This window comes from Lagenorhynchus albirostris, chromosome 13 (assembly GCF_949774975.1).
Source record: "Lagenorhynchus albirostris chromosome 13, mLagAlb1.1, whole genome shotgun sequence".
NCBI classification, from domain to species: domain Eukaryota; kingdom Metazoa; phylum Chordata; class Mammalia; order Artiodactyla; family Delphinidae; genus Lagenorhynchus; species Lagenorhynchus albirostris.
The window spans coordinates 14,809,130-14,936,890 of record NC_083107.1 but is presented as its reverse complement, the minus strand read 5'-3'; the positions used below and the strand labels follow the sequence as shown (position 1 = coordinate 14,936,890).

Genomic DNA, 127,761 nt, shown 5'->3' with positions numbered 1-127,761 from the left:
ACGGCAGGTCAGCAGTCTGGAAACTTGAACAGTTCTTCCATGCTACAATCTTAAGGCAGAACTTCTTCTCTAGGAAACCTCCATTCTTGCTCTTCAAGCCTTCAACTGATTGAACAAGGCCCACCCTTATTATGGCAGGTAATCTCCTTTACTTCCAGTTAACTGATTGTAAATGTTAACCGCATCTACAAAATACCTCCACAGCAACATCTAGACTGTGGGTTTTTTTTGTTTTTTTTGCAGTACGCGGGCCTCTCACTGTTGTGGCCTCTCCCGTTGCGGAGCACAGGCTCCGGACGCGCAGGCTCAGCAGCCATGGCTCACGGGCCCAGCCACTCCACGGCATGTGGGATCTTCCCGGACCGGGGCACGAACCTGTGTCCCCTGCATCGGCAGGCAGACTCTCAACCACTGCGCCACCAGGGAAGCCCTAGACTGTGTTTGACCAAATAACTGGGCATCACAGTCGAGTCAAGTAGATACGAGAAATTAGCCATCATCACAGTGACTGAGGTTGATTGTTCATTTCATCCTCACAAGCACCCGGATTCCAGCAGCCATTGTCTCCTGGGATCTGGGCACCGGACCATGCCGTGCCAAGCTTGGCTGGCAGCAAGGAACGCCCAGTGCAGAAGTCTGGCTCCCACTCCCACCCTGGGCCAGGAAATGAACTATATGTTGGATGATGGAGCAGAAAGCTGGAAGGAGCCTCAGTTCTGAGCCTGGGATCTCCATGCCACCATGCCAGACCTGGGTTGCCTACTTCCAGACTTCTTTTGAGGGAGAGGAAAAAGCTTCTATGATGTTTAAGTCATTGGGTTTGGTGGGTTTCTCTGTTATACGCAGCTGTTACATGAGCCCAATTCTATGTAATACAAAAACCAAAGAAAATGAAACTCACTTAAGAGATAAACAAAGGACTAAACAAGAAAGCATTTTTTTTTAATAAAGCATAATTCAAGATGACGGAAATAAGACTACAGAGATTTTTTTTTTTACCATAAATATAAATTAGTTTTAAAAATCCTTCTAAAAGACTCTCAGACTGGGTCAAAACCATTTCAATCATATTTTTTCAGGGAAGGTACATCAGCAACAATTTCCAGAAAGGTTAGGGTGTTAATAACAAACAAAGTAAAATTCAAGCCAGAAAACAGTCAACAATTAAAATGTTGTTTAATATTGCCACTGTCTTAAAAACATTCACAGGGCTTCCCTGGTGGCACAGTGTTTGAGAGTCCGCCTGCCGATGCAGGGGACACGGGTTCGTGCCCCGGTCCGGGAAGATCCCACATGCCGCGAAGCGGCTGGGCCAGTGAGCCATGGCCGCTGAGCCTGCGCGTCCGGAGCCTGTGCTCCGCAACGGGAGAGGCCACAACAGTGAGAGGCCCGCGTACAGCAAAAAAAAAAAACATTCACAAACTTTTATGCACTGAATAACATACACACACACACACACACAGGCACATACATGCCCATTGTTACCACTTAGAAGAGTGCCAGGCCCAGATGGTTTCACAGATGATTTCTTTCAAAGCTGCAAGAAAGTAGTAACTTCACTACCTCAAAATTTGTTTCAGTAGCTAGAAAAAGACATATGCTACCAAAACATTTTACACAGCCAAACTGATCCTGAAAACAAAACCTACTATGAATATTGTTGCAAAACTAAATAAAATACTAGCAAAATTAATCAGGAAATAAACTAAAATAATACTACAACAATGCTGCTAATTAAAGTTTACTACAAGAATGCAAGGATTGGGACTTCCCTGGTGGCGCAGTGGTTAAGAGTCCGCCTGCCAATGCAGGGGATACGGGTTCGAGCCCTGGTCCGGGAAGATCCTACATGCCACAGAGCAGCTAAGCCCGTGCGCCACAGCTACTGAGCCTGCGCTCTATAGCCGGTGCTCTACAGCAAGAGAAGCCACTGCAATGAGGGGCCCGCACACCGCAAAAAAGAGTAGCCCCCACTCTGGCAACTAGAGAAAGCCCGCGTGCAGCAACGAAGACCCAACGCAGCCAAAAATAAATAAATAAATTTATTTTTTTAAAAAAAGAATGCAAGGATATTTCAATATCAGAAAATTTACTGGTCATATTTCAGCACATTCATTGGGAAAAGGAATATATATATATATGTTTATCTTGATATGAGCCACAAAGTTTGCTGTTTTTTTTTATTTCAGCTATATCTGATTTTTTAAAGTTCAGCTATATCTGATTTTTTAAAGTTTTTTAAAGTTTTAAAGTTTTTAAAGTTTAAAGTTTCAGCTATATCTGATTTTTTTAATCATAGATGAGTTCTTTCTTAACAGGACTAAAAATATCTGGTTCATACTAATTAGCCAACATTATTTAATGGTGAAATATTAGAGTAATTTCCTTTAAAATCAGGAAGGATATCAGGTTGTGAATTAGCGTCACTGTGTTTTAACATCGTTCTGGAAGTCTTAACTATCACCGTAAGAAATAAGAGGCATTATTATGGAAAGGAAAAGAGAAAAATGTCATTATTACAAATAATTATCCAAATTAAGATTCAGCAAATAAATGTTAGAATTATTCAGAGAGTTTGGTTAGATTATTTAAATCACAAAATAACCATAAATCAACTGCAGCTATAATCAGTTAGAACATATAAAGAAAAAAATGCCATTCATAAAGTTAAAAAAAAGACCTAGCAGATTATATTTTCAATAAACTCAGGCAGACTGTATTTTTTATTTATTTATTTAATTTATTTATTTATTTATTTTGTGGTATGCAGGCCTCTCACTGTTATGGCCTCTCCCGCTGCGGAGCACAGGCTCCAGACGCGCAGGCTCAGCGGCCATGGCCCACGGGCCCAGCCGCTCCGCAGCATGTGGGATCTTCCCGGACTGGGGCACGAACCCGTGTCTCCTGCATCGGCAGGCGGATTCTCAACCACTGCGCCACCAGGGAAGCCCCCAGACTGTATTTTTTAAATTCTCAGCAACAGTAAATCCCATCCCACATGCTCTTCCTCAGTGTGTCCTGGCCACTCCCCTATAAGAGACAGAGTCCAGGTCCCTGGCCCTTGAATCCAGGCTGGCCTTGTGACTTGCTTGGAACCAAGAGAATTCAGCTGACTTCTGAGGCTAGGCCAGAAAAGGTCAGGCCTGGTTCCCCCTGGATGCCTGCCCCCATCCCTATGCCAGGTAAGAAGTCCTATCCTCTGAGGCCACCAGGTTGGAGGGGTCACTCTTAGCACTCCAGCCCACAGGCTCCCACAGTCCCAGTTGAGCCCAGCCTTCCAGTGTCCCCATCAAGGGGCCAGATGTGTGATGACTCCACTTTGGAACTTCTAGACTACCCCATTTGCTAGCTGAGTACCATGAAGTACCATGAAGTACCATGAAGTGACCTCAACCTCAATGCCACAAGGAGCAGAATTGCCCAGTTGAACCTGCTCAGACTCCTGCCCCACAGAATGCAAAATGGTGCAGCCACCGTGGAAAACAGTTCGGGGATTTCTCCAAAAGTTAAACATAGAACTATCATCAGACCCGGCAATTCCACTCCTAGGTACATATCCAAAAGAACTGAAAGCAGAACTTGAACAGATGTTTGCACACTCAAGATCGTAGCAGCATTATTCACAATAGACAAAAGGTGGAAACAACGCTAGGGTTTTTCATCAACAGTTGAACGCTAGGGTCCATCAACAGATGAACGGATAAATAAAATACAGTATATATGAACTTTGGAATATTATTCAGCCATAAAAAGGAATTAAATTTTGATACATGTTTCAACATGGATGGCCCTTGAAAACATTATGCTTAGTGAAATGAACCGGACACAGAAGGACAAGTATTGTATGATTCCACTTATATGTGGGACCTAGAATAGGCAAATTCATAGAAACAGAAAGTAGAATAGACGTTACCAGGGGCTGGGGGAAGGGAGGAGTGGGGAGTTATTCTTGATGGGTACAGAGTTTTTGTTGGAGATGATGAAAACGTTTTAGGTATAGATAGCGGTGATGGTTACAAAATACTTTGAACGTATTTAATGCCACTCACTTGTACACTTTAAAATGGTTAAAATAGGAAATTCTGTGTTGGGTATACTTTATCACAATAAAAAAAAAATGTCCCTGATCCACAGAATACGTGAGATACAGCAAAATAGTTGTTTTAAGCCACTAATTTTGGAGTCATTTGTTAAGCGGAAGGAAACCAGAACACAACACGTTTAGGAATAAATTTAGCAAGAGATGTACAGAACACTACCAAAAGTCTACTGGTGGAAACTGAGCACGATTTGCATAAGATGGGAGATAAATTAGTCAGAGTTCTCTAGTCAGGGTTTCTAGACAAACAGAAGGTCCTGCCACTTCCTCCCTAGTCTCTTCCTTTGGGGTCAATCTACATCATCCCTCTCTCCCTCACTGGGGCAGCCTAAAGTATGTTAAACCCAACAGAGTTTGCTTCCCACCAGCACTGCTCACCAATGTACCTGTCACGCAGGACATGATTTGTACCAAGAGACGTTTGCCCCACTCTCATCTTTATCAAACTCGTAAATAAAATAAACACTCATAATAACACCCTCATGTAAATGTAATAAAGACATCTCTAGACAATGTTGCTCTTTTTATTAAGCTGCAAAAGGGTGTCCTTACAAAGCAAGTCTGTAGGTACCTCCCTCATTCCCACGCCACAGGTCACCCTCTTCCAAGCACATTGCTGCCTAGCCCCTTCTTTTCAGAAATTCTAGAGGCCTTACAAACTACTGACACAAGGCAGATGAATGGCCCTTTAGCCAAGGCTGTGCCAGCGCTTCTGCCCAGCTTACCCGGAGGTACCTACCAGCTGTTGGAGGCCCTCACGTGGCTATGTCCCCCTCTTCTGCCCACGGGCTCAGGGTGCTGAGGCGGTCTTTCCAGAACCTCTCGGTCACACTCGGGGCGGGGCGGGGGGCACAGGGTCTGTCTGCCTGGCCCACCCAGATGCCAGGCTTAGTCCTCGGCCTCGTCAAGCCTGGATGCCACGGGCGGATTCAGGGCAGGTCTAGGCAAGTGGGATGCGCGGGGCTGTTATTTTCAACTCAAGCGTTATGAGAGAGTCCGATGACTCGGGCGGCAATTTCTTGAGTCAACACCGTCCATCATGTGGGAAGGAATTGAGCCTGAGGGTGTTCAGAATCAGCCATGGGGCAGGATGGAGTGGAAGGCACCCCCCAAGGCCGGCCTCTACTGGGCTCAGGGCTCCGTGGCCACGTAGAGCAAGAAGCGGCTTGAGATCCAAAAGCGCCAAACAAACGCGTGCGTAAACCTGCACCCTCCCCCCCACCCCACCCCACCCCACCCCACCCCACCCCACCCCACCCCACCTCACCCCACCCCTGACCCCCGGTCCTCGTCCACAGGTGAACGCGGAGCCCCCGCGGGGCGAACAAGCGCCATCTGGCGGCCCGCCGTGGAGGCTTCCACAGAAAGAGTGACCCCAGTCACTTATGTCACACTGAGTACCTGCTCCGTGCCCGGCAGCGGCGTTGCACAACTCATGGGACACCCGGGGGCGCCATTCTCACAGAATACAAAGTAAAGTTGCCCCTTGGAATGAAGCGCCGCTGTGGTCCTGTCTCAGCCTGTGAGGGACCCACAAGCCAGTGGAGGAGAGAGCACGCTTGAGCTGGACCGCGAATGAGGTGAGGAAAGGGAGAAAGGGCCTTCCGGACAAAGGGCGTGTGCCCAGCGCAAAGGCTGTGAAGGGTCTCGGCATGCTGGGTCTGGCTAGAGCCTAAGTGCATGGAATTTGGATGGAAAAAGAGGGTAGGAATAGCTGCGAAGCTTCCCCAGGGCCATTCTGGGGAGTTAAGGCTTTATCCTGGGCCACACTTTTTTTTTTTTTTATAAATTTATTTATTTATTTTTGGCTGCGTTGGGTCTTCGTTGCTGCACACGGGCTCTCTCTAGCTGCGGCAAGCGGGAGCTACTCTTCGTTGCGGTGCGCAGGCTTCTCATTGCGGTGGCTTCTCGTTGCGGAGCACGGTCTCTAGGCGCGCGGGCTTCAGTAGTTGCGGCACGCGGGCTCAGTAGTTGTGGCTCGTGGGCTCTAGAGCGCAGGCTCAGTAGTTGTGGCGCACGGGCGTAGTTGCTCCGCAGCATGTGAGATCTTCCCGGACCAGGGCTCGAACCCGTGCCGCCTGCATTGGCAGGCAGATTCTCCACCACTGCGCCACCAGGGAAGCCCATCCCCCAGACATTTTAAATGTAAGAAGCTTGCAGATATGCATTGCTAGACCAGCACAGTGTTTTAAGAAATTTTAAGTTGGCATGGCTTCAAGAGGAGCTCGTGCTCTCAACCAGACCCCACCAAGCCCTGTAGTCTGCAAACATGCCCAGCCTCACCCCTATGCATCACTTCCCCAGCCCTGAAGCACATGAGTTTATGACTGTGCAAGGTCGTGGGGTGTTGGCTCTGGACAGCACACCTAGGAACTGGCAGAGGAAAGAGGGGGTACCATCAGACTCCATTCCCTCTCACTGGATGATTGGGGGTGAAGTGCCCCCCCCAATCATCATCACGATATGAGGTGCCCAGGCTTCCAAGGAAAGGCTGTGCCCTGGTCCCTACGAGGCCCTGGACACAGAGCACTTACTTCAGGATCAGCTTTCCTGTCCTTGCTTAGATCAACACTGTCTGGGCTGCCCCTATTTCGAGGATTGCCCCTTCCTCCCTGGCCCAGGACTCCCCATTCTCTGTGACTCTGTCCTCTCCCAGGGGAGCACTGGATGTGTTAGAGGGAGAGCAGACTTCTCTCATGCAGGGTTGGAGGGACAGGAAGGGACTCAAGCCACCAGCCTGCAGGCAGCCACAAGCAGGTTCCAGGTACACCAGGGCACAGGTGGTGGCTATTGAGCCAGACCTTAGAAGGGAGAACGAGCGCCATCTTGTGTCCATTTCTGGAGTGGCAGCAGAGAACTGGGACACGTTTCTATATTTTGTTCCAACTCTGTTCCAGGTCTCGAGCAAAGCAGAAAAAATACAGAGAGTAGTGTAGTATCGAAAGCCCACAGCAGACCAGAAACAACAAATGTAAAACATTCCCTCTTCTCTGACCACAGCTGACCTCCTCCATGTTCCCCAGACAGTTCACACTGGGAGGGTTGAGGATGGAGGATCCTTTATGAGTTTTTGACCTCAGAAAGCTTCCTCCTGCTTTGATCCAACTTCGGAGTTCAGTTTGGGCTCTCAGGAGGTTGGGGGCTTCCCTACAGATCCCTGCACTCTACCAACTCTTGTTCAGCACTCTACAGCTTGTTTACCTTTAAGCTTGAGAAGCATTTAGAAGTAGAAGGAGATGCAACTTTCCTAGAGGAGGTCTTCAGAGGACCCTTGAAAGAGGGTGTTAGTGCAGCCACCAGGGCCTCAGCCGGGTCTCTGGTGGGTTTTTTCCTCCTTTCCAAAGCTGCTTTTCTACCCATACTCACACACTTGTGTTGGGCACCTCTCAACACAAGCCCTATATGAGTGGGTAGAGTCCCAAACCGAGACACATGGGCCCTTATTATCACCTTTACTGCTGAGCACCACTCGGAGACAGACAGGAGAGCAGGTCTGAAGGCATTTTGAAGAAAGCAGGTCTGGGACCAATGACCCCTCCCCAAACTGTCTGTAAGAGGAGAAGATGCCCCAGAGCTTAGATATTTTCTTAATTAAGGATTATAAGTTTGCATGGAATATTTCTGTTTGATGATCCTTGCAATTCTCTCCCTGGACAATGTTTTTTCTTCTTCTCCTTTTCTTATTTTGTTGCACTGTTAATTTTTTTTTTTTTTTTTTGTTACGCGGGCCTCTCACTGTTGTGGCCTCTCCCGTTGCGGAGCACAGGCTCCGGACGCGCAGGCTCAGCGGCCATGGCTCACGGGCCTAGCCACTCCGCGGCATGTGGGATCTTCCCGGACAGGGGCACGAACCCGCGTCCCCTGCATCGGCAGGCGGACTCTCAACCACTGCTCCACCAGGGAAGTCCTGTACTGTTAATACTCTTAAGGTCACCTTAAATCTATTCTGGCATAAGGGGGGCGGTACACATATGTAGGTATGTGTACTCAGAGGCTGGCAAATAAGAGGTCTTTTGAATTCATGAGTGAGTGATTCATGAGGCAATGTAATACCAAGGTTGGAACAGGAGGGGGCGTAGGTGAGCACGAGAGTTGTGTTCAGGTCACAGAAGGGGACAAACAGAAGCAGGAGACAGTCAGAAAATGAAGCAGGTGTTGGTGTCCAAAGGCTGCTTCAGCCAGCAACTCATGGCAAAATGGACAAGCATCACTAACGCACCAGTGGAAGCAGGGAACTGAGTCAGTCAAGAATACAGATTTCTGGGCTTCCCTGGTGGCGCAGTGGTTGAGAGTCTGCCTACCGATGTAGGGGACACGGGTTCATGCCCCGGTCCGGGAAGATTCCACATACCGCGGAGCGGCTGGGCCCGTGAGCCATGGCCGCTGAGCCTGCGCGTCCGGAGCCTGTGCTCCGCAACGGGAGAGGCCACAACAGTGAGAGGCCCACATACCGCAAAAAAAAAAAAGAATACAGATTTCCCCCCTCCCACCCCAAGGTGGCACAAATGCTATAAAAAATAAAAACATGCTAGACTGGTCCAAAGTCCAAGGGCAAGCAAATCTTCAACTCACACATATTTTTTATAAACCCCTAAATTCACAAGCAATTGCCAGGTATAATAATAGTGATTCCTGAGTAAACATTTTCAGAAATATTTTTTTGTATAGAAAACATTTCTTTAATTAAATTAATTTCTTTAATTGTTTTAAAGAAAATGCTTCAGCCATCAAATTTGTCAGCAAAATGAAACAAGGACACTATATACTAAAATGCCAAAGTTACATGAGCAAAACCAACCAACAACAAGCCAAAAACACCTGATTTTTTTTTTTTTTTAGGGCTGCATTCTGATGTATGTAGGGATGGAGTGATGTCCGGCATTTGCTTTAAACTTCTTCAATAGAGACTGAAAGAAGAAAAATGAAAAGGAGAGGATAGGTAGACAAAACAAATGTGGGGAAATGTTCATATGTGTTGAATCTGAGCAATGGGTACATGGGGATTCTTTTTCTATTCTCTGTACTTTTGAATATGTTTGAATGTGTTCATGAAAAAATATGAAGACTTCCAGTTTCAGCTAGAACATGTAAACAGCTTGGAAATTGTCATCCCCTTCCTCACAACAAGAAGAAAGTGAAAACTAACAACTTTTCTTAGATCCATCAAAAAATTGAAGAGGTAGGGCAAATCTCCATGATGAAAAATGGAGAGAAAGGGGAGTAGAGATCCTCAAAGCCAAGCAGACATTGCTGGAGCCAGAAACTGGTAGGGAACTTAACAGCTATTTTGACGAATGCCTGGAGGCTAAGTGTGGACTAGATTGAGAGTGAGAAACCCCTGGGGGTCCAGTCTTAGGGGCTCCACATTTTCATGAGTTTTGGACACCAGGAACCCCATCTGGTTCTCACTGTAAAGATCCAAGAAAAATCTCCTGATGTTTCAGGTAAGGAGAGGGGAAATGTAACCATTGTGAAATATGCCCAAGTCATTCTCCATTACAAATGTCTGCCCATGAAGGGCAACTACTCTACCAGAGCCTTATCCGACTTGGGGGTGGGGATGGGGGCAGCATTAGGCAACTCCAGCCCCCTCTAGCCTTCCTGTCTCAAGTCAGGTGAAGGAAAAAAAGTCAAGGAAGTGCTTCTGAAAGTCACAGCTCAGGGACTCAGGCCCTCCCCTCCCCCACCCCCCAAAAGAACAGAGATGTAATCAAAAGATTATAGAATCCAATACCTTACTACCACTTCAGCAGGACTCCTGCTTAATAACAGTGGATTACCACTGAGATAGTTGCAATATACAGACTGTATTTAAGAAGGAGTTCTTGGAGATGGAAGCAACTTAAATGTCCATCAACAGATGAATGAATAAAGAAAATGAGGTATATACGTATGATGGAATATACCTATCCATTCTTTATGAAGAAGGAATTCCCGTCATATGCTACAACATGGATAAATCTTGACGATATCATGCTAAGTGAAATAAGCCCATCACAGAAAGACAAATAGTGCCTGATTCAACTTATACGAGGTATCTAAAGCAGTCTGGCTTACAGACACAGAAAGAAAATGGTGGTTGCCAGGGGCTGAGGGGAGTGAGAGGCAGGGAGTAGGTGTTCAGTGGATGTTGGGTTTCATTCCGGATGGGGAGGTGCTGGGGATCAGCTGCATGGCAATCTGCATGGGGTTGACGGTATTGTACCATATACTTGGAAATTGTTGAGAGGGTGAATTTTATGTTATGTGGTTTTTTGCCACAATTTTTTAAAAGGCGTTCTCAGAAAACTAAAGACAACAATGAAGGAAAAAAAATATGGTAACTACAGGAAACTGAAGCCTGTGGCACCTACAGCTATAGTATACACTAAACACGGCCCAGCTATGTCTAACCAGATTAACATAAACCTTTCACATGAAAGCTTAATTATCTCAGTTTCTATCACCAATACATCATGTCTAGTTTTCAACAAAAACTATAAGGCATGCTAAAAGTTTTTTTTTAATACAATTGAAGAAACAAAGAAAACATCAGATTCAGATATGACACAGATTTTGAAATTATCAGATAGGGAATTTAAAATAACTATGTGTAATATGGTAAGGGTGCGAATGGAAAAAGTAGACAACAGGCAATAACAGATGGTTAATGAAGCATAGAGGTGGAAACTCTAGAAAGAATCAAAAGGAAAAGCTAGAAACAAAAAACACTGTAACAGGGAATTTCCCTGGCAGTCCACTGGTTAAGACTGGTGCTTTCGGGCTTCCCTGGTGGCACAGTGGTTGAGAGTCCGCCTGCCGATGCAGGGGACACGGGTTTGTGCCCCGGTCCGGGAAGATCCCACATGCCGCGGAGCGGCTGGGCCCGTGAGCCATGGCCGCTGAGCCTGCGCGTCCGGAGCCTGTGCTCCACAACGGGAGAGGCCACAACAGTGAGAGGCCCACGTACCGCAAAAAAAAAAAAAAAAAAAAAAAGACTGGTGCTTTCACTCTCAAGGGCACAGGTTCAATCCCTGGTCAGGGAACCAAGATCTCATAAGCCGCGTGGCGCAGCTGAAAAACAGAACAAAATAAAACAAGTAACAGAAATGAAGAATGCCTTTGATGGGGGACTTCCCTGGTGGTGGACTGGTTAAGAATCCACCTGCCAATGCAGGGGACATGTGTTTGATCCCTAGTCCGCGAAGATCCCATGTGCCGCGGAGCAGCTAAGCCCGTGCACCACAACTACTGAAGCCCGTGCACAGCAACAAAGATGCAATGCAGTGAAAATTAAATTTTTTTAAATGTTTAGGATGATAAATTTAAAAAAAGAATGCCTCTGATGGCCATATGAATAGATTGGACATGGCCAAATCAGTGAGCTTGAAGATATGTCAACAGAAACTTCACAAACTGAAATGTAAAGAAAGAAAGAAAAACAAGAACAGAATAGCCAAGTACTGTGGGGCAATTTCAAAAGATATAACATATATGTAATGGGAACACCAGAAGAAGAGAGAACAGATTAGAGAAATAACTAAAGTAATAATAACTGAGAATTTTTCAAAATTAATGACCGCTTAAAACCACAGATCCAGGAAGCTTTGAGAATACCAAACATAATAAATAAAAGGTCTACACCTGGTTATATATTCAAACTGCAAAACCAAAGGCAACAAGAAAATATTAAAAGAAGCCAAAGGAGAAAAACAGCTTACCTATAGAAGAATAAGGATAAGAATTACATCCAATTTCCCATCAGAAACCATGTAAACAAGAAGAGAATAGAGTGAAATATTAGTGTTGAATGAAAAAAACACCTACCTAGATGTCTGTATCCAAAAAAAATTATTCCTCACAAGTGAAAGAGAAATAAAGACTTCCCAGACAAAACTTGAATTTGTCATTCATAGACCTGCCCTTCATTTTAACAAAAAATGTTAAGTTTTTCAGAGAGAAGAAAAATGATAAAAATCAGAAAATCAGATCTACATAAAGAAGTGTTAGAAAGTAATGCAACATTGTAAATCAACTATACTCCAATAAAATTTTTTAATAAAATAAAATAAAAAAGAAGTGTTAGAGAAGGAATAAATAAAGGTTTAAAAATCTTTTTTCTAACTCTTAATTGATCTAATTGATAATTGTTCAAAGTTATGATAGCAACAATGTATTTGGCAATTATAGCATCTGGGTAAATGAAATTAATGACAGCAATCTTACAAGGGACAAGTGGAAGGAATTGGGAATGCTCTATTACAAGGTACCTGCACTACTTGTGATACTCATGAAGTGGTATAATCTTATTTTAAAATACATCTAGTTCATTGCAAATGTATACAACAAACTCTAGGATAACTACTAAAAAAGAAATATACTTGATATGCTAAGAGGAGAAAAATAAAATTTAGAAAATACTCAACCAAAACCAGAAAAGGCAGGAAAAGCAGGGAAGATAAAAAAGAAATAAAGAAAAGCAGGAACTTGAACAGATACATATATAAGGATGTTCATAGCAGCATTATTCACAATAGCCAAAAAAGGAAACAACTTTTATCAAAACAATAAATGTCCATCCATCAACAGAAGAATGGATAAACAAAATACGGTATATCAATACAATGGATTATTATTCAGTCTTAAAAAGAAATGAAATTCTGGGCTTCCCTGGTGGCGCAGTGGTTGAGAGTCCGCCTGCCGATGCAGGGGACACGGGTTCGTGCCCCGGTCTGGGAAGATCCCACGTGCCGCGGAGTGGCTAGGCCCGTGAGCCATGGCCTCTGAGCCTGCGCGTCTGGAGCCTTTGCTCCGCAACAGGAGAGGCCACGGCAGTGAGAGGCCCGCGTACCGAAAAAAAAAAAAAAAAAAGTATGCTTTCAAACCATGGTGGAATCAAACTAGAAATCAGTAACAGAAAAATTGCTGGAAAATCCCCAAATATTTGGAGATTAAACAGCACACTTCTAAATAACACAAGTCAAAGAAGAAGTCATAGAGAAATTTTTAAATATTTTGAACTAAATGAAAATGAAAATACAACTTATCAAAATATGTGGGATGCAATGAAAGCAGTGCTTAAAGGGAAATTTATAGCATTGATTGCATATAATAGAAAAGAAGAAAGATCTAAGAATAAACAATCTAAGCTTCATATTATTATGAATCTAGAGAAAGAAGAGCAATATAAGCCTAAAGCAAAGAGAAGAAAAGAAATAATAAAAATTAGAGCAGAAATCAATGAAACTGAAAACAGGAAATCAATAGAGAAAAATCAATGAGCCAAAAGCTGTTTCTTTGCAAAGACCAATAAATGGATAAACCTCTAGTCAGGCTAAGCAAGAAAAAAAAGAAAAGACACAGATCACTAATAATAGAAATAAAAGAGGGGTCATCACTACTGATCCCAAAGACACTGTAAGGATAATAAAGGAATATAATGAACAACTCTATACCCACAAATTTGATAACCTAGATGAAAACGGACCAGTTCCTTGAAAGACACAAACTACCAAAATCCACACAAGGAGAAATAGATAATCCAAATAGGTTTACACCTATTAAAGAAACTGAATCAATAATTAATAACGTCCCCAAAGGGCTTCCCCGGTGGCGCAGTGGCTGAGAATCTGCCTGCCAATGCAGGGGACACGGGTTCGAGCCCTGGTCTGGGAAGATCCCACATGCCGCGGAGCAGCTGGGCCCGTGAGCCACGATTACTGAGCCTGCGCGTCTGGAGCCTGTGCTCCGCAACAAGAGAGGCCGCGATAGTGAGAGGCCCGTGCACCGCGATGAAGCGTGGCCCCCACTTGCCACAACTAGACAAAGCCCTTGCACAGAAACGAAGACCCAACACAGTCATAAATAAATAAATAAAGCAAACTGTCAACAAGTAAAAATAAACACTATAAAAATAAATAAATAAATAACGTCCCCAAAAAGAAAGTACCAAACTGAGATAGTTTCATTGGTGAAGGCTTCCAAACAGTTTTTGAAATAATATCTATTCTCTACAGTCTCTTCCAGAAAATAGAAGCAGAGAGGACACTTCTGATCTATGTTTTCTTAGACTTGGTATTTATCTATTTGTCATCTATTAGTCATAGGCAAAGTTATTTACATCTCCCCTTCAATCCAGAGCCCTTACCCTTTATCTAACTCTCACAAATAAAGACAATATTTCTCCTGGCCTAAATCAATCCAGGGTCAAGTACCAGACACCTAGGAACAGCCCTGATGTCCCAAAGCCCACCAGAAGTATTCAAACTAGCCAGTCCTAAGCTGTTTCCCTTACCTGCCTTGCCTTTTCCATGGAAAACACAATAAAGGCTCTGCCCCAGACTTTCTTGCTCCCTCTGCCTCCTGACCAACCTTGGTGCTTCCTCACATGCCCCTGCCTGCAGTGGCATGCCCTCCTTCTCTTATGAAATGTAAGTAATAAGTTATTCTTTCAAAAGTGGTTGTCTTTTTGTCTGTCACCTTACCATACCTGGTTAAAACAAATCCTGAGAACACATTTTAGAACAACTTCCTAACTCATTGAATGACGCCAGGCTTACCCTATCATCAAAATCAGATAAAGATATTATAGGAAAGGACAACTACAGATCAATATGTCTCATGAACATAGATGCAATAATCCTCATCAAAACATTAGCAAATCTTGGGCTTCCCTGGTGGCGCAGTGGTTGAGAGTCCGCCTGCCGATGCAGGGGACACGGGTTCGTGTCCCAGTCCGGGAAGATCCCACATGCTGCGGAGCAGCTGGGCCTGTGAGCCATGGCCGCTGAGCCTGTGCGTCCGGAGCCTGTGCTCCGCAACGGAAGAGGCCACAACAGTGAGAGGCCCGCGTACCAAAAAAAAAAAAAAAAAATTAGCAAATCCAATCAAACAATGCTTAAAAAGAATTATACACCGTGACTAAGTGGGATTTATTCCACGTATGCAAGGCTGATTCAACATTCAAAATCAATTAATGTAATCTAACATGTCAACAAGATAAAGAAGAAAAATCTTATGATCATATTGATGGATGCAGAAAGTGCATTTGACAAAATCCAACAACGATTCATAATAAATGAACACCCAATCAGCAAACTAGGATTAGAGGGGAACTTCCTCAAGCTGATAAAGAATATCTACAAAAACCTCACAGCTAACATCATACATAATGGTGAAAAACTAGATGCTTTCCCCCTAAAATCAAAAACAAGGAAAAGATATCTGCTCTCATCAATCTTATTGAACATAATACTGGAGGTCCTAGCTTGTGCAATAAAATAAGAAAAAGAGGGGGAAGGGTATATGAATTGGGAAGGAAAAGATAAAACTATCTTTGCTTACAAATGACGTGAATGTTTAGGTGCCTAAAGAATCAATAACAACGAAAAATTCCTGGAACTAATAAGCATTATAGTAAGGTTTCAGGATAAAAGGTAAATATACAAAAGTCTATTACTTTCCTACATACTACCACGAACCACTGGAATTTGAAATTAAAAACACAATACAATTTACATTAGCAGCCCCAAAAGATAAATATTAATACTTACGAATATGTCTAACAAAATATGCACAGGATCCATTTGAGGAAAACTATAAAACTCTAATTAAAGAAATCAAAGAAGATCTGAATAAATGGAGAGAGACGTTCATGGATAACATTTAATATTGTTAAAGTGTCAATTCTTCCCAAATTGATCTGTAGGTTCAAGGCAATCCTAATCCAAATCCTAGCAAGTTGTTTTGTGGATATCTACAAACTGATTCAGAAGTTTATATGGAAAGACAAAAGGCTCAGCATAGTCAACACAATACTAAGGAGGAAGAAGAAAGTCAGAGGACTGACACTATCCGACTTCGAGACTTACTGTAAAGCTTCAATTATCGAGGCAGTGTGTGGTATTGGCAAAAGAACAGGCAAACAGATCAATGGAACAGAACTGAGAACCCAGAAATAGACCCTCACAAATATAGTCATCTGACAAAGGAGCAAAGTAGTTCAGTGGAGAAAAGACAGTCTTTTCAACAAATGGTACTAGAATTAATAGACATGCATATATAAAAATAATAATGATCTAGACACAGACCTTACACCTTTCACAAAAATTAACTCAAAATGTATAATAGATCCAAAGGTAAAATGCAAAATGATAAAACTTCTAGAAAATAACGTAGGAGAAAACCTAGATGATCTTGGAAACAGTGATGACGTTCTAGATACGACACCAAAAGCACAACACATGAAAGGAAAAAAATGATAAGTTGGACTTCATTAATGTTAAAATATTCTGCTCTATGAAAGGCACTGTCAAGAGAATGAAAGATAAGCCACAGACTAGAAGAATATATTTGTAAAATACATATCTCATAAAGGACTTGTATTCAAATATACCAAAAATCTTTGAAAATCAACAGTAAGAAAAGAAACAACCCATTAGAAATTGGGCAAAAATCTAAACATACTGCATCAAAGAAGGTATACAGATGGCAAATAAATATATGAAAAGATGTTGAACATCATATGTCATTAGGGAACTTCAAATTTAAACAACACTGAGAAAGCATCACACATGTATGAGAATGGCTAAAAAAAATTTTTAATAAGAAAGAAACCTGACAATATCAAATGCTGGTGAGGATATGGAGCAACAGGAACTCTCACTGATTGCTGGTGGGAATGCAAAATGGTGCAGCCACATTGGAAAGCAGTTTGGCAGTTTCTTATAAAACTAGACATAGTCTTACCAGGGAATCCAGCAATCACAGTCCTAGGTATTCACTCAGTTGAGCTGAGAACTTCTCTGTAGGCAAAAAGCTGCACATAAATGTTTGTGGCAGTTTTATTTATAATTGCCAAAAACTTGGAAGCAATCAATGGAACATTATTAAGTGATAAAAAGAAATGAGCTATCAAGTCATGGAGGAATCTGAAATGCATACGACTAAATGAAAGAAGCCAATCTGAAAAGGCTGTATGATTCCAACTATCTGACATTCTGGAAAAGGCAAAACTCTTAGAGGTGGTAAAAAGATCAGTGGTTGCTGGGGGCTGGGAGGTAGGGGATGAAAAGGTTAAGCATAGGAGTTTTTAGGGTGGTGAAACTATTCTATATGATGCTTTAAGGGTAGATACAAGACATTATGTATTTATCAAAACCCATAGAACTATAGACACAAAGAGCAAACCTGAATGTAAACTAGAGACTTTAGCTAATAATAATGTATCAAAAATATTGGCTCTTTCATTGTAGCAAATGCATCACACTAATGCAAGATGTTAGTAATAGGAGAAACTGTGTAGTTGGTCTTGTGGGAACTCTCTTTACTATCTGCTCACTTTTTTCTGTAAATATAAAACTGTTCTAAAAATGATCTATTAATTTTATTTTTTTTAAATATTCATTTATTTATTTGGCTGCGCTGGGTCTTAGTTGCGGCACGCGAGATCTTCGTTGCCGCTGTTGCGGCATGCAGGATCTTTAGTTGCGGCATGTGGGCTCTTAGTTGTGGCATGCAGGATCTAGTTCCCTGACCAGGAATCTAACCTGGGCCCCCTGCATTGGGAGTGTGGAGTCTTAACCGCTGGACCACCAGGGAAGACCCTAATTTAAAAAAATATACGAAGCTTTTATTGATAGCTAGCATTGCAATATAAGTGAGCACAAATGTTTTTGCCTGTGATTTCCTGCTACCCCATGATTCTCCCTATCTGGGCAGCTAGAACAAGAGTCTCCCCCTTCCACTGGTTAATGGCAGGGCTATTATAGAGGAATGAAGAAGAAAAGAGTCTGAGTCTTGGCTTTAAGTTTTCAAAACTCCAAAGATGATTTAGAAGACTATTCTATCCATTAGGTAAGGTTTTCCCATGAAGGAGGAGGGAAGAAATGTGCTGGAGTGAGAGAGAAGAGCTGAAGGGGAAGCAGGAGGGTGAAAAAGACCTGAGAAGCTCCACATCTCCATCCAGATAGCTTTAACAAAACATCATAGACTGAGTGGCTTGAACAACAAACACTATTTCTCATGCTTCTAGAAGCTGGGAAGTCCAAAATCAAGGTGCTGGCAGATTCCATGTCTGAGAGGGCCCTCTTCCTGGATTGCAGTTGGTCATCTTCTCCTTATGTCCTCACATGGCCTCTTGGTGTGTGCACAAGGAGAGGGAAAGATCTCGTGTCTCCTCTTTTATAAGGACACTAATCCCATCATGAGGGCCACACCCTCATGACCTCATCAAACTCTAATTACCTCCCAACGACCCACATCCAAATACCATCACATGGGAGTTAGGGATTCAACATATGAATTTGAGGGGTACACAAGAGTTCAGTCTATAGTAGTCCCCCAAGCTACAGGAGAGGCCAAGAAGAGGGAATAGTGAGAGAAACCCAGAAAGGCATGGGTGATGGTCCAGGGGCAAAGAGGCCTACCCTTCCCTTCCTGGGGAGGGAGGGACTCTGGGGCTTCCTCGTGGGAAGGGGGAAGAGGCCCAAGACAGCCTCGGGACCCTGACTTCCCAGGCTGGAGCCTGAGGAAGCATGGCCAAATTTCTCCCTCGCAGGAGCTGTGAAAAAACCAGAACTGTGGGGACCCTCAGTCAGGAGAAGCAATGACACAGCAGTGACCTTGATGGACCAGAAGGACAGTGTCCACCACAGTGGACACCAGCCTGACAGACAACAGCAAGGATGGACTCCCTGCTCATCCCAAATCCCCACCTGATGCTGTGATCCCCTCCACGTTCCTCAAAAAATCAGACTAACAATTAATCGAGGAAACTCTGACTGAAAAATAGAAGTTAGGTTGAGTTCTTTAAGTACAGAAAATTACATGTCTTATGTACCTGAGTTTGTGGGTTAGGATTCACTCACACAAAGACTAGATAAACCTTCCTTGCTTCAGCCTCCAGGGTAAAGACGCTCTCTCTCATTTACTGCTCTTTTAGCACTCTTTTCTCATCAAAAGCATCCATCATAACTTTCAAAGAATGCCTTAAAGAAGAAAAAAATTATTTTTTCAAACACAGCATGCTTTCTCCCTTAAAACAGGGTATGTAGCAACACATTCAGAGGTGCATGTTAAACCAGCATCTGAAATGCCTTCCTGGATAACACAGTCTACCCAGGAGCAGCAGTTCTTCCAAATGACATTTCTGATACACAAATAGAGTGGAGACGAAAAATTAGTTAAATATTTTTGCTGCCTTTGGTAACAAGGATGATCTGAACAGATTGCTACCATACACAGAAGCTTCTGTGTGGACAGCTCTACCTACCCTCCATCCCACCAGATCCCATGCCCATTCCAAACCTCCCTTTCACACCTGGTACTTGAAATGTGACTTAATTATCTTTTCTTACCCTGTATACAGCTCTGATTGGATGATTATATAATAATTGTATATACTTACATATCATTATAGGTATAGATAATGATTATATATTATCTATATATATGTGTAATAATTATGTTTACTGTCTTTTTAGAGGATGGAAAGACATAGAAACATGAGATACAGGGCTAAACCCTTTAATGTAATGGAGAATGGTTAACTTTTATTGGGTGATTACTATGTACTAGGTTTTCCATTCATTAACCCTTTTAGTCCTCACAGTCCTATGAGAGAGGTGCCATTATTGTCCCAATTTTTTAAGTTAAGGACCATGAGGCACAGAGAGGTTAAGCAATGTGTTAAGCAAGGCCACACACACAGGAATCCAACACCAGAGGCCATGCTGGTAAGGACTGTGGCTTACTGCCTCCCATCATGTGAGTCTCATGTAATGACATTTACATACATTATTTACTCTTACTGTAGTACTACAAGTTAGACGTCATCCCCAATTTTCTAATGAGAAAACTGTGACCCAGAAAGGTTAAGTGATTTTCCCTGCAAGACACCCAAATATTAAGTGGTAGAGGTGGAATTCCATTCTCAGAGAATTTTCCATCACACCAGTAGAATGCAAGGTCAGTGAGGGCAGAGATTTTTCACTTTTGCTCATTGCTGTTTCCCCAGCACTGAGAACATTGACTAGCACACAGCAGGTACTCAATATATGTGTGTTAAATAAATGAAGGCTTCCCCTGCTACAAATGTCGAGATAAGCAACAATTATTGTCAGGAGGTTAGAATCACGTATCCATGCAGATAGCCTTGATTTCATTGTGCAAGATTCGGGGATCTCCCAGCTGTTTGCAACTCAGATTCTTCAATTTACGTATGAGGGGAAAGTTATATGACATACATCTACTCATCTAACCTTCATCTTTTTCCAGAAAGAGTTTAAGGAAGTTTACAAGCTTATAACCAAAGAGAGATGAAAACTGAGGCAAAAATATGATGGAGACAAAGTAAAGCCAAGAATGGGGCTCAATAATTCGGAGCTTAAGGAACTCAATGCTTGCTAGGTGGGCCTTATATTATGCTCCAGGCTTCCTAACAACCTGTGCGAAAGGAATATCTGATTAGTTACACAATCCACAATGTCTGTGAGATGAAGGCAAACTCCTGGATCCGAAGAAGTATAACTGTTCTTAGTGCTAAAATCAGAAAAACCTCTATATTGGAATTTCTCATGAAGGTGACTTGTGTGCGTTTTATTAGAAACTCAAAAAGTGAAACCAGAGGAGGAAGGTCCCAGGGTAAGAATTTAACTGACACTTTACATAGTGTAACAGAGCTTATAGCTCAGTGCACTGGATTGCATGCTAAGAAACAAGTCCCTACACATTGTCAGAGTGATATGTCATTGTGTGATAGACCTTACAGTTTTCTAGTTTACTTAGCTGAGGACACAGCAGTAAGCCTGCATAGAACGGATGTTCCTAGTGGAACTCCACTGGCCCCTCTCAGATCCATGGGGATGCACTGGTGACTATTCCCTTAGCTGCACTAAGACATGACCAACATTAATTCTCTTCAGTTGTTCAGTTACTCCAATCCTTCAGTTAAGTCTCTTCTAGACATATGGAATTACAAAGTGATCATGGTGGTGATGGTGGTGGTGGTGATGGTGGTGATGGTGGGGTTGGTGTTGGTGTTGGTAGTGATATTGGTAATAGTAATGGTGTTGGTGGGGGTAGTGATGGTGATAGTGATGGTGGTGATGCAGGTAATGGCAGGTGTGGTGGTGATGCTAGGGGTGATGGTGGAGATTATGGTGATGGTGATGGTGGTTTGGAGAATACAGGGAATGCGCAGTAAAGCTAAAGCAAGTGTAGCCTGCTGCCACATTTCTACAAAGTTGGAAGAAAACACAAACCACAAAGGAGACTAATCCTAGGATTTCTGGGCACTGACCAGCAGCCACAGGAGAAGCACAAAGGTGACCTACCTCTTTTGCAAGGCGGTACCTTCTGGAAGGGCCAGGATTCTCCTCAGAAAATAGTTTTACATTCCTGTAGGTGCACAGGCAAAAGAGACCTGAAAGTTCTATTCTAAATGACCTGGCCAGGGATTTCCCTGGTGGTCCAGTGGTTAAGACTTCGCCTTCCGGGCAGAAGACCTAAATAGACATTTCTCCAAAGAAGATATACAGACTGCCAACAAACACATGAAAGAATGCTTAACATCATTAATTATTAGAGAAATGCAAATCAAAACTACAATGAGATATCATCTCACACCAGTCAGAACGGCCATCATCAAAAAATCTACAAACAATAAATGCTGGAGAGGGTGTGGAGAAAAGGGAACACTCTTACACTGCTGGTGGGAATGTGAATTGGTACAGCCACTATGGAGAACAGTATGGAGGTTCCTTAAAAAACTACAAATAGAACTACCATATGACCCAGCAATCCCACTACTGGGCACATACCCTGAGAAAACCATAATTCAAAAAGAGTCATGTACCAAAATGTTCATTGCGGCTCTATTTACAATAGCCCGGAGATGGAAACAGCCTAAGTGACCATCATCAGATGAATGGATAAAGAAGATGTGGCACATATATACAATGGAATATTACTCAGCCATAAAAAGAAATGAAATTGAGCTATTCGTAATGAGGTGGATAGACCTAGAGTCTGTCATACAGAGTGAAGTAAGTCAGAAAGAGAAAGACAAATACCGTTTGCTAGGGCTTCCCTGGTGGCACAGTGGTTGAGAGTCCGCCTGCTGATGCAGGGGACATGGGTTCGTGCCCCGGTCCAGGAAGATCCCACATGCCACGGAGCGGCTGGGCCCGTGAGCCATGGCCGCTGAGCCTGCACGTCCGGAGCCTGTGCTCTGCAACGGGAGAGGCCACAACAGTGAGAGGCCTGCGTACCGCAAAATAAATAAATAAATAATAAAATAAAATACCATATGCTAACACATATATATGGAATTAAAGAAAAAAAATGTCATGAAGAACCTAGGGGTAAGACAGGAATAAAGACACAGACCTACTAGAGAATGGACTTGAGGATATGGGGAGGGTGAAAGGTAAGCTGTGACAAAGCGAGAGAGAGGCATGGACATATATACACTACCAAACGTACGGTAAATAGCTAGTGGGAAGCAGCCTTATAGCACAGGGAGATCAGCTCGGTGCTTTGTGACTACCTGGAGGGGTGGGATAGGGAGGGTGGGAGGGAGGGAGATGCAAGAGGGAAGAGATATGGGAACATATATATATGTATAACTGATTCACTTTGTTATAAAGCAGAAACTAACACACCATTGTAAAGCTATTATACTCCAATAAAGATATAAAAAAAAAAAAAAGACTTCGCCTTCCAATGCAGGGGGTGCAGGTTCGATCCCTCATCAGGGAGCTAAGATCCCACATGCCTCCCAGCCAAAAATCCAAAACATGAAACAGAAGCAATATTGTAACAAATTCAATAAAGACTTTAAAAATTAAAAAAATTAAATAAATGACCTGGCCAAAATGGTTTTCTTCAAAAATGTATGAAGGAAGCTGAAATCTGACACCTGACTTGGCCAAAATAAACACTCATTCAGTCACGCAGAGAACCATTGCCCAGCTTTGAGCAATGCTGCCTCCTCGTGCCCCTCTCCACCATGAGGTGTTTGCAAAACTGCAAGATGGCATGGAAGGATGACTTGATTGTTTAGGTCAGGGGTAGGCAACCTTTTCCCATCAAGGGACAGACAGCAGATAGGCTCTGCAGGCTATATGATCTTTGTCGCAACTACTCACCTCTACTGCTATAGGGCAAAAGCAGCCACAGACAATACGTAAAGAAACAAGTGTGGCTATGTTCCCATAAAACGGTATTTACAAAGCTGATATTCAAATTACGTATAGGGCTTCCCTGGTGGCGCAGTGATTGAGGGTCCGCCTGCCGATGCGGGGGACACGGGTTCATGCCCCGGTCCGGGAAGATCCCACGTGCCGCGGAGCGGCTGGGCCCGTGATCCATGGCCGCTGAGCCTGCGCGTCCGGAGCCTGTGCTCCGCGACGGAAGAGGCCACAGCAGTGAGAGGCCCGCGTACGGCAAAAAAAAAAAAAAAAAAAAAAACGTATAATTTTCGCAAGTCCTGCAATATTATTCTTCCTTTGATGTTTTTCAACCCTTTAAAAATGTAAAAACCATTCTAGCCTTGCAGGTCCTTTAAAAACAAGCGATAGACTGGATTTGGCCAGCAAGCCATAGTATGCCAATCCCTGGATTAGAATGCCAGTTTCTAAACCAGTCAAGAGCTGGGGAACTTCTACCAGAAATCACAGATTGAGTTTTAGATTCATTGAACTGTGGGACCTTCTTTCTGATGACAGTTCTGCCAGCTGGGACCCCTTCTATCTATTTCAGTGTGACAGAGCCATCTCTTCATCTGTGACAGAAAGCTGGTCTTTCTGTCCTCTGCAGCAGAGGCTGAGCTTCCATTCCAAAGCTGGCCCAGATCATTAGGAAGAATGTTATAAAGAAGGGAAAAGAGGGAGGGTAGAAAACAGTTCCCAGGCCACCCCACCCCCCGGAGGCTCTAACTGCTTTGCTTCTATTGCTGCTGGCTGTCCCGGTGGTGCTACTTTTTTTCTTTCTTTCTTTTTTTTTTTTTTCCTGTGTTCAGTCTTCGTTTCTGTGCGAGGGCTTTCTCTAGTTGTGGCAAGCAGGGGCCGCTCTTCATCCTGGTGCGTGGGCCTCTCACTATCGCGGCCTCTCTTGTTGCGGAGCACAGGCTCCAGACGCGCAGGCTCAGTAATCGTGGCTCACGGGCCCAGCTGCTCCGCGGCATGTGGGATCTTCCCAGACCAGGGCTTGAACCCGTGTGCCCTGCATTAGCAGGCAGACTCTCAACCACTGCACCACCAGGGGCTTCCCAGCTTTGAGCAATGCTGGGGCTTCCCACTACTTTGTGGGCAGAAGAAGGAACCAAGTTCTAACTTCTGAGGGGGCAGACCTGGGGAAGGCACTGGTCTACAGGATAGGCGTGGAAGCCACAAAAACGCCAGCCCCTAGCCTTGATTTTTCATTCTTTCTCTAATGCCTGTTATCATATTCTTAACAACTGTCATGTCAACGTTTAACATTAAAGGGATTTCCCTGGTGGTCCAGTGCCTAAGACTCTGCACTCCCAATGCAGGGGACATGGATTCAACCCCTGGTCAGGGAGCTAGATCCCATATGCCGCAACGAAGAATTTGCATGCCACAACTAAAAATCCCACGTGCCACCACTAAGACCTGGAGCAGCCAAATAAATAAATAAATAAATATTTTTTAAAAAAACATATAACATTAAAAATATAACAAAAAGTCACCACCATTGGTGGGGAGCACCCTAGCTAGAGCCTTAGCTTTGCTTCTGTAGTTCCTGCCGCAGAGTCAAAGGCAGTAGAAATATCAACAAAAGCTTTAAATTGGGTGGTGGTTCCAAGTTCAAGGTCTAGAGTCAGGTAGGCCTCCTAGTTACTAGCTCTGAGATCTCAGTCAAGTTACTGGAAACTGCAGTCTGTACTCCACTGCCATGGCTACTGAGAATAGTCCCTACTTGTCCACCATCCTTGGGTCAGTCCTTCCAGATTTTTCTACCTGGGGGAAGCTCTGCATTGGCTGAGCCTGTCACATGGCAGCACCCCAGTTGCTGGGGGCAAAGCATCTGGCCACCTTTCAGCTTCTACCTTGCTTCCTATCAAAGTATGTACATTGGGAGATGCTCCCCAAATAGGAAGGAATACAACTAAAAATGACACTTCACTGAATTAATTACATTGTAGAATTATTGTAGAATAATACTTAAGGACATAGAAAAAATGCCATTTATTGGTAGGTCAAATTTTAAAAGATTACAAAGTGAATGTATACAGTATGATTTTATATATATGTATATATATGTTAATGGAAAAATGAAGACCAAAAAGTTAGAAGTGGGTACCTCCAGTAGGATGATAGGATTATGGGTTGCTTTTATTTTCTCATTTGTGGTTTTCTATATATCCCACCAGGGAATACCCACTAAGCTGGCTATAATCAAAAAACAGATAATAACAAGTGTTGACAAGGATGTGTAATGGTGCAGTCACTTTAGAAAATAGTCTAGCAGTTCCTCAAAAGGTTAAATATAGAGTGACCATAATACCCAGCAACCTCACCCCCAGGTATATTCCCTAGAGAAAAAAGAAATATATGTCCACATATAAACTCGTACATAATGAATGGGTAAACAAAATGTGGCATACACATACAATGGAATATTATTCAGCCTTAAAAAGGAATGAAGTTCTGATACATGCTACAACATGAGCGAAGCTTGAAGACATTATGCTAAATAAAATGTCAGTCACCAAAGAATAAATATTGTATGATTCTATTTATATGAGGTACTAAGAATAGGCAAATTCACAGAGACAGAAAGTAAAATGATGGTCGCCAAGGGCTGGGGGGAGGGAAGAATGAGGAGTTATTCTTTAATGGGTAGAGTTTCAATTGGGGAAGATAAAAAAAGTTCTGGACGTAGGTAGTGATAGTGATTGTACAACAGTGTGAAAGTACTTCATGCTCCTAAACTGTACACTTAGAAATAACTAAAATGGCAAATTTTATGTTTATGTCTATTTTACCATAATTTTTAAAATAATTACCAAAAGTTTTAAAAAGAAGTGGAAATGAAACAAATATAGTTCTATAAATGTAAGCAAATTATTTTATACACTTAATAAAGTATTCTACAATAATTTTATAATGATTAATATGGTAACTTTTTTTTTTGGCCGGGCAGCTTATGGGATCTTAGTTCCCTGACCAGGGATTGAACCCGGGCCTTCAGCAGTGAAAGCACAGAGTCCTAACCACTGGACCACCAGGGAATTCCCTGGTAAATTTTATATTATTCATATTTTACCACAATAAAAAAATGTGTACATGAATATTCACAGTAGTCAAAAAGTAGAAACAGGGACTTCCCTGGTAGTGCAGTAGTTAAGAATCTGCCTGCTAATGCAGGGGACATGGGTTCAATCCCTGGTCTGGGAAGATCCCACATGCCACAGAGCAACTAAGCCCGTATGCCACAACTACTGAAGCCTGTGCGCTCTAGGGCCCACGTGCCACAACTACGGAGCCCACATGCTGCAACTACTGAAGCCCATGCGCCTAGAGCCTGTGCTCCGCAATAAGAGAAACCACTGCAATGAGAAGCCCGTGCACCGCAACAAAGAGTAGCCCCTGCTTGCCGCAACTAGAGAAAGCCCGTATGCAGAAACGAAGACCCCACTACAGCCAAAAATAAATAAAATTATTTTTTTAAAAAGTAGAAACAGGGCTTCCCTGGTGGCGCAGTGGTTGAGAGTCCGCCTGCCGATGGAGGGGACACGGGTTCGTGCCCCAGTCCGGGAGGATCCCGCATGCCACGGAGCGACTGGGCCCGTGAGCCATGGCCGCTGGGCCTGCGCGTCCGGAGCCTGTGCTCCGCAATGGGAGAGGCCACAACAGTGAGAGGCCCGCATACCGCAAAAAAAAAAAAAAGTAGAAACAAACCAAATGTCCATCAACTGATGAATACATAAAATGTAATATATCTGTACAATGAACTGTTATTTAGCAATAAAAAGGAACAGAGTACTGATACATGCTAAAACATTGGTGAACCTTGAAGACATTATGCTAAGTGAAAGGACGGACACAAAGGCGATATATGGCATAATTCCATTTATATGAAATGATAGAATACACAAGTCCATAGAAAATGAAAGCGGTGCCTGGGGTTGGGGAAAATTTCTCCTGGCGAGTAAATGTGTAGTTGCTACTGGCTGGGTTTCTTTTGGGGATGGTGAAAATGTTCTGATTGTAGTGGTGGTTGCACAACTCTGTGAATGTATTAAAAGCTACGAGTTGTACAATCTAAATGGGTGAATTGGAGCATATGTGAAGTCTGTCTCAACACAACTGTTACCAAAAGCAGTTAATGGGGGGAAAAGCAATCTATAAAGGCATAAGCAATTTTAAATTTTAAATGCTAGATGGTAGAGACACAGATTAAATAGTAAAAACAACCAAAACAAATGTTAAAACTATTCAAATCCAGGGCTGACCTCTCCTTGAGACGCCATATTCCTCTAACAGTGTTTGGTTCCACAGGGCCTGGGGGTCCTGTCTGGTACAAGGTTGCTATGGTCTGAATGTTTGTGTCCCCCCAAAATTCCTATGTTGAAATCCTAACCCCCAAGGTGATGGTATTAGCAGGTGGGGGCGTTTGGGAGGTCATTGGTTTATGAGGGTGGCGCCTTCATGAATGGGATTAGTGCCTTATAAAAGAAACCCCACAGAGCGCCCTAGCCCCTTCCTTCATGTCAGGACACTGAGAGAAGACAGCCATCTATGAACCAGGAAGCAGACCCTCAATAGACACTGAATCTGCTGGCTCCGGGAACTTGTACTTCGCAGCCTCCAGAATGGTGAGAGACAAGTTTCCGTGGTTTATAAGCTACCCAGTCTGTGGTAGTTTGTTCTAGCAGCCTGTGAGGACCAAGCCAAAGATGAAGTATCATGCAACCATCCTAAGGCAGTTCCAGACTGAAGGCTTCCTGCTGAGGGGTGCCTGAGAAAGCCGGCAGAAATACAGCTGCTTTCCTAGGGCAGAGCATGTGCTCAGGAGGCCTACGCTGGATTGGGATACTCGTAATGTTTCAAAGATGCATGAAATTACATATCAAAGTCTCATGTGCCTCTACGCCTCAAAAAAAAAAAAAAAAATCTCATGTACCTATATGGGCTGAACCAGGGTAGCAACTGCCTCATGTATAAGGCACGGATCTCACGGCTTCTACGGCACCCCACTCCTACCTGACTCCCGGTAGGTACTCACACTTGCTTTACCTGCCTGGTCCCAACCCCCTGCTTAAGGTTTCTAAGGGCAATGAGGGAGTCAGTTCATCAACTCACCTCTTTGGTTTGAGGGGGTAGGGGGATCACCCTGGGGCTGTTTTTTGCCTTTAAAAAATGTTCTGCAATTCTTGGCTAAATTTAAAATGTGAATCAGAAAAGAAAAGGCTTGGTGGCGAGAGAGGCAAGGGACAAAATCCCTCCCCGGGGGGAAAACAAGTCTAGATTTAGAAATTACCAGGAGCTGGGCTCCTTGAGCCACCTTGGCCTTGAACGTCCTACAAAAGAAGGACATCAGTGAGGATTTAAGAGGTACTTAAGACCCCGCCCTTGTGGTGGCCTTTACAGTTTGGTTTCAGTTTTCAACACGTGGCTTTAAAAGGGACTTTCCCTATCAGTGCAGGAAGCGTTGACAACAGGAACAGCCCCAGAGCAAGAAGCAAACTGAGCTGAATTCAGCTACAGCTGGTGAGCAATAAGCTTGAGATGCTGGATTGTCCCACAGCTGGCAGCAGCTGGAACCAGCCAGGGGCCCGTCAGATCGGAGACTTGGGACCTGACACAGACCGAACCCTGAGGCTTGTGAAAGCACAGAGCCTTTCTTAGGAGGTGGAAAAGGAAATGAAAGCCAACATTAGGTTGAGCAGCTACTGGCAACGCTGAAAGTTCAGGCCAAGTCCACGTGAAGAAAGATGCCCCAGGTGGCCTTTCTGATGCAGGATAAAGGGATCATCTCGATGAACCTCAGGCAGGGACACCGTCCCAGACACACAAATTACCATTCCCCTCCCTGTCCTCAGGTAAGGAGAGTAAGGAGAGGGGCGCCTTTAAAAAAAAAAAAAAGACAATACATTAAAATTGTAAATGGTGATCTTATTTGCAAAGCAGAAATGGAGAACAGATGAGGGGAACAAATGTAAAGATACCAAGAGGGAAGTGGGGAGTGGGATGAATTGGGAGATTGGGATTGACATATATACAATCTTGATACTATGTATAAAATAGATAACTAATGAGAACCTACTGTATAGCACAGGGAACTCTACTCAATGCACTGTGGTGACCTAAATGGGAAGGAAATCCAAAAAAGAGGGGATATATGTATACACATAGCTGATTCATTTTGCTGTATAGTAGAAACTAAAACAACATTGTAAAGCAACTATACTCCAATAAAAATTAATTTAAAAAAATTTTAATGGTGAGAAGTACACACTGAAGTTTCCCTGTCATCGTCTCTTGGACACCCAGTTCCTCTCCCCAGAAGAACTGTAAGTTTCTTTTGTTTCCTTACAGAACTAGTTTATACATAAACGATATATATATATATATATATATACACACATATATGTATAATTTTTATATTTTTTTTTTCTGAAAACGGCAGCATATTATAATGCAGTTCAGACACTTGCTTGTCCGCTTCTCAGTATATCATGGAGAATGTTCCAGATCAGCACATACAGAGCTTCCTCTTTGGTTTTACAGTTGCATAGGATTCCTTTGTGTGGTTGCACCATCTTTTTTATTAATGTTAAACATTAAGGTTATTTCCAGCCTTTGCTATTACCAACAGCGCTACAATGAAAAACCTTGTACATATGTAATTTCTTGCATGTGCAAGGAAAGGTACATTCCTGAAAGAGAAAATGCTGGAAAATTTTTGCTCGTTATTGCCAAATTTTCCTACATAAAATCCATGCCAATTTACCGCCCCCCCATTTGCAATTCAGGGCATGTGCTCCAGGTAGGAATTGAGATGATTCCGCCCCGGGGGAAAGGGCTGCTTCTTCCTTCCAGAACTCTTCCTTTCTACCTGTATTATTCGTAGTCATCAAATTCAGACTGGTCATTTGGTCAGTCTCCCCAGCTCTGGCCTGTGAACCCCACAAGAGCTAAAAATTGGGCCTTATCCACCTTTGTACCTCCAGTGTCTGGTCCAGAGCAGGTGATCAATAAATGTTTATTAGATGAGTGAACAAATTAATAAATTGGGCTCCTAGCTTCCATCTAGGAAAAAGAATTGGAAACTGTAGAATAAGGACTAAGCCTGTAATAACCGTAAGAGATTTCTTAACTCTCTGCAACTTTCCTGTGTTTGGGGGTTTTGTCTTCTCATCTGTATTTCCCTAGAGAGATTAACAGTTAAATATCAAAACTCTTCTATTTGGCTCTTGCTGAGTCATATCCTTTATAAGAAACTGGTGAATACAAGTAAATTGTTTCTCTGAGTTCTATGAGCCATTCTAACAAATTACTGAACCTGAAGGGGGGTTGTAGAAACCCCCGATGTATAGCTGGTTGGTCAGGAGTACAGGTGGGAACCTGGGCCTTGCTATTGGCATCTGAAGTAGAGGCATGCTTGTGGGACTGAGCCCTTAACTTGTGGGATCTGACACTAACTCCAGGTAGGTAGTGTCAAAACTGAATTGAATTGTTGGACACCGAGATGGTGTCTGGAGAGTTGGAGAACTGGTTGTTGTGAGGAAAACACCCACACATTGGATGTCAGAGTATCGTAAGTCAAAACAGTTCAGGCCTCCCCAGCTCCCAAACCGGAAAACCTGACATCATCTTAGATGCCACCCTCCCACTGCCCACCCTTACCACTAGCCAATACCACCCTTACCAATAACTTGACAACTTATCCTGATTCAACCTCTCAAATATCTCTCATCTCCCCTCTTCACCTTTTATTCATCAGTTTACTCATTCAGCCCGATATTTACTAATTACCTTTTCTGTGCCAAGTTTTATGCCAGGCATTGGAAACCAATGAGACCTGGCCCCTGACTTAGGAAAATCACACTCTAGTCATGAGTTAGAAAGAAAAATACAATCATAAAGCAATGGAATTCACACAGAGACAGAGAAATGCCCAGAACCCCATGAAGCCCAGAGCAGGGGTCCCTAGCCCAGCTGGGAGAGGTGGGGGATGGGATGGAGATGTCAGTAAACTTTTCTTGGTGGGATGATGCCTGCGTTTTAAAAGTTTAAAGACTGAAGGGGAACTGGCCATGCCAAGAGGAGGGAAGAGGACATAGTAAGCGGAGTAGGCAGCCTTGAGAATGGCCCAGAGGTAAGGGCAGCATGGACAAGAGATCGTTAACGGCTCTCCCCTCCCATTCTCCTCCACCAGAAAATCTCTCTAAAGCTCAAATTTGACTTTCTGTCTCCCCTGCTTGCTGCCCTCTGCTAGTTCCCCTTCCTGATCTGTGGCTTCTCAGCCTCACCTCTGTTCATAAACTTCTTAGGGTGCCCTGGACAGTATTTCCTGTCTCTGCACCTTCATCTCTGCTCTTCTCTCTGTCTGGAATTTCCTGCCCTGCCTTGGTGGATTTGGAGAACTCCTATTCCCACTTCAGTGTGACTCAGCTGTGACTCAGATGTGACTCTTGCACAAAGATCCCCTCCCACTCGCACTCACCTCTGTGGTGCACGTAGTCCAGGGCCGTGAACTTCACCTATTGACAAGTCTCCCTCCTGCTCCGGCTGTGCGGGGACAGACCTCCTCCACCCACTGGCACCAGGACTAGCCCGCAGCGGATCTTCAGCAAATGAGGAAATGAGGGCTACTGACCAGGTGAAAATGCAGCTGATGACCCGGAAAGCAGAAGCTGCTGGAACATTCCTGAGACCCTTTAGAGCTAGAAGGGGCTTGATGTTGGGGGTTGGGGGATGCTGGCTACAGAAGGCCTGAGCTGAGGCTTGATACCTCTGTCTTCAGCTCTGCCGCAGACCCTGGCTCCAGACACAGCCTCAAGCCTCCCAACCAAGGCTCTGACCTGGCTTCTCAACCAACCTGCCTCCTCTTGTCCATGGATCCGTGCAGACTCCCATTTATAACCATGAGATGCCATGGCTTAGAGGCACTGTGTAATGGTGATTGTGCGGTTATTATGATCGCGAAGTTGTTCTGTTTTATGTAGCATATAACTTTATGTACATCGTGACTAAGACTAGTAAAATTCTCTGAATTAAAAAAATCCCAATTGAATTTTATTTAATTACAAAAGCAAAGCTCTCTCATTTTGAATGTGCACAACATTCAGGAAAGTCAGGAAAAGAGCCCATCAGCCCCAACCTCCCACTTTCCCAATCCTAATCACTAGGTGTGACTACTGTTAACAGTTGGGTGTGTGTCCTTGAAGGTGTATGCAATTTTGCTCCCTCCCTCGAAAAAAACATACATGTATATATTTAAACGACTTGATGGACATCTCTGTCAAAACACCTAATTCTATTTGATTCTCTTTAATAGCCACATAGTACGAATTCGTCATATCAGAGGTGAGCAAACCATGACCTCCGCACCAAAGATGGCCCAGCACCTAAATAAAGCTTTACTGCCACACAGCCAAGCCCATTCATTTACATATTGTCTGTGGCTGGGTTTGCGCTACAGTCACCGAGATGAGCAGTTGCATCAGAGACTCTATGGCCCACAAAGCCTAAAACATTACTATCTGGTCCTTTACAGAAGAAGTGTGCCAGGAAATTCCCTGGTAGTCCAGTGGTTAGGGCTCTGCGCTTCCACCGCAGGGGACACAGGTTTGATCCCTGGTCGGGGAACTAAGATCCCACAAGCCGTGAGGCTCGGCCAAAAAAAAAAGTGTGCCAACCCCTGAAATATATGGCTGTCCCATGCTTTATTTACTCTGTCCCTTATTAATCACATTTACATTGCTTTCATTTGTTCACCATTACAAACAATTCCACCATGGGGATCAGTGAGCGAGAACATGACAGAATGTGAAATCAATGTGTTCACACAGAAAGACTTCCTTTAGGGACTTCCCTGGCGGTCCAGTGGTTAGGACTCCACGCTTCCACTGCAGGGGGCACAGGGTCAATCCCTGGTCAGGAAACTAAGATCACGCAAGCCATGAGACGCCCCCCCGCCCCCCCACCCCCGCCAATAAAAAGAGATTTCCTTTAAAGGGGGTCTTCAAGTTAATAGACCAAGTGGCTCGTGAGGGGTTTCTGGGATTCTGAGCAATTGTTAAAGTAATTGAGATCTCGTTTTCATGAAAAAGAACCAGGACACCCACCAAAAAGCATCAAAGCACCCTCCAGGATCCAGGATTAGATGAAAATTCAGGGATGTAAGATAATGAAAAATAGATTCTAACAACCAGTGGCCTCCTCTCTATGATGGCGGGACATAAAGGAGCCAAAAAATAAGGAAAGAGAAGGAAAGGAAAGGAAGAGTTACCAACTGCATGCCAGGCACGTGTGCTGGATACTCTGTATACAGGCATGGTGTTCCAAATGCTAAATAACTGTTATGGAATGGGCATCAACCAGTCAGAACAGACGCAGACCTTAAACAATTGGTATCGCTGAACCAGTGTGAGCCACTGAATATCATACTGCCCATATTAACCCTCAACTGAATCCCCACAGTATTATGCCACCTGACAGCCAAGAAAAGTAACTTTGAGGAAAAACGTCAACCTGCACAAAATGTCTCTTCCTTCAAGGAAGCCTCAGGGATTATCCCCTCTGCTCTGACCGCCAATGATAACTGAAGAAGCAATTATCAGAACTTGTGCACAGTCTCAGACTGTACTGGGGAATATGGGTATGTATGTGTACAGTTAAAGTTATACATAGGTATTTACCCAAAGAAGATATACTAATGGCCAATAAATGTTTGAAAAGATGCTCAGGATCATTAGTAGTTAGAGAAGCACAAATCAAAGCCACAGTGAGGTACAGCTTCACACCCACTAGCATAGCTCTAGTCACAAGATGTACAATGACAAGTGTTGGCAAGAATGTGTGGACACTGGAACCCTAGTACGTTGATGGTAGGAATATTAAATGGTACAGACACTGTGGAAAACAGTTTGGTAGTTCCCCAAAAAGATAAACATGGAATTACCTACCGTAAATGACCTAGAAACTCTAGTCCTAGGTAGATACTCAAGAGAAATAAAAATGTGTTCACACAAAAACTTGTACACAAATGTTCATAGCAGCAGCATTGCTCAAATAGCCAAAAGGTGGAAATAACACAAATATCTATCAACTGATGAATGGGTAAACAAAATGTGGTATATCCACGTAATCGAATATTATTCAGCCACAAAAAGAAACGAAGTCCTGATAAATGCTACAACATGGGTAAGCCTTGAAAACACTGTGTTAAGTGAAAGAACAGAAACAAAAGGCCACCTACCTGTTGTATGATTCTATTTCTATGAAATGTCCAGAGTGGGCAAATCCAGGTACTGGAAGTAAATTACTTGTAGCCAGGGGCTGGGGGGAGGGGGATTGGGGAGTAACCACTACTAGACTCAGGGTGATGAAATATTCTAGAATTAGATAGTGGAGATGGTTGCACAACTCTGTGACTATACTAAAAACTGCTAGGTTCACCCTTTAAAAGGGTGAATTTCATGATATGTGAATAGAATTCTTTTAACAGTTACACATTGTTATATCAATGAACTTCATTGCTGATTAACCTTAATGGCTCGTGCCACAGATCTCCCTGTACAAGAGAGGACATTTGCTTCATTTGCGTAATTTTGGCACATCCCACCTGAGCCCTCATTCCAGCTAATCCTGCTGGTTCCTTTTTGAAATCAAGCTCTGTGCTCAGCCCTGCTACTGAAGGGGCCTGATTCAGACTGTGTTTCTCCCCTAGGCCCTGTGGGTCCCATGCCACACTTCAGACCCAGCCTGCTGGTTTTCTTCCTGCATACCGTGCCCTGCTCGGCCAGACTGCCACCCTGGTGGGGACAAAAGGTAGAGCCACTCCAGGATGGGAAATAGCCTCATTAAAGAAAGAGACGGAGGGGGCTTCCCTGGTGGCGCAGTGGTTGAGAGTCCGCCTGCCGATGCAGGGGACACGGGTTCGTGCCCCGGTCCGGGAAGATCCCACATGCCGCGGAGCGGCTGGGCCCGTGAGCCATGGCCGCTGAGCCTGCGCGTCCGGAGCCTGTGCTCCGCAACGGGAGAGGCCACAGCAGTGAGAGGCCCGCGTACCGCAAAAAAAAAATAAAAAAAAAAAATAAAGTCCTGAAGGCAAGAGAGAGCCTGGGAAGTTGATAGAATGTAAAAAAAAAAAAAAAGTTAAAAAAAAAAAAAAAGAAAGAAAGAGACGGAGAGAGAGATTGAGGGGGAAAGGGGAAGAGGGAGGGATGGAGGAAGGTCCCAGGTCACTGGAAGCCAAATCTTGCTCTTGACTCATTTATTTATTTGATTTGCTGGATATTTTCTTTTGTATTTTCTTTCTCTTTCCTTCCCCTCTTGAACCCATTTATCCATCCTTTCTGTTGGGCTGGCCAAAAAGTTCGTTCAGGTTTTTCCACAACGTCTTACTTTGTTCTTACAGACCAGGCACAGGATCGGGTCCTGAGGAAGCTGCATGTCTTCTCTTTCAGGTTTGTTCTTCCCTTTGGTGAAGTGTCTCCTCCTTCTGGATTACTCCCAGCTGACATCCTGGCTGACTTTTGCCAGCGGCCACGTGGCCTCGATGGTGGATGTCCTCGGTTCCGGGAGTCTGTCAGCAATGCCTCAGCAGCTTCTGACAACTTGAAGTGCATTCCTTGTATCTTCCTATTTCAAGGCCCATGTTCACTGGAGTCCAGTGTCCTGCCTAAGAGACACCCCTCTTGCCCACAGTCTATTTACAAGAAGCCAGGGGGTGCTAGACACTCTCCAAGTCACCAGCTCCTTACACTTCTCTAGGTCTTTAGGGGAAGGACAATTAACAATGCTCAGTCTTCGTTGTTCGGGTGGAGGGTCACTTGTAGCGAGGAAGAGGAGAGATGACTTCATAGGGGGATAGGACTGGATGAAAGGATTGTTGGTCACAAGCTAAGAGCAAAGCCAAAGGAAGAGATGAAGAGGAAGTCCTTGTTCATGAAAGGTCACGATGAGTCCTACAAGCCAGATACATGGAGCACAGTTTGAGGCAACATGGCAGGGTTGAGGGGGTGTCCAACTACCTTTACAACAGGCTTTTTTTTTTAGCCGCGCCATGCAGCTGGCAGGATCTTAGTTCCCCCACCAGGGATTGAACCCGAGCCCTGGCAGTGAAAGCGTTGAGTCCTAACCACTGGACCTCCAGGGAACTCCCACAATAGACTTATTATTTTTAACTGCTATATATGTCTTCCTCTTTGGGGGCCAAGCCTTGCCTAGTTTAATTACATGGTAATAACAACAACCACAACAACAGTAAGTAATACTTATATAGGCTCACTCTGGGCCAGACACTACGCTTGGTGCTTTACATGAGTGAATAAACCTTACTGGGTGGGAGGAGCCACTGTTTGTGCTTCTAGACCAGTGGTCCCTGAGCTCCCCCCACGAGAGTTCTGAAGAATTGGCCTCAGTGGGAGGGTGGGCAGCCGTGGCACAGAGAGAGCACAGGACACTGGGTTCAAAAAAAATCAAATGCAGACTCAGAACCCTAGTAGAGGAGCACCCGGGACAGTATCAGGAGCCAGGCTGCAGACCAGGATTAGAAAAGAAATCAGAGTGGGAGGTGGGTTCCCAAAAGGGGACGATGCTCAGCACCCCACGGAGGGGCTCGTTCTACACCACCTAATCCCAATGAAGCATGATAAATTTAAGCCGAGTCTACGTCAAGAGTTCCTGGGGGCTTCCCTGGTGGTTTAGTGGTTAAGATTCCGCACTTCCGGGCTTCCCTGGTGGCGCAGTGGTTGAGAGTCCGCCTGCCAATGCAGGGGACACGGGTTTGTGCCCCGGTCCGGGAAGATCCCACATGCCGCGGAGCGGCTGGGCCCGTGAGCCATGGCCGCTGAGCCTGCGCGTCCGGAGCCTGTGCTCCGCAACGGGAGAGACCACAACAGTGAGAGGCCCGCGTTCCGCAAAAAAAAAAAAAAGAGATTCCGCGCTTCCACTGCAGGGGGCTCAGGTTCGATCCCTGGTCAGGGAAGTTCTGCATGCCGAGAGGTGTGGCCCAAAAAAAAGAGTTCTTCGGGCTGCACATGGAGTAAGATTGGGGGCTAGAGGTATGGGGGTGAGGCCCACATCTGGACGTGGAGCAGGGAAGAGGCCGGTATGGATTTCCAAACCTGGTTTTCCCATGAGCTGTGATAGGGCACCGTCTGGGGGAACAAGGGCAGGAGCCAATGCTCTGGGTGGTGCTCAGAGTCAAAGATCCAGTCCACAGGGAGGACACGGAAGAGATCAAGACAGAACAGTAGGACCCAAAAAAAGGCCAAACCCAGGGATGGGGATCATGGACAGGGCAAGAAGTGATTTCAGAAACATGTAGGTTCATTGGGCGTCCCTGAGCCAGAGACTCCTGGGGCCATATTATAAAGAAAAGGCATGGGACACAGCAACACCGGAGCTCAGGAACAGCCCAGGGCTAACAGAGCTGAGTCTCTTTGCAATGTGCTCCCTGGAATGAAGGTGGGCCCATGGGCTGCATAACAGGATGCTGAGAAAGACGGTCCGAAGTGCCAGTCTGAGGGGCTGGGCAGAAATAGACCAAATTTCAGGAGGCAAGACAAGGACGTTGAGAATGGAGAGAGGAGACAGTCCTGGAGAAACTCCCCCTTGCCCCTTGGAGCAGGTCAAATGTGGTTTTATGCCCCCGGGAAGAGGGTACTGATGACAGCTCACCATATGCTGGTTCAGACAGAGGCTGGGTCCTCACTCCTTTCTTGCTCAACCCCACCACACAGCCTTGGGAAGGACCGGCTCAAGAACTGGATTAGAGAAAGTAGCCATGGGCCAGCCGTGAGGCAGCGTTTATTGAGTTCTTACTGTGGCCAAAAGCAGTGCTAAGCATGACTCTTGAGTTACAGTTCATCTACCCAGACTTTCCATTCTTTCTTCCTTCAATGAAGTTCTCCTTTTGATTATTTATCAACCACAACCTCTACAAGAGCCTTTGTTTTAGGCAAAATGACAGGTATCTGTTAATGTTTAGGCAAATGTGTAGGCAAAATGACAGGTATCTAGGAGTGGGGCCCCTGTAAACACGTTATTCTTTGTTTAATTTTTTTTGTAGTTTTCAGTCACTGAGATTTGGGAGTTGTTTGTTACTGCAGCGTAATTTACCTTATCCTGATTGATCTAAGTGCATAGAGGAAGGAAATCAGGACAGGCTTCACAGAGAAGCTTGGGAAGATGAGGCCAATTGGAGCAGCAGAGAGCAGAGAAAGGGACACCCTAGAGGGTGATTGGGGTGTGGAATCACAGAGCTGCACAAGCCACTGACAGGCTCTGAGGTCTGATGTGGCTATCATGCAGGACACAGAGAGGAAAGGAAGTAGGGTGAGACGAGGCTGCAGGGAAACATAGGGGCCAGATCGTGACAAATCTTAAAAATATACTAAGGAGGGCTTCCCTGGTGGCGCAGTGGTTGAGAGTCCACCTGCCGATGCAGGGGACATGGGTTCGTGCCCCGGTCCGGGAAGATCCCACATGCCACGGAGCAGCTGGGCCCGTGAGCCATGGCCGCTGAGCCTGCGCGTCCGGAGCTCCGCAACGGGAGAGGCCACAACAGTGAGAGGCCCGCATAACGCAAAAAAAAAAAATATATATATATATATATACTAAGGAGTTACAGAAAATGAGGAACCAACAAAGGTTTTATTGAGTTAAATCCTAGTGGGATATATATTTTAGGAAAACGACTAGCTGCAGAGTAGAGAGAAAACAGAGTAGGAGGAGGACCAGAGGCTAGAAGACCAGTTAGAAGGCAGCTACAAGTTGCGAGTAAAGTGACGAGTAGGAGGAGGACCAGAGGCTAGAAGACCAGTTAGAAGGCAGCTATAAGTTGCGAGTAAAGTGACGAAGGCCTAAATCAGAGATTGACAAAGTTTTCCGGTAAAGGGCTAGACTGGAAATAGTTTAAGCTTTGACTACCATGCAGTCTCTGTGACCACTACTCAACTCCTCATGATAGCACAAAAGCAGCCAGAGATAATATGTAACAAATACACATAGCCATGTTCCAATAAAACTTTATTTACAAAAGAAGGAGGTAAGGGCCAGATTTGGCCCATGGGCTGCTGTTTGCCTAGCCTCAACCTAAAGTAATAATAGGACAGCTACCATTTTTTGAGACCTGCCATGTACCAGGCACTTTTCAGACATTGTTACTGATTCTCTCAACCTTGCAGGGAGGGATTATTGGCTCCATTTTACAGAGAAGGAAACTGAGGCTGAGAGCTGTTGGGTAACTTGCCCAGGGTCATACGGCTGGTATATGGCAAAGTCAGGATTCAAAGTCAGGTCTGACTCTAGAGCCCAGGCTCTTAACCCATGCCACCCGGAGGCAGCCAAGAAGGAAGGGACGGGGGATATACAGGACTGTCAGTTCTCAGTGCCTGAGAGAATTCATTTGCTCACTCATTCATTCATTCATCCAACCTCCCTTCAACACATATTTTGCTTTATGCTATTTGCGAAGTATTAGGGATTTGAAGATAAATGAGATGTGATTCCTGTCCTTGAGAAGCTCAGAGTCTAGCATTTAAACCTATAACTGGATGTGGGGATGAAGAAAGGGAAGTGTGATTTATTAATAAGATCAAGGAAGTAAAACAGTGAAATCGCTTTCATCCCCACCTGCTTCTTTCCTCTAAGCATCCAGAGAGCCCTCCAGTCCTTTGGGATCAGAGACACCCAATATTTTCACCTTCTAGCAGGAACATGTAGGTGATTTACCATGAAACTATTGAAGTTTAAGCTTCAGGGTCCCTTGCATCCTAAAACAGGCCCTTCTAAGGCCCTGTGTCTAATTTTGTATTTCTTTCTTAGGAATCACCCCTCAGAAGTGTATAGGCCTCAGGCGCCCAAATCTGGATCTGCCCTTGAGTGAATGTTTCACAGAGCCAGGTCTGTGAAACACTGTTTTTAGGAATTACCAGGGGCTAAGGATCCTGGTTTGGGCTCTCAGGGAAACTAAGAACCTGGGCTTGCCCTCAGAGTCACAGGTGTGGCCAATTCAAAGTCGTTCCCCTTAACATCAGCTGGTTCTGCTCCCTTCTCCTCTAAAATCAACCCTGGGCCCAGTGGTTTCTGCTGACTCAACTCCTTGGAATTTAAGACACCCAGGAATTCAAAAATCTTCCCATCAACCTCTCAACAACCTCTCAGTGGGCCACTGGGGCAGCAAAGGACACAGGCAATCCTAATGGTGCTGGGGGTGGGCCTGAGGCTGGGCAGGAACTGAGAGCCACTGAAGGTAGGCTGCTGGCCATCACAGGGCTTCCCAGGCCGAGGACGTCTCTCCGGCTCATCCGTAGGCCCAGAGGAAATCAAACTCTGCAGAGCTGGCTGTTCTACGCTCATCCGAGTCACACATGACTCAAAGCTAGAATGTTGTTTGTGTGAAAACAGGAGGCCTAACTGGCAAAATAATGGGCTCTGGCCATTGCTCAGAGTCCTGTGCCTTGCCAGGCAAACCCACAAAGCATCCCAAATTACAGGCTGGGAATTGGGTGAGTGAGTGAGCACGACGCTGAGACTCCTTCAGGGCAGGTACTATGCCTGTGTTGTCCACTGTCACATCTCCAGCATCTGGTACGGCCCCTGACCCATGGGAGGTGCTCAATAAAGACTTGGATTAAAGAAAGTGGATTAGCTGTTCTTGGGAGATAAATCTGTTTCTCCTAAGATGAATTAGCCATCCTTTGGACAGTTCCCTCTAAATGAACAGCACTGACCAATGGTTTCAGAGCATCTTTTTCCTTGGACAGTGTGAGAGACACACTATAGTTTCTAACCTTGTGGCCTCCCCTTTTTTGGATTCTGTGCAAGCCACACACAAGCCTTTTGTTATGACTCGTTACCTGCCAAGCAGTCACCTTATTAACAGTTACATTCCAGGGCTCTTTTCCAAAGCTTGTTTTAACTCCTTGGTGGGTGCTGGGGAGACAGGTGACATACTGAGAATCCCCACCGGCTGCAGGGACTGGCTCATCCATTTGGTGTGGGTTCCACTCACTTCACTTTCAAAGGGCCTCGGGTTCTGACTTGCCTTACAGCCACCAGTCCTCCTTAAGTCCATTCTTCCCAGGATCTTCCTATGTGGGTTTGTAAGGGTTTTAGTTAGCATATGATTTTTAGGCATAGTTGAAGCAGGAAATGCTTTCATGAAGAATTCAGCGGCTTGTGGAGATAAACCATGATGTCAGAGGGACATCAGGACGCCTGGACTCATTTTGGACACACCATTCATTTCACAACTTAGCACCCGAAGCCCTCTGTGGTAGCCAAGTGCAGGGCTGTAAGCAACGTTTGTAAATGAAGAGACACTCCCTCCCAAGGTCAGCAAGCTGGTAAAAGGGAATAGCTTAATTGCAATCACGGAGAATTGTAAAATGAACTGGGAGCGCTTAGTGGGGTGATCCTCCAACTTTGCATGACCGGGATCCCTGTGGGTGTTCTTTCAAATGCAGATCCTTGGGCTCCACCCCTCAGAAAGTCTGACCAGTAAGTCCGAGGGGGCTGGGAAGGTTTTAACAAACAAGAGCTCCCCCCTCAACCCCCCCAAGAAGGTGATGCTACTGGAAGTGGCCCCAGCACACTTGAAGGGGTCAGGAAATTGTTCACAAGGGCAGGGGTCTACTGCTGACTTTTTTTTTTTTTTTTGCACCGCAGCGCGCAGTTTGCAGGATCTCAGTTCCCTGAGCAGGAATTGAACCCGGGCGATGGCAGTGAAAGCAATGAAAGCGCCAATTCCAAACCACTAGACCACCAGGGAACTCCCTCTACCATTGATTTTTCTTTTTTTTTTTTTTTGGCGGTACGCGGGCCTCTCACTGCTGTGGCCTCTCCCGTTGCGGAGCACAGGCTCCGGACGCGCAGGCTCAGCGGCCATGGTTCACGGGCCCAGCCGCTCTGCGGCATGTGGGATCCTCCCGGACCGGGGCACGAACCCGTGTCCCCTGCATCGGCAGGTGGACTCTCAACCACTGCGCCACCAAGGAAGCCCTCTACTGCTGATTTTTAAAGGAGGAAGGAGTAGAAACTTACCAGGCACAGAGGCACAAAATGGCCTTACCTTCGACTTTGAGAAAAAGAAGGCCAAGAGACACAGCTCTGCCTAAAACAACTTTATTTCTTATGACTGTCAGCAGAGAATGAGTCCTATTGCCTGGTGAACGCTTACTTCACCTGGGCTCCTCTTGTCTCCTCCATCCTCCCCGCTGCCTTACTCAGGCACAGACACACACACACACACACACACACACACACACACTCACACACACATGCCTTCCCCTAAGCCTCTAAACACACTGGAGTCTCCCCCATTCCTCAAATCATCAGAACCATCCCCTTTACTCCGGACCCCTCCACTTACCACCTTCTAGTTCCCATTTATTTCAATGAGAAGCTTCTTTAAACATAAAAGAAAGAAAAAAAAAAGAAACAAAAGGGATATGAAACTAGTACTTGTTCATTAGAGAAAATTTCAAAACTAAGGGGGAAAAGGCCCTTCACATCCACATCATAGACTCTCAAGACACTCTTATCAGAATGGCAATACAATTAATTCTGTCACCAGAATGTAAATGGCTTGAGGATGAGGACGTGATTTTCTTTTTCATCCTTGTAAGCTCGGTGGACACAGAAGACTCCCAATAAACATGTATAAATTGAACAAATAACATAAATCCTTCATATTATCCATTCAGTCTTTATTTTATGTATTTGCTTTATTAGAAAACAAAAATGGCATCATGCTGTTTATACATCATTTACAAAAGGATCAGTGTATGATTAAAGTCTGATTTTCTTATGGAAAAGATACCACAAATATATTTCTAGCTGCTCTGGGTTTGGATAATTTATTTAGGTTGTCTTCAGTCTTAAGTATTAAAAAGAACATTGTGATAAACGTCCTTGTATCTAAAATCTTTACATGTATCAATCATGCTTTAAAGAGACCAAGTGAGTTGAAGTGGGATTGCTATATCAAAGACTGGGCAAAATCCTATGGTTCTTTGAAATCCTGTCTTGGAATGGTTGTAACAATTCATATGAATTGTTATTAATAAAATAAACAAGATTTTAAAAAATCAGTGATGGGGGCTTCCCTGGTGGTGCAGTGGTTGAGAGTCCGCCTGCCGATGCAGGGGACACGGGTTCGTGCCCTGGTCCGGGAAGATCCCACATGCCGCGGAGCGGCTGGGCCCATGAGCCATGGCCGCTGAGCCTGCGCATCCGGAGCCTGTGCTCCGCAACGGGAGAGGCCACAACAGTAAGAGGCCCGCGTACCGCAAAAAAAAAAAAAAAAAAAAAAAAAAAAAAATCAGTGATGGGACCTTATATTAGATAAAGTAGTCAGGAAAGGCTTCTCTGAGGAGATGACTTTAGGTTAAGGCTGCTACAGGAAGAATCAGGTATGGACACTCCAGGGATAGGAAAGGAAACCACTCTGCAGCCAGAGCAACCCATCTAACACGGATTACATAGTGGGGGCAGAAGACAAGCTGAAGTAAGTAGAGGCAGACCCTACCAGGACTTTAGACCTTGGTAGGAATTTGAGTGATAGTCTGTAAGAGATGGGGAGCATTGAAGGTGAACCATCTGAAGGGCTCTAAGCAGTGGATATATGATCCATTTGTAACTCTGAACTGTAGCTCTAGGAAGGAAACACATCAAACTATAACAATGTTTACCTCTGGGTGGTAGGTTTATAAGTGATCTTTATTTATTTTCTTTATGTTTTTCTGAATTTGCCAAAATTTCTCCAGTGAGTATGTATTACTTTATAGTTTTAGAAATTTAGTCAAAAAAGGGGAAAAATCTAACTAGAAGTGGTACAAAGGACAACAGAAGGGGTATGATTAGTGGCGAGGGGCCAAGATGTACTGAGGCTCGAGGAGGGAGGGTAGCAGCCTGGAGTGGTTTGGTTGCCATGGGAATGGAAAGGGATGAACCTGACCAATGTTTAATGGGTAAAATCCACTGGTGACTGATTGGCCACAGGAGGTAAATGGGAAGGAAGTCTAGATGACTACTGGGTTTCATCTTGGGTAACTGACTAGGTTGATGATGACTCTGCTCAACCCAGTAGAGGATACAGGAAGAGCACAGACACGGGAGGGAAGGTAAGAGTGGTATCACAGGAAATGAGAGTGGCCTACAGCATAAAAAGCCAAGCAATCAGATGAATCAGGTTATAAAGCTGAGGAAGAGGAGTGACATTTTATGAAGCTTGACTGTGAAGAGAAAGAAACAATAAGGTGGTAAGCAGAGGGAATGTAGGGCTGAGGTGTTTCTTGGCCAAGGGAAACAAACCAGCAGAGGCTGCGTGGCTGGAAGTATAGATGTTAAGGAGGTGACTGAAGGAGTATGATCCAAGATGGGGTGAAGTGGGATCATAAGCAGAGGTGGGATTGAACTGGAAAAAGGACATCTTGGCTCTTCTGGGATGGGAGTGAGGGCATGAAGCAGCAGGATACACATGTACAGATTCCTTTGGGGGTTAATAGTGGGAAGGGGAAGTTCTTACTTTGTGAACTATATTCCCTCTGTGAATTAGGAGGTGAGGTTATCTATTGGGGGGGTGGATAGGTAAGTAGTGGAAGCCAGGTGGTGAAGGTCTGTAATAATCTGAGAAAGGAAGAGGGTGCTGATCAGATAAGAACTGCTCGATGGTACTGAGGTCCAGCTGAAGTTGGATCCACTAGATTTTGTAACAGTTCCCCCCCGCCTGACGAATCCGTTTATTTGCATCATATTTTACATTGTGTTCTGCATGCCAAGAAAATATAGGTGGGGGGAAATCGTCATGCAGTTGATTCCAGATTGGGAGTTTGCAGGGGTGGTGCAGCTTGAGAATGAGGGGTCTAAAGAGTTGAAGGTCATGAATGAGAATAGTTTTAGTTGACCATAGGGAACCCACTGGGTCAGGAAGAGAATAGGGTTAAAAGAAAAAGAAAAGAAGTTAAGTGGAAAGATCAAAGGATTGAGGTCCTGAAGAAGTAAAAGAATAGATTTAATGGCAGAGTAAGAAAACTGGAAAAGTAGGCAGTCACAATAAAACAGGAAGTCGCGTAGTAGAGCTCTGGGTGTGGTCAGTAGAGGGGAATGGGTGGCTGAAGTGCAGGTGCACATAATTAGATTGTTAGAAACCAAGGCATTGCAACGCTGTGCTTGAAAATACTCAGAGTGGCAGAATTTGAAATGAAAACTGGAAAGTTGGAGGCCTCCATGACTCTTACCTAGTGACAGTGAGGTGGGTGGAGAGCACAGAGCGGTGAGGTGCCAGATAGCATGAGCCTTTCTGACCCTTTCCAGGGCTCTAGGGAGGTGGCAGAAAAGGATGGTTAGCAGCAGGGCCTCTGAAACACACGGGGGCTCAAATCCTGGCTCTACCAGCGACTCGGTATGCGGCCAAGTCAATTAACTTCTCTGTGCCTCTCTTGCCTTATGAGTAAAATGAAGCTATAATAGCACCCACAAGAAAAGTGCTTATCACAAGCTCTACCTGTAGCAGAGCACTACTTAAATGTCAACATCATTATGATTTCTTATTTGTGCAATGAAGGGGTTTTAACAGTCTCTAAGGCAGAGATTCTCAAACTTTTTGGTCTCCGGATCCCTTTATGCTCTTAAAAATTACTGAAGACTCCAAAGAACTTTTTTTTTAATGTGTATTATACCTATTGATTTTTTAAAATAAATTTATTTATTTTATTTATTTAATTTTTTGGCTGCATTGGGTCTTTGTTGCTGCGAGCGGGCTTTCTCTAGTTGTGGCGAGCGGGGGCTACTCTTCGTTGCAGTGCACGGGCTTCTCCTTGTGGTGGCTTCTCTTGTGGAGCACAGATTCCAGGCGTGCAGGCTTCAGTAGCTGTGGCATGTGGGCTCAGCAGTTGTGGCTTGCGGGCTCTGGAGCACAGGCTCAGTAGTTGTGGTGCACGGGCTTAGTTGCTCTGCAGCATGTGGGATCTTCCCAGACCAGGGATTGGACCGTGTCCCCTGCATTGGCAGGCGGATTCTTAACCACTGTGCTGCCAGGGAAGTCCCCTATTGATTTTTAATTAAAATTAAAATCTTAACATAACCCATTTCCTAGAAAATCTTTTAACATAACCCATTTCCTAGAAATACAAATATTTTTAAGAAAAGTAATTTTTCAAAATAAAAAACATTTGGAAGTGTGACATTGTTTTACATCCTTGCAAATAGTACCTCTAATGTTTGGCTTAACTGAAGACAGCTGGATTCTCTTAGCTGCTTCTGCCTTCTATCTACTGAGATGTGCTGTTTCAAGTATACAAGAAAACCCAAGCAACTCACCCTCTGAAAGGGTCTTGAGGACTCTGGACAACACTTTGAGAACAGTTACTTTAAGTTTTCTTCCAGCTTTATACCACACTACTGGATCCGAGACAGAAAGGAATCACGTGATTGTCTGTCTTGGAGGAGTTTAGCTAAGAAACAAGATGAAAACTAATTATAAATTATGCACAGCATAAGTGAGCACAGGGAACTTACTGGTGTGCCTGAGGGGCAAGGAAGGCTTAACAGAGTACAAGGAATTTTAATTTAGGCTTGAATTTCTTGTCCTCCCTTTAAGCAGAGGGAAGCACATGTGCAAAGACCCAGAGGCAGGAATCAATATAGTATGAGATAGCACAGGGTACACTGGCAGAGGCAGGAAAAGTCCTTATGCTGGAAAAGAATGTTGGGCCTTATATGAGAAGTTAAACTTCACCCTCTAATCACAGGAGGCTGGGGTGACAAGAGTTTGCTTTTCTTTTTTAAAGTTAGGTTTAGTGAGGTACAATTTACACAGAAGTAAAATGTAATCTTTTAGGTTTACAGATCTATAAGTTGTGACAAAGGTATACAGTAAACACAACACAATCAAGACAGTATTCTCATCACCTCTGTAAGTTCTCTGTAGTCAATCCCCATCCCCCCACCCTCTCAGCTGCAGGTCACTATTAATCTGATTTCTGTTCCTACAGTTTAAGTTTTTACTTTTTCTTTTTCTTCTTTTGGCTGCGCGAGCAGCTTGCGGGCTCTCAGTTCCCCAACCAGGGATTGAACCTGGGTCACAGCAGTGAAAGCCTGGAATCCTAACCACTAGGCCACCAGGGAACTCCCTAAGTTTTTACTTTATAAAATCATACACTCACAAGAAGTTGCAGAGAGAGCCCACGTACACTCCCCCCTGGCCCCCATGGTAATATCTTACAAAACTATAGAAAAATATCAAACCAGGAAACTGACATTAGTGCAATTAACTAGACTACAGACCTTATCCTGATTTCACCCATGTTTATGAGCATTAGCTTGTGTTAAGGTACATAATTGGGCCATTGTATGGATTTGGGTTGGCAAGGCAAGGACACAGAAGAACTCAAGGAAGTGCAGGCAAAGGAAAGGACTGGAAGAAGCATTCCTGGAGAACAAGAATCATTCTTTTAAACATTTATTTATTTATTTGGCTGCACTGGGTCTTAGTTGCGGCACGCGGGATCTTTTGTTGCAGCATGGGCTCCAGGGCGCGCAGGCTCAGTAGCTGCGATGCGCGGGCTTAGTTGCCCGGCGGCACGTGGGATCTTAGTTCTCTGACGAGGGATCGAACCTGAGTCCTCTGCATTGGAAGGCGGATTCTTAACCACTGGTCCACCAGGGAAGTCCCAAGACCAAAAATCATTTGATGAACAATTTGGTATGAGCGTTTACATTAATCCTTTTTTGGGAAATGCAGTCTCCTATACGAAGGACAGCAAGCAGGTTGTTTTAATTGAAGGGCCTGATCTCTAGTTGAATTGAGGAAATGTTTCATCTAGTCATGAAAACCCTGAATAACCATAATATTCCTGCTTACTCTTATTCAAATAGGAAAAAATACATTTTTTTAGTGTCTTCATTTTCTTACTTTTGCCTGATTGAAAACAACGTTAACTGTCAAAGATCCGATATTCCCTTCAGGTTTAGACAGTCATCTGTATGCTCTCCTTAATAGGATTAGCTAACATTTCCCCAAACCAAAAGAAACTAACTCTTATTCCTTCCTGGAGTATTTGTCAGCTCTCCTACCTGCTCCAGCATTTTACCTGACTATATTACTGATAATGCCCTAACCTCTATAACTTATTATTTACAGACATCATTTACTCATCACAAGACTATGGGGTGTTGCTGTCTTCACTTTTACAGCCCAAGAAATTGAGGGTCCTAAGAGTTTGGTAGCAGGGAATCACACACAATACTGTACAATGCTTAGAAAGACACTGGCACAGGGCAAGCATTCAGTAGATATTAGCCTTGTTGGAAGCCCTATTTTCTCTATCCCACCAAGCCCCCTTACGGCCTAGATGAACCTCTTTCTTCAACAACTGTGCTGGCCTGAATTTAGGCAAAAGCTCCGTACATGCACTGGAAGTATTTCTGGTGACAGTCCTCATTTAAACCCGTTTGTTTAAACCTTAGTTTGACTGGGAACTAGTTCATCATTAGTTACTACCAAATAGTGACCTAATACTTAGTTCCCTGACTTTTAAGATGAGCTTTTAAAAATACCTTTCAAATCGAGAAGCGTCTTGAAATCAGATGTAATGAAATATGGTAACAAACTGTGTTTTTACTGTGTCCCGTGCTGGATATTTTATATACACTTTAGCTCTTAATCGTCCAAATACCTGTTGTTATTATTATTGTTATTATCATGTGTAATCGCGCTCATTTTAAAGATGGGACAGTCAAGGCACAAGGAGGCTAAGTCATTTGCTCCAGGTCACACAGATAGTAATGGTGGAAAGGAAAAAGAGTAATCCCAAAGCAAGCAGTACCTTAGAATCCAATTTCAGTAGACTCAGCCTAGGGACACACTTCTAGTTTATGGAGAAAAACAAAAATTCAAATATAAAAGGGTAAATGGCCAAGGTTACATAGAGGATATCAGAACCAGAATCCACGGCATTTGTCTTGACTGCAAAGTGCGATCTCTTTCCACTAAACCACGCTACCAATCGACACGTGGTAAGGGGCTGTATAAATATTTGATGAACTAATTAAGGCCTGAAAACAAAGTTGACAAGGAAGAGGGTAAAAATGTAAAAGATTAAAAACAGAAAAGTAGTTCACGGACAGGAAGAAAAGGAAACACACACACATACAAACACACCCCAACAGTTTTCAGAGAAGAATATTCAGGGTGAGCCAAGGTGCTGGAACAAACTTTGCGCGGGTGCTGCCGGACACCCGGGCTGGAGGGAGCGGAGTCTTCGAAGTAGATGGTTCCCGAGGAGCCGGCACTGGGGCACAGCAGCCAAGACGGGCCGCCTCCCGGCTGGCCTCTCGCGTCCACGCCCTGCCGACCGCGAGTCACCCCGCCGGGCAACACCGGACGACTCCCGGAGGCCAGCCGCCTTCCCCTTTGGGGCCGCTGGCTTAAAAAGAAATACAAACACATGTCCCCAGCCGGTGCGCAGCCTCCCGTCTGGATCGGAGGCCGCAGGGCGCTGCCCGCTGTCGGCCCGGCAGCCATGCGCCCGAAAGGGGGGAGCCTTCCGGGGTCGCAGCTCGCTGCCGGGAAGCACCCGCCGTCGCGGTTGGCCCGGCCCACCGGCGGGGCGCCTACGGCCCGGGCTCGGATAGGCCCCAGGCGGGGCTGGGGGCGGCCGAGGGCCCCTCGAGCCGCGCGGGCCGGTCATACTGGCGAGCGGCTGGCGCCGGCGGCCGAGCATTTCCTCTTCCTGCCTACGCGCTGCGCGGCGGCGGCGGCGGCCAGGCCGAGGCCGGGCTCGGGCGCCCGACCGCGGCCTGCCGACGAGCGCGGGCAGCCGCCGCCGCGCCGCCCCGCCGCCCCCGCCGCGCCCTCCAGCCGTGGGGCTCCGGGCTGCTAGGCCCGGCGCGGGCTGCGAGAGGCGGGGCCGACGTGCGGGCGGCGGAAGGAGGCGGAGGAGGAGGAAGAGGAGGAGGAGGAGGCGGCGGCCGGGAGCCGGGGAAGAGGGGCGGGGGGTGGGCCGGGGGAGGGGAGGAGCGGGATTTGCGGAGCGCGGCGCCGCCGCCCGGAGCCGGCGGGCCCGAGAGTGACCGAGTCACGGCGGGCGCCGGCGGAGCCGCGGCGTCGGACCCGCCTCCTGGAGGAGCTCAGCCTCGGCCAGGCCCGTCCCCATTCCCGCCCCGTGCCGCCTCCCCGCCGCAGCCGCCGCCGCCGCCGCGGGAGCGCTCCGCTGCCCACCCCGCCCCCGCGGCCGAGCCCGGGAGTCGAGTGGGAGTCGGCCGGCCGGCGCGGGCAGCGCCGGGACCCCGCGGGGGACACTGCAGCCGGAGCCCGGGAGGGGCCGCGCCGCCACCGTCTGAACTAGGATGTCCCGACATGAAGGTGAGAGGAGCCCCCACCCCCACCGCCAGGGCCTCGGCCTACCCCGCCCGGGCCGGGCGCCGCGGAGGGCGGCCGGGAATCGGCGGAGACTTGGGCCGACCCCGAGCCGGGCCCGAGGCGCCGGGCCCGAGAGCGAGCGAGGGCGGAGAGCCGCGGCGCAGCCGCCGCCGCTGCCGCCGACACCGCCGCGGCCCTGAACTGGGCCTGGTGCCGGAGGCGGGGCGACCGGGCAGGCCGGAGGGTTTGCACTGTCATGGGGCGGGGGAGGGGGAGGGGAGGCGGCGGGGCCCGTTACCGGCGGGAGCCGGGCCCTCGGGACTGATACCGGACGCCGCGGCCCGCCCGCCCGGCCCCGGAGTCGCTGGGCCCCGGCGCGGCCTAGCGCTCCCGCCGTCCCGGAAGGGCCCGGCGCGGCCGCCGAGCGGGGCCGCAGACGGCGGCAGGAGACCGAGGAGCCGGCCCGGGACCCGGCGGGCGCGTCCGGTCGCCGGGAGACGACGGCGAGCGCCCCTGCCTGCGGGCGACTGCGGGGCGGGCGGGAAGGCTCTGCGGCCGGGGAACGGGAAGCCCCCGCCGCCTGGAGCCCGCCCCGGCCTCGCGGCTAGGCCTCGGCGCGGCCCTGAGCTCGGGTAACCAAGTTCCCGGGGCGGATCCGTCCCGGCCGGGCGAGCAAACTCCCTGCTCGGTCACCCGGTAGGAGGGGGACTGGCTCCCGGCCGGCCGTGGGCCCCTCTCCCGGCGTGCATGTCTCCCTAAACCAGGTTTTGGTAAATGACCGTGGTGAGGTCTGTTAGTGGTCAGGGAGCGTTTTGGACTTTGTTTTGCGATTTAAAAACATGATGGGGGTACAGTTGCAAATCAGCAGACAGCTCTAGCCCGGCCCCAGGGCACAAAGAGAAAAATGTTTAGAGCCGAGGTATAGGCGTTGATCTGGTAAAAAATAAGTTAACTTCAGTTTGCTGCCATATGGTTTAGAAAAGGGGGAGGGGGGTTGTGTTTTCTTTGTTTCACTACCACAGGTATTTAAATAAAAAGTATTACGAGACTTGGCGAAAAGTTTATCCTGGTAAGGTTAATGCAACATTGTAGAAGTGGCTTGAAGATATTGTGTACTCTGGATGTTAAAATACTGTGTAGGTGATGTAGGAGTGGAGAAAGTTTAGTGAGTCACATTTGTGTGTGCATCACACTGTTAGAAGGGTATTCTTAGGGAAATACAGGCCTTAGACTTTAAAGATTGAAAAACTCAGATTGTTCAAAATTATATTCAGAGCATTACTAATTATAATGTAATTTGAGATGGACTCCAAGAAAATATTGTGTCCAGGGGTTCTGTATTTTAAAGTCAGAAAACTAATAGGAAATAGGTTGTATTTTCTTCACTTACTGTGTACAAGTGTTGGACAGTTTGAAATAATAAGGTACATAGGCTCATACAAATATTTAGAAGCTATGCCTATTTTCCCATTTTCTTCTACTTAATGGCAATACATTTTCTATCTTGTAATTTAAAAGAAGTTGTAATTAAAGTTATAATAAAATTTTAATTGGGGATATTAAAGTTTATTTTAGGTTGAAGTCGTGTGTACATTGACCACCTTCAAGACAAAACGAAAGTGAGTAATGGCTGCAGGCTCTCTTACTCATAAGAACTAGGAGAGTTAAAGTTACAGAATCATAGCAATGGAAGAAGGGTGTTTGAGACCCATTCTCCTTGCTTTAAGAAAATATCCAGGTAGTTCCAGATGGAATATTCAGATTGAATGGTGTCCTGGGAAGATTCCTTTACCCTCAGTAATCTTTTAGAGTAATTAAAATCCCACAGCGTGAACATTCTTGAATGTAACACAAATTCTGTAATTTAAGCCCAGTTTTCCCTGTTTGGTCCTGTGGAAAGGCATGTGGTCATGAAACTTACATTTACCGTTTAGTTACTTGAATATTACTGAACTCCTCAGCACATGAATAGCACACCTTTTCTGGTAACTTACATAATGCCAGAGGTTTCTGAAGAAGGAGCATTCCTATAATGTATCAGTTTAAGACTTATAGTACAATATTTGACAAGTGATTACTTTTTAAGGGTCTGGTTTATGGCCTAAGGCAGGAATGGCAATCTCATTAAGAATCACATTTAATTCATTAGATATATGTTTTGTGGAATTTTAGTTTAGGCTGCCAGTTATTTTCATCAGTAGAAATTTAGCCTATCAACAAATGTAGAGTTTGACACCCTCGATATTATAGTTTGTTTCTTACCCTTTCTTCTTTGGGCCAAGTAATCCCATTTCTTTAGTGGTATGATTTTTGAGCCCTTTCAATCATCTGTCCACCTCCAAATTCTCTGTAGTTGTTGTTTTCCTTTCAGTAGTATGAGCCAGGACTGGGTGTAGTAGTCTGCGAAAAGATCTGAACTGACCTGCCTGTACTGTTGTGCTTGCATTGTGCTTCCTTTTCAGTGCCTTCTGTAGGCATGTAATTTGTTAGTTTGTCTTTGGGCCCATCCTAATGAGTTGCGCTATTTTATATGTAACATGTAACTTTGGACAACACAGCCCCAGGATGGACATCTGTCAAGCTTAGAGTCTGTACTTGGTGAAGCAGTGGACTACCTCTGAGAAATGAGATGCAACTAGAAGCATAGAAAAATGTCCTAGCCCAGGGGTCAGCATGCTTTTTTCTGTAAAGGACCAGGTAGTAAGTATCATAGTCTTGGCAAGCTATAAGGTCTCTGTCCACTCTGCCATTGTAGTATAAAAGCAGACAGCATGTAATTAATGAGCACAACCATGTTCCAGTGAAAACTTTCTTTATGGAACTGCTGTTGAATTTCATTTTAATTTTCATGTGTCATGACATATGATTCTTTGTTTTACCATTTAAAACTGTAAAAACTGTTCTTAGCGTGCAGGCTGTTCAAACACAGGAGGTGGCCGAATTTGGCCCATTTTGGCCTGCAGGCTATAATTTGCCTACTTTTACTCTAGAGTAGAGCTTTAGAGAGCTGATAGAACTGGAATTGTTGGGAGTCCAGAAAGGGCCCGCTCTGCTTGGTGTTTCCTTTGGGAATGGGGAGCAAGTCCGTGGACTGAGCCAGTTCTGTACCTGTTTCCAGCAGTACCATGTCAATTGGGATAGAAGTCATTGTTCCTGAGGCATGGGAAGCAGACTCCCCAACCACCTTCCCAGACACTGTCTGAGTGGAGATGATGGTACTCTACATTGTCTCCCGCTTGCCCAACGTGACTTTTCCAACCAGAATTCCAGGGCCTTTTAATTCACTTTGTAACGTTCTTGTCACGTTAACAAACATTTTACAACATCAGTTCCTAGTCACTTTATGTTCAACATACCAACACCATCTAGTTCCATGTTATACACAGTGAAACCAATCATTTTCTATTTCATTTGTAAGAGTATTTTTTTAATGTTTCACTACATACTTTCCTTTTAAATACATTTAAAGTATAACTGTGTTATGCAGAGCTTAAAAACTATATAATAGCTTTGCACATGTTTTTAAAAACATCAAATTACTCAGTGCTTATTAGCTAAAATGAAATTATGAGTGTTCTTGCATGAGTTGGAGCCTAATTGATTACCTGGGGTTATTACCTTAAATCATTCAACCTTTTTTTATTCGCTACTATGTATAAGGCCCTGGGTTAGTTACGGAGAATGTGGGGATGAATGAACAAGACACAGCTTCTCACCTTAAGTTTGGTGGGGAAGGTGCATGTGTGCACAGCTTCTACCGCCCAGTAGACATACCATAAGGAAGGGATAAACAAATTGATGACAAAATAATTACCAACTTTTTTCTTGCTAATTTTGCCCAATTTCAGAGAGGGAATCTACTGTGATTCCTAACTCCTTTTTCTTGAGTGCCGCCTCAGCTTTTTTGTGGGCTACTCTCGATTTTGGATAAAATTGTTCGAGATTTCAAATAGAGTTCCTATCTCTACCTGATTTATATTTCCCCTAGTTTTTTGAAGATTTTCATATGTAAAAATGATAGTGAATAAATGGACAAGTGATGATACTGTGTTATTCTCAGAAGCGTCTGATACTGTTTATTTTCAGAATGTAATGTACAATAGTAAGTAGGCCATTACTCTAGTTTTTGAAAGTTGTACCATTTTTTTGAAATTGTAGAACTCTTCTGTTAGTAGATTTCTCTTCTCTGAAAGTGCTGTCTGATGCTAAAAATGCACATGCAGACAATCCCGTAGTGAATTGCAATAATTTTGTTTTCAGGATTTGGGGACTGGAAAGCCAGGATTGGCAATTAGCATGTGATTTTAATGTGGTGACTTTTGCCTTCCTGTGGCAAAGTAGATTCACTCCCACTGAAAAGAGCTTTGCCATCATGTCAGACAACTTATTTTACTTAAATGATCTGTTGAAAGATTATGACATTCTTACTTGACTTTCAATTTCAATAAATCATGAATTACATTTACCTTGACTTTCAATAAAGGATAGAACATAAATATTTTAATTTCTGGGGTCTTCAATTTCATGATTTTGTATAAAGTTGATTTTGAAGCCCATTTTCCCCATATATTGACATTTGTGTTAAAGTTAAAATGTGACGAAATATAACTTCCCTCTCTTATTTTAAATTAGAAATTTAATTTGGAAGAAATTCCTTTTAGTCTTAGAATTTTAAGAATTTATTAGCAGCAATCTTGCTTAAAGATTGAAAACTTTTTCACAGTGGAAAATTAGGAAGCTTCTGATGTGAAACTACCAAATTCCTTCATATTACACTTGCGACATTTCAGAAAAGAAATCCATGCCCTTATGAGTCATTACTTAATTTTCAGAAATCAGCTTTATAACATCTACCGTATATATTTGCTGAGGTTTGGGTGTTTCTTTTAGACTGGGGGTTCCAAAAGTTGTTCTTAGTGAAGATTAAGGTATCGTTGTGTTATCCTAAAAATAGTATGTTTTTAATTTCATTATAAATATTGCTGTGTGGCTACATTCATGAATACGGAAACGTTTCCTACCCATCATACTCATAAAATTTAAAAGGAGTGCTATTCATAATTAAAATCTTTGTTGATAAAAGTTTAATTTCATGTTAATTTTAGTGTTGTGCTAGGAGCCATGATGTTGTTCATTTCCTTAAAATGATATGGTATGCTTTTTTAGTCACTTAAGCTATTCATTATAATTGAAGAAAGAGTCTGTAAGAGGTATACAGATCAGAGCATTTTTTAAATGTGCTAATTTTTATATATTATCTATGTCCTGATTCATGTTGGAGATATTGGATAAGGCAGACAGTTTCCTGAGGGAACAAATTACCTACGTTCCATGGGAAGGAAGTGAGCGTTTTGGGTGAAAAGAGAGGACGTTTTGGGGATGGTAAGGACAAGAGGCCAGGAGGGTGATGGCAGAGGAAAGTTAGGGTGGGCCTGAAGCTTGGAAATTATCTGTAGTCACAGGGAGTCAGAAACACAAAACTAACTCTTATGCCGATGAAATGTCTTAAGAGCTGCATGCCAGGAGGTAAAAACTCACTGTCCTGTGAAACTAGCAAGAGATGAATTGCCTGATGAGGCACCTTCCAGGGTGCCATCCCTGCTACCTTTCTCACTGCCTTCCCACATGTTTGTTAATCCGTGTTTTTAGCTGTGTCTTTCTGAATAGTGACAAGCAGAGTGTGGGTCTATCCAGTTCATGTACATGGTCTGTGTATCTTTTCAGGGCCACAGTACCAGCCATCAGTCCAGCAGACTTTGCCCGTAGCCACAAGGGGTATCAGGGAGAAAGTATGGATGGATCCTTGCAAATCCATCACTGCTGTGAGAAAAAACCAGCTGAAATCACAGGAGTGGGTCGGTCAATCGAGTCACCTTCAGCTTGGAGGGACAGACAATAAGTGGGTGAAGCCTCTTGACATCATGACTAATTAGGTTTGCACATTATGTTCTGCTGAAGTGTGTGTCTGTGTGTTCCTTCTCTTGGTAGTATTCATTGCCACTGTCATGAACTTCAAATTTTTCTACAGTCAGAGGATCTTCATTCAGAGCGCCACTTTAGAGTGCTAACTTGATGAGTTGACCATTCGAACAGTCACAGGTATACTCAACTATAATGTTTGGTTTTGACTTTTGTTTCTTTTGTTCCTTAAGACTCTGTCACCCTCCCCATCCACCCAGCAAAGTTAAGTTCCTCCGGTGGCACTCCTGCCTCATTCTCCAGGCGTTTTTTTATGCTGCAATTGTTTACTTGTCTGCCTGCCCCACAAACTACCTGAGGGGTAGGTATAGTGTTACACTTACCTTTGTACCCTACCACCTAGCATAGTGTCTGGCCTTTGGAGGCCCAGTGAACATTTGCCGGTGATTGTTAGAGATGTTAATACTTGTCTAAAAAATGGTGAGACTGGACAATGCATTCCTGTTTTTATCTGGAGGAACTGGTTAAGAGGGAGAGAGATTGTAGGAAAGAGAACTTGGAACTTCCATAAAAGTCAGAGGGGATGAATAAACTATGTACATAGAATGAAAATAACTTAGGGTAGCTGACTCCTGTGGGGATGGCCTGGGACTGGACTCCGAGGTACTGTTTTGTTCTCCTTCTGGCTCTGGTTTCAGATTAGCTGGCTATGGGTTCTGCATATTAATTGTACTGTGTATGAGTTTTTTGGTTCATTCAGTCATTCATTCAGCAAATATTTATGGACTACCTACTCAAGTACCACTCAGTCATCTCCAGAGCTTGCCGCAAGTTGTTGACCCTTGCTGCAGGATGATGATATTCAGCGGGTTAGAAACACATGTTTGGGAATTAAATGCTGTTGCATAGGTTGTGGCTCTTTTCCAGTGTGCTCGAGTTAGTCCTTGAAGTTTATATTTTATGACAGGATAGTTAAGTCATGTAAGTGTTTTAATGTTTTGGCAATATTTGCTCCCCCTCCTTTTTTTTTTTTTTTTAGCTTATTTTCATTCAAGCTTCACAATCACTTCTAATGCTGTCCAGCAGTACATTTCTTTCTTTAACAATATTATCCTTAGACTGTAAGACTCAACACACATCTGCATATATAAGTATCTTTTTGATATTGAATACTTAGAAAAGAGCTCAAGGGATTAAGCTTTTTGTATTCAGTATAGTTCTTTTGCGAAGTCCTTATGGTTATATAGCAACTGTTGGGGTGAGTAACTAGACCCTACTTCCTTCTGTTATTCTTCCTCAGCCAGCATTCTCCTTTGGTGTCCTCTGTGATTGTAGAGGTTTGGCAGTGCAAGCAAATGAGAAACTTTCTAAGTCAGGAGTTAAAAACATTGAAATAAAATGGGCGGGGATTATATAAAGGAGTTGTTACAGATGTGTCCCTTCTCTGCAAGAATGAAATACATGCTGGGAGCTAGGGGTTGGTTTGGTGTTGGGAACCAGGTAGTTTTCATAATCAGAGATCTTATGTTCATCCTTATTGACACTACTAGGGATTCTGACACAGTTAATTGCAATTTGAATTGAATGTCACCTGTTCACGTGTTTGTATAGCTATAGATATGGATATACATAGTAGTCACAGAGGTAGAACCAGTCTTCCTATCCTTGGGAAAAATGGTGATTAGAACCTCAAGTTACAGTGGATGAGCATCTGGCCCGTGGTGATCCTGTATTAGGCCAGGATCAGGGAGCTTCACTCCATGTCAGACATACTGCATATCTTCATGCTCATTCATTGTTCCATATCATTTTCTGCAAGCTTCTTAGAAATCACCCAAATGGTAGAGGAGATAGCAAATCTACTTGCAGAATTGGGGTGCATGATCACACTGTCCAACAGAAATCTAATTGCAAGTCACATGTAATTTAAAATTCTCTGATAGCTACAGTAACAAAACTAAGGAAGTGAAATTAATTTTAATAATTTAATGCTTTTAACCCAATATATACAAAACAGCATTTCAACATGCAATCAGTATACAAATTGTTTATAAGATATTTTTACATTCTTTATTCTTTACAATGCTATAAAAATCTAGGGTATAGTTCACACTTAATACTTTCAATTCAGATGCTAGATTTTCATAAAGAATACTTGGTCTTGGGCTTCCCTGGTGGCGCAGTGGTTGAGAGTCCGCCTGCCGATGCAGGGGACACGGGTTCCTGCCCCGGTCCAGGAAGATCCCACATGCCGCGGAGCGGCTGGACCCGTGAGCCATGGCCACTGAGCCTGCGCGTCCGGGGCCTGTGCTCCGCAACGGGAGAGGCCACAACAGTGAGAGGCCCGCATACCGCAAAAAAAAAAAAAAATGAATACTTGGTCTTAGTTGAGACATACTTTAGACTCATATATCGGGGGTCTGCTGATTCATCTTTTGATCATGTACTGTCTCTTTTTGTAAGTACATCTTGATGCAGTATTGCCATCTACTTAATGGTCTGTTCATTAGCATTCTAGATTTCTGTTCCTAGAATTTCTCTCCTATGAAGCTAGGTTTTACCTTACTTTTTCACCTTAAAATTATTTTTAACTTACTTTAACTGCATATAACCATCACAATAGAAACCTACTTTATAAACAGCTACAAATGTATATAAATTCTAATCCCTTTGTGAGCTGTTCAGATTGATGAGGTATAAAGTAATGGCTTCAGGGTGATTTTAATGTGAGTTTGGGGGTTATTTTAAAGTCCCCTGCGTTGACAAATGTAGAATTTGGGAAAATTGTTACTAGTCCATTTCAAGTTCTATTACGGTGAATTCATCATTTGAAAACAGTGACCCCTAGGCTTGGTAATTTATTGTCGATATATTTCATTGTATCGATTAGATCTCTAGTATCCATCTCCAAAAGTCTCTTGGCATCTAGCAATAGAAAGACAGGTGGTTATGATTGTTCTTTAAAGTAATTTTAAGGAAACTGACTATGGAGTTAATACTTAGCCCACTATCAAGGTTAGCCACCCACTGGTGACTTCTCTCTTTTACCTATTTGGCTTATTGTTTTCCAGTTACAGCTAGATTTGCAAGTGAAAATAGAGTGTTTGGAAGACAGTCTGTTAAAAATTAAAGACCTAGTGTTTTTCTGTCTTCATTTTATTGGAGCAACATTTCCACTGAGCAGTCAGTTTTACGGTTCTTTTTTTTTTTTTCCCTGCAGTCCCCCTCCAGCCAGATCACTGGAACATAAGGAATCTGTGGCTCTCTCTCTCTCTTTTTTTTTTTTTAATAGTATAAAAATGCTAGTACTGTCATTTTTGGGTACTCTCATCCAGTGGTTCTCAAAGTGTGGTTCAGGACCAGCAGTATCAGCATCACCTGGGAATTTGCTAGAAATGCAGATTCTTGGACTCTACCCTAGACCTACCAAATCAGAATTTCTGGGGGTGGGGCCCAGCAGTCTGTGTTTTAACAGGCTCCTACCTGGACCCAGTTACAACCAAAGGCATTCTTTGCCTGAGGTTGTTATTGCTGGTGACAGGCACACAATGGTTGTGGGACCACTTTTCATGGTGTGATACTAACCAAATGGAAATGGAGCTCATGACCTTGGCATCATTCTTCTTGAACGTCATGCTGTTGTCACGTGAGGAGGTGCAAGAGGAGCATAGCTCTCTGCTCCAGACTAGTTCTATTTGTTTGTTTACTCAACATATATTTATTGAATGTGTACTTGGGGCTAGGCACTATTCTGGCCACAAGGAAACCATAGTGAACAAAACAGAGAAGCTTCCTGTCCCTCTGACACTCACACTCTATTAGAAGGAGTATACTGGGGGTGTATGGCCTACAAGCCAAACTTGGCCACTGCCTGTTTTGGTCAATAAAGTTATATTGGAGCACAGCCACATCTCCTCTTTCCCATATTGTCTAAGCTGCTTTGTGCTACAGTGGCAGGGTTGAGTAGTTGTGACAGAGAAAGCTGAACATATTTATTCTCTGCCTCTTGGCAGAAAAGGTTTGTGGATCCCTGAGAAAGACCATGAAAGAATGAATAAGTAACAGAGTGTTAGGAGGTGACAAGTGTTATGAGAACCCATACAACAGGTTAAGGGAATAGAGAACGGGGGCCTACTTTAGATACGGTGGTCAGGAAGGGCCTTTCTGAAGACAGAACTTTAAAAGAAAAGATTTGAATTAAGTGAAGGATGTGTAAAGGAGGGTACAGCAAGTGCAGAGGCCTTGAGACTTGGAATGCTCTGGGAACAGCAGTGAGGCCACTGTGGATGGCGGACAGTGATCGAGGGGGAAGAGGTAGGAAATGGAGTTGGCATAGCCAGGCCAGACCCTGCATACCCTGTATGGTGGGCTGTGGTGAGGACTGTTGAATTGTTAGTGCTTTGAGAAATACACTGTAGAAGCCCTTCTTTAGAGAGATCTTTCTGGCAAAGGCTGGAAACTAAATCCCTAATGAAGCACATTCCAGCATCTGTAAGAAACATTTCTTTTTGAACTTTCCCCTATACTCTTCACTCTAGGGAGTCCACCAAGTAGGAGAATGGGAGGGAGTAGACTGCAGAGCTAAGAAAACATGAGCGAGTTGGCGAGAGGTAGATGGGACAATACTGAGGAGACCAGGGTTTCTAGAACAGGAGACTCCCATATGCCAGTAAGTCCTAACTTCCAGTTCAGTGCTAGGAATCTGGTTTCTGTAAAAGGATACTAATATACTTCTTTGGCCTCTTCCCAAGGGTTGTTGTGATGATGAAATGGCAGCACACGTAAGAATGTTTTCTAAGTTAGATAAAGTGCTGCACAAATGTAAGGTGATGGTATTTTTATTATGGGAGATAAGATTAGAAAGGAAGATTGGAGCAAGGTAGATAGGGAAGGATTTTGATTGCCACACTAAGGTCAGTCTTTTCCTTTTTCCATACAGGTTATGGGATGGAAGGGGGGTTGGGGTAGTGCATCAAAAGTTTTAAGCAGAGAAAGGGCATGATGAAGAGTGGCATGTTTTAGGAAGAGTAGTGGGGTCCATGTGCAGAGTAGGTTGGTGCCTGGGGCAGGGACCAGTTAGAGATTCTGGCGGAATGAGCTTGAAGTTAAAAGGACCTGAATTAGTCAGTGACAGTAGGAGCAAAAAGAAAAAATATGACTTGAGAGAAAGTCCTATTGCAAGAGAGGAAGGACTAAAGTATAATTTCAGGACAACCAGCCAGGGTGCTGGGAGGATAGCAGGTTCTTTTGGTAGTTAAGGAAGATAGGAAGGGACAGGTGGGGAAAAGATGGGGAAAAGAATAATTTTCAGCTTTTGACGTTCTGAATTTAAGGTGATGGTAGGCCATTAGGTAGAAATCAGGAGTTGAGAAATACTACACTGGGGCTCAGGAGAGAGAAATCTTGGTTAGAAAAAAGAATTTTATAGCCCCCTACATTGAAGTCTGGGGATTGGCTAGATTTCTAAGGAAGAAAGCATCTAGAGAAGGGAGGATCAGAAAGCAAAGGGAGAACCATGATTGTGATGTGACTTGGAAGCCACAGACCATTCCTGACCACCCATCATCTGCAGTAGCACTTGTCATGCAAGTATTGACTTACTCCTTTAGATATAGGCTGCTTTGAATAGGGGTGAGAGGTAGAGTAGATGAGGAGGTGGGAAGGGGAGAAACTAATACTAACCAAACATTTGCTATAGTAATAGTAGTATTTATTGAGTGCTTACTATCCGAGGGGCACTGTGCTCAGCATTTCACATGTACCAACTCATTTAGTTCTCACAACTGTCCTGTGAGGTGTATATTTATTATCCCAGTGTAATGGATGAGGAAGTTGAAGCACTGAGTTCAGTACCTTGCCCAAGGTCACACAGTCTGCGATGAAGCTGGAATTCAAACCCAGGTCTGGGTTCTCAACATTAAGCTGTACTCTGTACCAGGCACTTTATAGACTGGTTCCTACAGCGGGGATCACAATTAAAAGGCTTAGTAAAATTTCAAAACAACCCAGCAGATATGTTATCCTGCTTTACAAATTAGGGATTTGAGTCTAAGTAAGAGAGGTTAGCTTATTTGTCCTAGGTCCCCCAGGTAGTAAGTGGTAAAGCCAGGACTTGAACTAAGTTCTGTCAAAAACCAAAGCCCATGATCATTTCATTTCATTCAGAGGTCAGTAAACTGTGTGTACAGAGCTAGATAGCAAGTACGGCTTTGCAGGCCACGTGGTCTCGACTGCAGCTACTCCACTCTGCTGCGGTGGTATGAAAGCAGCCATAAGACTAAACATAAACAGATGAGCGTGGCTATAATCCAATAAATCTTTATTTGTGGATACTGAATTTGAATTTCATATAATTTTCAGGCATCACTGAATATTATTCTTTTTAAAATTTTCTAAACATTTTTAAATGTAAAAACTGTTCTTAGCTTGTAGGTTGGACAAAACAGGTGGTGAGCCAGATTTGGCCCATGGGCAATGGTTTGCTGACTCCTACTTTAATCCATTCATTTAATAAATATACATTGAATACTTTCTCTATGCGGAGACATTGTGTTGGGCACTGGGGATGAAAAGCAGAGGGAGTTCCAGTTCCAGCCTTCTAAGATGAGACAGGTAATTATAATACAATGTAGTATGAACTATAATAAATTTATACCTGCAAGGTATAGTGAAGGAATAGATATGGGAGGCTTCTCAGTTTTATGGATGAATTCATGAATGCATCCCAAAAGGAGTTATGTATTTGAGCTGTATCTGATGTTGGGGAAGAGTATCCCATGGAAGGAGACATGGGCAGAAAGAATTTTGCTCTGAGGGGAGACCATAAGAAATTTAACATTATTGGAGCAGAAAGGGAGGGGCTGATGCCAGGAGATGAACCTTGTCAATAGGATAGGTTAATGGGAACGAGTTTTTAGGAAATTTTAAACCAGTATGACTTTTGTGTTCTAGAAAGAGATGCTCTGAAGGATGGATTTGCGGGGGGTGGGGCGGGGGGACGAACAGGTAAGTTACCACAAGATAAGATAATTGCTATAGTGGGTGCAAATGAGAGACCTATCTGGTGAATGGTTAGGCGTGGGGATTTTGGAATAATGAAGAGTCTAGGAAAACTCGGGGTTTGGGCTTCATTAGTTGGGCAGTGCTATTCATCAAGATGCATATCTAGGACAAAGAAGCATGCTTTAAGGGTGAAGGTAGGAAGTAGGGAAAAGAGAAGTGACTTCCATATTTAGCATGTTGGGTTTGAGGTACCTGTGGGACATCTGGGTAGAGATGACCAGGGACAGTTGAACATGTGGGTCTGGAATTCAGGAGGAATAGGTCTGGGCTAAGATAAATCCATAGTGGTAGAGTTGATTGCTCAGTGATGGTGAGAACATACAGATTAAGAAGATTGGTAGACCAATCATTCAGCCCTTGGGAAAAGTTCACGTTCAAGGAGCAGGAGGACTGGCTGAAGGGGATAGCCTGGAGAGCGGGAGAGCCAGGGGAGAGCATTGTCACTGAAACTTAGGAAGGTGACGTTCTGGAAGGAGGATATGGTTAGTATTGCCGCAGAAAGGTCAAGAAGATAAGGAGTGAAGTGTTCTTTGGCTGGGACTGTTGGAGTGAGGAAGGTTGTGGAACTTAATGAGCACCTTCAAAGGCATAGGCTGGAGCCCAGATTGCAGTGTATTCAATCCTGAAGGAACATGAGAAACTGGAAACACTTCTTAAAGATTAAGCTGTGAAGGAAAGGAGAGATGTCTGTAGCTAAAAGGTAGATACTACAGACTGATACTAAAGACTGGGAAAAGTCATTCACTCAACAAATACTGTGCCAGGTACTGGTGTTGAAACTGGGGATAGAGTAATGAAAGATAAGAGGAAGTTCTCAGCGTAGAGCTTATGTTTTAATGGGGAGGTTGGATACAGAAAAGGAACACATAATTTAATTTTGGTTACTGATAAATATTCTGAAGAAGATAAAGCAGACTGGGGGATTAAGGATTGAATATGATGGGAGGTGAATGAGTGGTCTGTGTGTTTTTTAAAAAAAGATTGGTCAAGAAAGCCTTTCAGAGGAGAGTGACCCATCTCAAGCAGAGACTTCAGGTATACAAGCCCTGGAGTTAGAATGAAGTAGGTTATGCGAGGAACAGGATGGCTGGAGCTGACTAGGTGAGGAGGTGGGGATAGCCTGGGCCAGATTACATGGGGCTTTACAGGTGATGGTGGGGCATTGGGGTTTAATCCTTTGAATGTGGATCTAACAAGGACACAGGCAGGCCAGGTGGGTGAGAGGAGGGCCATTTACTGAGATGTGGAGGGGAGGAGCATTTGTGGAGGCTGGAGTCAGGAGTTCCGTTTCAGACATATTAGGTGAGAGATGTCTGTTAAATGTTCAAGTGGAGATGTGTGCTGAATCAACTGGATTTGGTTGAATGAGTGTGAACAGGTACAGGCTCAGCAATATCATTAGGTATCTTAAAGTCAAGACTTGGTGTGATTCTGCTGCCTTTCTTTCCAGTTTATTGTGGCTTGAGTCCCTGAACCTTTTAGTAGGTAAGTGTCTGTTTGGGGGGGCCTGTGAACCTGTTTTTTTCCCCCAAAGTAGCAAGAGAGAGGGAGCATAGAGGTCACAAGCCCGGTGTGTCTCCTGTGCCCGTGTTGCAGTGATACAGGTCCAGGCCAGGAGAGCTCAGTGTGGAACTTAGGCCAGTTTGGCAGCTGGATAATGAATTAGTTTATTTGAATCCTTTTCTCTCCAATAAAATCAAGAGAAGATAGAATAATAGACCTTTTGGTCCAGAAGGAAATCAACCTTTTTTTTTCCCAAATAAAATTGCAGTCTGGAAAGGCTGAGTCACACTACCTGAGATCACAGTGAGGGCTAGAATTCAGATCCTATGACTCTTATTCCAGGCTCACTTTGTACTATATATGCTGCTGGGATGAAGTTACCCAAAACTGTAGGCTCAGGGAGAGTTATTAGTTTGTAGATACTCTGAGGCTAGATTTCTTCAGTGGATAAAATTTTCTGTTCACTCAAGGTTTTTTTTTTCTGAGATGCTGACTAGTAAATTTATCCATGGGACTTTGGAGCCAGACCACCAGGGTTCAGACCCCAGCCTGGTCACTTACTTTACAAACTGTGACCTTGGGTAAGTTGTTCACCTCTGTGTGTATCATTTCATGAGGTGGGCATAATGCTAGGGTGGTTATATTTGATGGTTATTATATATATAATGTTTAGAATAGTGCCTGGCATATGGTAAGCACTCATTGTCTGAGCCATCATCATCATTTTCATCTTGGACGTACGAAACAGTTGTCTACCATACTTCTCAGTTCTGTGCCTGTAATTTGAGTGTTAACGTTATGCAAAATATATGAGAAGATATAGGAAGGTAGGGTAAGATAAGGTATATAAGGTAAGATATAGTCTCTACCTTTGAGGAATTTGCATTATAATGGAGGGAGAAGTTTTAAAAGGCTTACCTATTTGTTATAGGACAGTGAAAGCCATGAATAATCTCTTACTTTCCTAACATTCTGTGAATCTGAGTGTTCAGATGAAGGCAAAGGGACTAAGGAGAAAGAGGTTTGAGCAAGTTTTGTGGGTAAGGGACTTGCCTGGGTAGAGGAGAAGCAGACATTCCAGACCAATGGGGTGGGCAGAAATGAGTATGTAATAAGAAGGCCAAGGTAGGAAAACACAATTTGTGAGAATTTGTGAACAGTGAAAAGAACAGTTTTGCTAGGGAAAAGGCCCATGAAAAATAGTAGTGATTAGGATATATTGAGGATATATCAAAACCAAGCATACCAGACTTATCTCTTTTGATTGGGCTTCTAAATTGGTATATCAAAGTATCGCCATAGACAATATCTTTCATTAAGGTGTATAAAAGACTGTCATTGTCCTCGTGGACAGGATATTAGCTCTATTAGATGATGATGTCAGAGGAGTGCATCACTGATTGAGTAGCTCAGAGTGTTGATTGGTAGATTAGTGGCAACCTAGAGTAAAGAGAGGACTAAGGAGGTGATTCTGTAACTTTTTTTCTGTTCTAAGATTTTTTTTTAATTGACTGAGATTAACACATTGGTAATATATTCCCCTGTTCTATTAACCAGGTTCATCACATCAGCATTTTGCCATTTTTAAATCAATTTCCTACCCCCTTCCTTTTGGGGGGCTTTGAACATTTTTAAAGCAAATCCGAGACCTGTGTATTATTTTACCCACAAATATTTCAGTATTTATCCCGTTGATAGGGATGCACACACACGTGCACACACACGTGCCACAGTATCATTATCACACCTCACAAAATTAACAGCAATTCTCTAGTATTATATAATACCCAGTTCATCTTCAGTTTTCCCAGTAGTCTCAGAAACGTCTTTTTAAAGTTAGTTTGTTAAAATCAGGATCCAAAGAAGGTCCACATAATTACATTTGGTTGTTATGTCCTTTAAAATCTCTATAACAGCCCCCCACCCTTAAAAATGCTATTTAGTTTTTGAAGAAACCAAATCATTTCTTTGGTATTTCTAACATTCTGGTTTGCATTTTTATGATGTCATTTTATCATATTCTTTCATTCTCTGTATTTCTTTTAAGCGGTAATCAGTTCTAGAGGGTTGATTCAGATGTTTGTTTCATAGAATATTTCATAGGTGCTGAATATTTCATAATACTTATTATATCACATTAAGAGGCCCATAATGACTGGTTGTCTTAGTGGATTCAAATGTCAGCTGTCCCTCCGTTGGCAGTTACTGATGTAAGCTGCCTGGATCTGTTGTTTCATAGTGATTGCAAGATGTTGATTTTTCCATTTTTGTTTTCCCTATGTTTATTTTATTCATTGGAATTTTTCTATAAAGAACTCTGATTCACGTACTTTAAAGAAATCACTGTAATGCTCTCATAAAGGATAAATGAAATGAAATAGTGCCTTTCAGGATGTGAATGCTCAGGCATAATTAAATTAGAGGAAATAATGAAGAGGTTAGATACTTGTACCTATGTAAGACTCACTGTGAGTCAGATAGCTTCAAATGCAAATCCATGCAGACATGTTGTGTTGGCAGTTCACCTTCAACAATGTTGCCATCAGTGCTGTTTCTGTTGAACAACTCTTGGTGTCAAGTTTTAAACAATTTACCCAAACAGTTACTGATGATTTCAGTGTGTGTTTAAATCTTACAAAAGATACTTAGTATCTATACGTAAAATTCAGTTAGCTTCCAAGTTCAAATAATTATAAACAGGTTTTTCTGTTTGGACCTTTGAAAGATATGTGAAAGGTAGAACAGCAGTTCTTCATTGTGTCATATTGTCCATCACATTGCAGGTTTCTTAAATCCCTGGCACTGACCTCCCAAATGCCAAGATGACACCCAAATTTCAAAATGCCCTTTCGGAAGTAATACCACACTCTTTAAAAACCACTAGTCAGGGCTTCCCTGGTGGCGCAGTGGTTGAGAGTCCGCCTGCCGATGCAGGGGACACGGGTTTGTGCCCCAGTCCGGGAAGATCCCCCATGCCGCAGAGTGGCTAGGCCCATGACCATGGCCGCTGAGCCTGCGCGTCCAGAGCCTGTGCTCCACAACGGGAGAGGCCACAACAGTGAGAGGCCCGCGTACCGCCAAAAAAAAACCACTAGTCAAGTGCAAATATTATTAAGACAGGAAATCAAATAACCACTATAAATAAACATTTGAAAATAGGAGGTAAAAACCACCTCTCTTGCTTCCCTGGTGGCGCGGTGGTTAAGAATCCGCCTGCCAGTGCAGGGGACACGGGTTCGAGCCCTGGTCCGAGAAGATCCCACATGCTGCGGAGCAACTAAGCCCGTGCGCCACAACTACTGAGCCTGTGCTGTAGAGCCCGTGAGCCACAACTGCTGTGCCCACGTGCCACAACTGCTGAAGCCCGCACGCCTAGAGCCCATGCTCCGCAACAAGAGAAGCCACCGTCATGAGGAGCCCGTGCACTGCAATGAAGAGTAGCCCCCGCTCACCACAACTAGAGAAAGCCCGCGTGTAGCAATGGAGACCCAACACAGCCAAAAATAAATAAATTTAAAACAAAACAAAAAAACCCAAACCACCTCTCTTTTTGCTAATATCACTTTATGCCTAGAAAACGTGAAACTCTTTAAAAATTATTACAATTATTGAGATAATTTAGTAAGCGGATTGGTGTATATACCTAGAGGTGAGAATTGCTAGGTCATAGGGTAAGTGAGCAGCTTAATTTTCATTTAAAAATTGTTCTTGCGCTCACTTATTTTCCGCCTCGTAGAATTGCTTGTTTCTTCCTGATTGTTACCAGTCTTAAGGATATTAAACCTTTTTTATATTATAGGACTTTTTTCTGAATCGCATTTGCCTTGTATATGCTTTGGCTCCCCCAAAGACTTTTCACTTTTATTATAGACCTATCTCTGTCTTTTCTGTATGCCTTCTGGGTTTCATCCTGCCTTAAAAGGCTACTTTTTTGCCTTTTGCCATGCCCACAGTTTTTTTGTTTATTTATTTGTTTTTTAAGACAGAAAAGATAAAAAGAAATTGAGGGAGTGACTTGAAGGCATCCATATGGGGAGTAGGGAAGGTGAAAGCACCTGCTTTAGAGAGACAGGGAGGACCTGGAGGTGGGAAGTAGATCCCAGAGTAGACTGAGCTCCCAGGAGGTGAGGGACGTTTGTGAAGCAGGCAGCGAGTGTGAGGGACCTTGTAGGACAATTGTTGGCCACCGATCTGTTCAGTAACTGAGGGACCACAAATTTATTTGATCTTGACTTCTAGCAAGAAATACATTTTTACAACACCCAGAAAAACACACACAATGGAAACAAAAGTTTCATGAAATGGTCCCCTGTTTGCAGTGTACTCTGATAATTTTCAGTTGTTTTCAAGAAATTCTGATTAAGATCCACTATATTAATGATTCTCAACCCAGTCAGACCTAGTGCCTCATTTATTCTTTTTTTTTTGTTGTTTGTTTGTTTTTGGTTTTGGTTTTTTTTGCAGTACGCGGGCCTCTCACTGTTGTGGCCTCTCCCGTTGCGGAGCACAGGCTCTGGACGCGCAGGCTCAGCAGCCATGGCTCACGGGCCCAGCCGCTCCGCGGCATGTGGGATCTTCCCGGACCGGGACACGAACCCGTGTCCCCTGCATCGGCAGGCGGACTCTCAACCACTGCGCCACCAGGGAAGCCCCTCATTTATTCTTATAACAAATATTTTAAGGCTGTTGATTATCCTGAAATAAAGTTAGTAGATAGGTCATCAGGTACCTTAGATGTTACAGTGAAGTAGTTGACGGCCTGTACCTACTTACAGTAAATACCTTCGGATTCAATGTAAAATAGATAGCTAGTGGGAAGCAGCCGCATTGCACAGGGAGATCAGCTCCGTGCTTTGTGACCACCTAGAGGGGTGGGATGGGGAGGGTGGGAGGGAGGGAGACGCAAGAGGGAAGAGATATGGGAACATATGTATATGTATAACTGATTCACTTTGTTATAAAGCAGAAACTAACACACCATTGTAAAGCAATTATACTCCAATAAAGATGTTAAAAAAAAAAAAAGAAATAGGCTCAGAAGACATACCGTATAAAAATCATAGGAAAATGAAAGAGTTGAGATATATGTAGATACTAAAATAAAAACTGTTAGAATAAATAAAAACAATATATGATAAGAGGAAGAGGGAAATTTTTAAAAATGGAAAATATGATAAGAGAGGGAAGTAATTTTACTTGATGTGAGGATAACATAAGAAATTAGACTGTCCACATGGAGAAGTAAAAGTAGTATCACATACTCACCAGTGAGTTTGACCTTATTTATACCTGTGGTGAATAATTCCCTGTGAAATGACCTGGCATGAGACAAGGAAGCGATGAAGTCTCACAGAAAACCTGGAAGAAGCCATCATTAGCAACCTGCTTTCAGACTCTAGTACTTAACTACCCTGCAGGGCATATCCTTTGATGGGCAGTGGGGTGTAGAGGATGGATTAGAAAAAGAAACAGTTAACAGCCATGTGGTAAACTTGGAGAGACATTCTCAGAGTAAAAAAAGAAAGAGAAGCAGCCCCAAAATAAATAAGTTTAATAGTTACTTTTCACAACATAGATTGCTAATATCGGATAACATACAGGATGATCTTGATGTGAAATTTTTTTAATGTTAATAAAGTTTAGAAAGAACCCTCTGTTTCATAAATCCTTACTTAGTGTTTAGAAATAAATCTATTCAGAGACGTCTCTGTTACATACCATTTGAAAGTTATGGCTATAAAAGCAGTCTCATAGAGGTATGCTGTACTGGAAACTCAGCTACTACAAACAGCTTGTCATCAGATTTTCTGAAATGCTAAACAGTCTTAGTCCTAAATGAAGCAAAGCAGTCTTTTCTTAACTTATAGGATAGTGTCACACCTGGAGAATAAGTTAACTAAAGCGTCAGGAAATATTTTGTGTTTATGGGGAAGATGGAGTTTGGTAGTATGCTCAATTTTAAAGTTTTTTGTTTTAATTTCCTACTTGAATGTCTGGTGGGAGATTTGGAAAATCTTGTTGGGATACTGGGCAATTCTTTATTGCATTTCCAGACTCCTAGCATCTTTGGTGCCTTTCCCCCAATAAATGCCAGTAGGACCCCAATCATTGTGGTGACCAAAAAATAACCCCCATAGGCTCCCTGGGGATGGTACCTCCCAGGTGAAAGCTTCTGTGATTAAACTGATTTTACTGGGTTCTGAGCTACAGTTTGCAAAAACACTTAGGGAAGCCTCTGGGTCCTCCTGAAAACTAGTAGAAGAATGACTTGCAACATTATTGCAAATGTAAGATGGTTATTTCCCTAGTGTTGATAGGTCACTTCAGTTTGCTTTTGTTCTTTACATTCTGGCTTTCATACTCCAAGACAGATATTGATGGTCTTAATAAACTCATTTGACCTCCAATTTAGATGGCCTCATCCTCCAGTGAAACACTCAGAAATTCTTTCAAAGGCATGTATCAGTTTGTCTAATCTCTAAACACAGCCCATGCATTGACAGAGCACTCACTACACTGTTTTGAGTGTCATTCATTGAACCATCTGCCTCCTTGTTTCTTGGTTTTTTCGGGTTTTTTTTAAATAAACTTTTTATTTTGTAGTAATTTTAGATTTACAGAAAAGTTGCAAAGATGGTAAATAGACTTCCGCAGATGTTAACATGTTAACTTGACAAGTTTGTCATAACTAAGAAACCAACATTGATGTATTGTTACTCACTAAACTATAGAGTTACTCAGATTTTTACCAGTTTTTCCCCTTATATCCCCTTCCTGTTGCAGGATGCAGTTCAAGATTCCATGTTGCATTTAGTGCTTCCTGGTTTGGACTTGAGTAGCTGCACGGAGAGCAGTGCGTTCTTTCTCTGTACTGGGTCTGTGTGGAGCCGGCACATTTTCTCCACACTGCATGCTCTCTGTTCTTCTCATTTTGTCTCTTAGTAATTTCTCTTGACTGAGTTTCTAGATCTTTTGCCATTCTGTCAGTATGTTGTATTTGTTTCTCATTTTAAAACAAGACATCCAGAACTGAATGCAGTTCTTCACATATGGTCTGACGAGAGCAAAATGTTGTGGAAATATTACAGTTGTGTGTCCCACGTGACAGTTAATGTAGCCTAAGCTTGTTTGTTTATTCCCTCGCTTTTGTAAGCAACTGCATCCCATATTGGGCTAATACTGAAGCTGAAGTTCTGCTTACTTAATTCACCCAGAGTTTTTTTGTTTTGTTTGCTTGCTTGTTTTAATCACATGAATTGCTCTTTAATCCAACAGCAAGACGTTATGTGAACCCCTTTAAAAATTCGTCTCGTTTGTTTTGGCACACCCATTTGCCTCTTTGAATTTCTATCCTGTCCTCCAGTGTTTTAACTGTTTCTTTTATGCAAAGCTTATAAGTATGCTTTCTGTCATTTTCTAAGACACTAATAAAAATATCGTATAGAACAGGGTCAAATACAGGACCTTACCATGGCACAAGATGGCAAGTGAAAAGAAGCTGTATAGCAAGTATGTAACTGTATGAGGAAGCTAAAAAATGCTGTCAGCATAGGCTGAAGGCCGTGATTCAGTGTTACTTATATGCTGACTGGGGTGGCGCCTAAACTAGAACTCTTGCAGAATGAGAGCAAATGAATTTTTTGGAGGACTGGTAGGTGGAGGGTCAGTTTTACCTAAGAATGGAGCCAGCTGTTATTCCTAAGACTGTCAGCTTATGCTTCATTTGACTGGATGTGCCTGAAACTTCTACTTTAAGAGTTCATGAGCCTTTCTTGAATTAGGCCTTTTTATGAATGGCATTGAAAATTTTGGAGGACTTTAGACACACTTTTTTTTTTTTACTATCAAGGATTTTTTTTTTTAATATTTATTTATTTATTTTTGGCTGCATTGGGTCTTCATTGCTACACACGGACTTTCTCTAGTTGCAGCGAGTGGGGGCTACTCTTCATTATGGTGCGCGGGCTTCTCATTGCAGTGGCTTCTCTTGTTGCGGAGCATGGGCTCTAGGCACGCAGGCTTCAGTAGTTGTGGCACGTGGGCTTCAGTAGTTGTGGCTCGCAGGCTTTAGAACGCAGGCTCAGTAGTTGTGGCGCATGGACTTAGTTGCTCCATGGCATGTGGGATCTTCCCGGCCCAGGGCTCGAACCCGTGTCCCCTGCATTGGCAGGCGGAATCTTAACCACTGCGCCACCAGGGAAGTCCCTCAAGGATGTATTTGAATGATACTTCCTTTTCAGTAGTGCCTGTTCATGTATCATTTCCCATTTTTCTTTTTTGTTTTTCCTGTTGGTCTTTTCTTAATCTTTAAGAGCCCATTGTTTGTTGTATTTGTTGCAAATATTTCTCTCTATCTGTTGTAATTGACTTATTTTGTGGCTCTTTTGTCAATATTAAAGTTTTATACTTACCTATTATCAAATTTACATTGTGCTTCCTTGCCTCCTTTATGGTTTCAGGTTCCCTATATTGCTTAGAAACTTCTCACACACTAAGAGGTAAAATAAAGAGATCCTCTTGTAGTTTCTTTTAAGAAGTTCATAGCTTTTTTAAAAAATCTAAACATACTTGCCATTTTTAAGATATATGCCAACCAGTCAGTCCTTTTCGTTGAGAATGGAATTTTTATGCATGTGTGAGAAATGTGTCATGCATTCAGAAATGTGCAAGATGTCTACATTCAGTAAAAAGATAATAAAACAAAGGACATTGTATCCATCTGTATTAAAACATAGGCTGTCTCCCAGACATGTCCATAACCACTATCTGGACCTTTGTCTTGATCATCCTCTTGCCTTTCTCTATAGTTTTATCCCCAGTAAATCTCTTCCTATCTAAGCAGCGTATTGTTTAGTTATGAATCGCTGAGTGACAAGCTCAGAGCTCTCTGTGTGAGGAAAGGGCAGTTTGCACCATTGGACACAAGCTCCTAGGAGAGGAGAAGCTGAACAAAGTCTGTCTTCAGCCTCCCTGGGAGTTTCCCAGAGACCCTTTGCAGAAGTCACTGGGTGAGGTCACGAGTGGACCTTGAAAGATCAGGGCCACCACAGAGCGGGGGATCTGGCTGGGCCTTCGTTTGGACCAGGGTGAATCTCCAGCCGAGATGCGGTCAGAGGACAGCCGCTCACATACCGTGCTCTCAGGAGCAGGTCAGAGCAGAACACCTGTGGGGTGAAGCTGAACTCCCTCCTGGAGTGGAGAACAGGAACTTACTTCATTAGCCAAGTCCAGATGAGCAACTGAGCCTGGGCCACACTCCCTGAGCATCATTCTGTCCTCAGGTCAAAAGGAAAAAATATATAATTTTGTGTGTGTGTGTGTAGTTGATTCTTGTTCTTGGTAGCTGTGTTCTATAAAGTTGCCGTGAACACTGAAGTAGCAAATACTCAACCAATGCTCCAGTAGAAATACAGGGCTACGTTCCTGTGAGCCTCTGGTCACACTTTCATCAACAGATCAATACAAACCTTGTTTTCTGTGTGTTTCTGTTGAAAGACACCTTACTTAATATACAGTTGATTCATAAACATAGAAGTCATAGCTAACAGCACTATAATTCATGACTGGACAGAGTTTATCTAACACATATTTTCTCAGCCTTGTGGTGCTTAGGAACACTAGACAGCACTTCAGCACTACACTAGGGGCCACTTTAAACAGTGAGATCACCTACAAACAATACAGAAAGTTGAAAAACGTGACAGTACATAGACCATGAAAAGGATGCTTGTTTACAGGATGAACTGAAACAAGAAGGCAGAGCGGCCACTTGTTTGAGCTCAGCTAGGAATGTGCACATTGGTAGCTCAGATGTGCATGAGTGACTTTGAAAGCACTGCAGGTATGCTATGTAAGTATGTATGTGTATGTGTGTGTGTGTATACACATACATACACACACACACGTACACATACACACACACAAAAAAAAACAGGGAAAGTTAATCCAAGATGTTAGACGCCAGGATAGTAACTTGGGGTAGTTACTACTAGAAGGGGCGTAAGGGAGACTTTTGTTCTGTTAACTTGATCTGGGTGTTAGTTACGCAGGATGTGTTCACTTCGTGAAAACCAAGCTGCATATTTATGATTTGTGTATTCTTCTAAATGGTGTTCCACTTCAGTAAATAGTGTAAAACAAACAATACTGTGGCCTCAGGATCTGGGCGGTGGCCACTCATTGTGCACGGCTCTTGAGTGTCACTGCTCTGTTGTGGACAAGTTGTTCTCAGCTACTGCATGGCTGTCATTCTGGGGGTTCCCACTTCACCATCTTCCTGCTGATTTTAGTTGCTTCTCTCTTACTTTGGATCTCCTGTTTCCTAGATTCGATCTCCCCATTATTTCCTCTTCTCACTCTTCTGTAGTTTCTGGTGAAAGGGTGCACTGGGAATAATTTTGTAAGAACTTAACAAATATGAAAATATTGTTAATACTACCCTCATCCATGAATGATAACTTTGCAAAGTATATAATTTTAATTTGGAAGTTCTTTCCTTTAGAACTTTGATGACATTAGTGTATTACCTTTTGGAGTCCAGTGTTCCTGTTGAACATATCAAATTCTTGATCTTTGTGTGTGACCTCTATTTCCTTCCTCCCCTATTCCCTCTCCTGGAAGGTGGTAGAATCTCCCTTAAGCCTGCTCTTTTGAAATGTGGTTACTTGCTTTCCTTTTATCCATTTTGTTCGGTACTGTATGGGTCTTTTCAGTCTGTCAATTATATCCTCTTTTCTGGAAAGTTTTCTTGAATTATTCTGTTGATTATTTTCCTCTCCTCCATTTTCTCGCTTTCAGGGTAAAGTTTTAAGAACTCTTAGGATTTACTCTGTTAACAACTTTCATATATAACACACAGCAGTGTTAATTATCTTTGTCATGTTGTGCATTTCATCCCTAGTACTTATTTATCTTATAACTGGAAGTTTGTACCTTTTGACTGCCTTCATTCAGTTCCCCTTTCCCCCACCCCCTGCCTCTGGTAACCACAAATCTGATCTCTTTTTTCTATGAGTTTGTTTGTTTTTGAAGTATAATTGACCTACAATACTGTGTTAGTTCCTGTTACACAACATAGTGACTCAATATTTCAGTACATTTCAAAATGATCACTACAGTAAGTCTAGGTACTATCTGTCACCATGCAAGGATATTACATAGCTATTCACTATATTCCCCACACTGTTTATTTCATACCTGTGACTTGTTTATTTTGCAACTGGAAGTTTGTACTTCCTGATCTCCCTCACCTATTTCTTTCCTTTCCCTACCCCCTCCCCTCTGGAAACCACCTATTTGTTCTCTGCATCCGTAGCTCTGTTTCTGTTTTGTTGTGTTTGTTCATTTGTTTTTTAGATTCCACATATAAGTGAAATAATACAGTGTTTGTCTGACTTATTTCACTTAGCATAATACCCTCTAGGTCCATCCATTTGTCACACATGGCAAGATTTCGTTCTTTTTATGGCTGGGTAATATTCCATTTTATACATATGTATATATACGTATGTATGTGTACATACACACACACACACCCCACATCTTCTTTACCTATTCATCCATTGATGAGCACTTAGGTTGCTTCCATATCCAGCCCACTGTAAATAATGCTATAGTGAACAACATAGGGGTATATATATCTTTCCTAATTAGTGTTTTTATTTTGTTCAGATAAATACCCAGGAGTGGAATTGCTGAATTGTATGGTAGTTCTATTTTTAATTTTTTGAGGAGTCGCCATAATGTTTTCCATCTCCCTGATGATTAGTGATGATGGGTGTTTTCTTCATGTGCCTGTTGGCCATCTGTATATCTTCTTTGGGAAAATATCTATTCAGGTTTTAATCGGGTTTTTGTTTTGTTTTTAATGTTGAGCTGTGTGAGGTTTTGGTATGTTTTGGATATTAACCCTTTATCGGATATATTGTTTACAGATATCTTCTCCCATTCACTTGGCAGCTTTTTCGCTTTATTGATAGCTTCCTTTGTTGTGCAGAAGCTTTTTAGTTTGGTGTAGTCTCATTTGTTTATTTTTGCATTTGTTTTGCTTGCTTCAAGAGACATATTCAAAGAAATGCTATTAAGACCAATGTCAAAGAGCTTACTGTTTTTTTTTTTTTTTTTGGTTGCACTGGGTCTTAGTTGCGGCAGGTGGACTCCTTAGTTGTGACTCACGGGCTCTTAGTTGTGGCTCACCTGCTCCTAAGTTGCGTCATGTGCGCTCCTTAGTTGCAGCCAGTGTGCTCCTTAGTTGCAGCTGGTGGGCTCCTTAGTTGTGGCTCACCGGCTCCTTAGTTGTGGCATGCGAACTCTTAGTTGTGGCATGCATGTGAGATGTAGTTCCCTGACCAGGGCTCGAACCCGCATCCCCTGCATTGGAAGGCAGATTCTTAACCACTGCACCAGATGGGAAGTCCCACATTTAAGTCTTTAATCCATTTTGAATTTATTTTTGTGTGTTGCTAGAGAGTAGTCAGTTTAATTCTTTTACATGTAACTATCCAATTTTCCCAACACCATTTATTGAAGAGGCTGTCTTTTCCCCATTGTATATTCTTGCCTTTGTCATAGATTAATTGCCCATATAAGTGTGGGTTCATTTCTGGGCTCCCTGTTCTGGTCCCTTGATCTATGTGTCTGTTTTTGTGCCAGTACCATACTGTTTTGATTACTTTGTAGTATAGTCTTGATGTCAGGGTGCATGATTCCTCTGGCCTTGTTCTTCTTTCTCAGATTGTTTTGGCTATGCAGGGTAGTTTGTGTTTCCATACAAATTTTAGAGTTATTTGCTTTAGGTCTGTGGAAAATGCCAATCGTATTTGGATAGGGAATTCATTGAATCTGTAGATTGCCTTAGGTAATGTGGTCATTTTAACAATATTAACTCTTCCAATCCATGAACGTAGTATACCTTTCCATCTGTTTGTGGTGTCTTGAATTTCTTCCATCAGTGTCTTACAGTTTTCTGAGTACAGGTCTTTAAGCTCTTTAGTTAGGCTGATTCCTAGGTATTTTATTCTTTTTGATAGGATTTTAAGTGGTATTGTTTTCTTAATTTCTCTTTCTGATAGTTGTTAGTGTATAGAATATGCCACAGATTTCTGTATATTACGTTTGTGTCCTGCAACTTTACAAATTCATTGATGAGTTCTGGTAGTTTTTTGGTGGTGTCTTTAGGATTTTTTTATGTATAGTATCATGTCATCTGCAAACACTGACAGTTTTACTTCTTCCTTTCCAATTTAGAATCCTTTTATTTCTTGTCTGATTGCTGTGGCTAGACTTCCAATGCTATATTGAATAAAAGTGGTGACAGTGGGCATCCTTCTCTTGTTCCTGATCTTAAAGGAAATGCTTTCAGCTTTTCACCATTGAGTATGATGCATATGTGACCTTTATTATGTTGATGTTTGTTCCTTATATACCCACTTTGCTGAGAGTTCTTTTTTTTATCATAAATGGATGGTGAGTTTTGTCAAAAGCTTTTTCTGTATCTGTTGAGATGATCATATGATTTTTTATTTTTCAGTTTGTTAATGTGTATCACATTGATTGATTTGTGGATATTGAACCCTCCTTGCATCCGTGGGATAAGTCCCAGTTGATCATGGTGTATGATCCTTTTAATGTATTATTGAATTAGATTGCTAGTGTTTTGTTGAGGATTTTTATATCTGTGTTCATCAATGATATTGGTGATATTGGTCTATAATTTCCTTTTTTTGTGTGATATCTTTGTCTGGTTTTGGCATCAGGATGATGCTAGGCTTGTAGAATGAGTTTGGAAGTGTTTCTTCCTCTGCAATTTTTTTGAATAGTTTGAGAAGGATAGGTGTTAATGTTTGGTAGAATTCACCTATGAAGCTGTCTGGTCCTGGACTTTTGTTTGTTGAGAATTTTTTGATTACTGATTCAATTTCATTACTGGTAATTGGTCTGTTCATATTTTCTATTTCTTCCTGATTCAGTCTTTGCAGATTATACATTTCTAGGAATTTGTCCATTTATTCTAGCTTGTCCATTTTATTGGTATATAATTGTTTGTAGTAATTCCTTATGATCCTTTGTATTTCTGTGGTGTCAGTTGTAACTTCTCCTTTTTCATTTGTGATTTTATTGATTTAGGCCCTCTCTCTTTTTTCCTTGATGAGTCTGGCTAAAGGTTTATCAATTTTGTTTAACGTTTCAAAAAAGTAGCTCTTAGTTTCATTGATCTTTTCTATTGTATTTTTAGTCTCTATTTATTTCTGCTCTCATCTTTACGATATCTTTTCTTCTACTAATTTTGGGTTTTGTTTGTTCTTCTTTTTCTAGTTCCTTTATGTGTAAGGTCACTTTCAGGATATTGAAACGTCTAGATTTGGGTTCCAGTTTTCTTCTCTTTAACATTCTATTCTCTCTCTTTCCCTCCTGCACCTTCTCCTTCTGGAAATAATTTAGTTAAGATTTAACTCAGACTCTTCTCTTTTCAGTAATACTTGCATATTATTCTGTTGTCAACAGTGCCTTGAGTTCCCTAGGTCAGAGGCCCTCTGTTTTACCCTCTTTAATGAATAGACTTCCTATTTCCACTTGGAGTAGAATATGTTGGAAAGGCAACTTACAAATTTAACTGCTTCTGGAAGAGTTTTTACATCTTTCATCTTTAAATGATTTCCACTCTAATCCAAGTTCCAGCAATACCTGATGCTGCCAGTCCTAGACATTTTGTTGAATGTGTACTGTAAATTGGGTGTTTTTTTTGCTTCCCCCTTTACCCATACAAGGATTCAGCTTTCTCCAACCTCCTAACTCCATTACCATTCATCCATCTGCTTCCCAGCTTCCAAAATTTTGTTGCTATTATTTATTTGTGTTGTCCCTATTCTTATGAAATTGTCTTTTTTAAATTCCAATACTAGATTTTAAGATTTTCAGAAAAGAACAAAATTAGGTCTTACCTTATTATCTGTTCTAGACCTTATCATCACAGAATTATGGTTCAGTCTTAAATGCCACTGTCCAGTGCACTGTTGTCCAATGCAATAGCCACTAGCCATGTGAGCCCTTGAAATGCAGCTGTGCAATTCAGTGTGGAACTGAATTTTTAATTTTATTTGTTTTTGTTTGTTTGTTTGTTTGTTTCTGGCTGTGTTGTGCAGCTTGCAGGATCTTAGTTCCCCGACCAAGGATCGAATCCGTGCCCCCTGCAGTGGAAGTGTGGAACCCTAACCACTGGACCACCAGGGAATTCCCTTTATTTTATTTTAATAAATTACATTTAAATAATCACATGCGTCTAGTGGCTGCCATACTGGACAGTGCAGGTCCAGTGCTGGTGAACTAGGAGTTGGAATGTAAATTCTAGTCAGCATATCTACTACATGGATGTTTTTTTCCTGTTTCCTTCTCCTTAATTTATTTCTTCATTCATATCAGTGTGGACACGTGGATTTCTGTATTATTCAGTGGGCATTATTTTTTTATTATTGATTTTGATGCTCAAATTATCCCAGATTTGGACAGTGGAAACCCCATTCAGGTTTCTTCTGTGTCCTTTTGACATGTACCCTCTTTCTGGATCATTCATTCTAGACCTTAGACATTACAGGCTCCTCACGTACTCACCCTGTCCTAACCTCTGGAATCATCCATTTCTCCAAGGAGCTCTGGTTCCTCTTAGTGGAGGATAATGGAAACCAAGATCTGGTTGCTTGGTGGGCTCATTGCTGCTGGACCAGCACTGCTTCTAGGCTCTGTAAGCTGACAAGGGATTTTTAAAGACTGATGGCTTTGGACAGCACGGATAAAGAGATATTTCTATCATTGCAAAAAGGGGAAAGATGGGGTTAGTAGAATTTAGGAGTTCAGAGACTCCTACTTCCCCAGGCCCATCTCTACACAGCTGGTGCTTGGCCTTTGAGTGGATTCAGCTGGTTGGTGATGAGAATGCCAGAAGAGCTTGGTGCTAGAACCCCTCTGCTGCTGGAGGGGTGCTTTCTCTCTCCCTCTTTAACCTCCCATTGGCAGAACGTGAACCAGAAGCCAGCTGCCAAGGGAGTATGAATAACTTGAGTTTGCAAACCCTAGACCATTGTTTCTCAGCCTCAGCACCACTGACATTTTGGGCCAGGTGGCCATCCTGTGCTTTGTAGGATGTTTAGTAACAACATCCCTGGCCTCTATGCACTTGATTCCAGTATCCACCCCACCCCCAAATGTTTCCATATATAGCCAGCTATCCCCTGGGGAGGCAAAATGACCCCATTGAGGACCACCTCCTGGACCATCATTGCAGAAAAGAATAGAGAAGGGTAGACTTGGAGCTGAGAAACAGTAGTACTAACCAGCACCCTACTTTACTTTACACAACCTTGAAGTGTGAAGGAAGGGAAGAGAAATTAACATTTACGTTCCTGTTACAGCCCTGCAATATAGAGAGATTAGTATATGCTTTTTTTTTTTCTTTAGTTGATGAGGAAAGCAAAGACCAGTTAAGTAATTTCTTCGCAGTCAGGCAGGGTTCAAATCCTTGCTGATAAAGTTATTCGTTTACATGCTCTTGAAGTTTGTGCTTGAATTTTTAGGTTGTAGTTATTGCCATAGTCTTTTTAAGTGGGGCAACTATTCTTTTGAGTGTTGCATTTTCAAGTCATTATGGATATATTGTCAACCTGGGTGCATTTTCTGGATGGTGCCCTACTGGAGCCATGCTTAGAATAATGGCTAAAAATGTTCACAAACAGAGGGAAGAAGAAACATGAATAATATTTGTTAGGCAATTCCCTGGTGGTTCAGTGGTTAGGACGCTGTGCTCTCACTGCTGAGGGCCCGGGTTCAATCCCTGGTCAGGGAACTAAAATCCCGTAGGCTGTGCGATGTGGCCAAAAAAATAAATTATGTTAAAGCCAATGTCTTATTTTGTTTTTTAGTTTTGGATACTTATATTTAAGTACTAGTTAACTTGATTTCCTAGAGATTTGCTTCAGACTATACAAGCACTGCCTATTTTTCTCATTTTGCCTTTATGCCTAGTCCTTTACTTCTTTCTATTCCATACTGTTGTGTGTCACTCTCAGTGGTAGAAAGACATGTCCTCTCTCAAAGGAAATCTCCCAAAGATCAACCTAATACTTTACAGTACCTTGCACCTTGCATGACTCATGATCGCCTCAGACCTAACATCCAAAGTAGGCTAGTGTGCTTTCTAAGCCAGACATAAACCGCTTTTTCTCTTCCAGTGCTAGAGCATTCTCTCTACTTTGCGTTATTCCTAGTCCTCTCCAGAGTTTTATATCTGTTGTAGGTCTCTTTGCTTTAAAATCAGTGAAGGAACTAGAGCAGACACAAACATAACGTAACAGTTGAAGGTAGGATTTTTGAAGACCTGTTAGATTTAAAATCGGTTCGCCTAGAAAAGAGGAAGGGGACTTCCCTGGTGGCGCAGTGGTTAAGAATCCGCCTGCCAATGCAGGGGACAAAGGTTCAGTCCCTGGTCCGGGAAGATCCCACATGCCGCAGAGCCTCTAAGCCTTTACGCCACAAGTACAGAGCCTGTACAGACCCAACACAGCCAAAAAAAAAAAGAAAAGAGGAAGAAGTGACTTGATTCTTTTTTTAAATAAATTTATTTATTTATATTTGTTTATTTTTGGCTGCACTGGGTCTTCGCTGCTGTGCGCGGGGTTTCTCTAGTTGTGGTGAGTGGGGGCTACTCTTCGTTGTGGTGCGCAGGCTTCTCATTGCAGTGGCTTCTCTTGCTGCGGAGCATGGGCTCTAGGCGCATGGGCTTCAGTAGTTACGGCACACGGGCTCAGTAGTTGTGGCTCGCGGGCTGTAGAGCGCAGGCTCAGTAGTTGTGGTGCACGGGTTTAGTTGCTCCGTGGCATATGTGATCTTCGCAGACCGGTGATCAAACCTGTGTCCGCTACATTGGCAGGTGGATTCTTAACCACTGCGCCACCAGGGAAGTCCCAGAAGCGACTTGATTCTTGTCTTAAGCTGTGTAGTGGCTTTCTGAGAGTGGATTTAGAGTAATTGCTTTATGTGGAGGAAACATGGAACAAAGGGACCTGAAGTTGTGTTTCAGTGTTTTGAAGAGAAGGTACCTCAGGGACTGCTTGATATGAAGCGTTGTGTCAGGGTGAGGCTAATTGTGGGGCTCTGTTGTACTCTCCCAACTAGAACAGGTCATCTTATATTGCTCTTATTTGTTGGATGTGTTCCCATAGTTCTCTGCCACTTACTCTTCATACTCTATTTTAATTGCTTGTTTACTTATCTTTATTCCCTATTAAACTTTAAACACTAAGTGGGCCTATAGGTGCTCAGAAACTTGTGTTCATTGAAGTAATGTTGTTACAGTAATTTAATACAAAATTATCTCCTAATATCCGTGCAGGACAAATCCTTTACACTATAATAGAAAGGGCTGTCATGTGCAGACTGTGAATTTATCACAAATAAATGTGCAGACATTTCTAGCTCAAATAATTATTAAATAGTATGTTTTCTGGTCCCTCCCTATTCATCTTGTGGTTTTCTTCCCCTTTCCCTAAAACAGTTGCAGAAGATCAGTTTTAAAGTGTTTAAACCATAGGCAGGATGTTCTGGGGTGGGGGGGTGGCAAATCCCATTAAGTATGTTTCACCCTTTAGTTGTTTAAAATGACATTCTTCTCGCTCACGAATATATGTAGTCTGTCTTTCCAGGAAAGGCAAGAGGTCCCCTACTGCTCTTTGTACTGCATTGGCCAACTATGCAATGGGAAGGCATTCTAAACAGCAACTTCAGCCTGTTGTCAGTGCCCACTAGTACGCTGTCCACGTTGTCTGTGCAGTGCCTAGCGTACCCAGATTATACACTGTGCTTGGGAGAAGTCATTCTGTGAACGCTTAGCTTGAAACTCAGTGACTAGTTGATACTTCAGCAAGAATTAACAAGTACGGGATATAGAATCCATCTCTGGGGCCAAAAAACATTAGTTTTATTCTATAATTTCATTAGGTCAACTATTTTACCCATTTATACCTCAGTGTAAAACCAGCCATCCTGTCAACCTTCCATGCTACTGTACAAGTTGAGATGGGATTGGGGGAGTTTTGTCTGTGTTAGGTTTTCCGTGGAGTTTTTAACGAAACATTTTAAACATGTAGAAAGAAAGATTTTGCAGATATGGACGAATTTCACTTTGTACCCTTTCTTGATTCCATTCTATTTCCTTCCTTTTTCTCCCTACTTCCCAGAGGCCATCACTTCTTGGAGCTGGTGTGTATCCTTTCCGTTCACATTTCAGCATGCTTTCCACATATGTATGTGTCCATAAACTCTAATTATAGAGTATTGTGTATTTTAAAATTTACATAAATGCTTCCATGTGGTTTGTATCCTTTTACAACTTGTTTTTGTGGGGACTTATACATGATAATAGCAGTTTGTTGGAGTACGATGTTCTAGAATTTCATTATGTGATTATGTCACATATAATAGGTTGTTGATTCCCATGTCTGAAGATGTGTGTATGCCAGATTTCCTTATGTTTGAAAAGACCAAAAAAGAAAAATAAATTATATATTTGAGTCATATTGATATTCTGCTGTGATTTGAAAGAGTGAGGCCTGACATGTTTCTTGCTTACTGAAATTTTATTTTTTTTATTTTTTAAGGTTTTTTTTTTTTGTCTTTGTTTTGTTTTGGTTTTGGCTGCGTTGGGTGTTCGTTGCTGCACACGGGCCTTCTCCAGTTGCAGTGAGTGGGGGCTACTCTTTGCTACGGTGCACGGACTTCTTATTTTGGTGGCTTCTCTTGTTGCAGAGCACAGGCTTCAGTAGTTATGGTGCGTGGGCTCAGTAGTTGTGGCTCGTAGGCTCAGTAGTTGTGGCACATGGGGCTTGGTTCCTCCACGGCATGTGGGATCTTTGCAGACCAGGGGTCGAATCCGTGTCCCCTGCACTGGTAGGTAGATTGTTAACCACTGTGCAACCAGGGAAGTCCCTGAAATTTTAAATAAAAGAGATGGTGATGTTTTTAAACATTTACCAATATAGGACATGGATTTTCAAAAAGTTAAGAGGACATGGATTTTCAAAAAGTTAAGAGAACACTACTCTAGAATAAGAACTTAACAAAATAGTGACTTTAGGTAGAGCTGTGTTTGATCAATTATCAACCTCTGGAAATATATATATATGTATATGTAAAAACACCTGCCTTGAAAGTAATTCCTCAATCTCAGGGTTTCATTTTAGAGAAGCTATGTGGTAGGTAAAATTAAAGTCTCTCACAAAATAAAGAATTAAGGGAAGAATAATAAACATGACATTAAATGTATATCTCTATGCCATAGTAAATAAAAGTTCTAAAGACATCCATTTCTGAAACAAACAAAAAACAGATTAATTGTTGTCAGATGATCTGCTTTAGTAGGTAACCCTTCATCGTCATCACCGTTGGTCACTTCATGATGGTGCGCCCTAGGAGCAAGCTGCATAGTGCTTGTGGGCCTCAGTTTATTCATCTGTAAAAGAAGAACAACAGTTCAGTGACCAAGCCCTTAGCAGGTGCCTGAGGCAGCAAGATCAGTTAAACACTAATTGGTTAGTGGAGATGATCTGAGGGAGAGTCTCCTATGTCATTTTTTTTAACATCTTTATTGGGTTATAATTGCTGTACAATGGTGTGTTAGTTTCTGCTTTATAACAAAGTGAATCAGTTATACATATACATATGTTCCCATATCTCTTCCCTCTTGCGTCTCTCTCCCTCCCACCCTCCCTATCCCACCCCTCCAGGCGGTCACAGAGCACCGAGCCGATATCCCTGTGCCATGCGGCTGCTTCCCACTGGCTAGCTACCTTACGTTTGTTAGTGTATATGTGTCCATGACTCTCTCTCGCCTATGTCATTTTATACCTGTTTTAAGGGCTTTAATTTTTCAGACGGGTCCCAATAGGTTTGAAACGTAATGTATTTTTTACTAGTGTTCTCCTTTACAAGGCTCTGCAAAATGCTCATGTAATCACTAGATATTTTAATAAAAATTACCACCTTCTTTAAGGGCACTTGTCTTTTTGGGAGGGCTAGAGCTTTCTGCCCTTGCCCTGTAGGCCTGCCTGGAGGGTCTTTAAAACAGGGCAGGGCTTCTCTGGTGGCACAGTGGTTGAGTCCGCCTGCCGACGCAGGGGACATGGGTTCGTGCCCCGGTCCGGGAAGATCCCACATGCCGCGGAGCGGCTGGGCCCATGAGCCATGGCCGCTGAGCCTGCGCGTCCGGAGCCTGTGCTCCGCAACGGGAGAGGCCGCAACAGTGAGAGGCCCGTGTACCAAAAAAAAAAAAAAAAAACAAAAAACAGGGCAGTGTTTCTGATTAGTGTGCATTGTTTATAGCAACTAAATGGAGTTGCACACATATTTGGAAATATTGAGATTTTAGTTTTGGCTTTTATATATGAAATTGTTAACACAATCTGTGGCTGATAAAAAACCTGCTTCCCAAGAACAGACACTTCGTTTATACAGCTGGCAGCCAAGCTCTTCTGGGCTAATGTTGCCGAATGGGGGCTGATGCCTAGAAGTATTCGGCACAGCATTTTTGCTGACTTAATTTTCCTTTCTCCTACGGGAAACAAGTACCTGTTGTTCAGTCCCTTCTTTTTCCCCCCTACTTTCATCATTCAGTCATTCTTACATCAAGAGGTCTATTATAGACACACATTAATCCTTGTTTCCCTTCTCTCTTTTGAGCTCTTATCTAAATACTCTAGGAAAATGTCCCTTTCTCTTTTCATCCACTTCATGCAGCAGATACCCACTGAATTCCCACTTTGTCCCAGGCATTCCTTACACACCTCTTCTTCCTTCGTTTTATGTGTGAGTCAGAAAATAGCTCTAATCATGGCTGAGTATAATAGTAGATTGAGTAATATAGAAGCTTCTCTATTTCCAGATGAGAGGTTCTGAAAGACTATTCCTAACTAAGCTTACTCATGAGCAAGTCCATTGTTACTAAGGTAGGTTTCTGTTCGCAGGCCAGGGATGCATTTCTACGAAATAAGAGCATAGAACAGTTCTTTAAAACCAAGGAAAACAGCCAGTTGTTCCAAAATGGACCAAATTTCACTACACTAAAAACTTTTAGAAATGAATTAAACTTCCCTCTGAAAAAATGCATAAGGAACTCCTTAAATATAATGTCCAACCCCTGCCTTTCTGTCCACTTTGTTGAACAGACATGAACTAGCTTGGAATCATCCACAGCCATGAAAGAAGTTTTATCGTATTTTCCAACTACCTCATGACTTTGTTGTGAGGATTAATAAAGTAATTATGAAAATGGGCACACAATAAATAGTGATGGAAGTTGCTGCTATTACCACTGGAGTATTATAGCTCTGTGTAGCAAAGACCTTTACTCACTGCTGTATCTTGGCGCAGAATAGATAGTAGTGGAAGGATAGGTGGCTGCTCCTCATTGTTACATGTCATCAAACTTGTAGAATTCCACCTGAAAACAATAAACCGGAAGTTAGAAAGCTGAGTCCCAGTACAGAAAAGGTTGTTTTAAATGGCCGGGTAAATGTATCACAGGTTCAAGCAAGTCTGCTAAGTGTGAAGAACACACATACTACAAGATCTATTTACCAGGCTGTTCCATGTTTTCACATAAAATTCCTCGCCATCACCCTGCCCTTGTTCTTCTGAATCGTACCCTCCCCAGGTGTATACGCTCCTTCTGATTTCTCTTTTCTCTGCCCCTGGTGTCTCTTTAACTATAGGTCTTTTCTTTTTTTTTATTTTATTTATTTTTAAAATTTTTCTATTTCTGGCTGCGTTGGGTCTTCATTGCTGCGCGCGGGCTTTCTCCAGTTGGGGCGAGCGGGGGCTACTCTTTGTTGTGAAGCACAGGCTCTAGGCGCACAGGCTCAGTAGTTGTGGCTCACGGGCTCCAGAGCGCGGGCTCAGTAGCTGGGGCTCACGGGCTTAGTTGCTCTGCGGCATGTGGGATCTTCCTGGACGAGGGATCGAACCCCTGTCCTCTGCATTGGCAGACGGATTCTTAACCACGGAGCCACCAGGGAAGTCCTAAAGGTCTTTTCTTTTTTTTTTTTTTTTTTGCTGTACGTGGGCCTCTCACTGTTGTGGCCTCTCACTGTTGTGGCCTCTCCCGTTGCAGAGCGCAGGCTCAGCGGCCATGGCTCACGGGCCCAGCCGCTCCGCTGCATGTGGGATCTTCCCAGACCGGGGCACGAACCCGTGTCCCCTGCATCAGCAGGCGGACTCTCAACCACTGTGCCACCAGGGAAACCCATCTCCTTTTGAGTCTCTCCCTTTATCATATGGCATAGATTTTTTTTTTAATAAACATGTATAGAATTACGTGTGTATTTAATTGGGGGGGGTGCGGGATTCTGCTCCTAATTCTAAAAATAATTGAGTAGGGCTTTCTTTTTTCTTTAAAAAGAAACAAACTCCTAGAGTTACTTTACCTTTGCAAGGCATGATTGATTCTATTTCCCCCAATGTTTCTTTTTTTTTTTTTTTTTTGCGTTACGCGGGCCTCTCACTGCCGCGGCCTCTCCCTCTGCGGAGCACAGGCTCTGCACGTGCAGGCCCAGCGGCCATGGCTCACGGGCCCAGCCACTCCGCGGCACGTGGGATCCTCCCGGACCAGGGCACGAACCCACGACCCCTGCATCGGCAGGCGGACTCTCAACCACCGCGCCACCAGGGAAGCCCCCCAATGTTTCTTTAATAGAAGGGGGGAAAGCTTTCTACTCGTGATCTAGGCTCCCAGCTTGTGAAGCATTATAAAATTTGTCTTAGGTTCCAGCAATTTTGCTTCTAGAAATATCCATTGATCATCTTCTTTAATTCTGGCTACTTCTGCTGTTCACTGAATTATAATAGTTCATTTCTTTAACTGCTTGTGTTCATCTGAGATCCTCTTCAGAAGGTTGCATGATTCTTCAACCATCTAAATGCAAAGAGCCTCTTTGGGAATTGCCCTTATCATTGTCAAGTTATTTTAGTGGCATAGTTCTCTGTGCAGATCTTAATATTAAAATTGTTCTATAGCATGTAACACACACACATTCTTTTTTTAAAAGTCACACTTATTTAGAGATGCATAGGGCCTGAAGAGAGAATTCACTGAAGTAAAAAGAGAGCCTTCTCTCCAAATTACATGGCATCTAGAAGTCAAAATAGATTGTCAGTGGCAAAGGCTGAATAATCCCAGGGCTTCAAATTCAGGTGGATGGAGTCTCTTCCTGTTGTGTTTCTTTTCACTGTGTATCTTGACAGATAGCTTTCCCTTTGTCGACCTTCCCTTCCCACCACCTCTCTGTTCCCTACCTAAAAATTCGTTCAAATCAAAAGAAAAAGCTGTATCAACCTTTGGGTTTTTCTTTTAAAAGATATATAAATGTATATTTAATGTACACGTAATATATATATAAGTAAATAAACCTTTGTTTATTTTAGAAAATTAAGAAAGAAAAAAGACTTTACATATTATTTCGGTGGATTTTTAAACATCTGTTCCCACTAGAGGGCATTCTTTCCTTTGATTTTAGTTCATAGCTTTTATGTATTTATTTTACAGAACTGCTAAATATAAAGGTAAGTGTTGAGGGTTTGAATGTGTTCAGATATACCTATTATAGATAGGGGTTGTCAGATATACACCATTCTTTTTATGTAAGTTTCACACATGGGCGTGTCAAAATTGAGGATAAGCTGTATTTCCTAGCATTTTTGTTTGTCTTGTTAGGTGAACTTGGTCAGATGGGGAATCACAAATATCCCACCATAACTTTAAGATGTAGCTTGTGTAGATGTAGATATGGTACATACATACAATGGAATATTAGCCATAAAGAAAGAATCAAATAATGCCATTTGCAGCAACATGGATAGACCTAGAGATAATCATACTAAGCGGAGTACGTCAGAAAGAGAAAGACAAATACCATATATCACTTATATGTGGAATCTAAAATACGACACAAACGAACTTATCTACAAAATGGAAGCAGACTCACTCACAGGTACAGAGAATAGACTTGTGGTTGCCAAGAGGGTGGGGGCGGGGATGAATCAGGAGTTTGGGGTTAGCAGATGCAAACTGTTATATATAGGATGGGTAAACAACAAGGTCCTACTTGTATAGCAACTTGTATAGAAAATTATATGTGATAAAATATTTTTACTTCCGACTTCTTATTCATAGTACACTCTTCACCAAAACAAATACTCTATAACATACTTGCTGCTATAGATGATTATTAAAGTTACTCTTACTTATGTTGTAAGAAACCCTGCTGAGAACTTACCTAATATAATGTTTAATGGTCAGACTGAAATATATATTTGTGTTTGAAATAATGACCTTGAATCACAAAAGTTGTTAAATGTCTTTTTTGGGTGGGGGGAGAGGCACATGACTTGCGGGATCTTAGTTCCCCAACCAGGGATTGAACCCGCGCCCACAGCAGTGAAAGCACAGAGTCCTAACCACTGGACCGCCAGGGAATTCCCCAAAAACATACATTTTAGAAATGATTCCATCAAAAATAGTTAATAGGGCTTCCCTGGTGGCGCAGTGGTTGAGAGTCCGGCCTGCTGATGCAGGGGACACGGGTTCGTGCCCCGGTCCGGCAAGATCCCACATGCCGCGGACACTGCGCGTCCGGAGCCTGTGCTCCGCAACGGGAGAGGCCGTGTCAGTGAGAGGCCTGGGTACCGCAAAAAAAAAAAGTTAGTAATTTTTTAAAAGAACCTCAGTTTCTTAAAGGGCTAACAGTTACTGAACTCCAGCTGGATTGTAGGTGAAGCCTGACACCACTCGACATCCTCACCCCTTAGGAGAGCATTTAGATTTAGATAGCTTCGAATTTTATCAGCCGAGTAGAACAGGCAAGGGACAGGCATCATCAGCATGTCCCTACTGAAACTGATGCAGTGTTTGGCAATATCACCATCCCCAGTCGCCTTAAGCTTTGTTCATTTATACTTGTCGGTGGGCATCCCCACCACAGAAAGAAAAGTGGGGCCCGCAGAGTAATGGTGGATGGGACATGCCGAAAAGTTAGTGTTCAAAACTGAGCTTGCCTTTCAGGCACCTCTTTAGCTCAGTTCACACTACATTTTGTTTGACAAAGTTATTGTACCCTGTTACATTAAACTTTCATTTGCGAATCTGAATAGATACTTACCCCTTTTCAGTACCTTCAGTGCTGTGCTAAAAGCATTGTCATGCTTGGAAGCTATTTTGAATAGGCAGATTTTGAAGTATTCCATCTTTTTGCCCACCATCTTTTCAGTGAAGCTTTCTTTGTCCACACTATTTATCCTGTTTTGCTTTATTTTTCTCCATGGCACCTATCTTCCAACTTGCTTTATAACTTAGTTTGGTTGTATGCCTGTCTTCACCCACTCTTTTAGGCTATCATTCATTCTTTTTTAATTCATTCTATAATGGACGGTTGATGGCCCTTTGGGTTGTTAACAGCCTTTTTTTTTTTCTTTCCAGTTGCCAAAACTGCTTTGAACATTCTTTTGCATTCTTCTGGTGCTCCTGGGCAAAAGTTTCCCCAGGGAATAGATTTAAGAGTGAAATTGCAGTCACAGTAATTGTACATGTTTAACTTGACTAGAATATGAACAAAATTTGCAAAGTAGTTGTGCAGATATGTGTTCCCACTAGCAGCGTCGAAGAGTTTCTGTTGCCCCTTGTCTTCTCTAGCACTTGATATCAACAGACTTCCAAGCTTTTGCCAGATTGGTAGATGTAAAATGATAGCTCATGATGGTTTTATTTGCACTTTTTTGATGACTAATGAGATGAGAGTCTTTTCATATATTTATTGGTCAGTTGTGTTTGTTGTTCTTTGTAGTGCCCATTGAGGTCTTTGCCCATTTTTCTGTTGGATGTTCGTCATTTTTTACTGATATGTGAGAGTTCCTTAATGTATTCCTTATTTCTGTCTGTCACGTATGTTGTATTTATCACCAGTTTCTGGGCCTTGTCTCTTCTGTCACTCTAGGGTATTAAAAGTGAAGGAAAAGTCTTAATTTTAACGTGGTTGAATATATCTTTTTATGGTTTGGGCGTGTGTGTGTGTGTGTGTGTGTGTGTGTGTGTGTGTGTGTGTGTGTAAGAAATTGTTTCCTACTCTGAGCTCATAAAAATATTCCCTACATTGTCTTCAGAGATTTTTTCACTTTCCTTTCACGTTTGTCTTTAAACCATTTGGAACTGGTTCTTGTGTGTAGGATCTGTGAAAGAGATCCAATTTTATTTTCCCCATATATGGGTGATCACCTGTCCTAGTACCATTTATTGTCTACTCTCTCCTTTCCCCACTGATCTCTAGTGACCTTACTCTCATGAAACAGATTTCAACATGTGTGCATCTGTTTGGGGGCTTTCTATACTGTTTCTTTGGTCAGTTTGTCTGTCTCTATGCCAATGCCATTCTATCTTTATCACTGTAGCTTTATAGTAGCTCTTGATATGTTAAGCAAATCCCTGCATCTTGTTATTCTTCAGGAATATCTTGGCTATTCTTGACCCTTTGCAAATTGTGTAAAAATTTGAGTCAGCTTATCATGTTCCACAAAAAATTCTTTTGTGATTTTTTTTATTAGAATTGTATTGAATCCACAGATCAATTTGGGGAGAATGATATTTTATTATGTTGAACCTTCTAGTCAGTGAACCTGGTATTTTTATTTTTTTAAAGCTCTTTGTCTTTGAACACATTTTTACTAATTTACTTCATAAAGGGCTGCATATCTTTGGTTGGCTTTTTTAAATTTATTTATTTTATTTTTATTATTTTTGGTTTCGTTGGGTCTCAGTTGCGGCATGCGGGATCTTCGTTGCAGCGTGCGGGCTTCTCTCCAGTTGCAGCACGCAGGCTTAGTTTCCCCATGGCGTGTGAGATCATAGTTCCCTGACCAGGGATTGCACCTGCGTCCCCTGCATTGGTAGGTGGATTCTTAACCACTGGACCACCAGGGAAGTCCCCTTTCGTTAGCTTTATTCATAGGCACTTTTCAGAAATGCTACTACAAATGACATAACGTTTTTATTGTGGTAAAATATGCACAGCATATCATTTTAACCCTTTTTGCAGGTACAATTCAGTGGCATTAGTACATTCCCATTGTTGTGCAACTATCACCACTGTCCATCTCTAGAATTTTTTTATCATCCCAAACTGAAACCCATTAAACAATACTCCCCATTCTCCCTTCCACCCAGCCTCTGGTAACTAACCACTGTTCTACTTTGGTTTGTTGGGTTTTTTGGGGGGGGGGGTTTGTTTTTTCTGTGAATTTGACTAATCTGAGTACCTCATATAAGTGGAATCATAAGTGGCATTTTAAAAATATACCAGTATTTGTCTTTTTTGAGTGAAGAAATCAGTGTTTTATTAAATTGGTTTTTGTATTTAGCTAACTTGCTTAAAATATTAATTTCAATAATTTAGCTGGGGTTTTCTGTATAAACAAGCATATCACATGTGAATAAAAGGCTTTCCTACTATTAATTAAACCTGCCTATTGAGTTTTAAATTTTAATTAATTTTTTGTATACCTAGATAGTTCATTTTCAAATCTGTTGGTTGCCTCTTCAAGCTCTTCTTTATTTCTTTTAAACTGTTAAGTGTTATTTGATATTCGATTCTGTTATAAACTGTTTGCCATTCTGATTCTGCTGTTTCTGCTACTTTCTGATGGTGTTTTGTTTTTTGTTGGTATTTTGTGTATGAGCTGTCATTCCTTCAAATTTTATTTCTGCCAGCTGCCTGGTGGCAGTACTAATTTAGGACCACTTTAAATTAAATTCTTGACCTGAGAACCATTTGGGAGTCTGAATTTGGGCTCTCCACTTATAAGAAGTCTGGACTGGTTTGTAGTTATAACTTTTCAGGGTTTTGTTGTTGTTGTTGTTGTTTTGTGCCTGGGGAGAGGGGGATTTCACGGGTAAGTTTTGTAATCCCCTAGGGAGGGTTTCTAGCTCACCCATATACTGAGGGTATATTAGGGTCTCAGCTTTATGAGGAGTTGCCTGTTCAGACACCCCGCCGTGGCAGACCTTGGTCTTTGCTTCCTGTGTCTGTCCTGCAATGCTGTGAAAATTTAAGCTCAGATTTTTCCAAATAGATGCCCACTTCTTGAGTGATTCCATTTAACCATTCCTCTTTCACTTGAGTTTTACCCTCTTGCTAGTTCATCAAGGCATTTAAAACGTTTCTCTGCATTTTTTGAAACATTTTAAGTTATTTCCATTAGGAATGTAAATCAGGGGAACAAATCCACCATGTAGTTGGAAATTCCTATATCATTTTACTGTGTTGTTTTTAGTCATTTTGGAAAGGAAATCTGGGATTAAATGCATATTTTTTTATTTATAAAATTGAAATGGAGAATGGCCTTTTACGGCTGCTGATTAATGATATTTCTTTTTTTTATAGGTGTCAGCTGTGATGCATGTTTAAAAGGAAATTTTCGAGGTCGCAGATATAAGTGTTTAATTTGCTACGATTACGATCTTTGTGCATCTTGTTATGAAAGTGGTGCAACAACAACAAGGCATACAACTGACCACCCAATGCAGTGCATATTAACAAGGGTAGATTTTGGTACGTATTTAATTAAAATTTTAATGAATTATCATTTAGAACTTTGCGTGTATGTGTATGAAGAAGTAAAGGCAAAATGTTCTAAAACTGTCCCCAGTAGCGTACATGAGGCTCCAAATTCATTAAAAATAACATGAGTCTTACTTTTATATTCTAAGTAATTTTTCCTCTTATAGTTTATTTATGAAAGCCATTCAGAAATAAATACAACCGGCAAGGTATGAAACGGAAGAGTGCCTCAGTAAAGAAGGAATAAAGTTTAAACTGACCGTTCTTGCTAACAATACACAAGTCTTCTTGCTCTGGTTATCAGGAAGCAGATTATTTCTACAGTTGATTAGAAGGCACTGTCAATTCATAAGAAAAGCTTTAAATGTTTCATGCTGTAATTTCTTACTAGTCAACACTTGTTATTATCTGATTATAGCCATCCTAGTGGGTGTGAAGGTGAAGTGGTGGTATCTCACGTGGTTTTGATTTGCATTTCTCTGATGGCCAGTGATGTTGACCATCTTTTCTAGTGCTGATTAGCCATTTGTGGATCTGCTTTGGAGAAATGTCTATTCAGATCCTTTGCCCATTTTTTAATTGGGTAATGTGTCCTTTATTATTGACTTTTAATAGTTCTTTGTGTATTCTATATACAAGTTCCTTACAGATAAATGACTTGCAGAAATTTTCTCCTATTCTGTGGGTTGTCTTTTCACTTTCTTGATGGTACGCTTTGAAGCACATAAGTTTTAATTTTGATGGTGTCTAGTTTATCTGTTTCTTTCCTTTGTTGTGCTTTTAGTGTCATATCTAGGAAACCATTGCCTAATCCAAGATCATAAAGACTTAAAATTATGTTTTCGTCAAAGGGTTTTATAATTTTAGTATTTACATTTAGATCTTTGATCCATTTTGAGTTAATTTTTGTGTGTGGAATGAGGTAGAGTTCCAACTTCATTCTTTGGCATGTGAATATCCGGTTGTCCCAGCGTCATTTGTTGAAAAGACTATTTTCTACCCAATGAATTGTCTTGGCATTACTGTTGCAAATCGGTTGACCAGAGGGAAAGGGGAAATTGGGGTGTGTTGGTCAAAGAGTACAAAGTTTTGTTATGCAAGATGAATAAGTTCCAGAGATCTAATGTATAGCATGGTGACCATACTTAACGATATTGTATTGTATACTGGAAATTTTCAAAGAGGAGATCTTAAATTAAATCTTCTCAACACACACACACACACACACACACACACAAAATGGTAACTATGTAGAGGTAATAGAGATGTTAATTAGCTTGATTGTGGTGATCTTTTCACAGTGTATACATATGTGAAAACATATTTATACCATAAATATATACAATTTTTATATGTCAAAGATAGTAAAGCTGTTAAAAAAGAAAAATCAATTGACCATAAATGTCAGTTTTAATTTCTGGACTCTCAATCTGTTCCGTTGATTTATATGCCTATATACCAGTACCACAGTGTCTCAATTATGTAGTAAGCTTTGAAATCAAAAAGTATGCGTCTTCAAGCTTTGTTCTTTTTGAAAGTTGTTTTGGGTATTCTAGATCCCTTGAATTTCATGTGAATTTTAGGATCAACTTGTCAAGTTTCTGCGAAGGAGCCAACTGGGATTTTGGTAGGAATTGTTTTGTACCTGTAGATCAGTTTGGAGAGCAATGTTATTAAGTCTGCCAACCCATGAATGCGGGGTATCTTTCTGTTTATTTAGGCTATCTTTCTGTTTATTTAAGTCATCTTTCATTTCTTTCAGCAAAATTTTGTAGCTATCAGAGGATAAGTTTCACACTTCTTTCATTAAGTGTATTCCTAAATATTTTATTCTTTTTGCTTTTGTAAATGGAATTTTTTAAAATTTTTATTTTGGATTGTCCATTGCAAATTACAGAAAAAGAATAGGTTTTTATATATAGATCTTGTATCCTGTAATGCTACTGAACTTGTTTATGAGTTCTGATAGTTTTTTAGTGGATTCGTTAGGATTTTCTATATACAGCAGGGGTCCCCACAGCTACTGGAACCGGGCCTCACAGCAGGAGATGAGCGGCGGGTGAGCAAGCGAAGCTTCACCTGTATTTACAGACAGTCCCCATCGCTCACATTACTGCCTGTCAGATCAGCGGCAGCATTAGGTTCTCATAGGAGCGGGAACCCTACTGTGAACTGCACATGCAAGGTATCTAGGTTGCACGCTCCTTATGAGAATCTAACACATCATCATCTGAGGGGAGCTGAGGCGGTGATGCCAGTGCTGGGGAGCGGCTGCAAATACAGATTATCATTAGCAGAGAGGTTTCACTGCACAGAGATCATAATAAATCAATTGCTTGCAGACTCATATCAAAACCCTATCAGTGGGCTTCCCTGGTGGCGCGGTGGTTGAGAGTCCGCCTGCCGATGCAGGGGACACGGGTTCGTGCCCCGGTCCGGGAAGATGCCGCGGAGCGGCTGGGCCCGTGAGCCATGGCCGCTGAGCCTGCGCGTCCAGAGCCTGTGCTCCGCAACGGGAGGGGCCACAACAGTGAGAGGCCCGCGTACCGCAAAAAAAAAAAAAAAAAAAAAAAAAACCCTGTCAGTGAGTGGCAAGTGAAACAAGCTCAGAGCTCCCACTGATTCTGCATTATGATGAGTTGTATAATTATTTCAATATATGTTACAATGTAATAATAATAGAAATAAAGTGCATAATAAATGTAATGTGCTTGAATCATCCCAAAGCCATACCCCACCCCCACCCCGCCCGCATCCATGGAAACTGGTCCCTGGTGCCAAAAAGGTTGGGGTTTGCTGATATACAGGGTCACGTCATCTGCTAATAGAGATAGTTTTACTTCTTCCTTTCCATCTCGATGCCTTTCCTTTCATTTTCTTGCCTAATTACTCTGGTTAGATCCTCCAGTAAAATATTGAATAGAAATGGCAAGAGTGGACATTCTTGTCTTGTTCCTGGTCTTAGGCGGGAGGCATCCAGTCTTCCACCAGTAAGTATGATGTTAGCTCTGGGTTTTTTGTAGATGCCCTTTATCAGGTAAGAAAGTTCTCTTCTTTTTTTTTTTATGTTTGTCTCCACCTACCCCAAATTCACTTGGCAAGTCTTATGCATATAATAAATGGTCAATATATATGTAATGGGTAAATATTTTTAAGATAGTCTTAATTTCCCTAAAAATGAATGTGCACGAATCTACCACGTAGTAAACACTTTCTTTCATTTTCTCTTCTCACAAAAACGATCATATCCTCTTAAAGTAGGTATTTGTTTCATGTTAAATAATGAGATCTTTGTAATGAAGTGACATAACATACTAAGTGTACTTTCAATTGCATTTCCTTTTGTGCTCCTAATAGAGAAAAATAGACTTATTCCTTGGCATGTGTTAATCAGGCAAACAAATTATTCCCACAGACTCTCACTAATTGGTCAGTTCTTCAGTAACCAAGTTGGGCAGAGTACGTTGTGGTAGTTCCCCATTCAAGTTAGCATTTATAATAACTGAATGCTTAGGGTCCTTCCTGCTATATGAATGGTATGTTCTGTAGATAAATAGCTGCATCTAGGAGTTAGCATATTGATCATTGTCATCTGTTCTTTCTCTCTGAGCACTTGTGTTCTTGTATATGATATATCCTGCTGATTCTTTGTATTGACATTGGTGTTGCCACAGTATATACAGAGATAAAGAAAAAAATAAATTACGATAAAATTAGAACCAGATGTGAAATTAGAGATGTTTCAAAATTAAATGAAGGGATATAAAGCTGTTTGCTTGCTTTTCTCTTAAGGCTGTAGTAGCAAGTAGAGAAGGAATTTGGGAAGAGTGACATAGAGTCCTTGGGAGAATAAGGATGTTACAGAGGTAAACAGAGAGGTACCTAAGCACTCCTTGACAAAGTGAGGCTGTTGGTGGAGATTTCAGGCACCCTGGTTTTTTTTACGTTATTGTACCACATGGTTACATTTTTATATATTTTTTAAAAAACGAATAATAATTATTTCTCAATGCAGTTCCACTCTGTTTTTCAGATTTGTACTATGGTGGGGAAGCTTTCTCTGTAGAGCAGCCACAGTCTTTTACTTGTCCCTATTGTGGAAAAATGGGCTATACGGAGACATCTCTTCAAGAACATGTTACTTCTGAACATGCAGAAACATCAACAGAAGTGGTAAGTGAAGCAGCCTTGTGTCTAAATGATATGGTAAAGTATATTATTTCTAACATAAATAAAGCCATGTCACTATCATCTACCTCCTGTTAAGTGTACTGTTACTGTTTGTGTGATAACTGTTAAATTATCTTCAAACAGCAAATTTTACGCATCCTAGGAGGGAGGCTGCACGTGTACAAGATGATGCCCCCTATTTGTCCACACTAGCCTTTCTTGCGGTGTTGCTGAAAGCACAACGTGGAATCTTAACCAAATTCAGGAGCCTTCAGTAAACACGTGGTGAAAAGGTTTAAAGCACCCCGACCTGCAACACATCTCTTTCCATAGTATTCTAGCTGCCTGATTGATTTCCCTTTTATAAGGAAACCTTCACAAGGAAATTTTAAAATCTTTGGTCATATACTAAGTAGAAATCCATTGTCACATCTCATTGTGATAGATCACTGACCTTCCTTGGTTTTCATCAGATCATATTTCTTGCTTCATAGGTCAGAGCTTTGAGGTCCCTAGAAGTTCCTCCTACTCTGATCTTTGCCAGTGGCCAGGGACCCAGAATAATACCCAAAGAAAATCTTGGCTTGAAAGCTTTTTGGATATTTTACTTGACACCTGAGTCAGCATATATCCAACTTCAAGAAATGATGAGTGCACCCCAAAGAGTCCCCTTCCCCCCGTTTACCATTGGTAACAGTAGATAAAGTGAGCCATGAGAGCTGGAACTGTGGGTGTGGAACTCGGAGAGTTTGGGCCCAAGCATTTGCACATTGCTTCAACTCATAAGCCCCTGAATGTACTCAAAACAAATGAACTGAAACTCAGGAGAAGTAAAGTAATAGTGTATCCAAGGACTCACAGCTAGTAAGGGGCAGAGTCAGGTGTTTGAACGCAGCCAGAGTCCCTCTGGGTTGTAGAGTCCCTACTTAACCACTGTCTTATTCTGTCTCCACTACAGCCCTGCTGTTACAGCTGTGAGAGTACAGGTTCACTGTTATCTCCACTTACACTGCTAGTTGATGTTAAAGTTGTTATAAGATTCATAGTTCAAACAGTTGGTAAATTTACATTATGTAGTTCTCAAATCAAATTTTACCGTCTGACAACTCAAAAATGCTCTCATCTTGCACCTTGGGGAACCTCAGAACACTATTGTCACATTTTACTTGTGTTCTTAATTTGTTCTTTTTATTCTACAAAGGTGATTTTGCTTCCTTTTGGAACAGTCCCAGATGACAGTGTGAAGAATGAATGCTGATTTGATTGCATCTCTGTCCTGGTTGTTGTGGGAAAGTTGGAATAATTTCTCTTTGATTTAAATTCTGTTAAGTTTGAGAATTTTTTTACCTAGATATAATAAGGAGGGGTTTCCCTATTGTAAACCTGGCATTCTTAAAATCATTATTATATTAGCCAGTAGGCCCTAGTGTAGTAGTTCCATCACCCCTTTGGGACAGGACAATGTGTCGGTTTTCCACATCTAAAACTGGGGAATCCAGTGGAAATTCAAGTCCTCTCCATGAATGAAAAGCTAATTATTCATTTTTAAAAATGAGAGTCAACTACCAGCAGCCTTGCCTTTATTTTTTTCCAGAAAGTAAATACAATTTATTTATACTCCTTTGTACCTGATACACAGTTTGAAAATTAAATACCATCTACAAATAGTTTTATGGTCTGTCTCTCATAAGTTGTGTTCAGTTATATGCCTTCGTTTAGTTCCCCAACTTTTGGAACATAGCTCAAGGCAGCGGCCATACCATTTTTTCATATTAGTATTTGTGTAATATTTTAAGGATTTCTCTCTCCTCATGGGCTCTTAGTCTGCATGAGCACCGCATCTACCTCGCTTCCCACTCATTAGCACACCCAGACATTTCAAAGTGAAAAATAGCAAGCAGGCAAGAATCTTTGATACAAAGGTGCTTGATTCTTTGAATCATGTAGGTCGTGTCCTAGATCCGGGGCTGACATCAGCAGGTGTACCACGTGTGGAATACTGGCCAGTGTCCATGCTCAATGATTGCTGCCTGTGCCTTGCCAGGTGTTAAGTATTTTGAATGCCTCTAGGTATATATGTGAAACACGTTATCAGCTCTGATGTGTTACAGTTATACGTAAATGTCCATGTGATATTATTCTGTGTGCCCTCTCAACACCCTCCCCCCTGTGTTTTGCCAAGTCATGGTAATTAAAACATTTTTGCATTCTGGAGTTCAGGAGTGACTCATGTCATTTTGGAAGGTAGGGAATTAGATTCACATAATAGCTGTATCTCTGTTTCTATTCCTGTTTATATTTTTCTTCCTAAATGCTCAATTTTCTATCCTTCTTTGCCCCTGCATTTCCTGCATATCTCTCCTCTGTACCACCAACTTGTACCTTCCTCTAGGACTTAAGGATCTCACTCCTCTAACCAGCATCCCTTTGGAACATTTAGGAGTGAGAGGATATATCCCTGCAGATATTACTGTCACCACTAGTAAGCACTTACCGATACCTGACATAGCTAGTAAGAAAGTGTACGGAAGGTTAATTTTTAAAATAACTTTGTAGTCTTTGTGTGTATATATATATTTTGTTGTTGTTGTTGTTGTTTGTTTTTGGTTTTTTTTTGCGATACACGGGCCTCTCACTGTTGTGGCCTCTCCCGTTGCGGAGCACAGGCTCCCGACGCGCAGGCTCAGCGGCCATGGCTCACGGGCCCAGCCGCTCTGCGGCATAGGGGATCCTCCCAGACCGGGGCACGAACCCGTGTCCCCTGCATCAGCAGGCGGACTCTTCAACCACTGCGCCACCAGGGAAGCCCCTTTGTCTATATTTTTGTCTCCTTTTTCAACTTGGGACTCTAAGGCCCCAACCTAAGATTTGCCTCCTTTCTTAAGATTAATTTAAGATTGCTCAAGAGGCTTTTGATTTTGAGGATATGGAGGATCCTTCAAACTAGATATTATTAAAAACATCTGACATAGAATGCATAGTGAAGATGATTAAAAATTTTACAAGCAGATTGGGTGTAGTCTCAGGGATCTTTTTATAAACACCAAATCTGATAAGCAGTGTGATTTTGAAGTTAAGCACAAGTTCTTAAAAACCCTCATAGTTATGAAATCTGGTTGATTGGGACTAGTTTTTGGTTGCGGGAAGAATTAAGAGGGGAAGTAGCACAGTATGTAATTATCAAAATCCATCAAGCTGGTAGTAGAAGTGAGCGCTAGAGGTCAAATGGGATTGCAAACATGAAGGATTTGTTGAGGAAGTGGTAAGAATGTGGAAGAAATACGGTGGGAAAGCTTTGAACATAAAAACATTAAGCATGACTCCTGAAATTTTTCTTAAATCTTACATTTGAGGTGACTTGCACTGCAGCTAATTAGAAAGCCTTCAGGGATTTTTGTTGTTGTTTTTAAATGAAATGTAGCTTTACCTCTAATTAATGATATGTAATTAATCTTTCACTTGTTTAATAAATCTCTTGCAATTTATATTAAGAACATTATGCTTTAAAAAGTAAAAGTACTTTTGTTCACCAACATTTTCTTCTCACTTCTAGAAATCTGTGTTGCAGTATACTACTCCGTTCATAATTGCATCAGTTCTCTAGCATTCCCTGCTGGAAGCTTTTTGCTTTCTATTTTTCATTTGGTTTTACTCTTTGGTTTCTTTCCTCTCCAAAAAGGGGAGGTTAGGGCAATCTCCAGCTTTTAGGTTTTCATACATGTAAGTGATACAGTCCCTCCTTTTTTTTTTTCTTTTAATTGTGTTAGTTTGTTCATTTTTATTTTCCTAGGGATACATCCGTATAAGTTTCTGAACTTGGCACAAGGTTATTCATAATATCATCTTATTATATTGTCGATGTCTACACTATCTGACTCTCATTTCTTTTTTGGTTTGTTTTTTTTTACCTTTTTTCTTTTTTTAATTAATTTTTATTGGAGTATAGTTGCTTTACAGTGTTGTGTTACTTTCTACTGTACAGCAAAGTGAATCATCTTGCACCTTGGGGAACCTCAGAACACTATTGTCACATCCCTCCCTTTTTAATGAAGACCTAGATATGTTTGTAACAAATTGAGTTTAATTTTGAAATAGCATGGTTGTATTGTGTTCTATTTATACTGATTTGATAAGAAGTAAAAACCAAGAAGAAAGAATTTTTAGAAATTTTTCACAATCTGACTATACAATTTTATTCTTATGGAGAAACATGATGACATAAAAGGACTTTTAAATTTGTTTTTAATGAGTCAGAATAATCTGTTTTAGCTGATAATTTTTTTAATATTTAGATGGTTGTTTGTCAATTAAAAGGAGCCATAGAACACAGAATAGAAATTATCATCATTGTGACATTTTGTGTACAAACAGATGCATTTGATACCTAAATTCAACAAGCAGGAAAATACAAGATCTAATATACTGCAAACCAAAATAATGTGACAGGTATGGTTTATACATGAGGGCTATGAAAGGTTGCATATCTTTAAATTGTGTATAGGACTTTTAAATTTTGACCATCAAAATAGTATCTGTATTTCATTGAAAGACCATTTTAATATGTAGATATATAGAGCTAACTTCCCAACACAGGTATTTCCTTATTAGGAACAATAATAGTGGAGTGAACCATAATTTTTACAAATCTTCTAATCTAATCTTGTACATTTTCTTAAATATTATAATTACCTATTTACTCTTATAATCAGGTAATCAAGAAAAGTAAGCATTTAAAAGCCAAATACACATTTTTTTTTTTAAATAGGCTTTGATTGACTGTTACTACTTGCATTCTTCTTCTTCAAAGAATGCAGTTGGATGCTGTCTGCTTTTCTGTGAACTAACAATGGTATTTTATTTAATAATAGTGGAGGAATACATAAAACTACCGTTGCTACAGGCAACCATATAGCTACTACTCATTTGCATTTAGCTAGAGAGATTATAGAAGACCAGGATTTGGTACTTTTACCATTTGTGCTTTTCATTACTTTTGACTCAGAACACTTTCTTTTTTATAAATCACTTTTTTACTATCTTTAGTATTTAGCTATCTTTGCACATTTTTAATAATAGTTATTTTGAGCATATTTACTTGTTTAAAATCGGATAGTAATACTTTTGATTTTAAGGGTGATACAGCCATTGGTTTCCCAGTAGATTCTTGAGTTGATAGCACAGAAGGAAATGATAGGAGACACGTTGGGCATTCCAGATTGTTCTAGGATAATTCAATTTATGTGTGTGTCTTGATATTTTGAAAGATATTTCTATAAGAGATCAGTTCCTTAAGGTGATACGAAAACCAGGAGGGGAATCATTTAGAATATTATGAAAATGAGGTAATAAAAGCTTTTCCAAGAAGGTGTTGTGCCTGGTATTTCAGAGTATATTGTTATCCTGGGTAGGGTTTTCATTGCTCTGTACTTCCCTCTGTGTTGAAGTAAACTCCTGTAGGGGAAGGTGAGTAGGCAGTTTTCAGAATGGGAAGAACACCCAGTGTGAAGGGGAGTGCTGGGTAAGAGCAGCAGGTGTAGAGACATTCACTTTGAGTTCTTTTTTTCTTTGGCCACTGGTTTGGTTTCTTCTTTGTCCTGTGAAATACTGGCTTGTCTAGTTCAGTGTCTGGACAGCTAATTTCAAGTCAGTGCATAGAAGTGGGGCCTCTTCTTGCAGGGCTTGCAGAAAGATTTGTAGGGAAGGGGGTATAAATTAAAGATGGGACCTCTCTGGCAACTATTGGAAAATTATAAGGTAGCTCAGTAGTCCTTTAAACACTTTTCAGCCTTGTCTCTTCTCCTGGTATCCCTTTCTTCCCCATCGTGCCCCTCAGGTTAAAAAAAGAAAAACTGGTTAAGAAAATTATTTGAAGACGCCAGTCTCGGTCTTCATAGCTGAGGTTATTTTTTCTAGGAAATCCGACCAAACTCAGCCTCACTTGACAAACTTGTAATGCTCTTGAGGAGAGAGCATACAAAGCTTCTGTCATTGCCAGACACTCAACTCATAAACAACATAAACCCACTAACTTACGTGGAGTCATTTGTGACTTTTCACTAAAACTGTTGCTGGCTTTGGGCTCCACCTCCCTGTGCCTGTCTCCCTGCAGCTCGCAGGTGCTTACGGACACACTATGCAACAAGAGGTGCCCGTTTCCTTTTCTTTCTCTAGGTCTACAGGGGAAATAGATAGCTTACCCCAGGATAGGTGGAAACAGTGAAGCTTACACTGCAGTTCTTCTTCTCAGTACTCGTGGATATGAGTGCTCATATTCAGAGTGAACTGTGAACAGGATAAAGAAATGCGAGCGCCCTGACCCCTTTGGAGTTATTTTTCATTGTGGCTAAATTATGTTTTTTCAAGTGTTATGAATTTCCAGGACATCAGTATACACATGTAATTTAAATCTATATCCAAGAAACATGTTTAAAACCAAAACTTTATTTATTTAGTACTCTTAAATCATATATAAAAATGTAAGGAAAACTGAAATTTTTGTATTTAACAAAAACTCCCTAACATTCTAAATGCTGCTCTTGGGAAGCAGGTGACAGTTCCAACCTCAGCATTAAAATGGGGAGAATGGAACTGAGGAGAAAAATAAATTCAATATGAAGTAGCTTATACTTCATTATAAGTTAATTTGAGTGTTCCACTGCAACAGCAGAAAATTAGATTATAATCGAGTTGAACATTGTGATCACTCGGGTCTTGAAAGAACCTATATCTGTATTGACAAAACAGATGGCTAAGGTGCATGTAGCTACAATTTAGATGGTTCTAGAGAAGGCCCAAAATGAGTTTGTTGACCATGTAGCATAGATTTTCCACTAGTGCTTTTTGTATGTCCTCAAAGCAAAACTTCACTCTGGTCTTATTTTCATTATATTTGCAGATTTTATAAGATAAACTACTTTTAATTACTCAAGAGATCCAAAAATCTGGAGTTATCAGTTAGCCTTAGCAGTTGTTAATTCAGTAGAATGTCAACTCTCTTTTTTTAGTATGAGGATTAAAATATAATGCATGTGAGGGGTTTTGTATGTCATGGCTTTAAATTATAATAGCTCCTTTGGGTCACCACCTTTCAGTAAAAGAAACTTTGTTAAAAACACCCCCATTGAATTGCAGTTGATCAGAAAATCTGCCTTACAGAACAAGCCCGTGGTATTTCTAGAGCTGAATTTGAGTTCCTCAAAAGGAGAGACACAAATTGTGCCCCAGACATGAATTGTACCTAAGTATTTACTCAGTAAATACTTAATGAATTAGTTAATCCATAGTAACAAAATTATATAGTATGGCAAATTTAACCAGTCAGAACTTTAAGTTTACCAGCTTACCTGGACTTCACAGCATAAGTCCTTTAACTTATAGAAATTAGGACACAGTTGTAAAGAGCAGCACAAGAGAAGGTATGCTTATCGCACTTCCAGAAGTTGCCCTTATCGTAAACGACACTCACAAGGCTTTACTTAAATGTTTTTATTTGAATTTATTACATAGTCTACATAAATATTGTAAAAAAGGAAGACCCCAACTTTAAAAAGAGGCTATTTTTGTAAATGTCCTTTGGACACCTGGTTTGGAGCTCAGAGCACAGTTAAGCACATAAGTTGCCAGAACACATCATGTAGTGAACTTGGGTTTCAGAGCTAGCTTGGGAAAACCTAGGTAACCTTACACTAGAAAATTAGTATAGTATCAAACAACACAGGAAAATTATTTGGCTTGAAATTATGTTCTTGTGTTATTATTGAGGAAAAACAGCACATTCACATAAGGATGAAGAAATAATCAGAGCTTTTCTGAAGACAGTAGAGCTATGGCAGTGGGCAGGTTCTTCACTGCATTTTAATTTTGCTTCAGAACTTATAACTCTTCAGATACAAGGCTGTTACTTTTAATCTTTTCAACCACAATTAACTTCATAACTTGACTCACAGCTGTAATAAAGAAATGAGGAATGGAAAAGGGGGAAGGAGTTTTGAAGTAATGACCGGACAAAAAACAGGGAAACAAAGGAGGATGGGGGCTGCAGAAGGGCTAGGGTGTGAGAGAAAGTGTGGGTGCCTGAGCAGAAATTAACTGAGGTGTTAGCTGTGATGGAGGAAATGGGTCAGGGTGGGGCACAACATTTACTTTGCCCTCAGACGGATGACGTCAGAAGAAAGGCTGTTCTGGGTCATGCCTGGGTCAGTTATTAAGGACAGCTTAGGGAAACATTTGCTGGTCTTTCTCAAGACTTCATGTATTCCTAACTTCTCAATGTGTCTCTCCAACTATTAACCAGGAGCGTTACATCTAATATGTCAAGTGTGAAGTAGTGCTTTCTGAAGTCATCAGATTCTTGGAGTAAAGCACGATGGCTGTCAGCATAATAAATTTAAAACATGGCCTCTACCCACACAGACTTTATAGCATGTCTTAAAACCAAACTAGCTCTTTTGACACAATTGGAGAAAAACGCAAGGAGAGTCAGGGCTTTGTGACTTGAGGTAGGCCTTGAAAAATGGGTGTTAATTCAAAAAGTGGACAGAATGGAAGGAATGGTATTACTCGAGGGAAGAGACATGAACCAAGATGCAGTGTTAGAACACAGGAGGTGGAGAGGATGGTAAGGCATTGATTGTTGTGTGAAGTAGTGGGAAAACTGAATCAGCCAAATGAAGCCAGGTAGTAGAGAACCTTTAAAGCCAGAATATTTGTCCACTTGGTTTGGTGGACAATAAAGAGAAGTGTTTGCCCCTGTACAGAGGAGAGACATTTTCTCTACCATCATGGCACCTAGGCTCTCATTTGGGAAGGGAAGGATGGTAGGGTTTGAGTGATTCTGTAGTTCTTTTGAAACGGGATGAACTTAATCATCATGATTATGTGGATGAACATGGATCAAAAAAGGGTAGAGGGGCTTCCCTGGTGGCGCAGTGGTTGAGAGTCTGCCTGCCGATGCAGGGGACGTGGGTTCGTGCCCTGGTCCGGGAAGATCCCACATGCCGCGGAGCGGCTGGGCCCATGAGCCATGGCCGCTGAGCCTGTGCGTCCTGAGCCTGTGCTCCGCAACGGGAGAGGCCACGACAGTGAGAGGCCCGTGTACCGCAAAAAAAAAAAAAAAGGGTAGCAATTACAAAGAAGCTTTTGCTGCCTGTTATAAGACCATGATCATCAGAGAAGTGATGCCTCAGACATTTGGTATCACCAGAAAGTAACAATAGAAGATGATGTAAGGAAATCACAGCTTTGGAACATGTATTCTCAAAAGGAAAATGTTTCTCATGGGTGTAAAATTAGATCGAAGAAATAAATGAGCTTATCAGGTTTGTGATCCAGAAACCTAGTCGAGAAATGCCGATTGCCAGGGCAGTTATTTCACTTAGGATGTTTGCTGTGAGAAGAAGCGTGGTGTCCCAGAATCTGAGTTCAAGGGCAGTTTCAAGTGGTCTGAGAAGATGATGCATCGAAGTGGATCCTCCTCATGGTGAAGAGCCTACCTCGCTCCCCAGCAGCTGTTGAACGAATTTGGTGAAAGACCAGTCTCTCTATAATGCTGCAGTCTAGCTTCAGTGAAGGCCAGGTTGTATGCTGGATCGGATAGGCAGTTTTTAAAATGCGTTTTTCTGTAGCAGTGAAGAAAATGGGCAAGAAGTGTATTACGAAGCCTATCCAAAAAAAGGAGGGAGAGAGAGAGAGGTAAAGAACTCACCACATCATAGGAACTTAAATTCTCCTCTCTTGTTGTTTTAAAGCACTGTACAGTAGCCAGACAGAATGCCACCTGGAGAGGGTTTCCGAGCTCAAGAAAGAAGCTGGGGGAAATCCGAACTTGCTTTAGACTGGTTGATAATTATATGGGGCGCTTTGCTTTTAGATTTCTTTTTTAATGTACGTAGCCTGTCACAGGGAAAAAGGTTTTGTAAATTCAGTAGTGACTTAGCATTTACATGTTGAATAGTAACTTCAGAAGGTATGTTCTAGACATTGGTCACACAGGTGACCACCGGTGTTAAGAATCTGTACTAACTGGTTACTCACTGGCAGTCATGCACTGGGAACATGTGGAAAAATGGAAACTCCATTATGTTTTTGGCCTGGGGTCTCACCCCAGTACATGGGTAACGGCTTCCAAAGGTGCTACAGGTAAAAAGCAGGACTGACGGTGACCCTCAGTGGCAGGATGACGCAGAAGGGGAAGACTCGAGCAATAGCAAAGATTGCTAAGACTGAGAATAGCAAGGACATTTGTGAATAAGCATGTGGGGGAGGGGTAGCTAATGACAACATTTGGTGTTTCATACAACAGGGTAAGTATTATTTTTCAGTACCTTTGTATATTCAGGCAGTATTTACCAAACTTTCTAATTATAAAGTAACTGGGACCCTTGTCAAAATACAGATTCTCAAACCTAGAATCACTTTCTAGGCAGGAGTCTAAGAAACTATTTTTTTATATATATATTTTTTATTTTATTTTTTATACAGCAGGTTCTTATTAGTTATCTGTTTTATACATATTGGTGTCTACATGTCAATCCCAATCTCCCAATTCATCCCACCGCTACCACTCTCCCCCGCCGCTTTCCCCCCTTGGTGTCCATACGTTTGTAGGATGCATTTTTAACAAATGCTCCAGATGAATTATATCCTTAGCACATTTAGGAAGCACTGACTTAAGCCAATTCAGTAAGCCTTAACGTTGACAAATTGTTGTAATTTTTTTAATTTTTTATTTTATTGAAATATAGTTGATTTACAGTGTTGTGTTGTCATAATTTTAAGCTAATGTGTTAGCTTAAAATTAATGGAATTTTCTTGTTCAGGTGATAGATACTTCTATATCATGTGGCGGTAGAAGTATGATAAATATTAATGTTGACAGGCTCATAATTTTAGGGTTAATAGCTTATCCTTTGTGTGGAATTTGCCTGTCCTGTAAAAGGTATTAGGTACCATCTCGGGGAAGTAAAGACACACTCAGAGCTAAGCTGCATTTGTGCTCCTGGGTGCAGGGTGGCGTCTGTCTCTATTCCCACCTCTTTGTTTCTCCTGCCCCACTCTGCTCTTCTTTTTCTCCCTTCCTCTTGTTCTCTCAATTATCTCTCAGAAAGTACAACCTTGATTTACCAAAGTTTTTATTCTAAAACATGAGTTAGCTTGCTAAGTATAAAATGTAAAAACTTGTAAGGTGACCGGGCCTCCAGTTCCATCAGCACTTAGTTTTCCCTTCCAGGTCTTCATCTGAATTAGCTTCATGTGGCCCCAAGTGTCACAGCATCTTCCACTTGGTTCTAATCTAGCCTCTTGATTTTTGTGTGCCAGCTGCCAAACTAGGTGGTCCTCCTACCCCAGTAGTTCCTTATCCTTGGTAATTCTTTATCCCTAGTTACTAGAGAAGTGTTTGCTGTTGTATTTCTCTCTAAGTGAAGCAGTCTGAATACCTTCATCCTGCCTTATCCCGATAGTGAAATATAAAAGATTTTGAATTACAGAACTGAAATTAATATACAATATTGAAGGATCCTGATTTTCCTTCTATTTTACATCAAAGGTGATTTTCTAGTTTGTAGGAGATTCTCAGTCCTATTAGGACATTCTTAGTATGTTTGGTATCTGTACTTTCCCATTCTGTCTTCCTTCCAGGAATGCATGTTCTCAAGGAGACTTTCCTCATCTAAGTTCACTTATATGCATCCTCACAGTACTGCAACTTCTGTAGCTATCTTTGTGCAGTTCAAGTTATAAATAGATAACCACCTTTTGGTGGTTATTTTCTCTTTGGATAAAAATCTCATACATGCAACTGGAGGTTGTTTCTGCTTCTCCAAACATTGTCAATCTTATTCGTTTTAGCAAATCTGGTCACAGTTCCCAAACAAGAAAGAAATCACACTGTCCTGCATTTCTCAAAGAGTTTACAATCTAGCTAGACAAGACAGAAACATGTGAAAAGTAAAATAAGTATATCAGACTCTACCCCACAGTGTCACAGCACAGGAGTGGTACAGACAGTGAAACCCAAGTTCCTGGTAAGGAGAGAGTTGATAATCTGTACACTTGTAAACAGATCCAATTGCTTTTCTCTCTGGCACCAAAAAAAAGAAAAAAAAAAAGTTTCTAGCATCTTCTGAAAAAACACAGGCATAGCTATCTACTTCTTTCATTTGCCTCACAAGTATGTCCCATTGTGACCTCCCTAATTCTTTTGCACAGTCTTGCTTAAGTGTTATTTTTCTTGAGCAACTTTAGGTTTTCTTGAGGATATTTCTCAGAGTCCTGAGGCAGATAATCAGGACAGCTGACTGTTTGCACATTAAGGGGAACCTAGGATCATATCAGAGTCCGGGAGCTTCTGCTTTCTAGTCATTAGAGATAGGGATTTGTGTTCGCTTAGACTCTAGGAATCAGAGTGATTTGTTTTCCCCTCCGTATCCCGGTATTGTCCTTCCAGGTCTCGCCTTTTTCCTGCTGCCTCATCTCCAGTGCCGCTCTCCTCTCCCACTTGCTGTGAGCCGGCAGTAAGGTCAACCAGATGCCCAGTTTTACTCCAGGTGAAAGAACTTAGGCACAGGACACATGTATTGGCAAGATGAATCCTACCCTCAGCTCTCCCGTCCCTGGAGGGGCACAAGCTGAGACCTTCCATTGTCCGGGTCCTGTGGCTCCCTTTGGTTGTGTCCTTTGCTGATATCAGACCTTTCTTCTTGGTTCTGTTCTTTCAGGTTGAAGTTCTTCATACTTCAAGGCTTGGCTACCACTCTTAGGCCATCATCTGTCCAGTTGGATTTCTGGAAGAGTAAGGGGCTTTCCCCTGAAAGTTGTGCATTCTTCCTGTCCTTCCCTCTCCTGTCTCCTATTTCACCGCTTCTGTTGAAACTGCTGTTTCAGAAACCACATTCCCAACCTGTCAAGCCTCCTCTGCCTGTGGACACATTATTTTATTTCTTCTTTCTCCTCTGTCCCTTGCTCTCAGGCCCACAGCGAAGTTGTCTTCTACTCCTTGACCTGCTCTGATCACAAGCTTTTGTCCTACCTCCCATCCTTCTGGGAAGTAAAGTTCTAAAAATGGTCTCTCATACCCACTCACCACCTTGGAAGTCCCATTCATGAATCGATAGAGCATATTTGCATATTATCAGTAGTCATTGTCTGTCTTACCATACCACATTCAAAGTACTTAAGTTCGTGCAGTTGTGTTTTTAGTAAGAGCTTTGCTGTCTTGTTTGGCTGTTGGCCCTCAAGTCTAGCTTACTTTAGGGAAGCTTATGTCTCAGCCTTTACCAGTAAGACCGGACTTAGACATGAATGTGCACTAAATAGCACACTAAAAAACTCTTTTTATGGAAACTGTGTTACTCGACCATGCAGATGAATTGGACAGGCTGTTGGAAGTCGTTGCCAGAGCTCAGATTTGACCTGTGTGTTTAGAATTATCTGTCTGAGCCTGACAGACGTCTGCTTCGGTGGAGTCACAGCACTGATGCCTGTGGTTCTTGTTCAGCCTCCGCAGCTGTTCACTAGTTCAGGATCTGCTTTGTTTTTGCCTGGTTAAAACCTGGTCAAGGTAAAATGTATAGTAAAGTATTCATCTGGAAACATGTCTGATCAGTGTTCATTTGTAAGTAAACCTGCTTTCTTTACTTTCATTTCAGATTTGTCCAATATGTGCGGCATTGCCTGGAGGCGATCCTAATCATGTCACGGATGACTTTGCAGCTCATCTTACACTTGAACACAGAGCCCCTAGAGATTTAATATCCTTTCGAGAGGCAACAAGGGGAAAAGTTGTTTGTAACATTTATCATTTCGATGAATTTTAAGGACGGCATCCCCAAAGAGGAAAACTAACCTCCAGACTATCTTAGTTGATTTAACCTTTTCCTAAGAGTGACTCAGTGTTAAGGTGCAATTTCTTATTCCTCTTTTTCTGTGCTATGACTGTTCTATTAATCATGCTCAGTAAGTGAAAGTTCCCTTGCTCGTCATCTTTAGTTCGTTACCATCAGATTGTTTTTAAGACAATTTGACCAGGTTATAAGTCTTCAGGAGGGTGTTTTCATACGAAAGAGGAAAATGCTAATCCAAATTAAAATCTCGTTCATTAACTATACGGAGGATGTATTTGCTTGCCACCCCTGTTTTCTGTTGCCTCACCCTGTTATAGGCTGGATGGTGGGCAAGTGTGCGTCGTGGGGCTCCCTTCCCTTTTGGAGTTTCCTTCTCCAGAGAGAGCCATTTCCTGCCCAGTCTCTGAGTAGGATAGCATAAGGTCAGGTCCAGCTCTAAATTCCTTTCCCACTTTCATTTCTGCTTCCCCTCCCAAACCAATCTCATGGCAGTTCCTGGCAGTATTCCCTGATAATCTCCAAGAGATCACTGGCCCCCAGAGGAAGTTAATTTTGTAGACTCGGTGCTTCTGGTTTCAAGTTATGAATTGTTTTTCTGAAACTATCACCTATTAACGTAGGGTTCTGTTCTCATGTAAAGGTTCTAATGTTCGCTGCAATTTGAAGCAATTCAAGAGCTAATCACAACCTTTCTCCCTGCCAGACTTCATTCTGATTCCTTTGCTTGCCTCCTGGCAGTCATAATTCAAGCTTAGACTTATTTGAGGAAGAAACTGGTCTGGTGGTTTTCTTGTCCCACAGGTCCCATCCCTTGCTCACAATTCCTAATTTTTTAATTAGAAATATGGCCCTTTAGAGTTAGGGGAAGATAAGTGGAAACTAATGGAAAGAAAAAGATATCGACCCATCCTGAGAAGTTAGAATATCAGCCTGGACTGAGCCAGTCTAGGACAAGTACTGAAAGAGGAACCCACTCTTCCTCTCTCCTAAATGCAGGGGACACTAAAAGCAAAATGAAGAAAGCGGTGCTTGCTTGTTTTTGTTTTTGTTTTTTCCAAGAGAATATGAAAATCCAAATAGGCCAAGAATACTTTAGCCTTAGGGTCACTTCTCATTTTGTATAAAAGAATCCTATAACGATACCCGGAGTTATGCTTGATCCCTGCTTCACTCCATCTTCATGGAGAAGCTGGGCAAATAACTTAAAACCGTGCTGTTATCCTGCACTTTTTCAGCAAGTTCAAGGGCCTCTAGTGAAATTAGTATCCATTCAGTAGAATGTCCTGTATCATCTACATGCATTTTTGTAACATTTTTATGAGTCTTTCATTACCAAGAAAAGATTAACTTATGCAAAATATAAGAATAAGAGAAGTCATGTGTTGCATTTTAGATTACTAACAAGTATTATCATTAAGTTCTGGAAAGCAAAATGTTGGCATAGCCGTTTTCCTGGAAGCATAACTGATTTCTCAGGTGCTTCAAGTGCTGCTGTGGTAATTTTGTTTGACATTAGGGAGTGACTTGTTTCTAAGCCTCTTAAGCACCCAAGCTTCTTTTTTTTTTTTAACTACTTTGATGGAACTCCTCCTAAAGTGCACTTTTTACACTTTTTAAAAGCAGAGTGTGATGATCACAACATTGCTTTCTGCAGAACCCAAGCCACCGTCATACCACCATGAAACAGTGCATTATGGTGGCGCCTGAGGGCTTCCTGGAGCCGCCACGCACCCTGTCCCCACGTGACTCCTGAACCATCAGCTGAAAAAGCTGGGAAGTCAACACAAAAATTAATCTGTATTATATAGCTGTCTGTTGGCTGCTTTGTTTCTTTTTTTTTTTTTAATTTTTGTTAGAGTATGCTTGATTTAGAGTGTTGTGTTAGTTTCTGCTGTACAGCAAAGTGAATCAGTTACACATATACATACATCCACTCTTTTTTAGATTCTTTTCCCATATATTGGCTGCTTTGAAAGAAGATCTCCCCTGCTACAATAGCTAGTTCACCCAGTCGACCTCCCCACCCTCTTTGCACACTCACACTCACCTGTGTGGAGGCAACACAGTGTTGTCTTCACGAGTTTCGGCAGCTTTTCGCTCCTCAGGACCTTCTTCAGTGTAACTCACACGCAGGTGCGTAAGATGGTCGAGGCTGCTGGAACTTTGACTTCTTGATAAATGTGCTGTTACTCTGTCTGTGTCCACCTGTACAGGAAATTCAAATCTGGTTTTCTGCTTAGCAGCAGCATTGGAAGAAAAAAAAAAAACTTGACAGATTAAAACTAATAGCCAGAAGGAGTCTTTTACTCCTGAATTTAAATTATTTATACTGTTCGGTTCTCATTACAGATGGTCATTGAGATTTGATTAGCCTGCATATTAGCACAGTTCTCACCAAATATAAAAAATTGCTGGTTATTATTTGTGGTTACTTCGGTATGAACGTATATGGAATTCAATACTGAGTTGAGGGTAAGAGAATGTCTCACCCTGGGTGTCTGACCAGGCAGTGCCTCTCACCTCGTTTGGCAGTGTTAGGAGGGAACTTCTTCCCACCTGGAGAAACTTTTTTCTCTTTGAAGACACACACACATGCACAACATACACACACAGTATACACTTACTCACATGTTGCTTTATATTTGAGTGTCTTTTTTTAGAGTTAATAGCCCTCATAGATATAGTTGTACCATTTGTATTCTAAATGAAATGTGCTATTTTAAAATGCTTATAATTTGGGAAATCTGCATGTCTATCTTGCAAGGACTCGAGTGATTTTTTTTTTTCTTTCTATGAAATACTTCAGTTTTTTCCTTAACTTTGGAGTTATGATGAATCGAGTGGCGTTCGACATGTACGTAGAATGTTTCACCCTGGCCGGGGATTGGGAGGTCCTCGTGCACGTAGATCAAACATGCACTTTACTAGCAGTTCTACTGGTGGACTTTCTTCTTCTCAGAGTTCATATTCTCCAAGCAATAGGGAAGCCATGGATCCTATAGCTGGTAAGTTAGTTTCACATTAATAAAGGAAATGGCTGGGGATGGTGGAGCTCCCTTTAAAAATTTTTGGTAGGATTTGTATTCTTAGTCTCTTATCACACGCCACATGTTCCTTGACAAAATTCCTCTAAATTTTATAAGTATAAAATATGTTTAAAGTAGACCACATAAAGTAGTTCATATTATTTTGGCATTTCTTTAAGTACTTAGAGGTATAAGAGAATAAGGAACAGTCAGTGTTCTATTTGTGACCTCCAGTGAAACCCAAGAAAGTCATAGAAGATGTCAGAGTTGAAAGACCTGCAGAATTTCATGGCTCAGCCTCCACAAGCACACAGATAAGAAAATTAATTGACAGGACTAAAGAATTAAGCTCTTCTCATGGAAGAAAGTCAAGTAGGAGTGTCTTGTCCTTGCCTTGATTTGAGAACTATATTATTGTGGAACATTCGTGTTTTAATAGCTTGGGAAAATCTTACTTTAAAAAACATTTGGGGGCTTCCATGGTGGCGCAGTGGTTAAGAATCCACCTGCCGGACTTCCCTGATGGCGCAGTGGTTGAGAGTCCGCCTGCCGATGCAGGGGACACGGGTTCATGCCCCGGTCCGGGAGGATCCCACATGCCACAGAGCGGCTGGCCATGGTCGCTAAGCCTGCGCATCCGGAGCCTGCGCTCCGCAACGGGAGAGGCCACAGCGGTGAGAGGCCCGCGTACCGCAAAAAAAAAAAAAGAACAATCCACCTGCCAATGCAGGGGACACGGGTTCGAGCCCTGGTCTGGGAAGATCCCACATGCCGCAGAGAAACTAAGCCCGTGCACCACAACTACTGAGCCTGCGCTCTAGAGCCCGCGAGCCACAACTACTGAGCTCACGTGCCACAACTACTGAAGCCCATGCGCCTAGAGCCCGTGCTCCACAACAAGAGAAGCCACCGCAGTAAGAAGCCCACACACCACAACGAAGAGTAGCCCCCACTCGCCACAACCGGAGAAAACCCGTGTGCAGCAACGAAAAACCAACACAGCCAGAAATAAATAAATAAATTTGTTATTTAAAACAAAAAAAAACATTTGGGGCTTCCCTGGTGGCGCAGGGGGACACAGGTTTGAGCCCTGGTCCGGGAAGATCCCACATGCCACGGAGCAACTAAGCCCGTGTGCCGCAACTACTGACCCACGAGCCACAACTACTGAAGCCCGTGTGCCTAGAGCCCGTGCTCCACAACAAGAGAAGCCACTGCAATGAGAAGCCCACGCACCGCAGTGAGGAGTAGCCCCAGCTTGACTCAACTAGAGAAAGCCCGCGTACAACAACAAACACCCAATGCAGCCATAAATAAATAAATAGGAAAAAATTATTTAAAAGAAACAACAACAACATTTGAACATGTAGTTTATAGCCAAGTCACCGGTCTCATGCACGGCCAACCTGGGAAGCCAGCAGCAAAACACAAGGTTTGACAGTCAAAATGTCAGAAGTCACTGTAGCCCGAGACCCTGAAAGACACAGTAAGCACTGGCAGGCAGTAAGAGTCCAGGGAGCCTGTACAAGTCCGAAATGTGTACGTACAGTGGAACGCACACCTGAAATGCAGCTGAGTATACATCCGTCATCGAAAGTAGGAACAGTCTTATTCATAAAATCTTCCTGAAAATGTGAGGTATTCAGTGTAAAATCGTTTCTTTAAACTTTTTTTTAAATAGATTTATTTATTTATTTTTGGCTGCGTTGGGTCTTTGTTGCTGTGCACGGGCTTTCTCTAGTTGCGGCGAGCAGGGGCTACTCTTCGTTGAGGTGCTTGTCACCTCAAGGCTTCTCCTTTCAGTGGCTTCTCTTGTTGTCAAGCATGGGCTCTAGGTGCGCGGGCTTCAGTAGTTGTGTCACGTTGGCTTCAGTAGTTGTGGCTCGCGGGCTCTAGAGCACAGGCTCAGTAGTTGTGGTGAACGGGCTTAGTTGCTCCGCGGCATGTGGGATCTTCCCAGATCGGGGCTCAAACCCGTGTCCCCTGCATTGGCAGGTGGATTCTTAACCACTGCGCCACCAGGGAAGCCAGTGTAAAATCTTAATTTCAAATGTGCTTTGGGCATTTGGATGTGCAGTAAGCCCCAAAAAACTGAGTTTTGGGAATTTTAAAAAATACTTCTTCATCTAAAAGGATATTTACCTGCTGTCTTTGGTAGCAGGCTCTAAAAGTTAATGTGATTTCTGGGGGCAAAATTCACAGTTGAGACACTTTCTCCATTCAGTTTTTTTCTGTCAGTGAAAATTAGTTTATGTTAGTGATGGACTATATGAAAGAATGGTGTTAAGAGCCCCTGGAATAAAACAGCAGTGAGCAATAAGGCAGAAACGTGCCCTGGAAATGAATTTTAATGGTGAAGAGCTTTGCCAGCCTAGTAGTGTTGAAAGGGCAATCATCAAACCCATGTAAGCCAGATAGACCCTCCACGTGGGAGAAGGCAACTACTGCACCTCACTTAGATGACAAGGCAGGGACAGAGAGCCACCTGGCTTCTGATGAGCACAGCCTTGTCCAAACAAGAGCGTCTAAATAGGCTGTACAGTCAGGAGCTAATCAGCTTCACTGGGCATCACCGGCGGTCCTCCCTGCAGTGGTGTTCTGGGGCTCTCAAACAGCAGTACCAGAAGGTTCCAGAGAAAGAAGGCAGAGGCAAGTGTACAACCGTCACAGTTAGAAATGATGCAGGTCTCTTGGATTTAATTCTGAGAGTCATTCAATCATTAAATAAATGTTTGAGTGCCTACTATGTGTCAGGTGCTGTTCTAAGAACCAGGCATATCGTAAACAGTAGACTTGATCCGTGCCTTCATGGGGCCCACGTTGAGAGGGTTTTTGTTGTGTTTGGACCAGCAGATGAGCCACCTTAGCCTACTAAGATACTAAGAGAAAGTGTAACTAAATCAGCCCGTTATGCAGACAACTTGAAAAACAATTTGCTATGTTTTGCTTAAGAATATTGTATGTGAGCTAATATTCATATGTATTTGCATTTCCCATACACAACACATACACAACTCTTGCCTCTAGGAGGCATCCTAAAAGGTATTAAGCTCCAAGCTGGAACTGTATGTTGCCACAGGTTACCTTCCTGTTGACGATCATTTTTAATGTTCCTCTGGTAAAAGAATGATCTGTAGCATTTTGTTTTCCTCATATTGAAGTAGACATTAATGTCTTCATTTCCATTGGCAGAGCTTTTATCCCAGTTATCAGGAGTGAGACGTTCTGCAGGAGGACAGCTTAATTCCTCTGGCCCTTCAGCTTCTCAGTTACAACAACTGCAGATGCAGCTGCAGCTAGAACGGCAGCACGCCCAGGCAGCACGGCAACAACTGGAGACTGCACGCAACGCAACCCGACGTACTAACACAAGCAGTGTCACCACTACAATCACACAATCCACAGCAACAACCAACACAGCTAACACAGAAAGCAGTCAGCAAACTATCCAGAATTCCCAGTTTCTTTTAACAAGGTAGTTCATTTATTAATGTAACTTTGAGAAGTAGTATTTTATTAGCACCGCGCAGCCTGAGATGACCTTTTCTCTTTTGTGCTTATATGTGTTCTTAAAGACTCGGCCTTTGATCAAACCATTAAAACTCACAGATCTCTAATCAAAACTGTATATTCAGTATTTCCTTAAAAATATGAAAAATAATAGTTTATTTTAGATAAACTAGGAATGCTGATGGTCTTGTTCTGACGGTGTGTCATCTGATATGAATTTCTTTTCCCATGTTGCCCATAAAATGTAAACATCATATCATTACATATATGGGACATACTAGGTACATTTATTGTCATAATTAACATTGCTGTCTTTTTATTGCCAGTTTCAGTCTGCTGTGAAATATCCAAAAGTACAAGAGAAGATTTTATAATGTGGTGGTTTTCTCCTGAGACTTTCTAAAGAAGTGGAATTTAAATTTTTGTGGTTAGCGTACACAAAATAACTATTTTAAAAAAATGGTTCACCACAGTGTAAAAAATACTTAGTACACACAGTAAATGGCTCTGCTGGATGGAGTAGAGTTCTTATTTGCTTCTGAAAACTACCATTAGCAACCAAATACGTTCCTCTGCTGAGACCTCGCAGGCATTTTATGTGACTTTTAAAAATAAAAGAATTTTAGAAAGAGTAGTAATGAGTAGGCTCAGCAGATAAAGAACCTGGACTAATTTGGACTTTTAATGGAATAGAGAGGAATATAAAGTTAGAAACTGTGACACGAAGAAGAAAATTAGTGTAATATATCAGTTATCTCCAAAAAGTAATGTGTGTGACAACTAGATGTTAGAAGAAAACACTATTTCTGTGTGTATTTCTTTTATCTCATACTTTTAAACATCTCTGTACAGTGGCACATGTGTATAGTTGTAAATAACATATTGTTGATGCAGAATAAAAACTGTTTGCACATCTCTGCAAATAGGACCCCTGTCAAGAGCCCCAGCTTTTACTAGTTTGGACCTTAGGCAAGTCACTTCACTTCTCCAAACGTCAGTTTTATAATATCCCATGAGCTTTGCCGTATTAGAATGAGAATTGTTTTGAGGATGAAATGGAGTACAGGTATGTGTATGGTCTGGCTCAGTATCTGGCATGTAATAAAAGCCCAGTTAATGGTACTTATTATCATTTGGTATGGATCTAAGGAGGAAGTTTCAAGTGGAAATTTTACCTTTGTATTATCTCTGCAAAGTGAGTAACTGTGCCTGATTATCACCAGAAGAGGTGGCTTCAACGTAGAGAAAGGACAGAGCCACAGATCTAGGTACCTACCTCAGAAAGGAGCCCTACCAGTGTGTGTGTCTGCTGAGGGTTCGCTGGCCTGGGGGGTGGAATGAATGTCTTGCCCCACTGCCCTTTGGAAAATACATCTTCCCACCTTTGTTCCACTCTGGTTTTTTGTTTTTGTTTTTTGAGCTCCAGACTCAGTGAGCTTGATCTGGGACTTTTCTCTATGTAGTTATTCTATTCAACCAGGGCACAGTATGGGTGGCCTCTGAGTGCTTTCCTTGGATTCTGGTTGTAGCTTCTGGAAGGCCCCCTTTCTGTCATCTGATACTGTATGTTGCATAGTACCTTGCAATTTGTAGACCACTTTCTACATCTTTCATTGTGTCATTAGACCCTGACTCATATAGTTTACCTAAGGCAATATTTCCCAAAAAATATTCCCTGGAACTTTATATATTCTAAGAAATATAAATAGTTATGTATGTTCAAGTTTTTTTCCTGATGAATAAGTTTGGGCAAAACTAACTAACAAATAGTTTATTTACTCTTGGGCGTCTCAGAACTTCAAATACATTAACGTGTGCTGAGAATCTTCAAGGCTAGGAGAGGGTCTGCGATATTTCCAAGGGGAAATCCTTGTCCCTGGCCACACAGCTGTCATGTGATATGTGTGGGGCTCCAGCCTCGTCTTTGGTCTCTTTGACCAGGGGCAATTCCTGTTCCTGTTGCCTTGGAACTGATGGTGGAACACAGTTTCTTTGGGATCCAAAAATGGTTGACCTTTTAGAAAGCAGCTGTGTAAGTGCCTATGTCAGATTCCAGTCTCTTGGTAATGGAGCCAACTAGTTTTGCTAACTCCGGTTTGAAGCTCCTTACAAGCTTTGCAGTTACTTCTAGATCCCAAATGAAGTTTGGCCATCAAGACATCTAGTCCTAGTACCGATTTTATCTACCCCCCTCAGGAGTGAAACATTTTCTCAGTTATTTCCTAAAAATCAAAACAGTAATACTAGAATTACATGCTCTCCGAAGGTTTGGGGGCCTCAGCCTGTATGTTTCTAGTTTGCCTGCTTGCTATGTAGGTAGTTTTCTATGCATCCTTTCTCTTTCTAATAGGTTTGACTTTAGTTTGTTTTTCCTTTTAAGGCCTTTTCCAAAACTAAGGATGTGGAATGTACTTCACTTCTTAGCACTTTCAGAGTTTTTGATTGAGAATATGTAGCCTATTGCTCAATCTCCTGTTTCATTAGATACTGTCTTACATTCTTAATTTGGTTTTAATCATAAATGTCATCAGTCATTTCCTTTCAGTGTGGATTTAATGGCTTTTATGTAGTTACCTTCCAGATCCTTTTGTGTTCTTTCAGTTCTTAAATTTAGATCTTTTGTTTTCTAAGCCATGGATCTAATCATTGAGCGGTTTTGAACTTGATGGCTGTGAGATTTTTGAGCACGTCACTTAACCTCTTCTGTTTCTTCTGCCTGTAAGTTGATAATAATGAGACCTAACTCGTAGGAGTTAAAAGAGATAATCCATACAAAAAGCCCTTAAAGCAGAGCCCATGGTGAGTGCCCAGTATGCCTCCTCCATTGCTACTTTGGGATGCCCCCGTGCCTTCCAGCGTCGGTGGGACAGCAGGGAACAGGTGCGGGGTGTAGACGAGCGTGGGCTCCAAGTGCACCTGGCTTCTCCGGAAGGAGCACCTGTCACACGTGCCTACTGAACCTCCTTTCACTGTCACCATCTTCTCCCTGTTTGTTACTTTTCTTGATCCCAGTGCTCCAACCAGTTTCCCTTTCTTTCTTTGCCACTAAAAATGTAGAGAAATAAAATTAGCACTGAAACTAAGCAGAATTTTGCATAAGTCACTTAACAGGTTAGTAATAAAAATTCAGGTCTTGACAGCCGTCCAGTCTCTGTGCAAACGAACCAGGTTTCCCAACATGACACAGGTCTCATAAGTGCCTGTTGTCAGGTGAGCATACTGGGCCATTAAACCTTGGGTCAGACCTGTTACACAGTCCTTGGTAGAAGCGTAGGTGCGCACATGCTCGTGCGTGCGTGTGTGTGAGTGTGTGTGTTTGCCCTCTCAGTCTTCTGGACATGTCTTCATTTCAGGAAGAATTAGATGGAAATAATAGAGAAAAGCCAAGAGAACTTTTAGGATTTTTTTCGGTTGACTATTCTAATCACTGCACATTTTGTTTTTGTGACCAGGGTTGCTACTTTTCCTCTTTTTACTACCCACTGGTAAAATTTTGGTTGGGGAAATCACTACTTCCCCAAGTATCTAATCTGGTAGAAATTTTGTTTTCCTTAGGAAATTTTTCACCACAGTTTTCTCTAAAGGGAGTATGAGAAGTGTAAATGTATTTTTTCTCATTGAATCTAATTAAAGCATAGACTTGCACCTCGGGGTAACAGTATTGCTGTTACAAGTGTGGGGAATTCATCTCAACATAATTAACGAGGTAAATTAGAGCAAGGTGTTCCATTAATACGTCTCAGATTCTGAGTTTTGCCGCCTGTGAAGCTTGTACAGAGTAGGACATTGTAGAAGTTGACCACGACATTGTTCATCGACTCTTTACCAATAAGCTCTTTTCTTTTTAATTTACACAGGTTGAATGATCCTAAAATGTCCGAAACAGAGCGCCAGTCCATGGAAAGTGAGCGCGCAGACCGCAGCCTGTTTGTCCAAGAGCTCCTTCTGTCCACTTTAGTTCGTGAAGAGAGCTCGTCCTCAGACGAGGATGAACGGGGGGAGATGGCAGATTTTGGTGCTATGGGCTGTGTAGATATTATGCCTTTAGATGTTGCTTTAGAAAACCTAAATTTAAAAGAGAGTAATAAAGGAAATGAGCCTCCACCACCTCCTCTTTGATGACATCCCAATTCGCAGACAATGTCCTCTGTGCTGTATTTGCCAATGAAAGTGGACAACAGCTATCTTGGGTTTGTTTGGTGATTGTAATTTCAGGTCTGTCACTCTGTTACATTGTGTACATTCAACAGGAAGAGAGAAGATATATATGATAATCATTTCCACTTAACTAATTTTTACTTCTAGCAGGTAAATGTAGGTAGCAGTGCAGGGGTGATCTCTGCTTCCTGTACCTTGACATGCAAAAGGCTCTCCTAATACTCCACATTCAAACTGAAGAGGAAAATTGAAATCTCTAATGAAGCTGCTGTGTGTATTTATGAATATTAATGAATAAAAACTGCTTGGATGGTTTACCTTAACTACTGCATGAGGTTTTTTGCAGCGTGCATGAGTTTTAGTGACCTTGTTATTTAAAAAACTTAAATACAAGGAGTAAAACTTAAAAATAAAAGCCCAAAGCTTTCCCAAACATTATTCAATGGTTACGCAGCAAAAGGGTTACTTGACAAAGTAGCTTTTGAATAATGTCTGCCTGAATCACCTTTCTTTGTGTGCCTCTACGCACAAGCCAGCTCTGCAGTGGAACCTGGGGTCGTAGCCGGTGTCGCGCTCCGCCCTGTGTGACTGTCCTGTCGCCCTGTTAGTCATCTTACCGTGTGGAGCTCAGCCTGTCTAACTCATCCATAGAAGACACACCAGTACAGCTACTGTGGGAATCTGCTGCAGGCGTCTGTGTGCCCTGAAAACAAATCCTGTTCTACTTGTTTAAACTCTTTACTTTCTGTGGTTGTTTAAATTTTTTTTCAATTGTTAAATATGTTTTATTCAGGTGTAGATGAATTTCATTTATTCACTGTTCAACAAAGTTAACCTGAATTATGTTGTCTTTGTTTTTGAAAATCTCACATTCTCAATCATACTTTGCATTATTTATGTATTTGCTTCATAGTTTGCTGAGACAGATCAGTATCAGGGGAGCTTTGAGGATTTGCCTTCCCAGACTTTGTCAATATATTACAACCAAATTCTTAATGCTAACTTTAGCACCTTTTATTTATTGGGTTTTTTTCAGCATAAAAAGCAAAGCCTTTTAATTGAATCATGCCACCTATATGCCTATATTATTAATCCTATGTGTAAAAAAAAAAATGTACAACTCTTTTGGGTTTGTTTTGGGGTTTGGAGGGGCCGGGATATTTTTTATTTTCTGTTTCAGTTTTTGTGCATAGACTTTTCACAATAGCTCCAAGGCAGGGACAGTGGGTTTGGGGTTGGGGGGCAGTTTTTGGAATGTAAATTTAGGACTTTTAAAAAAAGGTGCGCACAGCTTCTGATAAATTTATAACTAGACTTAACCTAATCATGTCTTGTTCCAGTGCTCTCTCCTCTGAGCCCTTTCCTCCGTCTCCCCTCTTCCGCTGTAGTCCTTTCCTTCCCCGTCTGTGTTTCTCTGTTTCTTCAACACAAGCATACAGACTCAAGCACCCTCCGGTGTTTTCCCGAGAACTGTGAAGTCCATGCTCATCCAGATGTATCCAAAAAAGATGTCACCCCACATTTCTAAAAAACTGTTGCTTCTCCTTCTCTGAAACTTCAAACTCCAACAATTTCCAAGTATCCTAGCTTTGTTTTCTTTAGTTTCTGTGATGGAAAATGTTTTAAAGGAAAATTTTACACCAGGCTTCTGGTTATGCTAGAAGTCCAGTCCAGTAGGATTTTTTTTTTTTTTCAGTTGGTTGTTGAGACGTTTCAAAAACCAGTTTTCAAGCTGTGGTCTTTTCACACACATCTTCTGCACATACGTCACACATTTCAATAAAGCATTTTCAAGACTGTTGACCACTTGGATTTCTTTGGTGTTGGTGAATTAGCCTAACCATCATTCAGAGATTGTATATCTCTAATCTAGTCTTTTGGTTTGTCTGTGGTTTGGGGGGGTTTTTTGTTTGTTTCATGCTAGACTTGAAGGTCCTGATTTTGTGTGGATGCATTACTTCGGATGTGAGAAACAGAAATTGCCAATTCTTTGCTTTCCCTTTACTGCACACGCTCTGGGAAAATGTAAGATCCTTCCTTTTTTGACGTGGTTTGAGGGAACAGCTGTAAGTCCAGTCAGTGCAGTTTAATTGAGATGATCAATTTGACACTTCAGAAGACCTAAAGGTTTATAAGATTCCATCTCAGAATACTGTATATTAATCATTTTTTACCAGATATTTTACGAATACCTCACCTCATCCTGTATGTAATCAATAATAATGTATTAGGGTAGAAAGACACAGATTATCAATATAAAAAATATATTTAAGCCCTTCAAATTCTTGTGTCCTTTTTCTTTAGTTTCTGAATTAACATCATATTACTGGGATTATTGAATAAAAATAATTGCAAAGATGGTGACGTAGAGGAGAGAGAATCACTATACCATTGTTTATTTTGGCTACAGCTTCACCTTTCTAAGGACCAGACCCTGAGTTTTGAGAGGTTTTTGTTTTGTTGAGTTTTGAGTGTCTAGGCTGTACGTTTGTAAGTGTTCTGCAGTGCTTCTCTTCACTTACTGCGTGGAAATAATTTAAATCTGCTCAAGGTGTTCTGGAAGAAGTTTAATGTCATGACTCACAGAGAAACCACCCCCCACCCCACCCAAAAAAAAAAAAAGCTAGTGAAGGGGAAGACCTACAGGGAATGTTTGAAACTGTATTTGCTTCTATTTCTGTATAATTTATGGACTAGAATATGCTGTGTCTTAAGAATCCCAAAGTATCAGTAATTCCTGCTAAACTGTAACTGTGTAGGGGTTTGTGGGCTTCCCACTCCTGGATAGTTAATCATGGAGAACAATGGAATTTTGGAATTTCAAATAGTAGAACCTACCGCATGACTTTCTCAGATTGTTTTTCGTTCCTTTAGTTTTCTAAAATACTTCCGCTCTTTTGAACAAATAGAAATGCCTGTGCTTTTATGGCCATTGTCATAAGATACAATTTCTGTGATTGGCTACAGTGAAATATTTGGATTTGTATTTAGATTGTATTGGTCTTTCGTTTGTTTTCTTTTTTAACCCACAGAGTTGGAGCTAGGTTTGTTACGCAGTAGATTATTTCATTTATAATTAGACTCAGGCAATAGAAGAGAAGGTCCCTCTCCCTGTGACCCACAAAGAAATGTAGTTTAGGATAGCGGATTACGTCATTAGAATAACAGAAGCAACACAAAAATCCATCCATCCCATTCAATTTGAATTTCGATAACGTACAAAGAGATTTTATAATACTAAGCCTGTTGTATTTTTTCTGGTCTGTGGGCCACAGTTAAAAACAAAAAACAGGTAAGGAGTTTAAAGAGTTCTCTTGACGGCCCCTCACAGCAAGTATTCCATTTCCCTTGTGTATTTTACTCCATGGCTCTTGGGAGGAAAGGTGGTCAAGAGGAAAGATAGTGGAAGGAGGTGCTCGGTGAAAAGGGCTCTTCTGAATGAGGTCCCTGCCACTGAAGGTGTCTGGTAAAGAATAGGAAAGTCTACTGTAACTGGAGTCTGATGATCAGTACAGCCCTGTGAAACAGCAGTGTGTAACAAACTATCCAAGTGGGTGCTAAAGGCTCTTTAACACATGTATCAGTTTTGTAGCAAAGAGCCCCACATCAGTGTTCATATATGCGAGGTCTGCCGTTTCTCCCTTATTTGCAGGCACAGTTTTGGAGGCACATGCAAAATTGATTTCATGTGCAGGAATAAGTAAAATGCCATGTATGAAATTTTCCCAGAATTATATGCTGAAGTTGTGATGTCTGGCACAAAGGTCTTGCTTTTCCATGCTTATTTTATCTATTTGGTGGGGGGGGGGGATGCTGCACAGCTCATGGGATCTTAGTTCCCCAAATAGGGACTGAACCTGAGCCCTGGCAGTGAAAGTGCCAAGTCCTAACCACTGGACCGCCAGGGAATTTGCAGCCTTTTCTGGTCATTTGTGACAATGTTGTGAAATTCTGTGGCTTTAAACATGGCCTTAATCTGAATAAGTTCATCACAGTATTACAAAGCCAAATTTAGGTGACTTTGTTTTTCAGAATAGTGTAGACATGTAATTCCTATGCCATCAGCTTCAACCATGCTCAAGAAATGCTTTGTCTTTGTTTCTGACTAGTACTCTTGGTTCTTCTAGTTTTCAACCCATCTCTGTCAAATAATTGTTCTGTAAATAAATACATGAGCTTGGGAAGTTCCTGATTTAAGGAACCTGCAGCAAGCCTTGCTAATTTGGTTAGCAGATTCAAGTATGAAAGATTATTCATCTCTCAGAGAGGCTGGTCCAGAACCTCAA

The 127,761-nt window shown here is 42.2% G+C and overlaps 1 protein-coding gene across 1 annotated transcript; it reads left to right on the top strand.

The window, feature by feature from the left end:
- The first annotated feature begins 50,346 nt into the window (after window positions 1-50,346).
- On the top strand, window positions 50,347-125,276 carry KCMF1 (potassium channel modulatory factor 1). The gene is made up of 7 exons (XM_060168688.1): window positions 50,347-50,650; window positions 94,594-94,761; window positions 98,804-98,943; window positions 112,587-112,677; window positions 115,601-115,786; window positions 119,000-119,282; window positions 123,175-125,276. Exons 1-7 carry the CDS (start codon window positions 50,635-50,637, stop codon window positions 123,434-123,436), a joined length of 1,146 nt encoding a protein of 381 aa, XP_060024671.1. The 5' UTR covers window positions 50,347-50,634; the 3' UTR covers window positions 123,437-125,276.
- Window positions 125,277-127,761: the final 2,485 nt, after the last annotated feature.

Excerpts from the sequence above, each read along its gene's own strand:
- KCMF1 (XM_060168688.1), top strand. Across the intron at positions 112,678-115,600 it reads TACACTTGAACACAGAGCCC|TTTGGAGTTATGATGAATCG; the intron begins CTAGAGATTTAA and ends TTTTTCCTTAAC. Across the intron at positions 115,787-118,999 it reads AGCCATGGATCCTATAGCTG|AGCTTTTATCCCAGTTATCA; the intron begins GTAAGTTAGTTT and ends TTCCATTGGCAG.